General features: G+C 42.4%; 1 protein-coding gene across 1 annotated transcript; it reads right to left on the minus strand.

Moving 5' to 3' along the window:
• Positions 1-19036: 19036 nt before the first annotated feature.
• Positions 19037-115391, minus strand: c9 (complement component 9). Its single transcript, XM_060913435.1, is given in 12 exon segments — positions 19037-19194; positions 26764-26992; positions 27417-27592; positions 27732-27866; positions 28992-29232; positions 97379-97600; positions 112850-112988; positions 113301-113445; positions 114041-114191; positions 114402-114510; positions 114857-115013; positions 115307-115391. Coding segments are annotated over 12 exon segments (1947 nt in total).
• Between the last annotated feature and the right edge of the window lie 28788 nt (positions 115392-144179).

Genomic DNA, 144179 nt, shown 5'->3' on the forward strand with positions numbered 1-144179 from the left:
CCATTTTGTATATTTTGTAGATTGTACAGTGGTGCTTGAAAGTTTGTGAACCCTTTAGAATTTATATTTCTGCATAAATATGACCTAAAACATCATCAGATTTTCACACAAGTCCTAAAAATAAAGAGAACCCAGTTCAACAAATGAGACAAAAATATTATACTTGGTTATTTATTTATTGAGGAAAATTATCCAATATTACATATCTGAGTGTGAATGGTTGTCTGTGTCTGTGTCAGCCCTGTGATGACCTGGCGACTTGTCCAGGGTGTACCCCGCCTTTCGCCCGTAGTCAGCTGGGATAGGCTCCAGCTTGCCTGCGACCCTGTAGAAGGATAAAGCAGCTAGAGATAATGAGATGAGATTACATATCTGCGAGTGGCAAAAGTATGTGAACCTCTAGGATTAGTAGTTAATTTGAAGGTGAAATCAGAGTCAGGCGTTTTTCAATCAATGGGATGACAATCAGGTGTGAGTGGGCACCCTGCTTTATTAAAAGAACAGGGATCTATCAAAGCCCTGCGATGACCTGGCGACTTGTCCAGGGTGTGCCCTGCCTCTTACCCATAGTCAGCTGGGATAGGCTTCAGCTTGCCTGTGACCCTGTAGAACAGGATAAGCAGCTACAGATAATGGATGGATGGATCTATCAAAGTCTGATCTTCACAGCACGTTTGTGGAAGTGTATCATGGCACGAACAAAGGAGAGTTCTGAGGACCTCAGTAAAAGCCTTGTTGATGCTCATCAGGCTGGAAAAGATTCCAAAACCATGTCTAAAGAGTTTGGACTCCACCAATCCACAGTCAGACAGATTGTGTACAAATGGAGGAAATTCAAGACCATTGTTACCCTCCACAGGAGTGGTCGGCCAACAAAGATCACTCCAAGAGCAAGGCATGTAATAGCTGGCGAGATCACAAAGGACCCCAGGGTAACTTCTAAGCAACTGAAGGCCTCTCTCACATTGGCTAATGTTAATGTTCATGAGTCCACCATCAGGAGAACCCTGAACAACAATGGTGTGCATGGCAGGGTTGCAAGGAGAAAGCCACTGCTCTCCAAAAAGAACATTGCTGCTCGTCTGCAGTTTGCTAAAGATCACATGGACAAGCCAGAAGGCTATAGAAAAAATGTTTTGTGGACGGATGAGACCAAAATAGAGCTTTTTGGTTTAAATGAGAAGCATTGTTTGGAGAAAGGAAAACACTGCATTCCACCATAAGAACCTTATCCCATCTGTGAAACATGGTGGTGGTAGTATCATGGTTTGGGCCTGTTTTGCTGCATCTTGGCCAGAATGGCTTGCCATCATTGATGGAACAATGAATTCTGAATTATACCAGCGAATTCTAAAGGAAAATGTCAGGACATCTGTCTGTGAACTCAATCTCAAGAGAAGGTGGGTCATGCAGCAAGATAATGACCCTAAGCACACAAGTTGTTCTACCAAAGAATGGTTAAAGAAGAATAAAGTTAATGTTTTGGAGTGGCCAAGTCAAAGTCCTGACCTTAATCCAATCGAAATGTTGTGGAAGGACCTGAAGCGAGCAGTTCATGTGAGGAAACCCACCAACATCCCAGAGTTGTAAGCCGTTCTGTTGGGAGGAATGGGCTAAAATTCCTCCAAGCTGGTGTGCAGGAATGATCAACAGCGGAAACATTTATTTGCAGTTATTGCTGCACAAGGGGGTCTCACCAGATCCTGAAAGCAAAGGTTCACATACTTTTGCCAGTCACAGATATGTAATATTGGATCATTTTTCCTGAATAAATAAATGACCAAGTATAATATTTTTGTCTCATTTGTTTAACTGGGTTATCGTTATCTACATTTATGACTTGTGTGAAAATCTGATTATCTCATCTCATTATCTCTAGCCGCTTTATCCTGTTCTACAGGGTCACAGGCAAGCTGGAGCCTATCCCAGCTGACTACGGGTGAAAGGCGGGGTACACCCTGGACAAGTCGCCAGGTCATCACAGGGCTGACACATAGACACAGACAACCATTATTCACACTCACATTCACACCTACAGTCAATTTAGAGTCACCAGTTAACCTAACCTGCATGTCTTTGGACTGTGGGGGAAACCGGAGCACCCGGAGGAAACCCACGCGGACATGGGGAGAACATGCAGACTCCACACAGAAAGGCCCTCGCCAGCCACGGGGCTCGAACCCAGGACCTTCTTGCTGTGAGGCGACAGTGCTAACCACTACACCACCGTGCCGCCCAAATCTGATTATATTTTAGGTCATATTTATGCAGAAATATAGAAAATTCTAAAGGGTTCACAAACTTTCAAGCACCACTGTATATTGATTTTGCTATGATTTTTGCTAACCACCAGGTGTCACTGTGAACTTCAGTTTCAATGCTCTGAAGCTTTAAATCTTTTCCAATCCAAAAGACGCGCCCGAGGAGAGATCAGTTTTGTCATCAGCTATGAGAAATAACCTAAGTAATATATAATAGCACAAGTGTAACAGCACTTACCACTTTTCGCAGAAATAAATCCTTGGTAAAAAGGCAGCCTTTTGCAAAAGATGAGAAAGGTTACCAGAACTCTGATCAGAAATAAAATCGCATAAAGCTAAAATAAAAACCAGAGAGAATGCATAACTAAAGGAACACTCTCCAAGTTTAAAGAAAATTGGAAGAGGGAAAGCCTTGGTCAGAAAAAGTCAGGGGTGAACCAACCAAGACAACACCTACAACTAAACCTTGGATTTGTTTGGACAACACCCACACACTCTACATTGTGATTTAATATACCCATATTAACCAGCATTTATAACTATATGTTAGCTATTTCATTGCAACTACCCCAGCTCGATGTTGCCACAGCATTGTATTGTACATACAACTGCACATATCTGCACTTATATAGTCCAAACATTTTCTTGCATCTATCTTTTATATCCTTAATATTATAATTTTATAGTTTTCTACTTCAATTCTCACAAATTCTGGTTTATATAATTTCTGTCACTGGGCAGTTATACATGGCATTTCACTGCACGTTGTACTTCGTAGAGTTCTTTGTGTGGCCAATAAATTTTGAATTTGAGAAACAGTCGACCTGGCGACTTGTCCAGGGTGTACCCCGCCTTTCGCCCGTAGTCAGCTGGGATAGGCTCCAGCTTGCCTGCGACCCTGTAGAAGGATAAAGCGGCTAGAGATAATGAGATGAGATGAGAGAAACAGTCTGTCTGCCAATTTACAGATAAATGTATCAAAGCAAATTGGAAAGAACTTCATCATGCACCAAGACAATGATGGAAAAACATACTGAACACAACACAGGAGGAAAAAGATAGAAGGTTTAAGACTAGCCAAGTCAATCACAAGACCTTAACCCAATTGAGCACACATTTCACCTCCTGAAGAGGAGACTGAAGGAATAAACCTCCCAAAACAAACAACAACTGAAAGAAACTGCAGTATAAGCATGGCAAAGCATCAAAAAAAGAAGAATGCAACAGTTTGGTCATGTCAGTGGGTCACTGGCTTGATGCAGTTTTTGCAGGCACGGGATATCCAACCAAAACACGGTTATTTATTTAATTTGTTCCTGCACTTTTGCTCACTTTTCATGTGACTTAACTGGAGTGGTGTATTTGTGTGTTTACCTATCTTATGATAAATGTGTGTTTAGTAAAGTTAAAGTCACCCACTGAGGATGATATAATCAAAGTATAAACACAGTGAACAAAGGCATCTTAAACTGTGGGTGGTAAAAGAGAGCAACTGGACTTGCTTGAAGATTCTTGAAGACGTTTTACCTCTCATCTGAAAGGCTTCTTCAGTTTTGTCTGACTAAGGGCCCGTCCACACGAGTACGTTTTTGTCGAATCCGCATAAATACTTTATCGTTTCGGCCTCGCGTCCAGACGGATCTGGCTTTTTCGAGGTGCGAAACCGGTATTTTTTGAAAACGGGTCCCAGAGTGGGAAAATCCTAAAACGCCGGATAGCCCGGAGTCGTCTGGACAGTGAATGCAGATTTTTTCAGAAACAATGACTTATAAGCCCCGCCTCTCTAACCTTTAACCTCAGCTGCTGCCGCTAGACGCGTCATAACAACAATAATGGGCTACAGGCTTGTGCTCGTACTGCAGAAACGTCCAATGTGACACGAAGTAGAAGTTCCACTTCATTGTCGGTCCACACAAAAGACTCTCCTCTTCCTCTCAGAGTTGCGCTGGCCATGATCGTCCTCTTCTTGTGTTATGAGCTTGTTTGTAAACAGCGCGTGACCTTTATACGCATGCTCCATGGCTTCTCTTCCGGTTTTAGTGTATTGGTGTGGCGGCGTCACAGCGCCATATACAGGCCTGGAATAAGTACTACAGCGTTTTGGGTTGTTTCCAGTTAATCCGTGTGGACGCAGATATTTCTGGAAACAACGCTGTGTTTACGGAGATTTTTTTCAAAACGACAGCGTATTGGGTGAGGCCGCGTACTCGTGTGGACGGGCCCTAATAGGGAGTATCAGGTGTTTATCCTCTCATGGATGAAGAGCTCATCTAAGGTGTCGTTGAGTCATCCTGTTGGTGTGGGTCACTGGTGGCTGGGTGTGAACGGCCTCAAGAGTCGTTAGGGTGATCAATGGATTCCCTGTTAGGGTGATCAATGGAATGCTGATTCTCTTTGTCCTCCTGTGAGTCACTGAAAACAGCTGGGTTTTGGTGTGCATTCAGTTGTCTGGGAAGTGTGCCAAGGACTGCATTGTAGGTGGCTGATAAATGGTGTCTTAGGCCCTGTCCACACGGCAACGGATTCAGGTGACTCCGATACAATTGCTTATCGTTTAGGCCTGGCGTCCACACGGCACCGGCGTTTTGGGTGCCCAAAATGCAATCTTTTTGAGAACGGGTTCCAGAGTGGAAAGATCTGGCAACGTTGCCGTTGTGAAGTCGTCTGGATGAGTAGAACGGATTTGTATACGATGACGTCACAACCACATGACTGTGAGTGCTTCACGCCGGGTAGAAGTGTAACGAATATCACCAGGAAAAAGCCTTACAGAGCACTAGTGAGAGTGAAACACGAGCTTGGATATTATTATTATTATTATGTTCAGTGTTAGTTCACAGTAGTAATGCAAGAAGCAGAATAGTGACAGTAATAGTGAAGCAAAAACATGCAATTGTACAAACACTGCAGCTCTACAGCAAAATATTCATTCTCATCTCATTATCTCTAGCCGCTTTATCCTTCTACAGGGTCGCAGGCAAGCTGGAGCCTATCCCAGCTGACTACGGGCGAAAGGCGGGGTACACCCTGGACAAGTCGCCAGGTCATCACAGGGCCGACACATAGACACAGACAACCATTCACACTCACATTCACACCTACGGTCAATTTAGAGTCACCAGTTAACCTAACCTGCATGTCTTTGGACTGTGGGGGAAACTGGAGCACCCGGAGGAAACCCACGCGGACACGGGGAGAACATGCAAACTCCACACAGAAAGGCCCTCGCCGGCCACGGGGCTTGAACCCGGACCTTCTTGCTGTGAGGCGACAGCGCTAACCACTACACCACCGTGCCGCCCCACAGCAAAATATTCATTTATGAAATGGTCTGATTCTTAACACCAGTAGTGCCAATGATCTTCTCATTGCGATGCGAGTTGTCAACAAATCCTATAACTTGGTTCATGAAACGCGCTTACAAAATATTTTCACTGGGAATATTTATTGTGTAATGGTGCAAAGTGAGAGAGAGAGAGAGAGAGAGAGAGAGAGAGACTCTGCCCTTAGGGCAGAGTCAATCCCGCCAGCAAAAATAGGGAAAAAAAGGAGCGATCTCACCTCTTCAGATGTTGATTTAAGTCCAACAATACATTCCTCAAAAAGGGCGTAGAGGAGCAAATTAATCCATCAACGTGTAATAGTGTAGCATTCAATTTATTCCAGACCATTAAAGACGCTGCCTTCCGCGTAGAATCATACGTCATCCTCGCCGCCATATTGGATAGGTCAAAGCGGAGAATAAAGATTCATGTGCTGCCTTTAACTGTACCAACAGGTTTACCGTCCAAACGAGATCACATGGGATTACCTTTCACAGGTGAGAAACAACAAATTAATCCATCAACGTGTAGTATTCAATTTATTCCGGACCATTAAAGATGCCGCCTTCCGCGTAGAATCATACGTCATCCTCGCCGCCATATTGGAGAGGTCAAAGCGGAGAATAAAGATTAGCTGCGTTTAACTGTACCAAAAGGTTTGCCGTCCAAACGAGATCACATGGGATTACCTTTCACAGGTGAGACTGGAAAAATACTTTTCATTGTATTTGGTCATTATAATATAATTTTCGAACAGATTTTCCTGACTTTGTGGCTAATATGAAGTCTCGCGCATAATAGTTTATGCGCGAGTGGGAATAATCTAGCCTTCTTGGATTGTGATGTACACATTAGACAAGACAGAAGCCTTAGCATCAAGGTCTCCCGGAACCCCCCACAGACCAGTACCTACTCTTTGACTCTCACCACCCACTGGAACACAAATTGGGGGTCATTAGGACCTTGCAACACAGGGCTCAGAACATCCCTACAATGGTAGAGGGAAAAGAGAAGGAGCAGAATCACATCAAGAAAGCACTTCAGAACTGCTGGTATCCCAACTGGTCTTTCTTCAAGAGCAGAAAAAGGAACATAATGGACAAGGAGGATAACAGGAACAAACGCAAGAACATTGTCATTCCCTACATTTCTGGTCTATCTGAGAAACTCAGGAGGATCTTCTACAAACACAACATTCCGGTACATTTCAGACCCAGTAACACCCTGAAGCAGAAACTGGTCCACCCTAAGGACAGAATAGCCAGACACAAACAGGACAACGTAGTGTATGCAATTCAGTGCAGTGAGGAATGCACTGACTTGTATATTGGGGAAACAAAACAACCGCTTCACAGGCGCATGGCTCAACACAGGAGAGCCAGTTCCTCAGGCCAGGACTCTGCTGTCTACCTTCTTCGTTTTAACAACAAAGGACACTCATTTCAGGATTGCAACATATGCATTTTAGCCAGAGAGTATGAGCGAGGAGTTAAAGAAGCCATTTTTGTCAACCTGGAACAGCAATTACTGAACAGAGGTGGTGGTCTAAGACACCATTTATCAGCCACCTACAATGCAGTCCTTGGCACATTTCCCAGACAACTGAACGCACACCAAAACCCAGCTGTTTTCAGTGACTCACAGGAGGAGAGAGAGAATCAGCATTCCATTGATCACCCTAACAGGGAATCCATTGATCACCCTAACGACTCTCGAGGCTGTTCACACCCAGCCACCAGTGACCCACACCAACAGGATGACTCAACGGCACCTTAGATGAGCTTTTCATCCATGAGAGGATAAATACCCGATACTCACTCCCTATTAGGACGCGTCCACACGAGTACGTTTTTGTTGAATCCGCATAAATACTTTATCATTTTGGCCTCACGTCCAGACGGATCTGGCTTTTTCAAGGTGTGAAACCGGTATTTTTTGAAAACGGGTCCCAGAGTGGGAAAATCCTAAAACGCCGGATAGTCCGGAGTCATCTGAACGGCGAATGCGGATTTTTTCAGAAACAATGACGTATAAGCCCCGCCTCTCTAACCTTTAACCTCAGCTGCCACCGCTAGACGCGTCATAACAACAACAATGGCGGACTACAGGCTTGTGCTCGTACTGCAGAAACGTCCAATGTGACACGAAGTAGAAGTTCCACTTCATTGTCGGTCCACACAAAAGACTCTCCTCTTCCTCTCAGAGTTGCGCTGGCCATGATCATCCTCTTCTCGTGTTATGAGCTTGTTTGTAAACAGCGCATGACCTTTATACGCATGCTCCATGGCTTCTCTTCCGGTTTTAGTGTATTGGTGTGGCAGCGTCACAGTGCCACATACAGGCCTGGCATATGTACTACAGCATTTTGGGTCGTTGCCTTGCAGACAGATCTCGACAGCATCACAAACTGGGTGAAAGAAAATTCCATGAACCTTAACTCAAAGAAATGTAAGGAACTCCGCATCTCTTTCCTCACAAATGACCCTGATGTGCCTCAGCTAACAGTCAATGGTGCGCCTCTTGAAAGAGTAGATTCGCACAAAGTGTTAGGTGTCACTTTATGTGACAATTTGAAGTGGAACCTAAACATCGAGGAGATTGTTACTAAAGCCTCCAGGCGTCTGTATATGTTAAGGATTCTGAAGCGCGCTGGAGTTCCAATCACGCACCTTGCCTATATCTATTCTACACTCATCCGATCAGTGATGGAATATGCATGCTCAGTATGGAATAATGCCATTCAGTCACATCTTAATCTACAATTGGATCGAGTTCAAAAACCTGCTATGAGAATCATCGTCCCTGGTGCTGACTACAAAACGGCTCTGTCGCAGTGTTCCCTACCAATCCTGTCCAAAAGGAGGAATGAAATCTGCAAGAAAGTTTTCCAAGGAGCGTGTGAGGCATCATCGAGACTATATGTTAATGTCCCACCCAAGCGACAGGAGATCCATGGTCGGTCTTTACGAAACAATGACAGGATTTCCCTACCGAGATGTAGAACTGAAAGGTACAAGCGGAGCTTTTTTCCGGCTATGGCCTTTTTAAATTCTAAATTTTTAAATTATTTTTATAGTTTGAATTAAAGCCGTATTTTTATATAAAATGTAACATAATATATAATTATTTTTATTGTAAATTTTTACAGTAATGTAAACATGTTGTATTTCACTATGTGCTAAAACATGTATAATAAACCCTTATTATTATTATTATTATTATTATTATTATGTTTCCAGTGAATCCATGTGGACGCAGATATTTCTGGAAACGACGACGTGTTTACGGAGATTTTTTTTTCAAAACGACAGCGTATTGGGTGAGGCCGCATATTCGTGTGGATGGGCCCTTAGTCAGACAGAACTGAAGAAGCCTTTCGGATGAGAGGTGAAACGTCTTCAAGAATCTTCAAGCAAGTCCAGTTGCTCTCTTTTACCACCCACAGTTTACTATGACCTGGATGACTGAGAATCTTCACAGAAAAGGCATCTTAACTTCCCCATTCAAAGATATTTGCTTTTATTTACTAAAAGTCATTGCAGGTTTTTGTTTGAACCCTGCAGCTTTATCCACAATGAAAACATGGAGTAAAAGCATCAAGTCTGATTGAGGGCCTACTATGTTATCCTACACAAAATATGTAGCTGCAGCACTGTGGAGATGAAGATTCTGCTGCAGTGATGACAATAAGAGAATTGCTTTTTTCAAGTCACTGAATGGTCATGGTGAGAATCTGCCCTATTGATTTCAACTGTCTGCTGTGGCTGTTTCTCCGTATTCTGTTGCTTCTCTGCTTTGTTGAGGCCAAGCCTGATGCCAACATAAAATGTTATTATATGGACAAAAGTGTTTCACTGGGAAACACACCCTTCATATTTTTCATATGAGCTACATCTGGGACATGGAGATCCAAAACCGTGACATAAATCTCTATATGTCACTCATGAGGAAATCGATGAATTGTTTTAACTGTGGGTATGTTTTGTTTGTGAATTTGTCTATATAATAAAGAGAACATCATAGGTTGGCTTGAATATACGAAGTTTATCTTCTCTTATTGAAAAACTCACATTTTTCATACAAAATGCATCGCAGATCTGAGTGACATATTTCCCGATATCGTCACTCCGATGATGTGATTCCCAGTATTTTCCAGCTGACTAGATGTGCGTTGTCAAAATGGCAAACCGGGTCAAAATTTAAATTCTTTTGATTAAGTTGCCTATTTTATGTGTGTATGTGTCCATATAATATAAAGAACATTACATGGTGGCATGAAGATATGAAGTTTAACTTCTCATGTTGAAAATACTTTCACTCATTCGCTTTGCTCACTTATGAATATGTTCTATCATTCAAAGATAAACTTCATATCTTCATGCAACTGTGTAATATCCTCAACAGTGTGTTGCAAAAGTATTCATCCCCCTTGGTGTTTGTCCTGTTTTGTTGCATTACAAGCTGGAATTAAAATGAATTTTGGGGGGTTAGCATCATTTTTGATTTACACAACATTCCTATCACTTTAGAGGTGCAAATTGCTTTTTTTTTTATTGTGAAACAATTAAGATGAAAAGAATGGAAATCTGGAGTGTGCATAGGTATTCACCCTGTTTCATATGAACCCCCTAAATAAGAGCTGGTTCAACCAATTAACTTCATTAGTCACATAATTAGTTGATTAAGATCCACCTATGTGTAATCACTGTCACATGATGTCTGTATAAATCAACCTGTTCTGGAAGGACCCTGACTCTACAACATGACTAAGGCTACGTTTACATTAGACCGTATCTGTCTCGTTTTCTTCGCGGATGCACTGTCCGTTTACATTAAACCCCCTGGAAACGCCAGGAAACGGGAATCCGCCAGCGTCCACGTATTCAATCCAGATCATGTCAGCTCCGGTGCTGTGTAAACATTCAGAATACGCGAATACGCTGTGCTGAGCTCTAGCTGGCGTCTCATTGGACAACGTCACTGTGACATCCACCTTCCTGATTCGCTGGCGTTGGTCATGTGACGCGACTGCTGAAAAACGGCGCGGACTTCTGCCTTGTATCACCTTTCATTAAAGAGTATAAAAGTATGAAAATACTGCAAATACTGATGCAAATACTGCCCATTGTGTAGTTATGATTGTCTTTAGGCTTGCCATCCTTCCACTTGCAAGTAGTAAGTGATATGCGCTGGGATCACACACACAGCGGCTCAGTCCCGAATCACAGCTTGTTCCCTTCACTCGCGCGCTCTGTGAGCTGCGCAGGGCCGGAGTGCGCACCCTCCAGAGGGCACTCGCTGTTCAGGGCGGAGTGACTTGGAGCGCAGGATGCCTGCGGAGTCGAGCGTATCCGTGTATTAGGCTTGCCATCCTTCTACTTGCAAGTGGTGAGCCTTGCGCGGCTTGCCATCCTTCTACTTGCAAGTGGTGAGCCTTGCGCGGCTTGCCATCCTTCTACTTGCAAGTGGTGAGCCTTGCGCATGCCCTAAATGCACTGGGATCATGTTACGCGCCATCTGAAATGCACTGGGATCATGTTACGCGCCGTCTAAAGTCATGTGATTAGCGTATCCGCGTATTGGCGTTGCTGTGTGCACGGCTAACGGTTTTAGTGTAAACGCGAATCGTTTTAAGAACGTTAATCTGATGATCCGCTGATTCGACGTAATGTAAACGTAGCCTAAGCAAGCATCATGAATGCCAAGGAGCTTTTCAAACAGGTCAGAGACAAAGTTGTGGAGAAGTATAGATCAAGGTTGGGTTATAAAAAATATCCCAAACTTTGAATATCCCATGGAACACCATTAAATCAATTATAGCAAAATGGAAAGAATATGGCACCACTACAAACCTGACAAGAGAAGGCAACCTACCAAAACTCACAGACTGGGCAAGGAGGGCATTAATCAGAGATGCAACAAAGACACCAAAGATAACACTGAAGGAGCTGCAAAGATCCAAAGCGGAGATGGGAGTATCTGTCCATAGGACCGCTTGAAGCCGTACACTCCGCAGAGTGGGGCTTTATGAAAGAGTGGCCAGAAAAAAAAAGCCACATTTGAAGTTTGCCCAACAGCATGTGGCAGACAACTCAAACACATGGAAGAAGATTCTCTGGTCAAAGGAGACGAAAATTGAAGTTTTTGGTCATCATGGGAAACGCCATGTGTGGTGCAAACCCAACACTTCCCATCATCCTGAGAAGACAGTTCTTAAAGTGAAGCATGGTGGTGGCAGTATCATGCTGTGGAGAAGTTTTTCATATGCAGGGACAGGAAAGCTGGTCTGGATTGAAGGAAAGATGGATGGCACTAAATACAGTGCAATTCTGGAGGAAAACCTGTTTGAGATGCCCAGAGGTTTGAGACTGGGACAAAGGTTCACATTCCAGCGGGACAATGACCCTAAACATCCTGCTAAAGCTACACTGAAGTGGTTTAAAGGGAAACATTTAAATGTCTTGGAATGGCCTAGTCAAAGCCCAAACCGTAATCCAATTGAGAATCTGTGACATAACTTGAAGATTGCTGTACACCAAAGCAACCCATCTAGTTGAAGTTTTGTCTTGAGGAATGTGCAAAATCCCAGTGGCTAGATGTGCTAAGCTAATAAAGACTTACCCCAAGAGACTTGCAGCTGTAATTGCACCAAAAGGTGGCTCTACAAGTATTGACTTTGGGGGGTGAATACCTATACACACTCTAGATTTCTGTTTTTTCATCTTAATTATTGTTTGTGTCACAATAAAAAAAAAAAAAAAAAACTATTTGCACCTTTAAGGTTGTAGGCATGTTGTGTAAATCAAGTGGCACTAACCCCTCAAGAATCCATTTTAATTCCAGCTTGTAATGTGACAAAACAGGACAAAAACCAAGGAGGATGAATACTTTTGCAAGACACTGTATATATTTAACAGTGTTTCTTCAGTTACATAAATACAATTCCTTTACAGATGTTACACATTGGGCGGCACGGTGGTGTAGTGGTTAGCGCTGTCGCCTCACAGCAAGAAGGTCCGGGTTCGAGCCCTGTGGCTGGCGAGGGCCTTTCTGTGTGGAGTTTGCATGTTCTCCCCTTATCTGTGTGGGTTTCCTCCGGGTGCTCTGGTTTCCCCCACAGTCCAAAGACATACAGGTTAGATTAACTGGTGACTCTAAATTGACTGTGTTGTCTGTGTCCATGTGTCAGCCCTGTGATGACCTAGTGACTTGTCCAGGGTGTACCCCACCTTTTGCCCGTAGTCAGCTGGGATAGGCTCCAGCTTGCCTGCGACCCTATAGAACAGGATAAAGCGGCTAGAGATAATGAGATGAGATGTTACACATTTAAAAAATTTTACAAAAATATTCTTTTTTCATTTTACTTCAGGAATTTCACCTCTTGTTTCACACAGTTGTCACCATTCTGCACTTTAGTATTGTGTATCTGTTTTGTCTGCAGTTTCTATTTTTGTCTGTACTTTTTATGGTGCATCGGTGAAGACTTCGGTTATATTGTACCGGCATAATGACAAATACGAACCAAATTGAACTGAATTTGAATGAAATTTTCCATTGTTACACATGTATTTTACATCTATGGGAGGATGTCTTTCTCCATTCATGGCTGAATTTTTTTTTTTTTTTAGATTAGATTAAATTAGATTCAACTTTGTCACAGTGCAGAGTACAGGTACAAAGCCAATGAAATGCAGTTAGCATCTCACCAGAAGTGCAAAATACAGTATTATTTACAGATAAGTGCCAGAATTAAGTACTGCAGCATAGTGATGCTATATGTTACAGTATATACAGTGAGGGACAGTGACAATATACAGATGCTTGTAAATATTTAAATGCATATTTACAGAGGGGACGTGGACAGAATTAGAGTATGTAAGGTTGTTGGCACAGTTAGCAGTAATTAGCCCATATGTACAGATGTTTATATGTACAATAAAATGGCAGTGTGCAGAAGCAGTATGAATACATGTATAGTTGTTTATATGTACAGTAATATCGCATAAGTGGCATAGTATGTGCAAAAATTTAAATGGTCCATTTTACACAAGAAATTAATAGTGCAAATGGCATGTTAAAGTACTGAAAAGGGCAGGATGAGTGCAGTGATGCTAGCAGAGTGGTAGTGTGGAATTCAGCATGGTTACTGCCTCAGGGAAGAAGCTTCCCCTGAGCCTCTTGGTGCAGGAACGGAGGCTTCGGTAACATCTGCCATATGGGAGGAGGGAGAAAAGTGCATGGTTCGGGTGGGTGGCATCCTTGATGATGTTACTTGCCTTGCCCAAGCATTGCTCATGGTACATGTTCTCAATAGAAGGTAACTGAGTGCCGGTAATCCGTTGGGCAGTTTTCACCACTCGCTGGAGTGTTTTACAGTCTGATATGGATCAGTTGCCACACCATACCGAGATGCAGTTCATGAGTATGCTCTCAATGGTACAGCGGTAGAAGTCCACCAGTATCCTGGGAGAGAGGTGAGTTTTCTAAAGGCACTGTAGAAAGACGCTGCTGTTCCTTTTTTTTTTATCAGAATGGAGGAGTTTAGGAACCAGGTGAGATCATTGGAGATGTGGACACCAATGAGCTTGAAGCTTGACACATGCTCTATGACGGCTTCATTGATCAAGATGGGTGTGTGTGCATGGCTCCTTACCTGCCTGAAGTCCATGATGATCTCTTTGGTCTTTTGTGTGTTAAGCTCCAGGTTGTTATTATCACACTACATGACCAGATGCTGGACCTCATTGCTATAAGGTGACTCATCATCACCTCTGATCTGACCCACCACTGTGGTGTCATCTGTGAACTTGATTGTAGTGTTACAGCCATACACTAGAACGCAGTCATAGGTGAACAAAGAACAGAAGAGCAGCCTTGTGGCATGGCAGTGTTCAGTGTTATAGTGGTGGAGGAGAGACTGTTGAATTAAACAGACTGGGGTCTGTTAGTCAGAAAGTCCAGAGTCCAGTTGCAAAGGGAAGTGCTAATACCAAGCTGGCTAAGCTTGATGATCAGCTTGGAAGGGATCACAGTGTGAAATGCTGCACTGAAATCATTGAACAGCATGCTGACATACGAGTTGTGGTATTCCAGGTGGATCAGAGCAGAGTGGAGTGCTGTGGAGATGGCATCCTCTGTTGACCTGTTGCGGCAGTAAGCAAATTGATCTGGGTCCATTGTGGCAGGTAAACGGGATTTCAAATGATTTTCGGTATACAGTTTTATACCCATCAATTTCAGAGAGGGCAAGGGGGAATTTTGGAGTGGTACACAACAAGTTCCCCCACAGTTCAAAGACATGCGGTTAGGTTAACATGGGGCGGCCTCTGGCTGAAGTGCTCTTGAGCAAGGCACCTAACCCCCAACTGTTCCCCCGGGCACTGTAACATGGCTGCCCACTGCTCTAGGTACAGTGGTGCTTGAAAGTTTGTGAACCCTTTAGAATTTTCTATATTTCTGCATAAATATGACCTAAAACATCATCAGATTTTCACACAAGTTCTAAAAGTAGATAAAGAGAATCCAGTTAAACAAATGAGACAAAAATATTATGCTCGGTCGTTTATTTATTGAGGAAAATGAGTCAATATGACATATGTGTGAGTGGCAAAAGTATGTGAACCTCTAGGATTAGCAGTTAATTTGAAGGTGAAATTAGAGTCAGGTGTTTTCAATCAGTGGGATGACAATCAGGTGTGAGTGGGCACCCTGTTTTTTTTTTTAAAGAACAGGGATCTATCAAAGTCTGATCTTCACAACACATGTTTGTGGAAGTGTATCATGGCACGAACAAAGGACATTTCTGAGGACCTCAGAAAAAGTGTTGTTGATGCTCATCAGGCTGGAAAAGGTTACAAAACCATCTCTAAAGAGTTTGGGTACTCCACCAATCCACAGTCAGACAGATTGTGTACAAAGGGAGGAAATTCAAGACCATTGTTACCCTCCCCAGGAGTGGTCGACCAACAAAGATCACTCCAAGATCAAGGCGTGTAATAGTCGGTGAGGTCACAAAGGACCCCAGGGTAACTTCTAAGCAACTGAAGGCCTCCCTCACATTGGCTAATGTTAATGTTCATGAATCTACCATCAGGAGAACACTAAACAACAATGGTGTGCATGGCAGGGTTGCAAGGAGAAAGCCACTGCTCTCCATAAAGAACATTGCTGCTCATCTGCAGTTTGCTAAAGATCATGTGGACAAGCCAGAAGGCTATTGGAAAAATGTTTTGTGGACGGATCAGACCAAAATAGAACTTTTTGGTTTAAATGAGAAGCCTTATGTTTGGCGAAAGGAAAACACTGCATTCCAGCATAAGAACCTTATCCCATCTGTGAAACATGGTGGTGGTAGTATCATGGTTTGGGCCTGTTTTGCTGCATCTGGGCCAGGACGGCTTGCCATCATTGATGGAACAATGAATTCTGAATTATCCCAGCAAATTGTAAAGGAAAATGTCAGGACATCTGTCCATGAACTGAATCTCAAGAGGAGGTGGGTCATGCAGCAAGACAACGACCCTAAGCACACAAGTCGTTCGACCAAAGAATGGTTAAAGAAGAATAAAGTTAGTGTTTTGGAATGGCCAAGTCAAAGTCCTGACCTTAATCCAATCGAAATGTTGTGGAAGGACCTGAAGCGAGCAGTTCATGTGAGGAAACCCACCAACATCCCAGAGTTGAAGCTGTTCTGTACAGAGGAATGGGCTAAAATTCCTCCAGGCCAGTGTGCAGGACTAATCGACAGTTACCGGAAATGTTTAGTTGCAGTTATTGCTGCACAAGGGGGTCACACCAGATACTGAAAGCAAAGGTTCACATACTTTTGCCACTCACAGATATGTAATATTGGATCATTTTCCTCAATAAATAAATGACCAAATATAATATTTTTTGTCTCATTTGTTTAACTGGGTTCTCTTTATCTACTTTTAGGACTTGTGTGAAATTCTGATGATGTTTTAGGTCATATTTATGTAGAAATATAGAAAATTCTAAAGGGTTCACAAACTTTCAAGCACCACTGTATATGTGTGTGCTCATTGCTCACATGTGTGTTTTCACTGCTTCAGATAGGTTAAATGCAGAGAGGAATTTCACTGTGCTTAAGTGTATGTGTGCTTAAGTGTACATGTAAATAAACTTCAAGCATGTCATTGCTGAAATTCAAAATTTTATTCAACAATGGCTGCTCAAAAAAACTGTATTCACAAGATGCAAAGTAACATACTGTACTTACCCGTACATAGCCTTATTTATGCAAAGTAACAAACTTACATAGCCTATGCACAACCCCGATTCCAAAAAAGTTGGGACAAAGTACAAATTGTAAATAAAAACGGAATGCAATGATGTGGAAGTTTCAAAATTCCATATTTTATTCAGAATAGAACATAGATGACATATCAAATGTTTAAACTGAGAAAATGTATCATTTAAAGAGAAAAATTAGGTGATTTTAAATTTCATGACAACACCACATCTCAAAGTTAGGACAAGGCCATGTTTACCACTGTGAGACATCCCCTTTTCTCTTTACAACAGTCTGTAAACGTCTGGGGACTGAGGAGACGAGTTGCTCAAGTTTAGGGATAGGAATGTTAACCCATTCTTGTCTAATGTAGGATTCTAGTTACTCAACTGTCTTGGGTCTTTTTTTGTCATATCTTCCGTTTTATGATGCGCCAAATGTTTTCTATGGGTGAACGATCTAGACTGCAGCCTGGCCAGTTCAGTACCCGGACACTTCTACATAGCCATGATGCTGTAATTGATGCAGTATGAGGTTTGGCATTGTCATGTTCAAAAATGCAAGGTCTTCCCTGAAAGAGACGTCATCTGGATGGGAGCATATGTTGCTCTAGAACCTGGATATACCTTTCAGCATTGATGGTGTCTTTCCAGATGTGTAAGCTGCCCATGCCACACGCACTAATGCAACCCCATACCATCAGAGATGCAGGCTTCTGAACTGAGCGCTGATAACAACTTGGGTCGTCCTTCTCCTCTTTAGTCCGAATGACACGGCGTCCCAGATTTCCATAAAGAACTTCAAATTTTGATTCGTCTGACCACAGAACAGTTTTCCACTTTGCCACAGTCCATTTTAAATGAGCCTTGGCCCAGAGAAGACGTCTGCACTTCTGGATCATGTTTAGATACGGCTTCTTCTTTGAACTATAGAGTTTTAGCTGGCAACGGCGGATGGCACGGTGAATTGTGTTCACAGATAATGTTCTCTGGAAATATTCCTGAGCCCATTTTGTGATTTCCAATACAGAAGCATGCCTGTATGTGATGCAGTGCCATCTAAGGGCCCGAAGATCACAGGCACCCAGTATGGTTTTCCGGCCTTGACCCTTGCGCACAGAGATTCTTCCAGATTCTCTGAATATTTTGATGCTATTATGCACTGTAGATGATGATGTGTTCAAACTCTTTGCAATTTTACACTGTCGAACTCCTTTCTGATATTGCTCCACTATTTGTCGGCGCAGAATTAGGGGGATTGGTGATCCTCTTCTCATCTTTACTTCTGAGAGCTGCTACCACTCCAAGATGCTCTTTTTATACCCAGTCATGTTAATGACCTATTGCCAATTGACCTAATGAGTTGCAATTTGGTCCTCCAGCTGTTCCTTTTTTGTACCTTTAACTTTTCCAGCCTCTTATTGCCCCTGTCCCAACTTTTTTGAGATGTGTTGCTGTCATGAAATTTCAAATGAGCCAATATTTGGCATGAAATTTCAAAATGTCTCACTTTTGACATTTGATATGTTGTCTATGTTCTATTGTGAATACAATATCAGTTTTTGAGATTTGTAAATTATTGCATTCCGTTTTTATTTACAGTTTGTACTTTGTCCCAACTTTTTTTGAATCGGGGTTGCAATGTAATGTGTAAAAGTGATTCTTTTAAGAATTATTTTGACCAAAATAAATTCTTTATGAAGATCATTGAATAAATTAAACTATAAGTGATGCATAACAGTGGTGTTATAATGTGTGTCGGTTCAGCAATGTTGTGAGTGAACTGGCAGCTGTCTTGTGCACACATGCCATGCCTTGCCTTCTTCTCTTTGGTCACACCTCGCTACTGTTTCTCCACCCCATAGCAAACAGTGAAAAAAGTTTAATGCAAAATTAAACAAGAAGAGCAAAGGAAAAAAGTACCACAATGTAAAAGGCACAACTCAAGAAGAAACTTCAAGGAGATTTTTTTCTTTCAAGTCCTTGTTTTTGTCAAGATATACTGTATGTATACAAAACAAAAATACTGAATAAATTCAGTAAAAAGAAAAATGAAAACCACTGATTTGATTCTGTCTGAAATTTTATTTGAAACTTCTTATGGGAAACAAAGGACATTTAATGCAATGCCTTTTTAGTTTTGTGTGTGTGTGTGTGTGTGTGTGTAAGAGCTACAGACAGACAGCAAGATTCCACACAGCATTAACAATATTCCTCGCTGACTATCTCTCCTTTGCAGGTAGCTCCTGCGATGCCACCTGTGTTGCAGGATCGAGTACGGCTCTGACGTCCTCCACTGCAGCTAGACCAGGAAGACCAGCAGTTCCAGTTCCCCAGCTGTTCTATTGGCTGGTCTTTATCTGCAAACACAGAGGAATGAGGTGCACAATCTGTCACTGATGAATTAATAAATTGAATAATTACACAACGTGGGCGGCACGGTGGTGTAGTGGTTAGCACTGTCGCCTCACAGCAAGAAGGTCTGGGTTCGAGCCCCGTGGCCGGCGAGGGCCTTTCTGAGCGGAGTTTGCATGTTCTCCCCGTGTCCGCGTGGGTTTCCTCCGGGTGCTCCGGTTTCCCCCACAGTCCAAAGACATGCAGGTTAGGTTAACTGGTGACTCTAAATTGACCATAGGTGTGAATGTGAGCGTGAATGGTTGTCTGTGTCTATGTGTCAGCCCTGTGATGACCTGGCGACTTGTCCAGGGTGTACCCCGCCTTTCGCCCGTAGTCAGCTGGGATAGGCTCCAGCTTGCCTGCAACCCTGAAGGATAAAGCGGCTAGAGATAATGAGATGAGATGAATTACACAACGTCTAAGTAGTTTACATCAAGTTTTTGATAGACCAATGCTGCATGACCAAACGGAGGCCTTTTCAAATGTTATTCCTATTAGGAGTTTGTGGCATGGCCGAGCATCAACTGTAGATGAATGGAGGAAGAGGGGGCAGGTCAAACTGGCAGTTAACACATGATGATTCTCACTTGTGTCTGATTACCGGGAGCCTACTTATTGGTGTGTTTTGTTTTGGTTTTTTTTGTGTGTGTGGGGGGGAAAATCACTGAAAAGTGAGTGAAAGAGAAATAAAAGAGAACCTTTGAGTTGTCCCCCTAACCCTACCATAAATAGCCCAAAAATATATTTTGAACTTGAATTCTTACATGTGGAAAATGATCCCTCTGATTTCCAATATATGTTGGTATAATGGGTACAGTTAATCAAAAAGCATTCATGCCCCTTCCAAGGAATTTTGTCCACTCATCTGTCATTTTAAAGGACACTTTAAGATGATAAGCCTATGACTCGCCAATACATTTGACACAGCGTTTTCATTCGAATGTATTGTAGGGCTATGTTCCAATAGTCTTTTTTGCTTAGTTATGTTGCTAACTGAATGAACCGTGGGTAGTAGAAAAGGGCAACTGGACTTGCTTGAAGATTCTTGAAAACGTTTCACCTCTCGTCCGAAAGGCTTCCTCAGTTCTGTCTGACTAATAGGGAGTATCAGATATTTATCCTCTCCTGGATCAGAATCAGAATTCTGATGACAAGTTCATCTAAGGTGTCGTTGAGGCATCATGTTGGTGTGGGTCACTGGAGGCTGGGTGCGAACGGCGAGTCACCAGGGTGACCAAAGGATTGTCTGCTAGGGTGATCAATGGGCTGACTCTCTCTGTCCTCCTGTGAGTCACCGAAAACAGCTGGGTCCTGGCATACACCCAGCCGTCTGGGAAGAGTGTCCAAGACTGCATTGTAGATGGTTGATAAATTATGTCTTAGACCCCCACCTCTGTTCAGTGATGGCCGTTCCAGGTTGACAAAAATGGCTTCTTTAACTCCTCGCTCATACCAACGATCCTCTCTGGCTAAAATGCGTACGTTACAATCCTGAAATGAGTGTCCTTTGTTGTTAAGATGAATGTAGACAGCCGAGTCCTGGCCTGAGGAGCTGGCTCTCCTGTGTTGAGCCAAGCGCCTGTATAGCGGTTGTTTTGTTTTCTCAATATATGAGTCCGTGCATTCCTCACTGCACTGAATTGCATACACTACATTGTCCTGTTTGTGTCTGGCTATTCTGTCCTTAGGGTGGACCAGTTTCTGCTTCAGGGTGTTACTGGGTCTGAAATGTACCGGAATGTTGTGTTTGTAGAAGATCCTCCTGAGTTTCTCAGATAGACCAGAAATGTAGGGAATGACAATGTTCTTGCGTTAGTTCCTGTTATCATCCTTGTCCATTATGTTCCTTTTTAAGCTCTTTAGGAAAGCCCAGTTGGGATAACCGCAATTCTGAAGTGCTTTCTTGATATGATTCTGCTCCTTCTCTTTTCCTTCTATCGTTGTAGGAATGTTCTGAGCCCTGTGTTGCAAGGTCCTAATGACCCCCAATTTATGTTCCAGTGGGTGGTGAGAGTCGAAAAGTAGGTACTGGTCTGTGTGTGGGTTTCCGGTAGACCTCAATACTAAGGCTTCTGTCTTGTCTAATGTGTACATCACAATCCAAGAAGGCTAGATTATTCCCACTGACGTCCTCCCGAGTGAAGTTGATGTTGCTATCCACTGCATTGATGTGTTTCAAGTGGATCATGATGCCTCAACGACACCTTAGATGAACTTGTCATCAGAATTCTGATTCTGATCCAGGAGAGGATAAATATCTGATACTCCCTATTAGTCAGACAGAACTGAGAAAGCCTTTTGGACGAGAGGTGAAACGTTTTCAAGAATCTTCAAGCAAGTCCAGTTGCTCTTTTCTACCACCCACAGTTTACTATGACCTGGATGATTGAGAATCTTCACAGACATCTAACTGAATGAAGTGACCTGGAAGCATTAAGTGGCAGCCATGATATGAACTGTTTGAATTCTCTAAGTGTTAGGAAAAGGTGCTTCAATGCTTCCTTGCAAACAAATAATTATATAGATAATTAAATATGAAATATTTAATCATACAATAATTGTGATTCATGTCAATAAATATCATGTCAGAAAAGTGAGTATGAGCAACCATTCTCAATGTGACAATCATTTAATTTCTGTTTTGTTACTGGTAGCCTATATTCCTTTATTTCTATTCCACCTTTTGATAATTAAGTAATATTTTTTCAGCGTGTTGCCCATGTTTATATAGCCTGCATGAAACAACACAGTAAGAATATACAGGGTGAAAGTGCACTTTTTTAGTGCATCTTCTGAACATTGTAGTTTCACACAGAAGACCCATGTCAGTAACATATGCCATTGCATAATTGCGTAGCCTAGTGTAAGTGCAATCGGATACATTTTAGCACGACAGTTGCCTTTTTCTATGTCCTTATAAATTCTTCAAATCTTTCCTTGACCTCATTATGTTTTACATCTAGGTGAAGGAAAAACAGTTAGGAAAGGACATAGGATGGGCTAATGGAATGCAACCATGGCTGCATATTTTTCAGGGCAGCCATGGCCTAAAAGTTAGAGAAGCAGCCTTGGGCCCAAAGGTTGGATTCCCTGGACTGGCAGGAAATGTGGGGGGACTCAATGAACAGCACTTTGCCTCTGCATCATGGTTGAAGTCCCCTTGGTACCTAACCCCCAACTGCTCCCCAGGCACTGTAGCATAGCTGCCCACTGCTCTAGGTATGTGTGTGTGTGTGTGCTCTCATTGCTCACTTTTGTGTGTGTGTGTGTGGTGTGTGTGTGTGTGTGTGTGTGTGGTGTGCTTCAGATGGGGTAAAAGCAGAGGAGGAATTTTGCTGTATTTGAGTGTACATGTGACAAAAATAAAGGCTAGTCTGTTACTGTCTTGAGTGGGAAAATGAAATAAAAACAAAGCTGATTTTGCCTGCAATTGTATTCCATTTTAGTTCATGTTGCATTGTTAACCCCGCCGACAGTAGTCGGAGGGGTTATTATTTTTACCTGCGTCAGTCTGTGTGTGTGTGTGTATCTATCTGTCTGTCTGTCTGTCTGTGTGTCTGCAAGATATCTCAAGAACCAATGGATCGATTTGGACCAAATTTTGTACATGTGTTGCCAATCACCCAGGAAGGAAACCATTAAATTTTGGATGTCAAAGGTCAAGGTCATGGCAGAACTTCGAAATTTTCGCCCAATGTATTTTAATAGGGAAAAGGCGGGGTTTGGACTCGTTAGAGTGTCCCTGTCTAGTTTATTGTAGTTTTCATTTAGTTTTCATTTTTTGAAAACTGTCATTTTTTTAAATTTTCATTTCAGTTAACAACATTATTATTTCATCGTGAATTTTAGTTTTAGTCTCAGTTTTCATTAACTGTATTAACCCTGTGCTGGAGCAGTTCATCACACGGCTACCAGAAGGGACATTGAAATGAATCCAGTGCCACCATTTGGTGGGAGGGCAGAGGACCATTTCACAGCATTTCCAGGGTGGATGCTTGCTCTCTTGTTTTTCCCTTATTTCTACCCACCCTCCCCCATCCCTGCACCACAGAAGCCAATCCCCCCAAAAATCAGTTCCCTAAACTGATCCATGTTTTTCTTCACCCTCTTCTCCTTCAACGCTATTTCCCCTAACTCCCCCTCTCTACACAGATAGAACCATCCCATCTATGTGCACCAGTACTGGGCAGGGTTGCAAGAGCAGTGGGAAAGCCAGGCATTTCCAGGATCAGCATTCCCTTATGGAAGCAGGAATACTGATCCAGATTCCTGATGCACTGCAGGTTTCCCTTGATCAAGGGAGCAGGAATATACCATGTGTCACTGAGTATACAAGGAAGCACACATCAGGCCTTGGTGGACTCGGCGTGAAACCAGACCACCGTCCATCAAAGCCTGATTCAATGTGTTGAATTGGGAAATGAATGATTGGTGAAGGTGAGATGTGTGCATGGGGATGTTCATGAATATCCGTTGATGCCAGTCATTATTACATTCCGGGGCAAAAATCATAGAGTAGAGGTGGTGGTTAGTCCTCACCTACCCATCCACTAATTATTCAGAGAAAGTGGCCAGGGTTAAACATTTTGTGGATAGGTCCTACAGTAGCAAGGCACAGGGGGAAACCTGCATCTGCACAACCTGGATTTCCTTTTTGAACAGTTGTATGATGAGACCTTGAGGTATGCCTTTGACCAAGTTAGAGTAATCTAGGGTCAGAAATTTTAGCCAAATATTGCATTACCTTACCCGTAATTTACAATTATTAAAGACAGATTGTACTGAATGATAGAAGATACCCAAACTAAGGAAAAGAGGACTCCACTGTGGGTACTGAAGAGCCATAGGGAACTTGTGATCCCTGTAGCTCATCATAATCCCATGGCTGGACATTTGGGGAAGGATAAAACATTAAACTGTCTCATGGCCCATTTCAGTGTGCACAGGTGGTATGTGGCATGTCAAGAATGTCAGCTGGGGAATCAACCAGCCACCTCAAAATTGTCATTACACCCATTACCCTTAATTGAGGTCCCCTTTGAAAGCATTGGCATGGACCTTGTTGAGCCGTTAGAGAGGTGCATGCAAGGATATTGCTTTGTGTCATTTCTAGTGGATAATGCAACATGATACCCAGAAGAAATGCTGCTGCACAATATCTCAGCATACAGTGTCACAAACTCTATGAATTATTGGGGATTTAACTGATTTATACCAGTGTTTACCATCCACAGACAGATGGGCTGGTTGAATGGTTTATTCAAATGATTTAAAACATGATTTGCAAGTTCGCTCACAGTGATGCTTGGAATTGGAATAAGTGGCTCAAATCCCTATTATTCACAGGACGAGAGGTCCCACAAGCATAGACAGGGTTCTCTGTTTGAATTACTGCCTGGGCAGAAGCCTCATAGCAGCTTAGACATCAGAGAAAATTGGGAGGAGAGACCTTTGGAAAGCAAAATTGAAATTCATTATGTTCTTGACCTGAGAGCAAAACTCAACAACTGAATTAACTTAGCACAGAAGAATTTGCTTCAGACACAATAATGTCAATCCCTGCTATATAATAGGGGTGCTTGGCTATGGGAATTTTCACAGGGAGAAAAAGTGCTAATATTATGACCCTTACTGAGCTCAAAATTATTTACAAATTGGCAAGGACCCTTTGAGGTCACACAGTGAGTCAGAGAAGTCAACTATAAGGTTTGGCAAACAGATAGAGACAAAATATATACCACCTCAACCTCCTAAAACCTTGTAGAGAAGTTTCTGTGGCTCTGGCAATGGGGGCTCCTGAAAGGCAGGAGCTGGGACTGCAGGTAAGTCCACCAAGTGTGGCCCAATTTGCCCTGGTCCCCTGTGGACACCACCTGCCATCATCCCAGAGAGCACAGGTTGCAAGGGGAATATTCAAATGTGTTTTCACCTCTATTCAGTCACACAAATCTCTTATAGAACAACATTGAGACTCCTCCAGGTGTAGTTGTATGCAGCTGCCCATACTGGTTACCTGAATACAATAAAAATGTGGTTCAGGATGAACTCAAGGCGATGCTTGACATGGGAGTAATCGAGGAGTGATTGAAGCAGCCAAATGGTCTTGGTGCCCAAGATGGACGAGTCAGTCCAGTTTTGTGTGGGCTTTAGAAAAGTCAATGTGGTGCCTAAATTTGATGCATATCCAATGCCTTGCATTAATGAACTGCTCGATTGGGTAAGTGCAGCTTGCTTTTATTTGAAACTGGAAACAGAATCCTCCACCACCACAATGCATATGCCACTGCCTGTTCATTCATTTAGTTTTATATACCACTTATCCATTGCTAGTCATGTGTGAGCTGGAACCAATCCTAGCTGACAGTGAGCAAGAGCCATGGTACACCCTGTATAGGTCGCCAATATATTGCAGGGCTAACACTGAGAGGCAGACAGTCATTCACACTCACATTCACACCTATGAGCAATTTAGAGTAACCAGTTAACCTAATTCACATCTTTGGACTGTGGGAGGAAACAGGAGCACCTGGAGAAAACCCACGTAAGCAGGAGGAGAACATACAGACTCCACACAGAAAGATCCTGATCAACAGGCAGGTTCAAACCCAGAACCTGCTTTCTGTGAGGTGACAGTGCTAAACACTGTACCACGGTGCCATGCACTGCCTATTTAGAAGATATAGTCATTTATTGTAATGATTGGCACTGGCATTTGCAACATCTGAGGGCTATCCTGAGATCTTTAAGATGGGCAGGACTCACAACAAACCCAAATAAGTGTGTGCATTTGGATGGGTGGAAGTAGTGTGTCTGGGTAGGTGAATCCCCAAATTGATAAGACAGCAGCGATTCGGGCCTACCCGAGATCCAAGGCCAAAAAGGGGGTGACGCAGTTCCTGAGGCTGGCTGGCGACTATCCTCATTTTTTGGATGTCACCAGCCCACTAACTGACCTCACTACAAAGCGTCCAGTTGACAGAGCTGTGTAAGCAGACTTTCTGCCAGATAAAGGCAATTTTGTGTGGAGGCCTGCTGTTGCATTCACTTGACTTTTCTCTCACTTTTGTTCTGCAGACTGAATTGTCAGACTGAGGGTTGGGGCCATTTTGTCCCAGGTGGTGGAAGGGGAGGAGTGGTCCACTATGTATAGCAAGTTTGCAACCTATAAGCTCTCAGTAAGGGAGACCAAGTATAGCACCATCAAGAAGGAGTGTCTGGAACTCTTTACCCTCCGATACTCCCTACTTGGACACCCTTTCTGTTCCAAACACTCCCTGCTTCAATGGCTCCATTGCACGAAGGATGCCAGTACACGGATCACTCATTGGTATCTGGCATTTCAGTCATTCAAATTCAAGGTGGTCCACTGAGAGATAGTGGTGGCGGATTATCTCTCCCATCACGGAGAAAAGTGAGTGAAAGAGCACCTTTGAGTTGTCGCAAGCCTGCCTCCCATCTCATTTCCCACTTGAACCTTGTGAAGTGTCACAGAGTTGTAAAATATTGAGAATCTATCAGTCTCGTTCACTTACCTTTAATAAGTTTATGACGGATGGTCTGACAGGCAAGGCCTTCAAACTGCAGTGGGCACAGGCATATGCAATTGCCATCTACCTGGGCCACGGTGCCACCATTCTGGCATGGCTGGCACTTACATACACTGTACTCTGCCATGTACTCTTTCAGAGCCCTCTGCAAGTTCTCCCTCCTTGGCTGGGCATCAGGGAATGTCAGGGGGATCGCATTGTAGATGGGCTCAGGCTGCAACACAGTATCATTTTAGTCAGATCAAATGTGCATATATAAGTTGTATCAGTTATGTACAATTTGGGAGGAAATGTAAATGCTGATGTGCAGATAGGTACACAAACATAGGGATGAATTTGCAAATTACTTGCCATATAATCATGCATCATACATAATTACACTTGTGTATTTATGTATGTGTATTTTACACACAAAAAAACCCCTCATGTATAAAACTATAAAACCCTTATCATAACCCTTATCCTAATCCTAGCCTTATCCTAATCTTAACCCTAAATTAACTGAATTGCAAACAAAAACCTAAAATGACATGATATAAAATGAAATTTGAAAAACTTAAACTCCTGCAAAGTATGAAACTTAATACTGGTACATAAGACCCAGCAAAGTATGTTTTGCACTCAGGAAGTGTATTTACATCACTGTGGATGAGTGCAGGCAGGTCTGTGAGTGTCTTTGCCCACTCCACGTAATGATTCCAGTCTAGCACACCGTCTTTACTGAGCTGAGACTTCATGGCCGCTGCTGATTGTGTGGAGCCTCCCTTCACTGCACTGATCACCTTATCAATCAATGGCTCACCCTTATCAGTCTCTGTTGGACAGAGACAGAAGATTTGATTGCATTTTTTTGGGTAAAACTTTCTTACTTTTCAGAGAAGACCCAATCAGTTTTACCCATCAGTTTTATTTGAAACCGGTTATGATTTAAGTATAGAGATAGAAATGCATACCTGTGGTATCATGTTTCAGCTCTCTACACTTATCTGTTGGTACAGTTTTTACACCTTTTGAACTACCTCCACTGTACTCGAAATCTGCATTAATGTCAATTTTCAAGCAGTTCTTCAGTAAAGTTTCTGTCGTCTCTGCAAGCCCAAAGAGGAGCAGCACTAAAATTAGCTTCTACATTATATGCCACCTTTACATCAATATTTTTCCCTAGAAACTTTGGTGACAAGTTGAAGGAACAAGAGGAATAAAAGATAAACTAGCATTTCAACCAGCCAAATCTGCCGATAGATAGATAGATAGATAGATAGATAGATAGATAGATAGATAGATAGATAGATAGAGCACTGAGGGAAATTTCAGACTACACCTTTTAATTTGTTAATGTAAAGAAGAATCTTTAAATTGCATTTTTTAAATCTTTGCATCTTTAAATTAATCAGGATCTTCATATTTGCTTGCAGTATGGGTCTTTGCACTGTAAGATATTTCAAATTGGTTAAACTTAGAAATGAAAGACCACCTGCTGCCTTAAAAACACGAGTAAACTCAGTTTGAAGATAACCTTTGTTTCAATCCAAAAAGTTATACAAGTTGTTTAACTAATGATCATTTGTTGTTCAACTTGATGCTCTGAGTTAAAACAACTTACTATGTTACATTATCCATTCAAAGAAACTCACTTTATCATATCAAATAAACATACAATTATTCACTACTTCAGCTCACACTTTCACAGTAAAATAACTTCAACTATATTCATATGTATTGCAATTTTAAATTAAGAGCAATTCAATTGTTTCTACTTAGACTTATTTCTCATCTTGACTAATAATGGTAAATTTGCCAGTTTTCTTAAACTTCACACTGAATTAGTTCTGAATCATGGCAACTTCTTTGTATTTCCCGGTGTTTCTTCAGCATCACCCCTCTTGCTCCCCTTTCCTTTTTTCAACTTATAACTTACTGAGTTCCATGAGTTAAATGAACACTGACAACCCCAACAAAACACATAAGTAGTCAAGACAATGGATTACTTTAATTTTAATTTTTGAAAATTTATAAACTCGAGTTCAATCGCCAAAACCTGTTTTGACAATTGGAGTTAAAGAGAAGAAGTAAGTCCACATAATTTTTTTTTTTTACAGTGCAGCTAAAATATGAAACAAAATAGGAATCAAACTATTCATCTGAAGAGATGTGCAAATAAATCCTTAAGCATTCTCTGTCTGTTATAAGCATATGGAGGGATTTATACTTACTCTTGTTCGTGATTACTTTACTATTGAGGACATATACAAGTTCATATTCTCCCCCTGCTCTTCCATTCTTGGTGTAATGAGTCCCATAATCCTCCAAGAAGCCAAAATACTGTCCTTTTTCGTATTCTACAGGCAGTGCATCTATGGCGTCCAAAAATACTTCAGAGACTTCCAGACCTCGAGACCTCATTCTATATGTGCCTAGTTGCACTTCGCCCTTCACCCTGAAGAATGATTTCTCCTGCAAAAGGACATGGTGTGGAAAACAAAAAGACAGATCAAGGTACCTTGAAATAGACTGTTAGTACTGTTTATCTACATCCAGGTTCAAAAAAGGCTGCAACTACATTATTCAAATACATTGAAAATACATTACTCACTTCACAGAAAACCATCAAACACCTGCTTGACAATCCATGCATAACAGCCTGCTACTTTTGATATGGACATAAAAGCCTGTACTGTCATGGGAAAATGAAAGTAGTCTCTCTTTCAGTTCTTTGTTTTTAGTTATCAGGGCCTAAATAACAATTGCATGGTCCTTAGGAACTTCTATAATCAAACAAATACTGTCAGGTCACCCCTCCATCCATGTTTTGGTGCCTGCATTCCATGTTTTTCTGCAAATTGTCTCTCAAGGTGCAAAGTGGTATTACGAGATGAACGGTCCATCCTGTCTTGTAGTGGGGCGGTTTAGCTCGAATATTCAAAAGGATTGTGCATTTTGTGATACAAGCATCAAATTTGGCACAAATGTACATTGATATATGGCGAACATTTTCAGATATTGAGCCACTCGGAATTCTCCCTTCATGTCCGCCATATTGGAATTCAAAATGGCCGCCATTTGAAATCTACATTTTCGATTATCTTTGGGTCTAATGCTGCTATTGACTCGATTCTGGTGTCTAAATGTATGTTTTGGGGGGCAAGGAATCCAATGGTAACAATCTGCATCGCATATTTTGTACCAATGAGCCGCCATATTGGATTTCAAAATGGCCGTTGTTTGAAATCTACATTTTCGATTATCTTTGGGTCTAATGCTGCTATTGACTCGATTCTGGTGTCCAAATGTATGTTTTGGGAGGAAAGGAATCCGATGGTTACAATCTGCATTGTGTATCTTTATAAATTAGCCAACATATTGGATTTCAAAATGGCCGCCACTTGAATTCTACATGTGCGATTACCTCTGGGTCAAATATTTTTATAGTACATGACAATATTTGCTGGTATCCATTTTTCAAAATGACATACTTTATTACAGTACTCCACTTAATTCATGAGAGATGAATATTCATCATCATGTATTTTTGACAAGACAACATTTTACTCAAAGTCTGTGAAGTAAAAATTGTTTTGACAAGTTTGAGTTATTGATTAGATTCTGTGTTGTTCTAGGTTTGATATGGAACCCGAAGGAGTTCCAACAGTTAAGCAATAGGCTAATTATCCTAAAGTAGGTGAAGGTGACGGGCAGCACGGTGGTGTAGTGGTTAGCACTGTCGCCTCACAGCAAGAAGGTCCTGGGTTCGAGCCCAGCGGCCGACGAGGGCCTTTCTGTGTGGAGTTTGCATGTTCTCCTCATGTCTACATGGGTTTCCTCCGGGTGCTCCAGTTTCCCCCACAGTCCAAAGGCATGCAGGTTAGGCTAACTGGTGACTCTAAATTGACCGTAGGTGTGAATGTGAGTGTGAATGGTTGTCTGTGTCTATGTGTCAGCCCTGTGATGACCTGGCAACTTGTCCAGGGTGTACCCCGCCTTTCGCCCGTAGTCAGCTGGGATAGGCTCCAGCTTGCCTGTGACCCTGTTGGAGAGGATAAGTGGCTACAGATAATGGATGGATGGATGGAAGGGTGAAGGTGACTGCATTGTCAAGCAGGAGAAGGTGTGTGTTCCTGAAAGTTTAACTGGAACAACTAGATAATGCTGATGAACAAGAATGAACATCTATTCCGTCCTCTGCCTCTTGGTTACTTACTCAGTCACTGACTTTTGGTGGATGACTTCCTCATGATTGTACCAAATTCTTTCCTTTTTTTAAAATGATGGATTTAATATTGCTCTGTGGGTGCTCCAAGTTTGGGATATTTTTTTAATAACCAAACCCTAATTGACACTTTTTCAGAACCTTGTCCTGCATGTGTTTTCATAGGTTATTGGTTTTCATGATGCTGTTTGCTTAAGTATGCTCTCTAATAAACCCTGGAGCTTTCTACAATCAAATCACTGTCTTTAGAATGGAAATCACCTCATAGTTTCTGGAAACTTTCAGCTGATTTAACCATAACTAATTTAGGGGTTTTACACCAATGGAGGGTGAATAGTTGACAAATTAATTTTTTTATTTGTAAATAATTTTGCAAACTATACTGATCAATCCATTTCTCAATAATATGGGCTATTTTGTGTAGAGACATGACATACAGCTCTGGAAAAAAAAGAAATAAGAGACCACTTAAATCTTTTCTTAAATCAGCATCTCTGTGTACGGCAGCCATTTCATTCCAGTGTCTGTGCTGGGATTCCAACACATCTCATTTTACTTAATGAGGTATTGATTAGGTCATCACCTGCACCAAATATTATTTAATGAGGAAAAGTATAAAATCCACTGATGTGGTCATCACTATCCTCTTGCAATAGGACCAGTCTGGATGGCAAACACAGTGCTAGTATTACCTTAAATTTAATTGGAATATAAAAATATCTATTCTTCATGTAACAGTCCACAGAATGGAAACAACAGGGAAGTGAAGTTTAGGTCAGATAAGCGCAAATGTAGATTTCAAATGGCGGCCAGTGATGCATGTTATGAATAAACCCAAGACTGAAATGAAAATGTGTTTAGTCTTGCTTCCCCTTTCAGCATGTGTAGATAGATCATCACTGCTATTTTACAATTTATTTTTATTTAAAATGACACAATACACTCACCGGCCACTTTATTAGGTACACCATGCTAGTAATGGGTTGGACCCCCTTTTGCCTTCAGAACTGCCTCAATTCTTCGTGGCATAGATTCAACAAGGTGCTGGAAGCATTCCTCAGAGAGTTTGGTCCATATTGACATGATGGCATCACACAGTTGGCGCAGATTTGTCGGCTGCACATCCATGATGCGAATCTCCCGTTCCACCACATCCCAAAGATGCTCTATTGGATTGAGATCTGGTGACTGTGGAGGCCATTTGAGTACAGTGAACTCATTGTCATGTTCAAGAAACCAGTCTGAGATGATTCCAGCTTTATGACATGGCGCATTATCCTGCTGAAAGTAGCCATCAGAAGTTGGGTACATTGTGGTCATAAAGGGATGGACATGGTCAGCAACAATACTCAGGTAGGCTGTGGCGTTGCAACGATGCTCAATTGGTACCAAGGGGCCCAAAGAGTGCCAAGAAAATATTCCCCACACCATTACACCACCACCACCAGCCTGAACCGTTGATACAAGGCAGGATGGATCCATGCTTTCATGTTGTTGACGCCAAATTCTGACCCTACCATTCGAATGTCGCAGCAGAAATCGAGACTCATCAGACCAGGCAACGTTTTTCCAATCTTCTATTGTCCAATTTCGATGAGCTTGTGCAAATTGTAGCCTCAGTTTCCTGTTCCTAGCTGAAAGGAGTGGCACCCGGCGTGGTCTTCTGCTGCTGTAGCCCATCTGCCTCAAAGTTCGACGTACTGTGCGTTCAGAGATGCTCTTCTGCCTACCTTGGTTGTAACGGGTGGTTATTTGAGTCACTGTTGCCTTTCTATCAGCTCGAACCAGTCTGGCCATTCTCCTCTGACCTCTGGCATCAACAAGGCATTTCCGCCCACAGAACTGCCGCTCACTGGATATTTTTTCTTTTTCGGACCATTCTCTGTAAACCCTAGAGATGGTTGTGCGTGAAAATCCCAGTAGATCAGCAGTTTCTGAAATACTCAGACCAGCCCTTCTGGCACCAACAACCATGCCACGTTCAAAGTCACTCAAATCACCTTTCTTCCCTATACTGATGCTCGGTTTGAACTGCAGGAGATTGTCTTGACCATGTCTACATGCCTAAATGCACTGAGTTGCCGCCATGTGATTGGCTGATTAGAAATTAAGTGTTAACGAGCAGTTGGACAGGTGTACCTAATAAAGTGGCCGGTGAGTGTATATAATGATCCTAGAGGCAAATAAATGTGTGTGTGTGAGAGAGAGAGAGAGAGAGAGAGAGAGACTATTTTATATACAACCCCTGGCAAAAAATACGGAATCACTACTCTTGGAGGATGTTCGTTCAGCTGTTTTACTTTGTAGCAAAAAACAAAATCACAGATATGACACAAAATTTATTTTATTTAACAGCTGAACATTCTGGCTTTGTAAAATGTACCTAAAAAATTAAATGAAATTGTTGTAATTAATGGCACTTTTTTAAGATCAAGTAGAGGAAAAAAAACTATGGAATCAACCTATAACTTGCATTTCTAACAAATACCCACACAAGCCTAAATATGCAAATTAGTCTGCAGTTAAGAGAGTGCTTGTAGACCTTAGCAAACTGTTGCACTTGGCTGATTGACAGGATATAGACCCTTTTCAGTCACGTGACCTTCGTAAACGCGACCACCATTTTGGACATGTAGCGGACTTCGGCTCGAATTGGTTTGAATGCGAGGAAGGCGACAAACGGAGAACATACAAGAAAAAGGAGCGAGATGCAGAAAACACCTTCGCTATCCAGCGACGTAGGGCATTTACAGGGCGAGCAGAGGGAGAAATAACCACAGTAACGACACATTAGCAACGCCGTACAGAAATAACGGTTTATGGCACAGACCCTTTCGGTTCTCGCTCATCTAGCTGCTACAATGACTGCTTAGACTGCAACAATAATACCTAACGCACATTTAAGTATCCGTCGTAAAGACGTGAAACTCGTCGAGTGACGAGTGTGTTCACTGATAAGCTAACACAATCTAAAAGTAGACATACCATCACACTGGCCTGGCACTGTGTACAGTTTACCTTCTATGGTTTGTGCACTCACTATTTGCCATTACTTTCTCCAACCGTTGTTAGAGATTACAGGGAACGGCCTGGATTTAAGAGACAAATACATGTTCCTCTTGTTTTGAACACTTAGCCCATGTTTACATTAGACCGTATCAGCGGATCATCAGATTAACGTTTTTAAAAGCGATTAGTGTGCACACAGCAACACCAATACACAATTCGTCTGCACACAGCAACACCAATACACGGATACGCTCTGCTCCGCAGGCATCCTGCGCTCCAAATCACTCCGCCCTGAACAGCGAGTGCCCTCTGGAGGGTGCGCACTCCGGCCCTGCGCAGCTCACACAGCGCGCAAGTGAAGTGCACGAGCCACGATTCGGGACTGAGCCGCTGTGTGTGTGATCCCAGCGCAGATCACTTACCACTCGCAAGTGGAAGGATGGCAAGCCTAAAGACAATCGTTTTTTTTTTTTGTTACATAGTCAAGAGAGGTGTCGGATCACTGGATCCAGTGTAAATAGCTGCCGGAGCCAATGCCCGAGGTTCCGGAGCGCGCTCCAGCTTGCTCCCCCTCAAATTAAGCGCTGTTTGTAGAACACTGCCTCTGATCTGTCCTACAGTCTACCAACAGCAAAGGAACACAACGCTAGCTAATGTCGTTAGCTAATAGCTACTACAGAAGAACAAAGAGGTTACAATGGGTTATTTTAGCCTATTTGGTTACACACTCGCCGCCACAGAATGTTAACAGCAATGTAATGCCTTTTCTGGCTAATTTTATTTGTCTTACCTCCAACAAAGTGGTCACTACACAAGCGCTGGTATGCCGAGGGCTGCCAATCTGTTAATGGCCGCTATCCATCTTCTCCGTCGGGATCCGATAAAATGATAAACCTTGCCTTGTTTGTTGATGGTTACTACATCCAGGTGCACAACAATATAGTGGCATGATGGAAGTCTTGCTGAAAATAAACACTTTCTTTGCTGCCGTTCCTCAATGCTGGCTGTGGTAAACTACTGGTAGTACATGTCCAAAATGGCGGCCGCGTTTGTCGTGATGTCACGTGAAAAGGGTCCATATGGCCCCAACAAGAGAGCTGTCAGTTGAAACAATGGAAAGGATTATAAAACTCCTTCAAGAAGGTAATTCAACATAGAGCATGGCAAAAGATGTTGGTGGTTCCCAGTTAGCGGTGTCTAAAATTTGGAGCACGTATAAACAAAATGGGAAGGTTGTAAAAGGGAAACATCAAAGCATCAGGACAGGAAACTCAAAGCAATATTCCTTGAAAATAGAAAATGCACAACAAAAGAAATGAAAAACAAATGGGCAGAAACAGGAGTCAATGTTTGTGATCGAACTGTAAGAAATCAGCTGAAGGAAATGGGATTTACATGGACTGTGGATGATTGGATGAACCTGATATTCAGTGATGAATCACGAATCTGCATTGGTCGAAGAGATGATGCTGAAACTTTTGTTTGGTGCCGTTCCAATGAAAAATGAAAATAGAAAAATGCTTAACATTTTAGTTTATGTGTAATGAGTCTATAATATATAACATTTTCACTTTCTTAAATAACTGATGGAAAATATTGAACTTTTTCACAATAACAAAACAAGCAAATTTCCACAGTCATTAATGATATGAGGTTGCATGTCAGGTAAAGGACCTGGGGAGATGGCAATCATTACCTCTACAGTAAATGCACAGGTGGACATTGAAATTTGACACTTTTCTCATTCCATCAGTTGAAAGTACTTGTGGTGGTGATGAAGTTATTTTTCAGAATGATGACGCATCTTGCCACAGAGCAAAGAGCATTAAAACTTTTCTTCAGGAAAGGCATATCAACTCAATGACATGGCCAGCAAGCAGTCCAGATCTCAATCCAATTGAAAATTTATGGTGCAAATTGAAAAATGGTCCATGACAAGGCTCCATCCTGCAAAGCTGATCTATCAACTGCTTTACGAGAAAGTTGGAACCTGACTGATAAAGAATATTGTTTTTCATTAGTGAAGTTCATGCCTCAAAGAATTCAAGCTGTCATAAAAACCAGAGGAGGTGCAACAAAGTACTAACTGTGATTTTTTTTTTTTTTTTGGTTCATGATTCCATAATTTTTTCCTCATCGAGTGAGTCCATAATTTTTTCCTCTACTTGATTTTTTTTTTAATTACATTAATTACAACAATTTCATTTATTTTTTGAGGTATATTTTACAAAGTCAGAATGTTCAGCTGTTAAATAAAATAATTTTGTGTCATATCTGTGGTTTGTTTTTTTTTTTTGCTACAAAGTAAAACAGCTGAATGAACATCCTCCAAGAGTAGTGATTCCATATATATATATATATATATATATATATATATATATATATATATATATATATATTTTTTTTTTTTTTTTTGCCAGGGGTTGTATAATTAAAACACACACACACATTTGGGACTTGTCTATAGGTAACCCACGTGCCAAGGCCATGCAACATTTGCAGATCTTTATTGCACTGTTCTGACCACAAACTTCAGAATGATCAGAATGCTACAATCGGATTTGATCTCCACATTGAGTATACATTGAGTATACCATCATGCAGCAGATTTCAGCAGACAAACAAACCTGAACACCAATCAAATTATTTCTGATGATTATTAATAGCATGGCGAATACTCAAACTCCAGTCAGCAAGAATTCTCCTCTCCCCCTCTTTAAAAACCAAACTATTATTTGGGTGTAGGAACATAAAAGACAAAGTGCAACAACATTTTCTAAAAAGCTATTTATGGATTTCAGTCCACAGTCACTCATAAATACAATAAATGCGCACACATGAATGTCTTAACTTACGGTACACACAAATTACATACATTAGTGACACAAACAGTTCGGACCAAAATTCATGTTGGCTCAAATATCAGATCTTATTCCCATGAAAGTAAAAAAAAAAATAAAAATGTAGTTATCAGGGCCTAAATAACAATTGCATGGTCCTCACCCCCCCCAGATTTCAATATACTAGTGCATCTCAAAAAATTAGAATATTGTGAAAAAGTTCAATATTTTTCATCAGTTATTTAAGAAAGTGAAAATGTTATATATTATAGACTCATTACACATAAACAAATGTTTCAAGCATTTTTCTATTTTAATTTTAATCAGTATGGCATACAGTACAAAAACATAAAAAAAACCCATCTCAAAATATTAGAATATTTCATTTCGAGTTTGAATAAAACAGTATGAACGCAGTGTATCTCTCGGTCTAGTTCAGTACACACAACCACAATCATGGGGAAGACTGCTGACTTGACTGTTGTCCAGAAGATGATCACTGATGCCCTCCACAAGGAGGGTAAGCCACAAAAGGTCATTGCTGAAAAGGGTGGCTGGAAAAGGTGCACAAGCAACAGGGATGGCTGCAGTCTTGAGAGGATTGTCAAGAAAAGTCGATTCAAGAACTTGGGAGAGCTTCACAAGGAGTGGACTGAGGCTAGTGTCAGTGTATCAAGACCCATCACGAACAGACATCTTCAAGAAAGGGGATACAACTTTCGCATTCCTAATATCAAGCTACTCCTGAGCCAGAGACAATGTCAGAAGTGTCTTATCTGGGCTAAGGAGAGAAAGAAATGGATTGTTGCTCAGTGGTCCAAAGTCCTTTTTTCCGATGAAAGTACATTTTGCATTTAATTTAGAAATCACGGTTCTCGAGTCTGGAGGAAGAGTGGAGAGGCACAGAATCCAAGGTGTTTGAAGCCCAGTGTGAAGTTTCCACAGTCTGTGATGATTTGGGGTGCCATGTCATCTGCTGGTGTTGGTCCACTGTATTTTATCAAGTCCAAAGTCAACACAGCCATCTACCAGGAGATTTTAGAGCACTTCATGCTTCCATCTGCTGACGAGCTTTTTGGAGATGCTGATTTCCTTTTCCAGCAGGACTTAGCACCTACCCACAGTGCCAAAACTACTACCAAATGGTTTGCTGACCATGACATTACTGTGTTTGATTGGCCAGCCAACTTGCCTGACCTGAACCCCATAGAGAATCTATGGGGTATTGTCAAGAGGAAGATGAGAAACACCCAACCCAAAAATACAGATACGCTGAAGGCCACTATCAAAGCAACCTGGGCTTCAGTAACACCTCAGCAGTGCCACAGACTGATCACCTCCATGCCACACCGCATTGATACAGTAATTCATGTTAAAGGAGCCCCAACCAAGTATTGAGTGTATAAATGAATACTTTTCAGAAGTTGGGCATTTCTGTATTGTAAATCCTTTTGATTGATCTTAGGGAATATTCTAATAATTTGAGATACTGGATTTCTGATTTTCATGAGCTATAAGCCATAATCATCCAAATTAAAACAAAAAAGGCTTTAAATATTTCACTTTACATGTAATAAATATAGAATATATGAAAGTTTACCTTTTTGAATTAAATTATGAAATTTTTGAGATGCACTAGTAGTAACTTTTCTCAAAAGGTAAACCAACATTTAGAAATCAGGTGGTAAACAACAATAAGCACACCATGTATCAGTAACATGTAGAACCACCATTAGCAAAAATAATCTTAAGTAAATAATTTCTGTAGGAGTTTATCAGTCTCTCACATCAATGTGGAGAAATTTTGACTGACTATTCTTTACAACATTGCTTCAGTTCTTTCAGGGCTTCCAACCCTCAGGCATTGAGCTTGAGACTCACACAACTGATGCAGGTCTCACACTCATGCCACTCATGCCTTTTCTAATACTCATGCCTTTTCTAATGCTAACTTTTTATCTTCACTTCCTCTAGTGTAAAATTTGTGATATTTAAGTGAAGGAATAGCAGTACATGCAACAACACATCATTGCAGTGCATGTTTTAGTGAAACAGCCAGTCACAATGATTTTGTGGTCAAGCAAAGGAGGAACAAATACATGAGGAAAGTAATTGCAATGGTCACTTGTCTAAAGTTATGAATTCGTCAGGTGTTACTCAGGATCTGTCAATGTAAAGTTGTAGAGATGGCCCACATAGAGCAAGGTTAGCAAAATTATTGCAGCACTTATTTACATAGTGTAACACTGGAGGCTTTGTGGGGAAAATGAGAAGATGGAAGGTAGGTTTGGTACAACTCAACAGGTGCATTTTATTTTCTGAACTCTTACTTTTCATTGCTTTTAATTTAATATGCATCTCTCTCTCTCTCTCTCTCTCTCTCTCTCTCTCAGTAATAAGACACAGATGAAAATCATCATGTGTCACCTGAGAGTTCTACCCACTTCCTCTCCATCCACAGCTGACACTTGATCATGTCCTTGCTGCCACACATATTTTTATGCTTAAAAGACATGATATAAAAAAGAAAGGTGGTATAACTCAAACATCTGGACAACATTAGCTACTAACTTTTTTTTTATGTCACAAAGTAAATATTTGACTCAATAACATTTTAATAGTTTAACGTTACCGAGTTTACTAGTTCAATTTAGCTAGTTTACTTCATTTCACATTTCCTAGCAGGTACAGTATTGCAAATTGCTGATAGCTCAATATCATTGATAAATGAAAGCCATTATGTATAATCTAACATAGAAACAGCACATATTTGAATGCAGAAATGATTGTATGACAGTGCAGGTGTGATTCCTTGTCAGGGTGCAGGCACTTATGGATGTATGTGTAGAGGACAGCGGGGTGCAAACTGTGACAAAGCCAAAATGTGAGACAGTAATCGAAGTCAGGGAACTAGCGAGGGTCAGGCGATCAGCAAACAAACAATGTGGTAGAGGAAAGACAAAGAGGGTAAACATGAAAAGGAATATCAAGAGTCAGAAAATGAGAGGCAATCAGAAATAACAAGGCTTGGTATGAACTGTAAAGAGCACAACAATACTTTGCCCTGGAGCTGAGTGATTGAGTGGCTTAGGGCCCGTTTACACGAGGACGCTGTCGGGTAAAAATGACTAAATATTTTATCAGAAGTGCCTTTCGTTTACACGAGGACGGCGTTTCCGAGGCTGAAAAACGGATAAAATTGAAAACGCCTTCCAGAGTGGATAAGTTAAAAACAGCCCCCGTTGCATATCCGTCTAAACTACCCAATACGCGAAACTCTGCTCGGATCTGCTCACGTCGGGTACGCGTTTACGTCATACATGTCATATACTGCACATGCCAGCCCGGGAAGTAAGAAAGTAAGTAAAAAAGTAAGAGCATGTCTGATTACATCGATCCAACGGACCTTCAAGCTGCTCTGTGTTTTAATGCAGTAGATGTGTTTTCCTGCTCACCCGCCCAGCTGGAGCTCCTCAGTTTGGTGTCGCCAAGTTACACACACACGCACGCGCGCACCGCCTATTCAAGCCGCTCGTGAAACCATAAACCCGAGACTGAAAACAAAACTAGCAGCCGAACGGGTTTATTTTGCTGAGATGGACACTGCCTTTTCTCTTCTTCACCAAAACAAGAGTGAGTGTTACTTAATAAAGGCAGATTAAAAGAGTTTCGGTTTGCTCCTGCTCCTCCCTCGAGCACTACAGTACCTCAGCCGGACCGGTGTTCTGTAAAGTTATCCTAGCAAGTTCTCATACAGACCGTTTTATTATTCAAAACAAGTCATTACAAATTATTTGACTCGGCCAAAGACTCGACCAATACGCACAAAACATAAAAATCGGCAAATGCGTGAAATTCTCACCGATTTTCTATCAGCCCAGCTGATCGGTGGGACAAAACTACTGTTGAATTTTCCTACCCTCCTGGATTTTGCGCATGCTTGGTAGGATAACTTGACAGAACAGCGGCGCAGATGTGCAGATCAGACAAGACAGAAGACGTTGCGCATGCGTGCAGACATAGCGGAGACATTTATGCGTCACCGTATAGACGCAGATTTCCTCCTTGAAAACGGTCGTGTAGACACGGAAAAAAGTGAGAATGAAAACGGACTTTTGCGTTTTTGTTTTATACCGTCCCCGTGTAAAGTGGGCCTTAAGTAGGGAGAGAGGTGATTAGGAAGATGAGTGTCAGCTGTAATCAGTACTCAGGAGACAGAGGGCACTGTGACTCTTGGGGAGTGTGTCCATATTTGTAGTCTTGAATGTTCTCAGCAGGTTTACCAACATTCCTGAAACATTTGTATCTCGCCAATCACAGTATAGTGGCCTTTGCACACAGGATGCAATATGAAATTGGCATGTGAAAATGCAAAAAATGTGTGTGAAATTGTCACACATAGAGTATGCACACTGAGTCTGATGTGAATTTTTTAATATGTCACATTTTGTGTCATGCTTCTTTCATGCTGGTTTTGCACCACAACTGTCAGTAGCATCCTGAGTGAATGAGAGAGCCATCTAGCAGCAATGAAGACAATAATGATAGTAGATACTATCTCCACGATTTGATGATTTCACTGGTCAATGTCATACCTTGCATTCTATTGGTTGGCGAATTTTGTTAGGGTCATATCACCAAAATCCGAGAGTGCGCATAAATCTATGAGCAGAAGATTTGTGAGTGCACAAAACAGTCAGAGTGTGAGCAGGGACTATTTGAGAGAGAGGGTAGATTTATTTTAGCAGGAGCAGAGCAAATTTTAGCAGGAGCTCACGCAAGCTGGGGCTATTTGAGAGTGGGTATGAACATTGCAAAATCTGAATGTGAAATGAACAAATACTGTTCTGACATTAAAATACCATGCTCTTGATTATAGATAGGTATAAAATTCCACAGAAACATAGCCACTCAACTTCTGGACATGAGTGATATTAGTGCATAGCAAATTGTGATGCGAAAAATGTGTGCAAAATTTTCGCACAGAAATTATGCACACAGAGTTTAATGCAAATGTTTAATATATCTCTTTTGTGCTCGTTTCAAGCTGTGACTATCAATAGTGTCCTGAGTGAATTAGGGACTTGTCGAGCAATGATCTCATCTCATTATCTCTAGCCGCTTTATCCTGTTCTACAGGGTCGCAGGCAAGCTGGAGCCTATCCCAGCTGACTATGGGTGAAAGGCGGGGTACAACCTGGACAAGTCGCCAGGTCATCACAGGGCTGACACATAGACACAGACAACCATTCACACTCACATTCACACCTATGGTCAATTTAGAGTCACCAGTTAACCTAACCTGCATATCTTTGGACTGTGGGGGAAACCGGAGCACCGGGAGGAAACCCACGCGGATACGGGGAGAACATGCAAACTCCGCACAGAAAGGCCCTCGCCGGCCACGGGTCTCAAACCCAGACCTTCTTGCTGTGAAGCGACAGCGCTAACCACTACGCCACCGTGCCGCCTTCAAACAATGATAAAGACAATAATTAGAGACATGCTCCCAAGAAAGAGAAAGTTTGGGGTACAAAAGTCAGTAGGGAGAGTTTCATAATCTCATTAAGTTGAAGCTGAGAGACAGGATGTTGCACAACAAGAAAGAAAGCAGTACTCATGGTGTTGTGAGTTCATGGGTTAAATAATATGGATAATTTTAATTAAATATTATGCATAATTTTACTCTGATCTTTAATCAAGAGCATGGTCTTTCAATTGAAATAGAATCTCTAATGTCCCAAATCCATTTGAACAAATTATTTCTATTTGACAACCTGAAAAGTAGCATCATAGGACATCAGAAAAATGCAATATGGAAAGAAATCACTGCTGCAGTCAGTAGCGTTGCTGTTGACAGTCAAACTCCAGATGATATTTACGGTAATTTATACATCTCTGATTTGGAACCTATCCAGCTATAGCCTATATACTGTATATAATAGTAGTCTAATATATAGAGGCTATTACATGGTTGTGCAAAGATAAGAAGTTTATCTTCAAGTGGTGAATGTATATATCACAAGTGAGCGAAGCGAATGAGTAATGTGTTTTTCAACATGAGCAGATAAACTTCATATCTTCATGCCACCATGTAATGTTCTTTATATTATAGACGCATCCACAAAAAAAAATTACACAAGTTAATGAAAATAATTTTAAATTTGAACCGGTTCACCATTTTCACAACATGCATCAAATCAGCAGGAAAACACTGGGAGTGATGTCATTGGAATGAAGATATTGGGAAATATGTCACCCAGACCCTGGTGGAAAATAAATGTACTTTATTGTATTTAAAGTATATTCATATTTTCAATAGTATATTGAAAATGTACTTACACAAATTGTACTTTTTGTAAATATATAAAAAGTATACTAACATCATGCTTTCACGCTAACACAACACGCTTTAAAATAATTATACTAAAATATACTTTAAGTGAAAGTTATGTGTAATTTAGCACATAAACGTACACTAAATACACTTCAAGTTGCACTTTTCTACAATTTAATTACAATTAAAATATATTTAGTACAAAATTAGTTGTTCCAAAATAGCATGCCTCAAGTTAACTAATCATAAACACACTTGAAGTATATTGATGATTAGTGTGGCTTCAAGTACACAAAAGTATGCTAAATTTTAGTACACTTAGCACATTTATTTTTCACCAGGGGAGTCATGATGTATTTCATATGAAAAATGCAAGTTTTTCAACACAAGGAGATACATTTCATTTCTTCATGTCAACATGTTTTTTTTTTAATTATATAGACATATTCACAAACAAAAAGTACCCAAATTTATTTTTTTAAAAATCAATATTTTCACGAGTGACATATTGAGAAATATGTCACAGTTGTAGTTCTCAATGTCCCGGATGTAGTTTGTATGAAAAATACGAGTGGCATATTTCCCAGTAAAACACTCATGTCTATGTAATACAGGGCCATGCAAAGACCTTTGGAGGGGCAGGGGCTCAACATTCAAAAAAGGGCACTTGGAACAAATTTTTCACACAAGTTAACTTTATTCAAAACTAAATTTCAATTGCAACTGAACATTCTGTGTGTCTTGATAGAATATGTTGTGGACGTCGTCATTCAGCCTTAAGTTTTCGAAGCTGCTAGAATATGTTATTAACGCCGTCGTTCAAACTAAAGTTTCCGAATCTGCCACGTTAATGAAATGGATGGAGCAAACGGTTTAAATATAGCCTAGGCGGCTTCATTAAATGATAAACAACCCTACGCATTTACTGTTGTGTTCTAAGCTGCACAATATTGCATGTTCAGATAAGAAATGAAAGGAGACTTTCAGTGTGACCTTACCATGCCGTTCCTCGCACTCCCACTGTCAACCGCCTGCATGCGCTTTCTGCACGGAGGCTCACTGAATGCATGACATCACGGATTGATGCCTGCATTTACATAGAAAAACGTTATTTTATAAATCTATAATTTCATATATTATTGTCAAATTGTAGAGAATATTGATGTTGGAGCTAACTTGTCTTTTACAAATATTAAAAAAAAAACCAACAACAAAACAGTCCCTATGAAAAGGGCACTTTGGACAGCAAACAGAAAAGGGGCAGGGGCAGGGGCTAGAGCACCTGTAGCACTGGTTCATTGCACGTGGGTATGTGTGTGTGTTATTTACCAGCTGGGAGGTCCGTATCGTGAAATATCGTGACCGAGGTCTTGAAAGTACTGACCGGGGCCCTCTGGGCTGAGGTCAGTATTCAAGGCCAAGGTCACGGTATTTCACCATACCTTAAGCTGGTAAATAATATATTAATTTTTTTCTTTACCAAATTCTAACAGAAAACGAGAGTGCCCGAAACGGAAAACCGAGCCGAGCCGCCATTTTGAATCCTCATTCACGGCTGTAATGCAAATTGCTTCCTCCTCAGTATACAAGTGCACTTCCACGGCAGGAAAAAAAAAAAAAAAACTACATTTTGCCACCTATGTAGTCCCCTATTTATAAAAAATTGAGTCATTCAGGATTCAGCCATGTTTTTGCTCGGTGTTTTTGCTCAACCAAGGTTATACAGTATTATGACCTTTATATTGCATAAATAAAGCCATTTGGTGAAACTTTGAAGAAGAGATTGTACTGGTTTAATGTTTTTACCTAACGTAATATTATGTATTAGGATAACTTTATAGTCTAACCCCCCTGTGCAATACTTTATTTTATAATGTGACTCTCTTCGTGAAATAATTTATAATGTGCAATACTTTATAATATGACTCTCTTGTGCAATACTTATAATATGCAATACCTCATTCCATAATGTGAACACAACACATACGCCTCAGGACTGTACACCTTACACCCTCATTTTTTTAATTAATTAATTAATTAATTAATTAATTAATTAATTAATTTCCCCCCTCTCTACACGCTGTTTGCACTGTTATTGGAGTTGCTTAATCTCATTGTACATGGGTATAGTGACAATAAAGGCATCCTATTCTAACATGGTCCAAAATGGGCCTCATTAACTAATGAGATCAAACTGTTAGCAAGTTAGAGGTTTTTAGCTTTCTCCTGAAATGTTTTCTTTTATTTCTTCTTCCTCAGGGTAGTAAAACTCGCTTTCGCTGTGAACACTGTCGTTATTGCTATCCATGCTGTAAGATTAATGCTATTTTGAATCCTCGTTCACGGCTGTAATGCAAATTGCTTTCTCCTCAGTATACAAGTGCACTTCCATGGCAGGAAAAAAAACCCCTACATTTTGCCCCCATGCAGTCTAGAGTCCTGCACTGGGTCGGGTACCCGCGGGTATGGCCAAATAGTTGCTGAAATGGGCGGGTTTTTAACGATCTGGAATTTTACGGGCGGGTATGCGGGCGGGTAGTGATTACACACGGGCGGGTATCAGATGCATCAAAACTGTAATAGGCCTATATATTCACAGTATAAATTAGACTAATATACAGTCCCCTCCAAAAGTATTGGAACGGCAAGGTCAATTCCTTTGTTTTTTTTTTTGTACACTGAAGACATTTGGGTTTCAGATCAAAAGATGAATATGAGACAAAAGTTCAGAATTCCAGCTTTTATTTCATGGTATTTACATCTAGATGTGTTAAACAACTCAGGACAGAGCACCTTTTCTTTGAACCCACCCACTTTTCAAGTGAGCAAAAGTATTGGAACATGTGACTGATGGGTGTTTCTAGTTGCTCAGGTGTTGCCTTTTAGATTGACTGCTGAAACTTTAAATAGTTCTTGTTTTTGGCTTTGGGTTTCACCTGTGAAAACTGTATTTGCTGCTAAGCAAACATGAAGACCAGAGAGCTGTCAATGGGAGAAAAGCAAACCATTTTGAAGCTGAGAGAAGAGGGAAAATCGATCAGAGCTATTGCACAAACATTGGGCATAGCTAGCACAACAATTTGGAATGTACTGAAAAAGAAAGAAACTACTGGTGTACTGAGCAACAAACATCGAACAGGTCGGCCAAGGGTAACAACAGCAGTTGATGACAGAAACATTGTGAGAGCTGTGAAGAAACACCCAAAGACAACAGTCAGTGACATCACTGCCAAACTCCACAGGGCAGGGGTGAAGGTATCACAATCCACTGTTCGAAGAAGACTTCGAGAGAAGAAATATAGAGGCCATACCACAAGATGCAAACCACTCATCAGCAAAAAGAATCAGAAGGCTAGATTGGATTTTGCAAAGAAATACAGAGATCAGCCACAAAAGTTTTGGGACAAAGTTTTATGGACTGATGAGACCAAGATTAACCTCTACCAAAGTGATGGAAAGGCCAAAGTATGGAGAAAGAAAGGATCTGCTTATGATCCAAAACATACAAACTCATCTGTGAAGCATGGTGGAGGTAATGTCATGGCTTGGGCTTGCATGGCTGCTTCTGGAACTGGCTCACTAGTCTTTATTGATGATGTAACTCATGATGGTAGCAGCAGAATGAATTCTGAAGTCTACAAAACCATTTTGTCTGGCAATTTACAGAAAAATGCATCCAAACTAATTGGGAGAAGCTTCATCATGCAACAAGACAATGACCCAAAACACACTGCCAACACAACAAAGGACTTCATCAGGGGGAAAAAGTGGAAGGTCTTGGACTGGCCAAGTCAATCACCGGACCTTAACCCAATAGAGCATGCATTTTACCTCCTGAAGAGGAGACTGAAGGGAGAAACCCCCAGAAACAAACAACAACTGAAAGAGGCTGCAGTAAAGGCCTGGAACAGCATTTCAAATGAAGAAGGCAAACAGCCTGGTGAAGTCAATGGGTCGCAGGCTCAATGCAGTTATTGCAAGTAAGGATTATCTCATCTCATCTCATTATCTCTAGCCGCTTTATCCTGTTCTACAGGGTCGCAGGCAAGCTGGAGCCTATCCCAGCTGACTACGGGCGAAAGGCGGGGTACACCCTGGACAAGTCGCCAGGTCATCACAGGGCTGACACATACAGTGGTGCTTGAAAGTTTGTGAACCCTTTAGAATTTTCTATATTTCTGCATAAATATGACCTAAAACATCATCAGATTTTCACACAAGTCCTAAAAGTAGATAAAGAGAACCCAGTTAAACAAATGAGACCAAAATATTATACACTGGCAGTCAATGAAAAAGTCCAGGTCAATAATTCAACATATTATGCAATACAGAGTTGGGGAAATGTTTGTTTTGAGATGTTTCTATTGAATAGCGTGCACAGAAGTCATTAATGAGTTCTCCTCAATCCAAACATTTTTCAATAGTCTTCAGGGAGTGGTCTTTAGGAATCAGCTCAAAGTACTGTTTTGGAGAAAAACAAAAATTTGTACACGGTTGAAAGGATGGGTTGGATAGCCTTTATTAAGGCCATGAAAAAGCCGACTTTTGTATTCCTTATGTCCAAGATGCCACGGTTAAATCCAGATGACAGATGGCGGGCCCTCGGCATGGTGCAAGCCGGCCTAAGTTTTTCAGAAGTTGGGCGTCGATTGAATGTCCAAACCCTGCCATGGCCTGCGTATTCACCTGATCTCAATCCCATTGAGCATTTATGGGATCACCTTGGTGTTCAGATCCAGAACCGTGTTCCTCGTCCCATGAACAGAGGTCAACTGATCCAGGCTCTTCAAGAGGAGTGGCAGGCCATTCCACAAGACAGGATTCGCCGTTTGATACGCAGTATGCGTCGCAGACTGACGTCAGTACGGCTTGTATTGCTGTTGGTGGGGACAATACTCGGTACTGAAGCTGCAACTTTCCAATTACAGGGTATCCATTTTGTTCGGACTGTACATTATCAAAGCTCACAACAATTGTGATTTTTTGTTTATTCATCTCGAGTTAAATGTCAGTATATTGATCTGTAAGCTTCTAGTACATGATTTCATAGCTTATGAATAAAATTATTTTCATAAATGTCACCTGGACATTTTCATTGACTGTCATTGTACTTGGTCATTTATTTACTGAGGAAAATGATCCAATATTACATATCTGTGAGTGGCAAAAGTATGTGAACCTTTGCTTTCAGTATCTGGTGTGACCCCCTTGTGCAGCAATAACTGCAACTAAACATTTCCAGTAACTGTTGATCAGTCCTGCACACCGGCTTGGAGGAATTTTAGCCCATTCCTCCGTACAGAACAGCTTCAACTCTGGGATGTTGGTGGGTTTCCTCACATGAACTGGTTGCTTCAGGTCCTTCCACAACATTTCGATTGGATTAAGGTCAGGGCTTTGACTTGGCCATTCCAAAACATTAACTTTATTCTTCTTTAACCATTCTTTGGTAGAACGACTTGTGTGCTAAGGGTCGTTGTCTTGCTGCATGACCCACCTTCTCTTGGGATTCAGTTCATGGACAGATGTCCTGATATTTTCCTTTAGAATTCGCTGGTATAATTCAGAATTCATTGTTCCATCAATGATGGCAAGCCATCCTGGCCCAGATGCAGCAAAACAGGCCCAAACCATCTACCACCACCATATTTCACAGATGGGATAAGGTTCTTATGCTGGAATGCAGTGGGTTTTTTTCTCCAAACATAACGCTTCTCATTTAAACCAAAAAGTTCTATTTTGGTCTCATCCATATGCAAAACATTTTTCCAATAGCCTTCTGGCTTGTCCATGTGATCTTTAACAAACTGCAGATAAGCAGCAATGTTCTTTTTGGAGAGCAGTGGCTCTCTCCTTGCAACCCTGCCATGCACACCATTGTTGTTCAGTGTTCTCCTGATGGTGGACTCATGAACATTGGCTAATGTTAATGTGAGAGAGGCCTTCAGTTGCTTAGAAGTTACCCTGGGGTCCTTTGTGACCTTGCCGACTATTACACGCCTTGCTCTTGGAGTGATCTTTGTTGCTCGACCACTCCTGGGGAAGGTGACAATGGTCTTGAATTTCCTCCATTTGTACACAATCTGTCTGACTGTGGATTGGTGGAGTCCAAACTCTTTAGAGATGGTTTTGTAACCTTTTCCAGCCTGATGAGCATCAACAACGCTTTTTCTGAGATCCTCAGAAATCTCCTTTGTTCGTGCCATGATACACTTCCACAAACATATGTTGTGAAGATCAGACTTTGATAGATCCCTGTTCTTTAAATAAAACAGGGTGCCCACTCACACCTGATTGTCATCCCATTGATTGAAAACACCTGACTCTAATTTCACCTTCAAATTAACTGCTAATCCTAGAGGTTCACATACTTTTGCCACTCACAGATATGTAATATTGGATCATTTTCCTCAATAAATAAATGACCAAGTGTAATATTTTTGTCTCATTTGTTTAACTGGGTTCTCTTTATCTACTTTTAGGACTTGTGTGAAAATCTGATGATGTTTTGCGTCATATTTATGCAGAAATATAGACAATTCTAAAGGGTTCACAAACTTTCAAGCACACAGACAACCATTCACACTCACAGTCAATTTAGAGTCACCAGTTAACCTAACCTGCATGTCTTTGGACTGTGGGGGAAACCGGAGCACCTGGAGGAAACCCACGCGGACACGGGGAGAACATGCAAACTCCGCACAGAAAGGCCCTCGCCGGCCACGGGGCTCGAACCCAGGACCTTCTTGCTGTGAGGCAACAGCGCTAACCACTACACCACTGTGCCGCCCCCAAGTAAGGGTTATGCCACCAAATATTAAATGTTATTCACTTTAAGTTAATTTAATAATGTCTGTTCCAATACTTTTGCTCACTTGAAAAGTGGGTGGGTTCGAAGAAAAGGTGCTCTGTCCTGAGTTGTTTAACACATCTAGATGTAAATACCATGAAATAAAAGCTGGAATTCTGAACTTTTGTCTCATATTCATCTTTTGATCTGAACCCCAAATGTCTTCAGTGTACAAAAAAAAAACAACGGAATTGACCTTGCTGTTCCAATACTTTTGGAGGGGAATGTGTGATATATATATACACACACAGTGGTGTTTGAAAGTTTGTGAACCCTTTAGAATTTTCTATATTTCTGCATAAATATGGCCTAAAACATCTTCAGATTTTCACACAAGTCCTAAAAGTAGATAAAGAGAACCCAGTTAAACAAATGAGACAAAAAAATTATACTTGGTCATTTATTTATTGAGGAAAATGATCCAATATGACATATCTGTGAGTGGCAAAAGTATGTGAACCTCTAGGATTAGCAGTTAATTTGAAGGTGAAATTAGAGTCAGGTGTTTTCAATCAATGGGATAACAGTTAGGTGTGAGTGGGCACCCTGTTTTATTTAAAGAACAGGGATCTATCAAAGTCTGATCTTCACAACACACGCTTGTGGAAGTGTATCATGGCACGAACAAAGGAGATTTCTGAGGACCTCAGAAAAAGCGTTGTTGATGCTCATCAGGCTGGAAAAGGTTACAAAGCCATCTCTAAAGAGTTTGGACTCCACCAATCCACAGTCAGACAGATTGTGTACAAATGGAGGAAATTCAAAACTATTGTTACCCTCCCCAGGAGTGGTCGACCAACAAAGATCACTCCAAGAGCAAGGCGTGTAATAGTCTGCGAGGTCACAATGGACCCCAGGGTAACTTCTAAGCAACTGAAGGCCTCTCTCACATTGGCTAATGTTAATGTTCATGAGTCCACCATCAGGAGAACACTGAACAACAATAGTGTGCATGGCAGGGTTGCAAGGAGAAAGCCACTGCTCTCCAAAAAGAACATTGCTGCTCGTCTGCAGTTTGCTAAAGAGCACGTGGACAAGCCAGAAGGCTATTGGAAAAATGTCTTGTGGACGGATGAGACCAAAATAGAACTTTTTGGTTTAAATGAGAAGCATTATGTTTGGAGAAAGGAAAACACTGCATTCCAGCATAAGAACCTCATCCCATCTGTGAAACATGATGGTGGTAGTATCATAGTTTGGGCCTGTTTTGCTGCATCTGGGCCAGGATGGCTTGCCATCATTGATGGAACAATGAATTCTGAATTATACCAGCGAATTCTAAAGGAAAATGTCAGGACATCTGTCCATGAACTGAATCTCAAGAGAAGGTGGGTCATGCAGCAAGACAACGACCCTAAACACACAAGTCGTTCTACCAAAGAATGGTTAAAGAAGAATAAAGTTAATGTTTTGGAATGGCCAAATCAAAGTCCTGATCTTAATCCAGTCGAAATGTTATGGAAGGACCTGAAGCGAGCAGTTCATGTGAGGAAACCTACCAACATCCCAGAGTTGAAGCTTTTCTGTACAGAGCAATGGGCTAAAATTCCTCCAAGCCGGTGTGCAGGACTGATCAACAGTTACCGCAAATGTTTAGTTGTAGTTATTGCTGCACAAGGGGGTCACACCAGATAATGAAAGCAAAGGTTCACATACTTTTGCCACTCACAGATATGTAATATTGGATCATTTTCCTCAATAAATAAATGACCAAGTATAATATTTTTGTCTCATTTGTTTAACTGGGTTCTCTTTATCTACTTTTAGGACTTGTGTGAAAATCTGATGATGTTTTAGGTCATATTTATGCAGAAATATAGAAAATTCTAAAGGGTTCACAAACTTTCAAGCACCACTGTATATTATATATATATATATATATATATATATATATATTTTTTTTTTTTTTTTTTTTTCATTATCATGTACAAATGGCCATAATCACAATGTGCTCAGTAGGCCGCTACAATATTTAACTTTATTCAGCTTTAAGCCTACCCTACGTCACTAAACCGCGACCGCTGCAAATTTCTAGCATCAGGCATCGGCATGTCGGATGAGATAAAACTGAAGTTGGCTAAGGATACATATAAAATAGTTAACAATGATTCTTCCAGGGCGAAGTCTGAAATTTGCAATAAATTTGGCTTGATAGCTGATGAAGACAACAACACGGTGACTGGATATGCAGCTTGTAAAGCATGTTACAAAACCCTCGCGTATGACAGTCAGAAACTGGGGACGTCTTCCCTGAGGAAACATGCCGAGATCTGCACAAGGACGACAACCACAGGTGCCACCAGCAGCTCAATAATCGAACGTTTTTTTCCCCCAAAGCTACAAACCTCCAAGGAGGGAGGACAAAGAGACCATAGCGCAGTTGGCTGTGAATTTTGTGAGTCGGGACATTAGGTCCTTTGAGACAGTGAGTGGCGTTGGATTTTTGGAATTGGCTCAGGGTTTAATCAATGTCGGAGCACGGGCAGGTGCAGTGGATGCACAGCAACTTTTTCCCGATCCAACCACTGTCTCTCGTAGACTTAAAAAGTGTGCTGATGACACCAGACAAAGCATTACTCCTGAGCTAAGGTCACAAATGGCTGACTGTAACGGGGCTGTTATGCTTGATTTCTGGACTGATGATTTTCCGAAAAGTAGGCTATCTCTGTGTCACCATACATTACATTAACAGAGATTGGGTGCTGAAGGAGTGAGTGCTTTGCACCGCGGAATGGGACAGCACGTTACGGAAAACAGCCGACAACATTAGGCCAGCTTTAATCCATGCACTCTGTAAATTCGGACTTGAAGAGTTTTTTTCCTAAACTGGTGTATGTAACTGACAAAGGCTCAAACATTGTCGCTGCTCTCCATACAGTCACCAGGTTGAATTGCACAGCGCATACCCTGAACACAGTACTGCATACCACACTTGGAAAACACAGAGACAAAGATGAGTTTGGTGAAGAGATTTCTCGATTCATCGAGTCTGCCAAATCGCTCGTGACTTATTTTAAGCAGTCACACCTCCAGAGTCGTCTGGAGAAAATGCTGAAAGCATCCGTGGAAACACGGTGGAACTCGCTTCACACAATGCTTGACTCAATCAGCAGCCAGTACGAGGCCATCCATGTTCTCTTAGAGAAGCGAGGAGAAGAAGACCGTTTGACCCCCATTAGCAGGGAGACTTTGCACGAAATTGTGGCTTTTTTGGCACGATTCAAAGACGCAACCAAAGCCTTAGATGCCTCCAAAACTCCAACCCTTCACTTGACAGCTGTGTGGTTGGAGCGCCTAAGACATCACCTACAGCAGTGTTCGACTGACAGCATGGCATTGTCATCGCTGAAGGAAAAATGTCTCGTCCTTGATGAGAAATTTCAACTACACCCCTGCACAAACTGGCTATGTTTTTACACCCAAAATTCATAAGCCTGAAGCTGCCGTCCAGTGGGTTTGACATAATCGGAGTTCACAATGAAGCTCGGCATCTTGTGGAAGGCAAGATATTTAGTCTGTAGTTCATACATACACTACCGTTCAAAAGTTTGGGGTCACCCAGACAATTTTGTGTTTTCCATGAAAAGTCACACTTTTATTTACCACCATAAGTTGTAAAATGAATAGAAAATATAGTCAAGACATTTTTCTGGCCATTTTGAGCATTTAATTGACCCCACAAATGTGATGCTCCAGAAACTAAGGCTACGTTTACATTAGACCGTATCTGTCTCGTTTTCTTCGCGGACGCACTGTCCGTTTACATTAAACCCCCTGGAAAAGCCAGGAAACGGGAATCCGCCAGCGTCCACGTATTCAATCCAGATCGTGTCAGCTCCGCTGCTGTGTAAACATTCAGAATACGCGAATACGCTGTGCTGAGCTCTAGCTGGCATCTCATTGGACAACGTCACTGTGACATCCACCTTCCTGATTCGCTGGCGTTGGTCATGTGACGCGACTGCTGAAAAACGGCGCGGACTTCCGCCTTGTATCACCTTTCATTAAAGAGTATAAAAGTATGAAAATACTGCAAATACTGATGCAAATACTGCCCATTGTGTAGTTATGATTGTCTTTAGGCTTGCCATCCTTCCACTTGCAAGTGGTAAGTGATGTGCGCTGGGATCACACACACAGCGGCTCAGTCCCGAATCGTGGCTTGTGCACTTCACTCGCGCGCTGTGTGAGCTGCGCAGGGCTGGAGTGCGCACCCTCCAGAGGGCACTCGCTGTTCAGGGCGGAGTGATTTGGAGCGCAGGATGCCTGCGGAGCCGAGCGTATCCGCGTATTGGTGTTGCTGTGTGCACGGCTAACGGTTTTAGTGTAAACACGAATCGTTTTAAGAACATTAATCTGATGATCCGCTGATTCGACCTAATGTAAACGTAGCCTCAATCTGCTCAAAGGAAGGTCAGTTTTATAGCTTCTCTAAAGAGCTAAACTGTTTTCAGCTGTGCTAACATGATTGTACAAGGGTTTTCTAATCATCCATTAGCCTTCTGAGGCAATGAGCAAACACATTGTACCATTAGAACACTGGAGTGATAGTTGCTGGAAATGGGCCTCTATACACCTATGGAGATATTGCACCAAAAACCAGACATTTAGTAGAATTTTGCTAGAATAGTCATTTACCACATTAGCAATGTATAGAGTGTGTTTCTGATTAGTTTAAAGTGATCTTCATTGAAAAGAACAGTGCTTTTCTTTCAAAAATAAGGAAATTTCAAAGTGACCCCAAACTTTTGAACGGTAGTGTAGGCCTATTTGTTTTTAGTATGAACAAGTAGATTTTAATTTTCATCACATTTATTATTGTTTCTATTTTAACAGAGCTCCGCGAGAAACGCGACAACACACCAGGCCACAGCACCGCCGTTGTGAACCAAGCGGCGAAAAGACCCCGTCTGTCTCCATCTGATCATTTATCCGATGTGGATGATTCCAGCAATGACACCGAGCCGAACGAAGATGAAGTTTCAGCATACATTGAACTCAAGCCACCTAAGGGGGATTCCTTCGACGTCCTTTTGTGGTGGAAAGAACATGAAAAGGATTTCCCCAACTTGGCAATAATTGCGCGAGGTGTTCTCTCAGTCCCTGCATCCAGCACTGCGAGTGAGAGAGACTTTTCCTCTGCTGGATTTGTGATCCAAGAACGCAGAATGCAGCTCAAACCTGGGACTGTGGACAATATACTGTTCCTTCACAGTAACCTTGGATCAAATTAAGGCAGGCCTACATCTGCTATCTGATTTTATTTTGTTTTAAACTGACTTTTTTTTTCCATTTTCCGTTGTGTTATTTAGGGCTCCGGTACAGGAAATGCCCGTGTTTACCGTTACTTTTACTACGAAAATCTGAAAGAAAAGAGGAACAAATTGAGTGTATTTTTCCATACCATCACGTTGTTTTTCGTTGAGAGGCACATCGAAAAAATAAAGTGCTCTATTAGAATGCTTTAAATTGTGTGTTTTTTCGCGGGCACGGGTGGGTAACGGGTGGGATGTTAACAGGTCCGGGCGGGTGCGGATTTAACTTTTATATAATCACGGGTTAATGGGTGGGTCCGATGCTGTACTGTGCAGATGTGGGTGGGTGCGGATCTCAAAAAATGGACCCGTGCAGGACTCTGATGTAGTCCCCTATTTATACAAATAGGAGTCATTCAGGATTCAGCCATGTTTTTGCTCAGTGTTAGCAAATTACAGGTTTTAGCTTTCTCCTGAAATGTTTTCTTTTATTTCTTCTTCCTCAGGGTAGTAAAACTCGCTTTCACTGTGAACACTGTCGTTATCGCTATCCATGCTGTAAAATTAATGCTATTCTCCTGAGAAATGCTGGCAAAAAATTATAAGATTTTTGATAATCTTATAAATAAATCTTATAAAAAAGATAAACGTTGACAAAAAATGCTACTATGTTTGTTGTTGTTGTGAACAAGCGAGTCGCCAGAGGTCTGTAACCGGGATCCGTACCGTACGATACGGACCCGCTCGCCAGCCAATCAGAGCGCAGGATTTGGACCGCGAAAAAAATAAAATAGCTTATGTCACAAATCTTTTCATGTAGGTGAAGGAAAAAAAAGGTCAGATCTCAAAACTTGCCATCAAAAATTACATAGTTGTGGAGTTTCTTTATTTCCTCTTTTTTAATGATGTTTCAGAACAATCAGAGCCTGATACCAGTGGTGATCATGCTTCAGCTAGGCAAACTGGCCAACTAGACAAACTGTGAGCTTAGAGAGAGAGAGAGAGAAAGAAAGAAAGAAAGAAAGTAAGTATCTTCCACCCACTGTGCTTGCACACAGTGACCCTGGATGCCTTGGAAGATGAATGTGACTACTGGGAGAATTTGGAGAAAGAAACTATTGGGAGAATAGCCATTCGTCAAAAAACCTATTACATCTTACAGATGTGGAGAGGTCTTCTAACAGAGCCCATAATAATAATAATAATAATAATAATAATAACTAGGGGGCGGCACGGTGGTGTAGTGGTTAGCGCTGTCGCCTCACAGCAAGAAGGTCCTGGGTTCGAGCCCCGGGGCCGGCGAGGGCCTTTCTGTGTGGAGTTTGCATGTTCTCCCCGTGTCCGCGTGGGTTTCCTCCGGGTGCTCCGGTTTCCCCCACAGTCCAAAGACATGCAGGTTAGGTTAACTGGTGACTCTAAAAATTGACCGTAGGTGTGAATGTGAGTGTGAATGGTTGTTTGTGTTTATGTGTCAGCCCTGTGATGACCTGGCGACTTGTCCAGGGTGTACCCCGCCTTTCGCCCGTAGTCAGCTGGGATAGGCTCCAGCTTGCCTGCAACCCTGTAGAAGGATAAAGCGGCTAGAGATAATGAGATGAGATGAATAATAACTAGACTGCATTTCCGCAGAGAAAATGCAAAGTGTGCTTGCTGAACTGTAGCAGAACAGCTATCATGCTAGCATGCTAAAAGCTAGCATGCCAACATGCTAATGCCAACATGCTAACAGTTAGCATACTAACATGCTAACACAGGGGTGTCCAAACTGATCCATAAAGGGCCATGTGGCTGCAGGTTTTCATTCCAGCCATGCAGCAGCACACCTGATTTGGCTTATTCAATCAACTGACACACCCACCCTTTAATCAAGAGTGGGTGTGGCTGCAAGTATTTGACTGTGTGAAGACAGTTCAGTTGATTGAATGAGCCAAGTCAGGTGTGCTGCTGCATGGCTGGAATGAAAACCGGCAGCCACACGGCCCTTTATGGATCAGTTTGGACACCCCTGTACTAACAGCATACCAACATGCTAAAAGCTAGCATGTTAACATATTAATGCTAACATTCTAATAGATAACATGCTAACAGCTAGCATTCTAACATGCTAATGATTAACATGCGATTTGTTAAAATTCTAACACTTTAAGGCTAATATGCTGACAGCTATCATGCTAACAGCTAACAGGCTAACATGCTAATGGCTAGTATGTTAACTTTTAGCATGCTAACACGCTGAGGGTGACATGCTAACATGCTAACAGTTAGCATGCTAACATGCTCAGGTGAACTCGCTAACAGCAAACATGCGAACTCTGCATGCTACCATGCTAATCCTAACATGTTAACAGCTCTCATGATAACATGCTAATGGTGAACATGCTAACAACTCACGAGCTAACAGCAGGCATGATATCGTAATGGGTAACATGCTAACAGCTAGCATGGTAACACGTGAATGCTTATATGCTAATTGCTATCGTGTGTGCGTGTCAGTATTCCTAATAAAGTGGCAATTGAGTTGAAGTTGATTTGCTGTCAAAGTCTCAAATGAGCAGATCCTTGCCAAATGCATCATCACCTATGGGGGAAGGGAGGAATGACTCAGTCAAGCTTCCATTGATTAGCAGCAAAATGGAGAAAAAATGGACGGATGAAAGGCAAGACAAAAATGAGTGCAGGTCAGAACCGATATTGTGTGTGATGGATGATTTGGCCTGAGGTGCCATATGAAGTTTGGTGGATGTGTGGTGAAGTGTTACTGAGCAAAACTCCATTCATTTGAATGGGGCCAAAAATCAATGGAAGCCTATGGAGGTAAAAAGAGATGGGTGAAAACCAAGGAAAAGATGAGTGCAGGTCTCAGATGAGGGGATGAATCTGTGCGGGGACTTGGCCTGAGGCATCAAGTGAAGTTTCTTGAAGTTTGGTCACTTGGTTAAAAAAATTGATGGAGAGTGAAAGTTTTTCTCCTGAAACACCATTCATTTTTGATGGGGCCAAAAATCAATGCAAGCCTATGGAGGAAAAAGGGATGAGCAAATAGAAAGGAAAAATATATGAGTGCGGGTCAGAACCGATTGCATGTATGTGTCGGGGGAGTTGGCCTGAAGTATCACATGAGGTTTGGTGCATCTGCGATTCGATTCATGAGCCCTATTCATTCTCTGTGGGGAAAAAAAAAAACAAAAGAAAAATGACAAGAACAAGAGAACGGGCGCGTTGATCCAAAAGCTGTATACAAGCACACTACACCACTTCGGGCCAGATGTCTCAGAGTTGGAACAGTGTCTCTATCTCGAACGCCCTAGGAGGAGTAGTGGATCCAAAAAACGTGTCGGAATAAGACAGAATAAGTAAACTTAAGAACAATAGCGTGCTTGCCTTTGGCAAGCACACAGCAGCCGAAAGCACACAGCAGCCAAAGACTGCTGTGTGCTTGAGCAAGCACACTAATAATAATAATGTTACATTTACATAATGCCTTTCTCAAACTCAAGGTCGCTTTACATAGGTCAGAGAAAACAACATGGAGGAAAAAAAGGAGTTGCTAAAGAGTGATGGAGTTTATGCACTGGTGGAGAAATGTTCATGAAACAGAAAGGTTTTGAGATGAGATTTGAAGATAGGAATAGAAGAGGAATAGAAGAGGGGTTGAGGAAGGGAATTCCAGAGCTTGGGGGCCATGGCACTGAAGGACCTGCCACCCAGGGTAGAGAGTCTAGTGCAAGGAACAGCAAGGAGATTATAGCTAGAGGATCTGAGAGAGCAGGATGGAGTATAAGGGGTCAGAAGATCACAGATGTAAGAAAGAGCAAGGTTATGGAGAGCTTTGAAGGTGAGTAGTATGATTTTATATTTAATTCTGGACAGAACAGATAGCCAGTGAAGCTGAGAAAGAATCGGGGTGATAGAATTTGCTCTCACGGAAGGCGGTCACATTTCTCTGCCTCTCCCTTCCCTTATCTTTCCTGCTCCTGCCGGAACATTCGTATCTGGCTACACGATGGATGCGTGGGAGCGGTGGCAGGTCGTGTGCCTGGCGGTTCTTTCTGTGGAGGACATTGAAGACATCTACCTATTCGGAACCATGATTACAGGACTTTTGCTGATTGGATCAGGCATTGCCCTGGTTTATCGAGGAAATCAGAAAACGGTCACAGCTGTCCAAAGCCCCATAAAGCTGCCCGATATGATTGAAGCGGTGGGCAGAGCTGTTAGCACTCAGACTGTGGCTATTCAGAACTTGAACCGCAACATGGATAATATCATGGAGAAGCTTTCGGCTTTGCAAAGGAAAATGGACTTGATTCGATTCGGAGACCAGAATGGACAAACAGAGTAGTCATGTAAAGGAATGCGTCTACTCGCCCCAAGACCAAACAATCCCAATCTTATCTGCTTTTGGCTCCCTCAAACAGCACTGGCCTTGGCCAAGGCCGTTGCTGGGAAAACAATTCCCCCCCGGAGGTCACTGCTGTTAGACTCTCTCGTATTCCTCCCCCCCTTCCCACGTTTGCCGATTTTACCCCCAGTGTGACAAGTCGGTAATCGCCGTCTGGCTGCAGGACCGGACTGCTTGTTTGCGTTGGGTTACCTATACCTCCACCCTCTCCCTCACCCCCTTCCCCCTCGAGTCCCGAGTCATGTGTAAAGTGTACTGTGTTATTTTTGTGCTTATGTGCTGAGGTGTTTTTTTTTAATGTTCTCACACTGTACTCCCCCCAGGAGCATAGTGTGGGGGTTGCTTTTTTCTCCTCCCCTCATGTTACTACTGTATTTTTCATCCCTGTCTTCCTGTCCTGTCTACTCCCCTTGTGTCAATTGTATGTATGTGTATATGTACGGACGGGTTGATGGCTAATTTCGCTGGTACTTGTGACTAGTGACAATAAAGGATTCATTCATTCATTCATTCATTCATATGAGCAGATTGTTTGGTATGGGTAAGGAGTCTCGCAGAAGAGTTCTAAATGTATTATAGTCTTTGAAGGGATTTAGTAAGGAGGCCAATGAGAAGGGAGTTACAATAATCTAAGCAGGACATAATGAAGGAGTGGACCAAAGTTTGAGCATCACTAGTGGAAAAAAAGGGGTGAAGGCAGGCAATGTTCTGGAGGTTCACTGAGGGAACTGGGGGGGTCAGCGGGGGAGAATGCAGTGAGATATAATTGGATGTCATCAGCATAGCAATGGAAGTTAAGACCATGGTTACGAATAATTTGGCCAAGGGGCAGGATGTATATAAGGAAAAGGAGGGGCCCAAGAACAGACTCCTGGGGGACACCACAAGTAATAGGGGACAAGGAGGACTTATGTAGACCCAGTGTGACAAACTGTCATCTGTTGGTGAGGTAGGACCGAAACCATTGGAGGGCAATGTCTGTGATACCAATATCTGACAGACGGGAGATGAGTGTGTTATGATTGATGGTGTCAAATGCAGCAGACAAGTCAAGGAAAATGAGAATGTTAAGTGAACACTATCAGCAGACAGGAGGAGGTCATTTACCACTCACAGGAGAGCAGTCTCTGTACTGTGATGTGTGTGGAAACTAGATTGAAAGGGCCCATACAGATTGTTTTCAATGAGAAAGGAATGAAGTTGTGAAGCAAACACTCTTTCCAGTATTTTTGCTAAAAAGGGGAAGTTGGAGATCAGTCGATAATTAGACAGAGGTTGGATCTAAATCAGGCTTCTTTAAAATGGGAGTAACTGCAGCCATTTTGAGGGCAGTGGAAACAACACCAGAGTTGAGGCATAAATTAACCAACAATGCAATTGGTTCACAGATGATTGCGGAGCATGCGTTGAGTACAGGAGTAGGGGCAGGGTCAAGCTGACATGAGGAGGAGTTAGACTTAGTGATGATATTAGAGACAGAAAGGGAGTCAACAGTTATGAAGTGAGTGAGTTTAGGGCCCAGAGAAGGAGAATAAGGGGAGAGAAATAGAGCAGTAGGTTGAAAGCACTGGTAAATTTGGTTAATTTTGTCTTCAAAGAAATTTAAGAAAGCCTGACACTGTTCAGCCATCTTGGGGCAAGCTGCCACAGGAGGTTTGAGAAGTTTATCAACAGTCCTAAAGAGTGTTTTCAGCCTAGACTTAGAACCACTTATGATTAATGAGTAGTAGTTAGAATGGGCAGCATTTAAGGCATCCCTATACTTATAAATGGGCTCAGTGTAGAGCAACAAGTGGACAATAAGACCGGTTTTCTTATGTAAGCACTCAAGATATCGGCCAGTGGCCTTCATTACTCTGAGCTCAGGGGTGAACCAGGGACAGGTGCGGGTGGCAGGGACAAGCCTATTCTTTAAGGGGCTAAGTCATCCAACAAGCTAGAAAGAGTGTCATTGTAAATGGCAACCAGATTGTCAGGGGAGGAGAGGTCATCATGTAGGTTAAACAAGGATGATGCCTGTATAGAAGCAGCAAAGAGGTTGTGGTTAATAGACCTAATATTCCCATAGGTGGCAGACATTTTCTTAAAGGCGGGAGGAGGAATGATAGTATGGAAGCTGCATACAATGTGCTTATGATCAGAGATACCAGAGACAGAACCAGAGACAGAGATGTCGTCATTTAGACCAGTGGAACAAAGCAGGTCAAGAGTGTGACCTTGACTGTGGGTGGGGAAGTCAACATGCTGCGTCAGGTTAAAACAATAAATTTTTTTTAACAAAGGTATTGTTTAAATCAATGACTGAATAGACTGAACACTGCAAATTGGTTTGCCTACCCATTGCTTTAATTGCTTAATTTTATTTGTAATTATGTCACCAGTAGCCTAGCCTAACAAGTAGGTTATCTCAAAAAGAAAGAGAAATTAAACTTACACCAAAAAATGGTTAACCCTGTTAATTGCAAACAATTTGAAAATATCCATTTAGGCTATTTTAGGGATATATGATATGGGTCTTTACAAGATATAATATTTTTCCATATGCTGCATATGTAGCAATGCACATATACAGTATGTACATAAGTGATGAATATGTGTCTGGATATGCTTAGATAGTCAGAAAAAAAAACAGTCTAATAACAATTCTCCACTCAGCCACATTTGCTATGCTGCACCACACATCTGTGCTGACTCAGACTTGACGTGAGATTTGATCATAGCCTCCGCTCCCGTTCACATTTTTAAATGTCAATATTTGCATGGAAAAGACCATATGTTTGTTTATATGCAGTACCATGAGGGCCAATAAGTGGATGATTTATTCCTGACCTCGCCAAAATTGTTCTTGTTCCAATTTTTATACTTTCCATTATTTTTGTTTTGTCTCATCTTTTATTGGTCCATTTAGGCCACCAGCCCTTGCAGTCAAATTTCCATACAATTTAAAATGTTAAAAATAAACAGAGAAAATACCTGCCAATCTTCAACAGATTAAGAGTCTAAAACTATCCATCCAGCCATCCATTATCTGTAGCTGCTTATCCTGTGTAGGGTTGCAGGCAAGCTGGAGCCTATCCCAGCTGACTATGGGCGAGAGGCGGGGTACACCCTGGACAAGTCACCAGATCATTGCAGGGGAGTCTAAAACTACTTGATCATTTTTTTTTAAAGCAATTCTGATTACTGTTAACGTTTCTATAGTAAGACAGACTTGTATGGTGGACATCTAAGCCTATAAGTTGCTGTTATTATTATTACAGTTCAGATGTATGATCTTTATAAGATGTTTATTTGCCTTTTTGGATGGCCATGCACATCAGTGTATAACAAAATAAGTACTACTAATTTTTTTAATTTAAAACTACTAATTAGTAGTGTGGGCGGCACAGTGGTGTAGTGGTTAGCACCGTCGCCTCACAGCAAGAAGGTCCGGGTTCAAGCCCCGTGGCTGGTGAGGGCCTTTCTGTGCGGAGTTTGCATGTTCTCCCCGTGTGGGTTTCCTCCGGGTGCTCCGGTTTCCCCCACAGTCCAAAGACATGCAGGTTAGGTTAACTGGTGACTCTAAATTGACCGTAGGTGTGAGTGTGAATGGTTGTCTGTGTCTATGGCCGAATCCCATTTCACCCCTTGGACCAACCCCTTGGCCCTTCCCCTCCATTTTGCGCGTTCACGTGAAGGGGTAGGGGTATCCCAATCCCAGTTAACGCAGAGGGGTAGGGGAAGGGGTAGGGCTTCTGTACCCCTCCAAATGGAGATTTTCCTAGAGCTGACTCCGAACGAAGGGGTTTGAGTGATTTCCCACAATGCCATGCGGATTTCAGAAAGATGGCGGTTCCCGCGGCGAAAGATTGTCATAAATGTATTTTCTCCATTATTTACGTGTTTTAAGTTGTTATCCAGAGGAAACACGCCGCTTGATTCGCTTTCGAGCTGAGAATGAGCAGCGATTTCTGAAATCCAAGCTGCTGCTAAAAAGCTTTGGGAGCGAGTATTGTTTTCGGTTGCTTGACTGCGTACGTTTTGTTCTGTTATTCTCGCTTTTATTGTTTACATGAGTGTTCTGACACCTCATTCTGTCGGATGTGGTGCACGAAGCGCCAAAGATATCCCATTCAGTGGTGTTAGTTAACAAATCACACCCTGCCAGCAGAGATTTCTGGTTCTGCCTCTGGCTCTGACTGTAGCGGCTGGTCGCAGCCAATGACGCATTTGGTCACGTTTTGCTAACGTAAACGCTGACGGAGGTACGCGATGACGTATGCGATCGTTGAAGGGCTATCCCAATACGTAGGGGTTGAATTTCAAGCCCTATCCCTTGTAGCTCAGTTTCAAGGGGAAGGGCCAAGGGGAAGGGGGAGGGGGAGGGGTAGAAATTAGAATTGGGATTGGGCCTATGTGTCAGCCCTGTGATGACCTGGTGACTTGTCCAGGGTGTACCCTGCCTTTTGCCCGTAGTCAGCTGGTGTGGGTATCATGCCGCCATCTTGTGTCAGAACTACAATTCCCAGGCAACTTCCGCATGACCTATGTCACGCGTGGGCGGGATCACCTACGTCAGTCCGCCATGTACGCATAAATCCAAGCGGAAGCTCCGCCATTTTGTCTCTCGCGTCCGGTTTTCAAGGAGTCTGGACGCATAAAGGGATGCTCTCCACCCAAAAAGACGTCTTCTTTCTTGCAAGATCCATCACTCAGCGCGATTTTCATTCTTACCCTTGGCAAAGGTAAACTCTAGAGTCGCGCGATCTTTAAACTCAACCTGAATTACAACCGGTTTACTTGTATTAGAAGTGACGTCACGACTGCAGCCCAGGCAGTTAAAAGTTAAGAAGCGATTGAATCCTTTTTAACTCAAAAGCGCTGTGCATCTTATTCTGATCAGAGACTTTTCCTCACGAACGCTGAGGTTCGGACCAAGAATCCTCTGCTTTCCACGGGAACCACCCAAGTGCTCCACTGGACCCGAAAGTTTTCTACGCCTCCATCACGAGCGGCTCACGTGCTCCCACGGCGAGGCCCGAAACTACACCGACGAATAGTTCTTCATATCTTGCTAAAGGCAGGATTAAGTAAGATTTTGGCATTTGGGCATAATTAAGATAGTCTTAGGAATTTGCTTTTATTTGAAATAGTGTGAATTTAAACCCAGGTTTATTGTTACACTGTTAAACACACAGCGTGTTGATTTATTTTGTTCTATGTTCTCTCAATTGTTTAATAGGTTGTGCATGCTTCTCTCTGACTAACACTAATTTCCTTATCATACATTTTGACCTTGTCAAGGTTTCAGTGAGTTTGGTAATGTTATGAGTGTGGAATCTTTTTGTTACTGAGAAAACACGTGCTCAACAGGCCTGACCAGGCCTGATACACTTTAGATAGCTTCCCTTTGTCTTTAGCAACACGTGCTCAGTAGGCCTCACCAGGCCTAACAAACACACTTTAGCTAGGCCATAGGGCCTTTCACAAACACACTAGCAACACAAGGCTAATCTAGGCCTCCACCACGTAGTTAGCTACACGAGGCTAAACACATGGTCAAGTCCTTCCCACACACACACAAGCACACATTAGCAACAGAGCTAATCCTTTGTTCTACTTGGATAACATTCCTTTGTTTTAGCTAGCAACAAGCTAGGTCACACACACACGCACACATTAGCAACAGAGCTAATCCTTTGTTCTACTTAGATAACATTCCTTTGTTTTAGCTAGCAACAAGCTAGGCCATACACACACACCACACATGTATATACACCTCACTGCTTGTATATATTGATTTATTATTTTTATCTTTGTTATAATAAATTCATTTATCAAAGCTGTGTGTATTCATCTTGTTGGTGAACAATATCTGAAGTCCCCAATCTTCTCAAATTAAAAAAGGTGCATATAAGTTATGTAATATGGTAAGTGATCGCAATAATTTGGAAATATACCATAATTTAGCTGTTTGGTAATTTATTATTAAGCACCAGGATTAATGGTATGATTCACTAAATGATTCACTAAATGATTCACTGAACGATTCACTGAATGATTCACTTCAAATGAGTGATTCTATGGTATGATTCAATTCAAATGAGTCAAAGTAAACGATTCAATGGGATTGATTCATTTTAATTATTAACCTTCAAAAATTTAATGAGACTGATTTAATGAGATTGATCACTTAATTTCAATAATTAACTGATTGCACCCACACTGGGATAGGCTCCAGCTTGCCTGTGACCCTGTAGAACAGGATAAAGCAGCTAGAGATAATGAGATGAGATGAATTAGTAGTGTTAAATGTTTGAAATTTAAAACTACTAATTTTGAAGTACTTCCATCTTCTTGATTTTTTTTCTTTAACCATTTAGATGCTGATTTAGAATAGAATAGAATGCCTTTATTGTCACTATACACATGTACAATGAGATTAAAGCATCTCCAATAACAGTGCAAAACAGCGTGTAGAGTGAGAGAGAGAGAGAAAGAGAGGAAGGGGGGAGAAAAAAGGGGGGGGGGGAGTGTGTCAGGGGGGTAAGGTGCACAGTCCTGAAGTGTAGGTGTTGTTTTACACATTATGGAGTGAGGTATTGCTCATTGCACATATAAATTATTGCACAGAGAGAGAGTCACATTATAAATTATTGCACGAGAGATTCACATTATAAAATAAAATATTACACATTTATGAAGTATTGCAAGGTAAGGTAGGTGCACAGACTTGAGGTGTGTGTAAGGTGTACAGTCCTGAGGTGCATGTGCTGTATGTAAGGTGCACAGTCCTGAGGTGAGGTGAATGTGTTGTGTTTCACATTATGGAGTGAGGTATTGCACATAGAGAGTTCCTTATAAAAGTACTGCACATTATAAATTATTGCACGAAGAGAGTCACATAGTAAAATAAATAGACTATAAAGTCAGAGCATATCCAAGTTCAGGGCGGTTATGGCTTTTGGAAAGAAGCTGTTTTTGAATCAGTTTGTCTTTGTCCTGATGCACCTGTAGCGCCTCCCTGAGGGTGAAAGGTTGAACAGATCAAAGCCAGGGTGGGAGCGGTCCTTGATAATGTTTTTAGCTCTGCTAAGGCAGCAGGAGGTGAAAATGTCCATCAGGGAGGGGAGGGGAGAGGGCAGCCAATGATCTTCTGTGCTGCCTTAACTACCCTCTGGAGCCTCTCCCTGTCTACAGCAGTGCAGCTGCCGTACCATAGGCAGAGGACTCTCAGGAAGTGTAGCCGCTGCTGAGCCTTCTTAATAACTGCTGTGATGTTTACTGACTAGGAAATGTCAGCGGAGATGAGGATGCCAAGAAACCGGAAGGTGTGGACCCTTTCCACATACATGTTGTTGATGTAGAGGGGGTCTAGGTCGGTGCTGTGCTTCCTGAAGTCAACAATGAGCTCTTTGGTTTTCTTGGTGTTCAGAGCGAGGCTATTTTCTGAACACCAGGCTGCCAACTTCAGGACCTCCTCTCTGTATGCTGCCTCGTCTCCCTTTGAGATGAGTCCAACCACTGTGGTGTCATCAGCAAACTTGATGACGAGGGTGTTGTTGTGGGTCGAACTACAGTCATGGGTGTAGAGGCAGTACAGGAGGGGGCTCAGCACACAGCCCTGTGGAGAGCTGGTGCTCAACATGCGGGTGGAGGAGAAGTGGGGGCCAAGTCTCACAGTCTGGGGCCGGTTAGTAAGAAAGTCCTTTAACCAGGCACATGTGAGAGGGGGGAGGCTGAGAGTGTCCAGTTTTCTAATAAGGATGTCCAGGATTATTGTATTAAAAGCTGAACTGTAATCCACAAAGAGTATGCGGACGTAGCTCTGCTGCTGCTCCAGGTGATTTAGCACAGAGTGGAGAGCTATGGCGATGGCGTCCTCTGTGGATCTGTTTGTGCGATATGCGAACTGGTAGGGGTCAAAGTCTGGGGGGAGGTGGTCCTTGATGTGCTGAAGAACTAGTCTCTCGAAGCACTTCATGATTACCGGGGTGAGGGCCACAGGACGGTAATCATTCAGGCTGGTGACGGGAGACTTCTTCGGCACTGGGATTATTGTTGCAGATTTTAGACAGGGCGGGATGACTGCCTGAGCCAGGGAGAGGTTAAAGATCCTGGTGAAGGTAGGGGCGAGCAGGTGGGCACACGCTCTGAGCACCTTACCAGGTACACCATCTGGGCTGGCAGCTTTCTTGGGGTTCACTGCCAGGAGCACCTGTCTGACATCGTGCTCCTGTACAGTGAAAGGAGTGGTGTGGGAACTGTGTGGTGGTGGGGGCAGGGTAGGAGCAGATGAGTGTTGCTGAGATGTTTCAAAGCGAGCAAAGAAGCAATTTAGCTCCTCTGCTAGCGGTACACTCCAGTCTCCTGTTGGTGCATCACAGTCTCTGAAGTTTGTGATGTCCTGAATGCCCTGCCACACCTCCCGTATGTTGTTGCTGGACAGGTGGGATTCTATGCGCACCCTGTGGTCCGCCTTGGCTTTAATTATTCCTCTTTTCAGATCAGCTCGAGCAGCTCTGTACAGAGCTCTATCACCTGACCTGAAGGCAGCATCACAAGCCCTGAGGAGTGAGCGGACCTGGCTGGTCATCCAGGGTTTCTGGTTTGGGAAGACCCGGATGTTTTTATCCACCGTCACATTCCCGATGCAGAACTTGATATAGTCCAGCACCGTTCCTGTGAATGTCTCCAGCTCCTGGTGATCAAATAAGTCCCAATCTGTCTGTTTAAAGCAGTCCTGTAGTTTGGAGAGTGCATTGTCAGGCCAGGCTGTAATAGTCCTTGTGGTGGGCCTGGCTCTGCATCTGAGGGGGATTTAGGCTGGGGAGAGCAGGAGGGAAAGATGGTCTGACTGGCCGAGGTGGGGGAGGGGTATGGCTCTGTACACATGCTTGATGTTGGAGTAAACATGATCCAGAGTGTTCTCCCCTCTAGTAGAACACTTAACATGTTGGTAAAACTTCGGCAGTACAGTCTTCAAGTTGGCCTTATTAAAGTCTCCTGCTATTATGTGAACACCATCAGGGTGAGCCTGCTGCTGTTTGTTAATGGTGTTCAGCAGGAGAGAGAGAGCGCTGTGTTTACACTGGCGTCAGGTGGAATGTACACAGCTGTGACAATCACTACAGTTAGCTCTCTTGGTAGAAAAAAAGGCCGGCATCTTACAGACATGTACTAGAGGTCTGGGGAACAGTGTTTATCTATAATTGTTCCGTTGTTACACCAATTGTCATGCACGTAAATACAGAGCTCCCCTCCACTACTCTTACCAGAGTTCTCATTTCTATCCCAGCAGAGCAGAGTGCGGCCTGCTAGCTGCAAGCTAGCATCGGGTATTTCCGGATGAAGCCAGGTTTCTGTGATAATTAAAACACAGCAGTCCCGAACATAGCGATTTCCAGCGAGTTGTAATTCCAGATCATCCGTTTTATGTACCATGGATCTAGCATTGGAGATATACAGGCTCAGTAGAGGTGGCTTGTGTGGTTGTTTTCCATACATGTCAACCTTTGGTCAATCAAACCTGTATAACCAACCTCCAAAATCCGTATTTCCCTTATAAAATCCGTATAAGATGCAAATTAAAATAATTTACCTAAAATTTGAATGATAATTAACAATGATATATCCCAGTTACTTTTTATTCAATATTAATAACAATAAACCTTCAGAATGAATACAAAGCTCCAATGTTCGACAAAAACACAAAGTGTTATCAGCGTAGCTACGAAGGAAATACTTAATTGTTTGGAGACAGGTTTCACCGAGCGGCTATTATGCACAAGACTTCATATTAGCCACAAAGTCAGGAAAATCTGTTCGTAAAATTACGTTATAATGACCAAATACAATGAAAAGTATTTTTCCAGTCTCACCTGTGAAAGGTAATCCCATGTGATCTCGTTTGGACGGTAAACCTGTTGGTACAGTTAAACGCAGCACATGAATGAGGCAGCTTTATTCTCGGCTGCTGTCTAGACGCTATACCAGAGACGGTTGAAGAATCTCCACTCTCCCACATCCAATATGGCGGCGAGGATGACGTATGATTCTACGCAGAAGGCGCAGTCTATGTTATGTCTATGACTTCCCGGTTGGCGGGATTCTCGCAATGCGGTGTGCGCATGATCAAAAGTGGAACGAAGTCTTGCTACCACAAGATAATGCACGATTTCATAAGACTCTTTACTGGCTGTCTGTGGTGTACAGTACAGTTTGTAAATGTTATGCGCTCTTTTATCATCGTAGGAATTGATTATAGCTCTAAATAAATATTGAAGATTTTTTAAAGAATCCGTATAACTTTATTTATACGCCCATATACTACTTTTATTGAATCAAATCCGTATAAAATATGGACATTCCATATAGGTTGACATGTATGGTTTTCTTAGCCTTAGCATAGCACCGGACCTGCGGCCCCGCTTCTGCTTCCTCTCCCTCCTCCGTCTGTGCCGCCTCCTAGACCCGACAACAATCCACGGAGAGCCCGGCGGTCTCGCTATGTCATCTGGGACATATGTCATATGTTATGCGTGAAGAGAAAGTCACTCGAAACAGATATCTGGTGTTGGTCACCGATGGCTAAAAGTGTCTGGCAGGTGTACTGGATGTTCGCAGAACCAATGGTGCACAAACAAGCAAGAAAGAAATACAAAAACAAACAAAAAAATAGAGCACTGAAAAGGAGAGCCGTAAGCCGCTGCAACCACGTGTGCCGCCATCTTGACCACGATTTGCTGGTGTTTGGGGTGATGCACTATATTTTTATTTATTTTTTAACCAGACATGGTGCAGTGCTGAACAAACATCTCCACATTTCCTCTGCTTTTATAGAGGTAGTCACACTTCTTGATGATTAACTCATTTCATTTCACTTCATTGCATTTCATAGCAACACCTAGCTGCTAATTACTGTCTTAATGATTGTGGAAGCAAGAATGTACTTTTTCCCACTTTTTGTTTATTTTTTTGGGAAATGTTGGTTAATTTTTTGGGAAAAAATGACCACATATTGAAATCTGCAGTTTATTTTGTTGTCCCTTGAGATTATTTGTTTGTTTATCGAAGTTGCTGAGGACCACACACCTGACCATTCAACTGAGGGTGTTAGCCTGAGAAACTTACTGACAACCCTAATTTTTCCATAAACCTGGTGCAGAGTTATGATGTGAACTGGGGCCCTCTATCACTTACTACATCCTCAGGGATACCAAAGTATCAGAACGTGTGTGAATAACAGTTCTGCTGTCTCCAGGGTTGTGGTTAGGCATGGAAACAGGTTGAGTCTGAATGACTTGGAGAAATGGTCGATGAGGACCATAATAACTGTATTTGTTTTGTGATTTGGGTAAGTCTGTGATAAAAGTCAATGGTGATGTGGGACCATGGACGTTGAATTGTGGGTAATGGCTAATGGTGGGTAAATAGTACAAAGACATGTCAAATGTTGAAACTGAGAAAATTATTGTTTTTTGAAAAATATATGCTCATTTTGAATTTGATGTCAGCAACATATTTCAGAAAAGTTGGGACAGAGGCAACAAAAGACTGAAAAAGTGGTGTAACACAACCCCCCCCCCCCAATTTTGTTAATTGGCAAAAGGTCACTAACGTGATTGAGTATAAAAAGAACATCCCAGAGAGATGGAGTCTCTCAGAAGTAAAGATGGGGAGGGGTCCACTGCTCTGTGAAAGACTTTGTGGGAAAACAGTGCAACAATTTAAGAATAACATTCCTCAAAGTAAAACTGCAAAGAATTTAGGGATCACATCATCTATGGTACATATCATCATTAAATGATTCAGAGAATCTGAAGAAATCTCTGCATGCAAGAGACAAGGCTGAAAACTGACACTGGATACCTGTGAGCTTCAGGCCCTCAGGCAACACTGCATTAAAAGCAGACACATATCTGTAGTGGAAACTATTGTATGGGTTCAAGAACACTTCAGAAAACCAATGTCTGTGAAAAGAGTTCATTACTGCATCCACAAATGTAAGTTAAAACCATATATAAACAATATCCAGAAACAGCACCACCTTCTCTGGGCCTGAGCTCTTTGACGATGGACTGAGTCGAAATGGAAAATTGTCCCGAGTTCTGACAAATCAAAATTAGAAATTATTTTTAGAAATCATTGACACCACATCCTTCAGGCTAAAGAGAATAGGAACCATCTGGCTTGTTATCAGTGCACAGTTTAAAAGCCAGTATCTGTGATGGTATGAGGATGCATTAATGCACATGACTTGGGTAGCTTGTACATCTGGGAAGGCATCATTAATGCTGAATGATATATACATGTTTCAGAGCTGCCATCCAGACCAAATCTTTTTCAAAGAAGGCCTTCCTTCTTTCAGCAAGACAATGCCAAACCACTTTCTGCACATATTAAAACTGCATGGCTCCATAGTAAAAGAGTCCCAGTGCTAAACTGGCCTGCCTGCAGTCCAGACTTGTCTCCCATTTAAAACATTTGGCACATTATGAAGCACAAAATATGACAAAGGAGACCCCAAACTGTTGACTAACAGAAATTGTATATCAGGCAAGAATGGGACAACATTTCTCTTTCAAAACTACAGCAATTGGTCTCCTCAGTTCCCAAATATTTACAGAGTGTTGTTAAAAGTAGAGGTCATGCAACATATTTTTCTGAAACATGTTGCTGACACGGTGGTGTAGTGGTTAGCGCTGTTGCCTCACAGCAAGAAGGTCCTGGGTTCGAGCCCCGGGGCCGGCGAGGGCCTTTCTGTGTGGAGTTTGCATGTTCTCCCCGTGTCCGCGTGGGTTTCCTCCGGGTGCTCCGGTTTCCCCCACAGTCCAAAGACATGCAGGTTAGGTTAACTGGTGACTCTAAATTGACCGTAGGTGTGAATGTGGGTGTGAATGGTTGTCTGTGTCTATGTGTCAGCCCTGTGATGACCTGGCGACTTGTCCAGGGTGTACCCCGCCTTTCGCCCGTAGTCAGCTGGGATAGGCTCCAGCTTGCCTGCGACCCTGTAGAAGGATAAAGCGGCTAGAGATAATGAGATGAGATGAGATGTTGCTGACATCAAATTCAAAATAAGCATATATTTTCAAAAAACAATTAAATTTTTCAGTTTCAACATTTGCCATTTTGTCTTTGTACTATTTTCAATGAAATATAGGGTTTCCATAATTTGCAAATTATTGCATTCTGTTTTTATTTACAGTTTACACAGTGTCCCAACTTTTTTGGAATTGGGGTTGTATTCTAGGTTCTTATGATCAGTGGAAATGGTGAATGGGTGGGTTGCTCCCTCCAGCCAGTGACACCACTCCTCCAGGACTAATTAAATGGCCAAAAGCTCCTGATTGCCAAGATCATAGTTCTGTTCAGTGGATGTGAGTTTTGTTTTTGGAGAAGAAAGCCACTAGGTGTAATTTGGGCTTTTCACAAAAATGCTGAGACAGCACTGCTCCAACTCCAGACTCATATGTGTCCACTTTGACAGTGAATGGTTTGGTAGGATCAGGGTGCTTCAGGATGAGAGCAATAGTAAAGGCTGTTTTGAGCTGTGAGAATGCTTCATTGGCCTCAGGGCTCCACTGAAGACGTTTAGGCCCTTTCTTGAGCAAAGTAGTGAATGGAGTGGCAATGGTGCTAAACCCTCTTATAAATCTCCTGCAGAAATTTGTGAAACCCAGAAAGCATTGCAGTTCTTTGACTGTGGGAGGAGTGGGCCAGGATGTTATGTCCGAGACTTTATCTTGATCCATGGTGACTCCCTAGGCACTGATGATGTAGCCCAGGAATGATATTTGGGAGACATGAAACTCACATTTTTCTGCTTTGACAATAAGGTGATTTCTTAACAGTTGGACCAGGACCTCTTTGACATGGACCTTGTGACTTTCTAAGTCCAGGGAGTATACGAGGATATCATCAATGTAGGCTATGACAAATTTGCTAGGCATATCCCACATAATATCATTGATGAGGCACTGGAATACACTTGTGTGCAAGATAGCCCATATGGCATGACACAGTACTCATAGTGACCAGAGGTAGTGTTAAATGCTGTTTTCCACTCATCACCCTCACGTCTGCATACCAGGTTGTAGGCACTATGCAGGTCCAGCTTGGTGAGTACCTTGGCTGAGCAGAGTTGTTCCAGAGCTGAAGGAACTAGAGGCAGGGGATATGGATACATCACCATAATCTGATTTAGGCCCTGGTAGCCGATGCATGGCCTGAGACCCTCTCCTTTCTTCTCCATGAAGAAGAATCCCAGAGAAGCAGGCAACATGGAGGGATGGATGTACTTTTGCTGAAGAGCCTCCTGCACAATCTTCCATGGCCTTTTGCTCCTAAATTACTAGAGGGTTGATTCAACAGCTAGGAGACATAATACCAGGGAGAAGCTCAATGGCACAGTCATATGGCCAATGAGGAGGGAGCCCACTGACCTTGCTCTTGCTGAAGACCTCCTTAAGTGCCTGGTAGCATTCAGAGATTTGCGTCTCGGTGGTGACTTCACAGCTCTCCATGGTAGTGGGAGCAACTGTGAACTTTGGAAGAAGAAGGAAGCATTATAAGCACAGTGTTGACCATTATAGAATCTCCCTGTCCTGCCAGGAGATCTGAGGATTGTGGTGTTGTAGCCAGGGGAACCCCAGGATGATGACTTGGTTCTGTGTTTTGGTGAGGAGGAAGATGTTCTCCTAATGCAAGGCACTGACTTGTAGTGTAAGGGATTTAGTATGTGAGGTTATGAGCCCTTCTCCAATGGGCCCACCATCAATGGCCCTGATGCCCAGTGGTTGTTTGAGCTCCTGCATTGGCACTTGCAGTCTCTGGGTGATCTCACTGTCCATGAAGTTGACTGCAGCTCCCAAGTCTATCAAGGCAGAGAGAACATGGACTGACTCTGAAAGCTTAACCAGCAGGTCAATCTTAAATGATTTGTGAGGAATTTTAGAGGGACTCACTGAGAAAGAGGTTGTGATGTTCAGAGCTGTCTTGGCTACTGCAGATGTTCTGAGCTTCCAGGGCTAAAAGGGCAACATGCAAGATGTGTGGCTTCCCCACAGTAAAGTAGTCCCTCCTTCTGTCTCTGTGTTCAGAGTGGGCCACTCTGGTGTGCATCCATGGGTATAGCAGTCTCATTGACAGAGGATTCAGGCATGGGACTTTGAAGTGATGGGTAGCTTCAGAGAAGGTCATCAAGGTAGATGGAAAAAAATCAATGAATGAATCCAGTGTGCCTTGCTCATCCTGGCATGCTAGTTCCATGAGGACAAGAGGGTCAAGTCCTTGATGAAACACTGCTTTGAGTGCTGGTTCATTCCACCTGCTTCCTGCTGCGAGTGTACAGAACTTAAGGCATGCTTAGCCACTCATCTCTTCCCCTGCATAATGGTGAGTAATGGTTCCCCAACCTCCACGCCTTTAGGACTATGGTCAAAGACTCAACAAAACAGTCCTATGAATCTCTCGTATGATGTCGTGGGTTCACCACCCTTCTCCCATACTGCGGTGGCCCATCTGAGTGCCTTCCCAGTGAGCAAACTGGGCAATCTTCTGTTGATGGGTGGTCCCTGTTTGAGCTGTGAAAGACAGGGACCACTGGAAAAGGAAACTTGCAGTCTGACACTTCTCCCACAAACTTATCAGGTCGGGGAATGAATGTTTTGGAGCTTGTGACATGCACTGGGTGTATTAGGAGTGTCGGTGAAACAGCGGTGGTCAGTTGAGAAATGCCGGCATTCATTTCACCGATATGCTGATGTTGTTCTCCCAAACAATGCCCCTGTGCAGCTAAAGTAGCTTACCTCTTTAAACCTAGCCAAAACACGATTCAAAGACAAGGTTGAGGATAAACTGAAAAATGTTAATTCTCACTGTGCCTGGAGGGGAATTAAAGCTATGGTGGGAATTCAAGATAAGAAAAAAAAAGGTGTGGTCAACTCCAATAAGTCTGATTCTGTCCTGGTAGAAGAGTTAAATCAGTTGAATTTAAGATTTGATTCCCAGGATTCTAGTGATAAACTGGCCAAATTTTGAGTTGCTCCAGAGGGTAGTAAGATTCAGATTGATGAAATGAACATCTGGAGAACCCTTGAACAGACAAATGTGAGGAAAAGTCATGGGCCTGACAGCATTATTAGCCAACTGCGCCTTGTTTTTGAGTGATATTTTCACATTTATTTTTCAACTCTCTTCATCACAGAATAAAGTTCCAGCGTTATGGTAAAAATCTATAGTTATTCTAGTTGCTAAAGTTCCGTCACCAAAGGTGCTGAATGATTACCATTCTGTGGCACCAACCTCATTGGTGATGAAAGGTTTTGAATGAATTGTAAAGAGGAGTTTACTGGCCATGACACAGAGCACAATTGTCCCACTCCAATTTGCATATCAAGCAAGCAAGGGGGTGGAGGATGCTACAGCAACATTGCTGAACCTTGTCGTTGGGCACCCGGAGGGCAGGAAGACACATGTACACTTATGCTTTGTTGACTTCTCTTCAGCCTTTAATTGTATACAGCCCTATATTCTAGCTCACCGGCTTTTTGAAACACCAGGCATTGGCTTTGGCACTAGATGTTGGCTGTTTGATTTCCTGAAGATGAGGCCACAGAGAACTTGTGTTAACACTTTGTCAGAGGTCCTGACGTGTGCTACAGGATCATTTCAAGGGTGCATTTTGTTGCCTTTGTTATTTGTGCTCTACACCAATGATTGTCAGAGTATGTTTGAGTCAAGGTTTATCATCAAATTTGTGGATGACTCTGTGATTGTCAGTCTCCTGAAGGACCATGAGGTGGGGTATGGTACAGTCCTCGGCAATTTAATCAAATGGTGTGATAATTTATATTTGCATCTTAGTGTGTCTAAGACAAAAGGGATGCTTATTGATTTCTGCTGGAACCCTCCTGTTGCAGCATCTACTTTGATCAGTGGTACAGCCATAGAAACATTAAGCCAATATAGGTATTTGGGCACTATTTTGGACAACAAACTGACTTTTGATGCCAACACTGACTCCATCTGCAAAAAGGCTAATCAAAGACTCTTCTTCTTGAGAAAGTTGAGGGGTTTTAATGTTGACAGAAGACTCTTGAAAATATTCTATTCATCTTTTACTGAATCAGTTACAACTTTTACATTGATCTGCTGGTTTGGCAATCTCAGCTTAGTTAATAAAAACAGACTTGGGAAGATTGCTAAACTCTGTCAGAACATCATTGGCACTAATTTGAATAACCTTGACCATGTTTATCAAATTAGAGCCACAAAGAGAGCAAAGGCCATTTTAGTGGACATTAAACATCCTCTTCATGCAGAGTTTGGTCTCCTGCCAACAGGGAGAAGGTTTATTTTCCATAGAAGAAGCAGGTCAAAAAGATACCCAAGATCATTTTTTTCTGTCAGCTGTTAGGTTTTTAAATAAACACTTATTGATCTTTTTTTTCAAATACAAATGGACTTTCAATAACAATATGATGACAATTATTGTACTATTCATGCCCTTTCTTGTTTATCCTGTCTTATGGCTTTATAGTATTATGGATTTTATCATATTGTTGATTTTACAGTATTGTATTTATATTGTGTGTATTGGTGTTGAATACTGCTTCAAACCAAATTGAAGATAATAATAATAAAAAAAAGACCATGAGAACATCTATAGTGAATGACAGAAGAATTCTTTCCCTGGTAAACACGAGTGTTTTGGCCAAGTAGATGCAAAAGTTAATCTATTCATCAATGCATTCTCCTAGGCTTACAGAGCTCATCAACTGGAGCCCACCCCAGTCAGCTTGCTCATTTCCCATCTTGATAAGTATTTGGGTGAAACCATGCAGTGCAAATGCTTCCTGGCTCCAGTTCTCCTTGTATTTATGCAGCCAAATATGTATCTCCATTCACAAAAAAATTCTCAGTTTATCAACTTGTTCACTAGAAAAGCACTCAGATGGGCTAATGCTGTATGGAAACAAGGTGGGGACCTTTTGACTCTTATGACTGTTTTTGGAATTGTCCCACAGTTTTTTACCACATGCTGGAGGGTAAAGAAATTGCAGTGCAACTTGCTTGTTGTGACACAAGGAAAATGGAGCGCAGCTGAATATGCAAGTGTGCAAAACCACATGCAACTTGGAATTGGATAGAAAGAACATGTTGAAAGCAGCTTTTTACCAAGGTCTCAATGCAGAGGTAAGGAATTGGCATGCTGCAAGAACAAGGCATCCCTCATTTCACTGATTGAGTCATCTTGATAAACTGGTCAGGAACCAACAGACCTACTGGGAAATGGTCAGCTCTACATACTGTCGACCATCATGAACCCATGCAGCTCAGAAGAACCAAGGTCAGTCCCAGTGAATGCAAGAAACACAGGAGGGAGGGGCTTCTACTGCAGCAACCCCAATCATGCTGTGGTTCAGTGTTCCAGTCACACCAAGAAAATCACCATTCCCCTTCAGGCTGAGAGGACACGCACACCCTCAAGTTCTCCCACAGTTAGGGGTCATCCATAATTTTCATCATTATCACGAGCGTACAAACCGTACGCGGGGAGGAGGGGGTTAATGACCAGGCGTACACTTTTTAAAAATGAAAAAATGATGGTCCGTCAATGTGCGAATTGGCTGCCGCCATGTTAAAAATTTCGCGCCACATCGGTGTTGCCAGCTAGCTCTACACGCTTTCTTTCTTCAATACAACAACAATGGCTAACCCAGATTTTGACTGCATTTACAAATTTGTGAATAGCAGAAATACCGCTATTCACAAGACTCCTTCAAATGAGTACGAGCAGTTTTTAAACGTTTATTGTTTCCTGCATTCATCTGAGAAGCAGCAGGAGGCAGTTAGGGCAGGACAGGCTGCTTGGAAAGAATAAAAAACAAACATTTCAAAGCCAAAAGGCAACAGCTCCCCTTAAAAAGACAGTCCCTAATTTTCAAAAACCAGACCCTCCAGGATGTTGCGATTTGCAATTTCAACGCAAATTCAACCAATCCCCGCGAATTCAGGGCGGTGTTGCAATTATATCCAATCACCGCAACTTTCCCGCAAATTTGACCAATCGTTGGCGTCGTCTTGAGGTGACGTCGACAAACTACCTTCCGCCTTACTTCCAGTGTTGCCAGATTGGGCAGTTTCCCAGCCAGTTGGGGGGTTTCAAGTGCATTTTGGCGGGTTTTGAACATATTTTGGGCTGGAAAACGTCAGCAGTATCGGGCAACACTGCTTACTTCTGTGTATATGTTCAAGAGAAACAACATGTGCGAGTCAGTGTTTATATAGTCTTAAATTCTGTTACTGAAAGTGTGTTATGTTTACAGTGAAGGACTGTGTGCACTTTATTATTATTTTTTTTACTTAATACAATAAATTAATGGATGCCAACATTTTTACCAAAATGGTATTTTATTTTCCATTGTTTAGGCAGCTTCAGCATCATACTGTGAGATTCTGTTCAAATTGTTTTTTTTTTCCTTCTATGAAGCCTGAGCCATTTATTTTATTACAACCCCGATTCCAAAAAAGTTGGGACGAAGTACAAATTGTAAATAAAAACGGAATGCAATGATGTGGAATTTTCAAAATTCCATATTTTATTCAGAATAGAACATAGATGACATATCAAATGTTTAAACTGAGAAAATGTATAATTTAAAGAGAAAAATTAGGTGATTTTTAAATTTCATGACAACAACACATCTCAAAAAAGTTGGGACAAGGCCATGTTTACCACTGTGAGGCATCCCCTTTTCTCTTTACAACAGTCTGTAAATGTCTGGGGACTGAGGAGACAAGTTGCTCAAGTTTAGGGATAGGAATGTTAACCCATTCTTGTCTAATGTAGGATTCTAGTTGCTCAACTGTCTTAGGTCTTTTTTGTCATATCTTCCGTTTTATGATGCGCGAAATGTTTTCTATGGGTGAAAGATCTGGACTGCAGGCTGGCCAGTTCAGTACCCAGACCCTTCTTCTACGCAGCCATGATGCTGTAATTGATGCAGTATATGGTTTGGCATTGTCATGTTGGAAAATGCAAGGTCTTCCCTGAAAGAGACGTCGTCTGGATGGGAGCATATGTTGCTCTAGAACCTGGATATACCTTTCAGCATTGATGGTGTCTTTCCAGATGTGTAAGCTGCCCATGCCACACACACTAATGCAACCCCATACCATCAGAGATGCAGGCTTCTGAACTGAGTGCTGATAACAACTTGGGTCATCCTTCTCCTCTTCAGTCCAAATGACACGGCGTCCCTGATTTCCATAAAGAACTTCAAATATTGATTCGTCTGACCACAGAACAGTTTTCCACTTTGCCACAGTCCATTTTAAATGAGCCTTGGCCTAGAGAAGATGTCTGCGCTTCTGGATCACGTTTAGATACGGCTTCTTCTTTGAACTATAATGCTTTAGCTGGCAACAGCAGATGGCACGGTGAATTGTGTTCACAGATAATATTCTCTGGAAATATTCCTGAGCCCATTTTGTGATTTCCAATACAGAAGCATGCCTGTATGTGATGCAGTGCCATCTAAGGGCCCGAAGATCATGGGCACCCAGTATGGTTTTCCGGCCTTGACCCTTACGCACAGAGATTCTTCCAGGTTCTCTGAATCTTTTGATGATATTATACACTGTAGATGATGATATGTTCAAACTCTTTGCAATTTTACACTGTCGAACTCCTTTCTGATATTGCTCCACTATTTGTCAGCGCAGAATTAGGGGGATTGGTGATCCTCTTCCCATCTTTATTTCTGAGAGCTGCTGCCACTCCAAGATGCTCTTTTTATACCCAGTCATGTTAATGGCCTATTGCCAATTGACCTAATGAGTTGCACAACATAACATCAGTCTCTCCTCTGTACTGCTCTGGCTTCCAGGGGTCGGGGGCTGGCTGACTTGTGTGGGGGGTTCTGGCCATGGTGGGGCCATGGTGGGGCCTTTCCCCCGCTGCCTCTGCTGCGGACCTCATCTTCCCCTGGAATGGACCGGGCTGCCTCCACTCTGCGTGTCTCACTTTTTAACGCTCTACATTAGCTGACTCGGAAGGTACATTCCCACTCAATAATGCAAACACCTCCAGTAAGTAAGGGCCGAGGTGGGGCGCTCTGTAGAGTGGCCTGTAAAAAGGCCCGAATCAGCTTGCGCCTCACTTCTTTTAATGCATCACATCTTAGAAAAATCATAATCTCAATTTATAAGAAAGGTGGGGGTGGGTCAGGGGGAGAGTCTTTAGTAAGGCTCTCTCTCTGCTCTGCCCCCCCTCTTTTTAATGCATTTACACATTAGATAAAACATATCATAGGGCCAGTGAGGCACATGGATTGGGGGAGCCTTGGGCTCCTGTTCTGTTCGGGATGGTGGGGGCCGGAGGTGGGGATGGTCTGGGGGGCTCTGCGGCGGCCCTTTCCTGTCCTCTCCTCCCGCTGGGGTTCGGCTTGTACCTCTACACTGGGGCTTGGAGTGGTCAAAGGAAGTCATCTTACCACCCCCTCCCCCATTTTATTTTATTTATTTATTTTTTCTCTTGGGGGTGAGTTTGTGTCTGGGGAGGTGCGTTAGTTTGCCTGAAGTCTGCTTCTCCTTCCTTTGTCTCTTCCTCCCTTCTGCCACTCCCTCCCAGTGGGACTCATCCTAATCCCCCATGCCCTGGACTTTTCTGCTTACATATCATTTACATAACTGCTAAACTGATAATATACATATGTATTCATGTACACACACACACACACACGCATACACAAATACCCCCCTCACACCCATACTCAAACATCCCCCCCCAACACACTCATAGACACACACACACACACACACACACACACACATTCTAATAACCCCCCCCAGTATCATGTCCCTAGCCCTTATTGAATGTCCCATGTCCTGGTTCACCAATGTTGTATGTTTTTTGTTATATTGTTTGTTACACACATCTTGGTTTTATATTTTCTACATTTAACCTGAATAAAAGGGGGGGGGGAAGTACGCTAGTCTGAGTTTGTTTATTTCTTTATAAAGTATGCTAGTCTGTTTGTTTATTTCTTTATAAAGTATACTAGTCTGTTTGTTTATTTCTTTATAAAGTATGCTATAGTCTGTTTGTTTATTTCTTTATAAAGTATGCTAGTGTGTTTGTTTATTTCTTTATAAAGTATGCTAGTCTGTGCTTGTTTATTTCTTTATAAAGTATGCTAGTCTGTTTGTTTATTTCTTTATAAAGTACGCTAGTCTGAGTTTGTTTAATTCTTTATAAAGCACGCTAGTCTACATTTGTTTATTTCTTTATAAAGTACGCTAGTCTGAGTTTGTTTATTTCTTTATAAAGCACGCTAGTCTAAATTTGTTTATTTCTTTATAAAGTATGCTTGTAGTCTGAGTTTGTTTATTTCTTTATAAAGTAAGCTAGTCTGTGTTTGTTTATTTCTTTATAAAGTATGCTAGTCTGTTTGTTTATTTCTTTATAAAGTATGCTAGTCTGTGTTTGTTTATTTCTTTATAAAAAAAATCTATGTTCTATTCTGAATAAAATATGGAATTTTGAAACTTCAAAAAAAAAAAAAAGAACTTCAAATTTTGATTTGTCTGACCACAGAACAGTTTTCCACTTTGCCACAGTCCATTTTAAATGAGCCTTGGCCCAGAGAAGATGTCTGCGCTTCTGGATCACGTTTAGATACGGCTTCTTCTTTGAACTATAGAGTTTTAGCTGGCAACAGCAGATGGCACGGTGAATTGTGTTCACAGATAATGTTCTCTGGAAATATTCCTGAGCCCATTTTGTGATTTCCAATACAGAAGCATGCCTGTATGTGATGCAGTGCCGTCTAAGGGCCCGAAGATCATGGGCACCCAGTATGGTTTTCCGGCCTTGACCCTTATGCACAGAGATTCTTCCAGGTTCTCTGAATCTTTTGATAATATTATGCACTGTAGATGATGATATGTTCAAACTCTTTGCAATTTTACACTGTCGAACTCCTTTCTGATATTGCTCCACTATTTGTCGGCGCAGAATTAGGGGGATTGGTGATCCTCTTCCCATCTTTATTTCTGAGAGCTGCTGCCACTCCAAGATGCTCTTTTTATACCCAGTCATGTTAATGGCCTATTGCCAATTGACCTAATGAGTTGCAATTTGGTCCTCCAGCTGTTCCTTTTTTGTACCTTTAACTTTTCCAGCCTCTTATTGCCCCTGTCCCAACTTTTTTGAGATGTGTTGCTGTAATGAAATTTCAAATGAGCCAATATTTGGCATGAAATTTCAAAATGTCTCACTTTCGACATTTGATATGTTGTCTGTGTTCTATTGTGAATACAATATCAGTTTTTGAGATTTGTAAATTATTGCATTCCGTTTTTATTTACAATTTGTACTTTGTCCCAACTTTTTTGGAATTGGGGTTGTAGTTTATAATTATTGTTTAATTTAGTCTTCAGGAGAGACTGCCTGCACACAGTACTAGTATTAATAGTTTATTTTTTCTTACATGAAAGCTGAGGCATTTATATTATATTTTAAGGTAACTTCATGTTGTGCTGTGAGGTTCTATGCACTTTAACTTTTGAACCAACAGGTGCATTTGGATAAGTAAAGCCTATTTTTCTGCATTTTTGTAGTCCTGGTAATCTTTTATATTGGTAAAGTTGTTTATAGAACCATTTCTCAGTGTCTTTGTGTTTTTTTAATCAATAGTTTTTCAGTAATAACTTGATATTTAACATATCACTCAATTTTAATCACAAAAAGAGAAAATTGTAACAATTTCTCGCAACTTTCACTTCCTCCCGCAATGTAATTGCAACAAAAACCTAAAAAACACCGCAACTTTCATTGCAATTTTTTGGAAACCCCCACAACATCAGACATTTTAGCCCGCAACAATCACAAAAAAGGCCCGCGAAATCCTGGGGGGACTGAAAAATGAATCGCCTGCTTTCTATGAAAACTTCTGGACCCGTCTTGTGTCTTCTTTTCTTCTCTTGTGAATCTTTGTATTGTCCTGTCATCCGATTTTAATAAAAAGTAATACAAGACATGGTTTTATTTTGAATTCCTATTCCACATAGGTCCATCATCATTTTTTTGTCCGCTAATGTACACTTTTTTTTGGGGGGGAGGGGGGTTGCTCAAAAGTCTACTCTTTGTAGACTCATGATAATGATGAAAATTATGGATGACCCCTTAGTCTCTCTCAGTTTCTATCACTCACCTTAACAATCCAGATAAAGCATTCAGGATCCATTTGTCATCTTAGCCCTGATTGACTCTAGAGCTGCAGGCAACTTCATAGACCATGACACTGTCATGTGTTTCAACATCCCTACACAGCCATTGCAACACCCCCTTAAGTTAAAAGCCATCAACGGAAGACCCATTAGCACCAAGGCCAACTTTCTCCAAGTCAGTGCTATAGAGATCTTGCAGTCACGTGACCGGAAAGTACACAGCCGCCATCTTGTCGGTAAAAAACACCGCTGAATACTGCTGCACTCGTGTACAAAATGGATAAATTTCAACCGACGGACTACACGGCTCATTTTTCTAATGAACAGATAACTAGATATATGTCTAAAATAAACGACCTACAGATTAGTGACCCTTATGGCTTACCGGACGTAGTTTTCATGACCGTGTCAGTGGATATGGAACTGCCAGAGGTGGAATACCCAGATGTGTATAATTACCTCATAAACTTTCCCTCGCTGTTCAGTGGTGAAGCACTGCGTGCTTATAAATCTCTGGACAGTTATCTTTACAGAAATTCAGGATTTGTCAGCCGCCCTCAGATGTGGCATCTTGTAAACAAGAAAATAACAATCCTCATTGGACAGGTAAGTCACTTAAGTATTACTAGTACTGATACTAGATATATCAGTAGTATCTAGTATAGCATTGACCAGCCGATTATAGAATAGAATAAGGTAATTCCAGCTATAATTCCAAATCGTCCGTCTTGTTTACCATGGATCTGGCATTAGAGAGAGAGAGGCTTGGCAGTGGAGATTTGAGTGGCTGTTTTCTGAGCTTAGTCAACAGGTCAGCTCTGCAGCCTCGCTTTTGCTTCCTCTCCCGACTCCGCCTCCTTCGTCTGCCAGACCCGATAACAATCCACGGAGACCCCGCTGGTCTCGCTATCTCGTCTGGAATGTTGTGCATGTGATAGAAATCACTACAAACCGTCATTTTTCTGCTGGAAACCAATGTCCAGTAAGTCCATACGGTTGTAGTGGATATTGAAGTCCGGTACAGACGAACAACACGCAAAAATACACACAAAAAACATAAAAAACATGCACAGGTAGGGAGAGCTTGTAGTCGCAGCCATTGTAGTAGAATTGTTTATAGTAGGGTTTTCCAGAAGAAAAGGTAGAAGCAGAACCAGAAGTAGAAGGCGGAAATATGGCTTTTGACCGACAAGATGGCATCTGTTACAATCTGGATCGGCTGTGACGTCACATGCAAGATCTCTATTCATTAGGAGCCCAACTCTCTGCTGGATATTCATTCTCACACACACACAGCAACCCCACTATAAATAACTCCTTGGGGACATCCAAATAGTTTGTAATACTGAAAAGTTTGGAATACCAAAATGGGCCCACTTGTCACACCAAACACTTAAGTTATATGCAAAATTTTAGGCACATTCTCCTAATCTCAAATTTTTCCTTCCAAGTCACTATCGCAGTTCATTGCATTAAAGGATCACAAATGGAGGTGATGATTTCTTCATCTGTTATGGAAATGATGGGGGTTACAGCCATATCATTATCAATATCCAACCACTGACTCGCTATGCTTTCTAAATCCTCATCATTCAGTTCATTCATGTGTTGCAAATCACCGATGATGTCATTCATGTTGCACCGCAGGGCTGGGCGGGGTGTATAAAAACATTTGTCTCTGGTGGGAAGAGGAATGCATGGCTCAGTGGGTCATGTAAGCAGGCAAATGATGGATGTAATTCCAGGAAGAGTGCTTACTTTCAAACAGGCAGGCAAATAGTTCAAAAATGTAAGACAAAGGCAGGGTTATGAAATGGGTAATAGTTGAGCAAGGCACAAATAGAATATCAGAGGTAATCACAAAGGCAAAGTCCAAAATACAAAAGCAAGTCAAAACCAGGAAAACAAAACACAGCACAAAGGCTGAGTAACATGAGACACTACGTACAGCGTATATACTTCGCAAAATCTGTGTGTTTATGAAGTCCTGATAAGTGCTCACTGTGATTGCGCTCTAATCCGGAACAGCTGCATAGTAATTAGTGCTAATGGTGCTACGTGCATGCTCAGAGCGTGTAGACATGACAAAGAGTTGCCATGAAAAGTGTTTACAGAGTAAAGACTCGAGGAAAACTGCTTTTAGCTCATAAAACAAAGACCATTAAGGGATTTTTTTATGTCAGTGATTGCTATTCTTGAAAATTGTTAGTGATCAACACCTAAGCAAGGCAAGTTAAGCCTTTGTTTTATGGTGTTAAGTACTGTTAACTTGACTGTGTACTTGATTACTTCTTGTTTGTATCTGGGGGGAAGAAAAACACATGGCTCAGTGATGTTTTTTTTGAAGACTCCAACTCATTGTCATTAAAGGCAGGGGACATGAACTTAGTTTGTTATATGCAAAAGAGTTCATTATAGTGGCCTTGCAGTGTGTGTGTGTGTGTGTAAGTAAAATATTACACCGATCAGCCATAAAATTAAAAACACTGAGAAGTAAAGTGAATTACATTATGTTGTTACAGTAACACCCGTCAAGGGGTGGAATACATTAGGCAGCAAGAGCAGTCAGTTCTTGAAGTTGATGTGTTGGAAGCAGGAAAAATTGGCAAGCATAAGGATCTGAGCAACTTTGACAAGGGTCGAATTGTGATGGCTAGATGACTGGGTCTGAGCATCTCCAAAATGACACATCTTGTGGGGTGTTCCCAGAATGCAGTGGTTAGTACATACCAAAAGTGGTCCAAGGAAGGACAACTGGTGAACCGGTGACAGGATCATGGGTGTGAAGGGCTCATTGATTCGCATGAGACACGAAGGCTAGCCCATATGGTTCAATCGCACAGAAGAGCTACTGTAGCAAAAAAACTGTTGAAAAAGTTCATGCTGGCTAAAACAGAAAGGTGTCAGTATTAACTTTTTCAGCAGTTTGTGTGTGTGCATGCATATATACACACACTGTATATACAATGGTGCTTAAAAGTTTGTGAACCCTTTAGAATTTTCTATATTTCTGCATATATGACCTAAAACAACAGATTTTCACACAAGTCCTAAAAGTAGATAAAGAGAACCCAGTTAAACAAATCAGAAAAAAATTATACTTGGTCATCTATATATTGAGGAAAATGAGCCAATATCTGTAAGTAGCAAAAGTATGTGAACCTCTAGGATTAGCAATTAATTTGAAGGTGAAATTAGAGTCAGGTGTTTTCAATCAGTGGGATGACAATCAGGTGTGAGTGGGCACCCTGTTTTATTTAAAGAACAGGGATCTATCAAAGTCTGATCTTCACAACACATGTTTGTGGAAGTGTATCATGGCATGAACAAAGGAGAGTTCTGAGGACCTCAGAAAAGAAAGAAAGCACGACTTTATTCATCACACACTTGTGAAATTTCCTCTCTGCATTTAACCCATCTGAAGTAATGAACACACACATGCACGCACACATATCCAGAGCAGTGGGCAGCCATGCTAACAGCGCCCGGGGAGCAGTTGGGAGTTAGGTGCCTCGCTCAAGGGCACCTCAGGCCAAGGCTGTCCCATATTAACCTAACCGCATGTCTTTAGACTGTGGGGGAAACTGGAGCTCCCAGAGGAAACCCACACAGACATGGGGAGAACATGCAAACTCCACACAGAAAGGCCCTCGCCAGCCACTGGGTTTGAACCCAGAACCTTCTTGCTGTGAGGCGAACATGCTAATCACTACACCACCGTACCGCCCAGAAAAAGCCTTGTTGATGCTCATCAGGCTGGAAAAGGTTACAAAACCATCTCTAAAGAGTTTGGACTCCACCCATCCACAGTCAGACAGATTGTATACAAATGGAGGAAACTCAAGACTATTGTTACCCTCCCCAGGAGTGGTCGACCAACAAAGATCACTCCAAGAGCAAGGCATGCAATAGTGGACGAGGTCACAAAGGACCTCAGGGTAACTTCTAAGCAACTGAAGGCCTCTCTCACATTGGCTAACATTAATGTTCATAAGTCTACCATCAGGAGAACACTGAACAACAAATGGTGTGCATGGCAGGGTTGTAAGGAGAAAGCCACTGCTCTCCAAAAAGAGCATTGCTGCTCGTCTGCAGTTTGCTAAAGATCATGTGGACAAGCCAGAAGGCTATTGGAAAAATGTTTTGTGGATGGATGAGACCAAAATAGAACCTTTGGGTTTAAATGAGAAGCGTTATGTTTGGAGAAAGGAAAACACTGCATTCCAGCATAAGAACCTTATCCTATCTGTGAAACATGGTGGTGCTAGTATCATGGTTTGGGCCTGTTTTGCTGCATCTGGACCAGGACGGCTTGCCATCATTGATGGAACAATGAATTCTGAATTATACCGGCAAATTCTAAAGGAAAATGTCAGGACATCTGTCCATGAACTGAATCTATAAGTTGACTCTAATATTGTCATTTTTATTTTAACAAGGGGAGACCCTCAAATAATCATCAGGTTTCAGGCCTCCCCTGCATGTCTTGTATTTGTTATATTTTGTTCAGCCAATTTTGTTCTTGTATGTGCAATAAACAATCAAACAAACAAAAACAATCTTAAGAGAAGGTCAGTCATGCAGCAAGACAATGACCCTAAGCACACAAGTCATTCTACCAAAGAATGCTTAAAGAAGAATAAAGTTAATGTTTTGGAATGGCCAAGTCAAAGTCCTGACCTTAATCCAATCGAAATGTTGTGGAAGGACCTGAAACGAGCAGTTCATGTGAGGAAACCCACCAACATCCCAGAGTTGAAGCTGTTCTGTATGGAGGAATGGCCTAAAATTCCTCCAAGCTGGTGTGCAGGACTGATCAACAGTTACCGGAAATGTTTAGTTGCGGTTGTTGCTGCACGGGGGGGGGGGTTTACACCGGATAGTGAAAGCAAAGGTTCACATACTTTTGCCACTCACAGATATGTAATATTGGATCATTTTCCTCAATAAATAAATGACCAAATATAATATTTTTGTCTCATTTGTTTAACTGGGTTCTCTTTATCTACTTTTAAGACTTGTGTGAAAATCTGATGTTGTTGTTTTAGGTCATATTTATGCAGAAAAATAGAAAATTCTAAAGGTTTCACAAACTTTCAAGCACCACTGTATGTCTCCAGTTTCTCATTTTCCACCCATCCAAAGTTGTGACATGCCTACAGTTCAATAATTTCTGTTAGCTATTTTTCCGCAAACATCCTATTCTATTTTCAGAGCCTAGAGCCTAGGTTATTGGTGTTACTGTACATTATTTTAAATAAGTACTCTCTCTCTCTCTCTCTCTCTCTCTCTCTCTTTTCCAGCCTGTGGACCACCTCAACTTTAAAGGGCTGGAGGGCCAGATACCAATGAGTGATCCGCACGTTGGCATCTTTCATACAGTGGAGCCACTGGAGTGGGACATGGTCAGAACAGAGAATGAAATGGCATTCTAGCAGGTAGTATTGGAGAGTGAGGACCACCCACTGGATGGATAGATGCTTTTTTTCTATGGTGCTGTACTTTGACTCTCACATGGAGAGCTTGTGGCTGATGGACAGCACTGGGTGCTCCTCCCCCTCCACCATCTGGGAAAAAACAGCCCCCAGCCCTCTGTTCAACATGTTGGTCTGTAAAACAAAGGGGAGAGAAAAGTCAGGAGAATGCAACAGCGGGCCCCCACACAAAACCACTTTTCGCACAGCTCCATCCACTGGACCGGATCTGGTGCCCCCCTTTTTAGTGTGGTCAGTCAGTGGGCTGGTGACATCCAAAAAGTTAGGCATGAACCACCTATAATAGCCAGCCAGCCACAGGAACTGTCTTACCCCCTTTTTGGTCTTTGGTTTTGGGCAGACTGCTATTGCTGCAGTCTTTTCAATTTGGAGATGCACCTGCCCATGACCCAAGTAGAAGCCCAGATACTGTACTTCCAACTGATCCAATTGCACACTTTTTCGGGTTTGCTGTAAGCCCAGTGTGCCGCAGTGAGCTCAGGACAGCCCTGAAATGTTAGAAATACTGCTGCCAATCATTACTATAGATAATAATGCCATCTAAATAGGAAGCAGCATACACATTGTGGGGATGGAGGATTCAGTCTATTAGATACTGAAACATTGCTGGGGCCCCAAACAACCTGAAGGGAAGGGTGACAAATTAGTGTGAACCAAATTGAGTTGAAAAGGCTATTTTCTTGTGGAATAATGGAGTCAAGGGGATCTGCCAATATCCCTTTGTTAAATCCAGTCTCTTAAACAATCAAGCAGTTCATCAATGCGAGGCATCAGATATGCATCAAATTTAGACACCACATTGACTTTCCGATTGTCCAAACAGAACCGGACTGACCCGTTGGTCTTGGAAACCAGACCCACTGGGCTACTCCAGTTGCTGTGTGACTCCTCAATTACCCCCATCTCAAGCATAGCCTGAAGTTCATCCTGAACCACATTTTTCTTGTACTTGGGGAGCCAAAACAGGCAGCTGTGCACCACCATCCCTGGGGGAGTCTTGATACAGTGCTCTATGAGGTCAGTGTGACCAGGGAGGGATGAGAACACATCACAGAACTCCTGCAACCTGATAACCTGTGCTCCCTGGGACGGAAAGAGGTGGTCTCCACAGGGGACCAGGGTGAATTGGGCCACACTTTTTGTGGACTTGCTTCCAGTCCCAGCTCTGCCCTCTCCGGAACTACCATTGCCAGAGCCACAGGAACCTCTTCTCTCCACGGTTTTAGGAGATTGAGATGGTAACTTTGATGCATCATCTCTATCTGGACATTTGACCTCATAGTTGACTTCCTCAATTCATCATATGATCTCAAAGGGCCCTTGCCACTTGGCCAGTAATTTCAAGCTTGAGGTGGGCAATAAAATTAGCACTTTATCTCCTGGTGCAAATTCGCTTAGCTGTGTGTCTGTTGTACAGGCAGGATTGATGTTCTTGTGCCTGTAGCAAATTCTCCTGGGTTATGTGACTCAGTGCATGGAGTTTTGCTCTCAGGTCAAGAACTTACTGAATTTTGTTTTTGCTTTGAGAAGGACCCTCCTCCCAATTTTCTCTAATGATGTCCAAGATGCCACAGGGCTTGTACCCATACAGCAATTCAAACAGGGAAAATCTGGTGGAGGCTTGTGGGACCTCATGCACTGCAAACAGAGGGTCTTGCCATCTATCCCACTTTCTAGCATTCCTGTGAACAAACTTACGAATCATGTTTTTAAGTGTTTGGTTAAACTGTTCAACCAGCTGATCCATTTGCAGATGATAAACACTAGTATGAATTGATTTAATCCCAAATAATTTGTACAATTCACGTAGTGTGCATGACATAAAAGTAGTGCATTGATCAGTCAGGATTTCTTTTGGAATCCCAACTCAGGAGATAATACAAAAGTGTGTCTTTGCAACACTACATGAGATATTCTGAAGAGTCACTGCTTCCGGGTATCACGTTACATAAACCACTATGACTAACACAAAGTGGTACCCATGTGCAGATCAATCTAATGGCCCAACGAGATTCATGCCAATTTGTTCAAAAGGGGATCTCAATTAATGGTAATGGGCACGATGGCACTTTGGACATGGTTGCTGGATTTACCAACTGGCATTCACAACAAGCCTCACACCACCTGCAGACACTGGCATGAATCCCTGGCCAATAGAAACAAGCCATGAGGTGATTTAGTGTTTTATCCTGACCCGAGTGCCCAGCCATAGTATTATGATGAGCCACATGGAATAAAAGTTCCCTATGGCTCTTCCGGACCGACAACTGTGTCATATTTTCTTTAGTTTGAGTGTCCTGCATCACTCAATATAGCCCATCCTTAATAATACAAAATTACGGAAAGGAAAGTGCAATGTTAGGCTGGAGGGTTTGACCAATTACTTTCACCTTGTCAAAAGTGTGCCTCAGAAACTCATCACATGTCTGTTCCAATGGAAAATCCCCTGAGGAATTCCCCAGAGAGAGAGGAGGAGTGGGGCCTTCCCCACTTTGTGTCATCATGACACAGAGCTGACGCAGATGACTCTAGGACTGCCTCACCAGCTAACGTTGTGATGGGATTCCCCCATGACATACTACTGCAGGACCCACCCACAACTGTTTTATTCACATTTTAAACCCCGGCCAATCTCTCCCCAGGATAAGTGGATGGGTGAGGCTCGGACTAACCACTGCCTCCACACTATGCTTTTCTCCCTGGAACTCAATAGTGACAGGTAATAGCGGATATTTGTGAAAGTCCCCTTGCATATACCTTACCTTCACCAATCATGCATTTCCCAGTGCCCCGAATTGAATCAGCCTTTGATGGAGGTCTGATTATAACCAGAATCCACCAAAGCCTGATGTATACCCCCTTGATTACTCAGACTTGGTATGTTCGTTCCTACTTGATTATGGGAAGCCTGCAGTGCATCAGGAATATTAATCAATATCCCTGCCTCCTTGCAGAAGTGCTTATTCTGGGAAATCCCAGCATTCCCACTGTGCTGACAAACCTGCCCAGGCTTGCTCCTGGTTCTGGTGGGCATGGATGAGTTCACCTATGGGAAGAGAGAGGGGGTTAACAGCAGCACAGACATTAGAAGCAGAAAGGAGGGAACAACCATGAGGACAAACATGAGCACGGGGAGTAGGTTTTGGGGAAATTGGCCCCCCGTTTCTGTGGGGCTGGGGTAGAGGAGGGGCAAGGAGAGTGAGAAAGAGAGGGGGAGAAAGTGAGAGAGAAAGAGAAGCTGTGGGAGCGCCTGCTCCCGGAATCCCCATCAGGTAATCCTCTGCCAGTCAGACTGCCTCCTCCAGCAATGCCATGAGAAAGTGAAAGTGAGGGAGAAAGAGGAAGGGAAGCTGCAGGAGTGCCTGCTCCCAGAATCCTCATCATGTAATCCTCTGTCAGTCGGACTGCCTCCTCCAGCGATGCCACGTGGTGACACTGGATCCATGCAGAGGCCTCACTCAGCAGTTGGGTGACAAACTGCTCCAATGTCACACAGTCAGTCAATGACGTCCTCCACGTTGCACTCACCTGCCTGCAGCCACCACTGGCAAGCGTCTCAGAGCTGCTGCGTGAATGCAATGGACAGCCAACTTCACTGTAGGCCAGCACACGGAACCACTGGCAAAGTTCTTCTGGGCTGCGGCAGACCCATTGTAGTATAGCCCACTTCAGGTCTGGGGTATGCCAGCATGCTGGTGGCCAGGAGCTGCCAAGCAGTGAGCTTGCTGCTCCTGTCAGGGGAAGCACATAAACGAGCCATCCACTACAAGGTTGGCCATGAGCTCGCCTCCGCAACGTGCTCGAACAGCTCGAAGAAGGCTTGTGTGTCATCCTACAGCACCATCTTGACCAGCTGAACAGGAATGCTGGCTGCAGGAGTGACCACTGGAATACCCACTGACTGGACCAAGCTCCACACCACCTGCCGGTCATTTACCTGGGCCTTGCACAGGGCCCAGAATCACTGCTCCTGCTCAATGGACATTGTGAGCAGCTCTTGGTACTGGCATTGGAGGTCAGCAGTGAGGGTCTGGAGTTGCTCCCTGACTGGTTTGGACTCCATAGCAGCATTTGTTCCCCAAGTCCTGGGTTTTGGCACCAGTGTAACAACTTTGGATGGGTGTAAAATAAGGAAGTGGAGACAGGTGCTACAATTCAAGTTGTGCTTTATTTTATCTTTCACTTTTGAGTGACTTTTACTACCATGCAGGCACACTACACATAAATGTGTACTTCGAGGTGACACACCTCTCTCTCTCGATGTGATGTTCATTCTTCAGGGTCAAAGAAGACCATGACTTCAATTTGGTGGGTGGCGGTTGTGAGTCTGGAGGTGACTGATGAAGACAATCCAGACTTTGAAGGTACGCCTACATGTTGGGCACACGTGGGTAGGTGCTGTAGTGGGGGTGGCAACAGTTTGAGCCTTTCATGCGACTCATTTCTTCTGGGCCTTGGCAATGTATTTCATCTATTGTGGGAGCATAACCACTAATCAAAGTTGCATTCTTCTTGCCTCCAAGTGGGAACTGAAGTGTCATCAGGTGATCATTGATGTCCTCTGGGAGCTTGGTAAGTTTCTGGGTGAGGTGGGACTTTACAGTCAATCCAACCGCTGCTACGACCACTCCAGAAGAACCACATCATGTTCCATGAGCTGGCCCTTCTCCGCTAGATGTGTTTCAATGAGGGCAGCTATGTCCACATTGTTGTAAGCTAGTTCCCTGGCAGCTAATGCAGTTCTTCTCTCTGGCCTGTCTACTTTGATGTTATCCAGTAGTGTGCACATTCTACATGCCAATGTTGAGTACCTTCACTATCTTATTTATTCTCTTATTTATTGTATTTTGACCACTGAGTGGGATCCCACCAGCCATGGTGTGCTGGCCAGGGTGAAGTGAAACAAGCTATATTTGTGGCACCTTTTCTAGCTCCTTCCTTCATAGAGGTGAGCAGAGTGAATCCTAAACAGGGCTGCTCAGACACCCAGGGGGCAGCCGAACTCCACTGTTGCTTCGTTCCAGCAGGGAGTGACCCTATGCCCTGGGCTGCCTGTGTACAGGTTCGTGACTACAACTTCCAGTGCTTCTGCACCTGTTGCTTCACCACTTGCCCATCATCAGAGGACTTGAATTTGAAGTCATGACATGAGGGAGAGTTGCGCAGCCATCAGCCTCATTCCCTCATCCCAACCTAACTGGGTCCAGGGGCAAGACAGACTCAAGATGACTGGAGCTAGCTCAGGATGCAGTGGACGGCCAACAGTGTTCTACGTGTTACACTGTGCCCTGATCACACTCCACAGATGCTTTGCTGGATCTGCCTTCCTGCCCATTTAAACACCAGGTGGTGGTCTCCTCTGCGCAGTCTATTGAGTCCAGACTTCGGTCTTAACTCTGACCAGGAGGAGCAAGGGGTTGTTAGTGCTTGCCCAAGGCTAGAGAAAGAAAAGTAGATCCAATTTTATAAAAGGTATAATTTTCCCTTAGATTTACATGTTGTCATAACTTTCACTGGAATTATTAAAAATATTTTATGGCAACGGTCACATTTGCACCTGCTCAGAGTTCACAGCAAGCAGCCTTCAAACATGGCTGCCACAGACTACAACAACTACACTGCATCACACTGCTCCATCTTCAGAGTACTAATCAATACTCACACCTGTTCTGAATCACAGCCTCATTACTACAGTGTATGGAAGGACTCTTGGTTCACATGCTCAGTGTGAAGTAAATGCTCAGTGTTCCCTTGCCTGACTTTCCCAAGGCTTAGTACTCATTTTGTTCATCTGGTTAATGATGTAATTTTGTATTTTGGTTTATACTCTGTCTTCATCTGTGATATCCTGTTTGTGCCTCACCTGACCATTGCCTGTTTATTGACACTGTCTTTGATCTACAATTTGGATTTGTCTGCCAGCCTTGCCTTTAATAAACTCTTTCACTTTTACATTGTGTTATCTACATTCCTGACAGCAACATTATTATTATAGAAAGATTAATAAATATTGTTAGAGTAGATTGTGTCTTAATGATAAAAAGGGGGAAACAGCTTCTGTTCATCAGTTTCAGTTAAGTGCTCTAAAGAGAACTTATAAATGCTGTACAATGGCAGGTGCAACATTACAGAGCTACTGTGAAATTTTGGATCATGTGAAAATGTTGAGCAGTAGTGTTCTATGGGCCATTTCAGTATTACTCCCCCCCCCCCCCCAAGTTCACATAGGCCAAATGAAATGAGGCTGTGGTTAGGATAACACAACATGACTTTTGACCATTTACAGCAGCTCAACTTTCACACAGCTGACATTAGCCATGAATGCTAGCTCATATTAAAACAAATGTACATGCTCTTGTGTTGATGCATGATGTAATCATGTAGACAGATCTTAGCAGATAGCTACGTACATCCATGCAGATATATAGAATTTGTTTACAATAAACAATAAACTTAAGGGTTATTGCAGAACCGAAATTCAACTTTTTACAGGTTCCCAGGACCTAGCATTTTGGATTCAGTTCTAATTTGGAAAAGAGTTTCGGTTCCCAACCCTAATCACAACCCACATTCCTCAAGTATATCATGACCTCTGTGAGGTACCCAGCAAAGTTAAGGCCAGTGGTATACTACCCCACAGACTGCATGATGGTGCCAGTGACCTCCTGCCTAGTACCATGTCCCCACATACCTACATTTAACTACCATCCCTCATTGAGCAATAAGCCATAGATGACTACATCCAACAAGCCCTTCAACAAGAGTATATTTGTCCATCCACCTTTCTTGCTTCAGCTAGCTTCTTTGTGGAGAAGAAAGGAAGTCTCCATCTCTGCACTATCAAGAGTTAAACCAAACTAGACTTGCACAATGCCCATAACTTTGTGTGTATCAGACAAGGTGGTGAGTGGAAAACAGCCATTAGCACGGCCTCTGGCCACTATAAGTACTGCATCATGCCTTATGTCCTCTTTTGTGCCCCCTTGGTGTTCCAATGCCTGCTTAACAATGTGCTGAGGGACTTTTGGGGCAAAAATCACTGGATCTTACATCTAATTACATAATTTGTTACTTTTTTTTAATAATTTTTACTTGCATAAATGACATCCTGGTTTATTCCCCTTTTCTTGATACCCATGTTACTCACATCAGGTAAGTTTTATCACACCTCTTTGACAATCAGCTCTACATCAATAGTGAAAAATGTGAATTGCATGTGCCAGAGATCTTGTTCCTGGGGTAAATCATCAACTGTTAAATTGTCGAAGGCATGGATATGGACAAGGCCAAAATTTGCTTCGTCATGCTGCCATGGTATTAACCCCCTTCCAGTGTGTGTTAGGCTACCTTCTGCCTCTGTTCTTTTGGAATACCAAACCAACTGATTCACCTACAGTTGACCATTGGTTTAGGTGGAGTGAGCAAGTGTGGGATGGCATCCACTAGCTCCTGGAACATGCAGCTGAGACAACCAAGCAGTTTGCAGACTTCTAATTATGCTATAATTATAATCTTAGAATTTAGAATTATAATTGTCATAAATTCAGCTCTAAATCTGTATAATTGGGGAATGTGTATAATAGATTTTTTAAAAATTAATTACTACTATAAGACTCAAGAATAACAGCTTTGGTAGGACTTTCATGTTTGTCTCATCCAAACACATTCAGAATGTATCTATTGTAGTTTTGAAACAGTGTTATATAGTTCAGTGTTGATCATTTTTATTAACAAAGTTCAGCAATTATTTCATTATAAGTAAGTTTCATGTCAAGAGTGTTTCATTTTCTTTCAGTACAAGAAAAGGTCATGGAATTCTTGTATATGGTAAATCACACATATGTACACTACAGATGTAGTGGATAGAGGTTGAAAAATGTTGGCACATTACTACTCAGGTCTATGCTTATATTTAAATCTGGCTCACTTATAAGGTCACTTTGTATAAATGTGTTTGCTAGATGATAATGTAAGAAGTATTTTACTTACCTTACTGGTGCTGTGTTCTGTGATAGTTTTGATCATTTCATTCTTTTCATTCTCGAAGTTCACTCCAGCTGAACCACTCACAGAGGTGTTTGTCGTCTCAGTAGGTGTGAACTTGAAAGATAATCCTATGCTTGTTTTAGAAGTGATATCGTGGGTGATTTCACTCAGCAATGAGTGAGCGTCCTTAAAAACCTCTTTAGAAGTAGTTTCTTCTACTAATGTCTGGAGGTAAAAGAACCAGTAGTGGGCATAAGTGTTTCATATTTAAAGAAATGGGTTATGTTGAACTATTTGTGTCTGTTGGTTTCAATGCTCTGCGTGTTTATTTACATAAATACACAGACCATTTTAAAGGTCACGTCTGATTCAGTAAAACATCTAAAGGAATAATTCAGTGTAAAATCAAATTTAGTGCAAATGCATTTCATCATCCATGACATGTATATTGTCTGACATTTGATTGTTTAGTTTTGTACTGGTGCAACATGACTAAAATTGCAAACAAATAAATGTCCAATTACATGTACAAATCTTTATGTACAAACAGGCACTAATCTCATTTTTGCATAACACATTTTGTAAATTAGCAGAGATTATCTGGACTGACAAATTTAGTGGAATTGTATTATCATGCATCACTTCCAGTTGTCTGTTAGTTCAATCATTTTTTAAAATGATCTGTACAATGCCCTGCCACACTGTCAGAGGGCGCCCTTCCCTGAATTTTGAATGCCTTCTTGTTGATTATTGTCTTTTCCTGGCTGTTATCCATGTAAAGCAATTTTAGCTTCCCTGCAAAGCCTGAGAGTTTGACAAGTCACTTTTGTAAGTTCTGAGCCATTTGTATCATGACTGATTACTATGTCGTGAACATGCCTTGTCTTGTCTCTGTTCTGCCCTTTGGATCTAATGCTTTCTTTGCTTATTGGATTATTAACCCTGCCTGCCTTTTTGACTTCATTTTTTGATTGTATATTATCTGAGATTTACTGGTATTTTACCTGGAACAATCTGACCCTGCCTTTGTCACAATAAACCTTCTGCATATTGGTCTCTATAACATGCCCAAGAACCCTTTGTTACAAGAGGCTTCACTGTAACACTGGCTTCAGCAGATTGACATGTGCAGTTTCTATCTCTCTCCTGAAGAGAGGTGACCGAGAAATAAATTTGCCCTGTGTCTGTATCGTGAAAACAAGGGGCAACTTTGGAGTCTCAATGTGCACACAAACTCCAAAACAAGAAACAAAGCCAGGATGAAATTTTATGGATGAAAACATGGCAAAATACTGAATTTCTCTTGTCCCTCTTACAGATTCCAGATTGTCAAGGTTGGAGCATCCTTATGTGGGGGAAAAGGTTTCAAAGTGCACCATTCTCCTCTAAATGCAGACTGGAATCATTCATATTGAAACTCACACTGTTGTGATCATTAAATCACCTAATAACCCCATTGCCTTAGGTTCACCCTGGTTATGAGATCTCCTGGATACAAGCTAACCATCTGGACTGAAACAAGTTCTGATAACTGCCTTTCTCTGCCATGTCACTCCACTCACATAGAAAGCTGTAAAAGTCAGACTGACGCGAAGACACCTAAACTCTACTTTGATCAATGTCACCTGCTGCTGCTGGCTTCTTCTTCAGAAAAAGAATGATGGTGATCTTTGGCCTGACATAATTTACAGCAGTTCTAATGCAGTCATAATGATGCAGTATATGCTCAAAAATACTCCTTCTGTCTTTCAGGCATTTGTAAACAAAATCCACCAAGAAATCCTGAATGGATGCATCATTTACTTCAGTGACCTGATCCACTTCAAAATTGAAACCAGGCATATAAGACAGGTATGGGCAGTGCTAAATAGGCTCATAGAACACAATCTGTATGTTAAACTTGAAAAATGCTAGTTCCACCAACAGTCATTTAAGTGTCTGGAGTACACCTGAATGACAATGGTGTTGAGAATAACCAGAGCAAGGTGGAAGCAGTTACACCTTGGCCAAAACCTAAGGCCACCAAAGACCTGCAAAACCTTCTTGGATTTGCTAACTTTTACTTTTTTAATGATGTTTCATTTGAGGGTTCAGCACTGTGGCAGCTAAGCTAACTTCAATCCTGAAAGAAAATTCCTAGACTCTCAGCTGTTGCTCAGAAGCAGAATAAGCCTTCCATACTCCCAAGCAATGATTAACAATAGCCCACATCCTTTATCTTCTTGGCTCAAAGGTGGCGGCATGCGAGGTCGCAGTGGCCATACAAGTTTTCAGTCGAACAAAAGTCACTGCAGCAGAATAGTGAGGATGACCGAGAGAATCACTGGGGTTCCTCTCCCACCCATCTCCCAACTCTAGAAGAAGCACATCATCTGCCATGCCAACAACATAGTACAGGACAAGTCCCACCCATCACATGCACTGTTCTGCCTCCTGCAGTCTGGCAGAATGTACTGTAGCATCCGAATAATCACTGCCAGACACTGCAATAGCTTCTTCCTTTGGGCACTCAGTCCTCAATTCACTGTTGCTCCTGAAGAACTGACAGTTCAAACTGAAACTCCAGTTCCTCATCCATTTCTCTTCCATTTGCATACACATGAACGATGCTCACTTTGTACTTGTCTTGTTGTAATTTCAAGTTTTACCAGGATCTCTTCAAACTGAGCTACATTCTCTTGTATTTTTTGCACCAAAATGAACATTTGCACACACATGCACCATTGCCATTTTGCACCTGTTTTTGTTTGTTTGTTTGTTTGTTTGTTTTCGTTTATTGCCAGTTAAGCAGCTGTGGCTATTTCATGGCAAATACAGGTAATAAATTTAACTTAACATATTCAAAACCAACAATCAAATAAATAAATACATTAAATAAGTTTGTTCACATCAATACACTTTAAAAAGTTTAAAACCTTTAAAGGTGGGACTTTATTAAAAATATTAAATATAGTGTCTTCTTTAAAAAAAATTCTGTCTTTTTACTCTAAGGGCAGAGCAAGATAAAATATGCTTAATTGATAAGAGACTACCACAAAGATCACAAAGTGGAGGTTCTCCTCCAGTTAATAAAAAAACCATGGGTGAGTCTAGAATGTCCAATTCTACACCTTGTATACACAACTTGATCATGTCTGCATGAAAATGACTGGGTTATCACTTGTTTCACTGTATTACATACGTCATGCAGCTTATTTCCAGCACATTCATCCCATTCGGCTTGCCATATATCACTTATGTAAGAACAGAGCACAGGTTTAATGTCCGAGACAGGGATTTGGCATTGAGAAATGTCTTCATTCAGGGCTCCTTTAGCAGCACTGTCTGCCTTTTCATTACCACGCAGGCCCACGTGACCAGGGACCCAGCAAAAAATAATGTCCATGTTAAGTTTAGTTAGTTGATCCACTTTTTCAAGTATTTTGGTAATCAGGGGGTGATCAGTCTTTAAAAACTCCAATGCCTGAAGGCATGACCTAGAGTCTGTGCAAATTAAAGATTTTTGTTGATTGGACTCTTCTATGTATTCAAGGCCCCAGAGCAAGGCTTGGGCTTCGGCTGTAAAAATAGAGCACAGGTTTGGGATGCGTGTTCCATGCTGGTTAGAAGCAACTACCATTGCTGACGACACACAAGTATCCGTTTTTGAGCCATCAGTATAGATTGGGATGTGCAAAGGGAAGCGCTGTCTTAGGCCCTGTCCACACGGCAACGGATTCAGGTGACTCCGATACAATTGCTTATCGTTTAGGCCTGGCGTCCACACGGCGCCGGCGTTTTGGGTGCCCAAAACGCAATCTTTTTGAGAACGGGTTCCAGAGTGGAAAGATCTGGCAACGTTGCCGTTGTGAAGTCGTCTGGATGAGTAAAACGGATTTGTTTACGATGACGTCACAACCACATGACTGTGAATGCTTCACGCCGGGTAGAAGTGTAACGAATATCACCAGGAAAAAGCCTTACAGAGCACTAGTGAGAGTGAAACACGAGCTTGGATATTATTATTATTATTATTATTATTATTATGTTCAGTGTTAGTTCACAGTAGTAATGCAAGAAGCAGAATAGTGACAGTAATAGTGAAGCAAAAACATGCAATTGTACAAACACTGCAGCTCTACAGCAAAATATTCATTTATAAAATGGTCTGATTCTTAACACCAGTAGTGCCAATGATCTCATTGCGATGCGATGCGAGTTGTCAAGAAATCCTATAACTTGGTTCATGAAACGCGCTTACAAAATATTTTCACTGTGAATATTTATTGTGTAATGCCTGGTGCAAAGTGAGAGAGAGAGAGAATAGCCCTTAGGGCAGAGTCAATCCCGCCAGCAAAAATAAGGGGAAAAAAGGAGCGATCTCACCTCTTCAGATGATGGTTTAAGTCCTACAATACATTCCTCAAAAAAGGGCGTAGAAAAGCAAATTAATCCATCAACGTGTATCATTCAATTTATTCCGGACAATTAAAGACGCCGCCTTCCGCGTACGTCATCCTCGTCGCCATTTTGGAAAGGTCAAAGCGGAGACTAAAGATTAGCTGCGTTTAACTGTACCAACAGGTTTACCGTCCAAAGGAGATCACATGGGATTACCTTTCACAGGTGAGAAACAGCAAATTAATCCATCAACGTGTAGTATTCAATTTATTCCGGACCATTAAAGACGCCGCCTTCCGCGTACGTCATCCTCGCTGCCATATTGGAAAGGTCAAAGCGGAGAATAAAGATTAGCTGCGTTTAACTGTACCAACAGGTTTACCGTCCAAACGAGATCACATGGGATTACCTTTCACAGGTGAGACTGGAAAAATACTTTTCATTGTATTTGGTCATTATAATGTAATTTTACGAACAGATTTTCCTGACTTTGTGGCTAATATGAAGTCTCGCGCATAATAGTTTATGCGCATGCGTCCTTACTTCTATTCCCATACGAAAAAGAACAGTAAAGAACTTATAAGAGTTTACCACTGTCTTAGTAGTAAATCCTTATAAATATAAGGATAAATCCTTATAAGGATTTATAAATAAATATATATGCCATGTATGATTTACTCCTGAAAGTGGCCCATTTTGCATTTTCCTCATACAAATTTTTTATGAAAATCTAGTATGTATGAAGTGAACATTGTGCATGGTTTTTACAGATAATGTGTATGATGAATTACACCGTCTTTGTATGCTTCATGTAATGTTTGTAGTTTTAAATTATATTTTACAGTTTAAAATGTATATGCCTTTTATATGTAAATCCACATATGTTTGTGTTGGATTTACATATAAAAGGCATATACATTTTAAACTGTAAAATATAATTTAAAACTACAAACATTACATGAAGCATACAAAGACGGTGTAATTCATCATACACATTATCTGTAAAAACCATGCACAATGTTCACTTCATACATACTAGATTTTCATAAAAAATTTGTATGAGGAAAATGCAAAATGGGCCACTTTCAGGAGTAAATCATACATGGCATATATATTTATTTATATTTATAAGGATTTACTACTAAGACAGTGGTAAACTCTTATAAGTTCTTTACTGTTCTTTTTCGTATGGGTTGTTCTGGTGTGTCCGAAGGGACCGTCTTACAGCGCCCCTAGAGGTGTGGCATGTGTATTGCATCGTTTTCAGCAAGCGTTGCGTTGCCATATGGACCTGATTTCTACTGATCGTTGCCCATTTGGAGGCGATATTTTTTTTAAATAACATCACGTTGCCGTTGTCGTGTGGATGTGGCCTTAGGCTACATCCACATGACAACGGCAACGAGATGTTATTTAAAAATATATTGCGTCCAAATGGGCAACAATCAGTAAAATATCAGGTCCATATGGCAACGCAACGCTTGCTGAAAACGATGCAATACACATGCCACACCTCTAGGGGCGCTATAAGACGGTCCCTTCGGAGACACCAGAACAATAGAAGAAGTACGGACGCATGTGCATACACTATTATGCGTGAGACTTCATATTAGCCACAAAGTCAGGAAAATCTGTTTGTAAAATTACATTATAATGACCAAATACAATGAAAAGTATTTTTCCAGTCTCACCTGTGAAAGGTAATCCCATGTGATCTCGTTTGGACGGCAAACCTGTTGGTACAGTTAAACGCAGCTAATCTTTATTCTCCGCTTTGACCTCTCCAAAATGGCGGCGAGGATGACATGATTCTACGCGGAAGGCGGCGTCTTTAATGGTCCGGAATAAATTGAATGATACACGTTGATGGATTAATTTGTTGTTTCTCACCTGTGAAAGGTAATCCCATATGATCTCATTTGGACGGTAAACCTGTTGGTACAGTTAAACGCAGCTAATCTTTATTCTCCGCTTTGACCTCTCCAAAATGGCGGCGAGGATGACATGATTCTACGCGGAAGGCGGCGTCTTTAATGGTCCGGAATAAATTGAATGATACACGTTGATGGATTAATTTGTTGTTTCTCACCTGTGAAAGGTAATCCCATATGATCTCGTTTGGACGGTAAACCTGTTGGTACAGTTAAACGCAGCACATGAATCTTTATTCTCCGCTTTGACCTATCCAATATGGCGACGAGGATGACGTATGATTCTACGTGGAAGGCAGCGTCTTTAATGGTCCGGAATAAATTGAATGACACGCTGATGGATTAATTTCTTCTACGCCCTTTTTGAGGAATGTATTGTAGGACTTAAACCCACACCTGAAGAGGTGAGATTGCTCCTTTTTTTTCCCCTATTTTTGCTGGCGGGATTGACTCTGCCCTAAGGGCAGAGTCTCTCTCTCTCTCACTTTGCACCATTACACAATAAATATTCACAGTGAAAATATTTTGTAAGCGCGTTTCATGAACCAAGTTATAGGATTTTTTGACAACTCGCATCGAGTTCGTTACACTTCTACCCGGCGTGAAGCACTCACAGTCATGTGGTTGTGACGTCATCGTAAACAAATCCGTTCTACTCATCCAGACGACTTCACAACGGCAACGTTGCCAGATCTTTCCACTCTGGAACCCGTTCTCAAAAAGATTGCGTTTTGGGCACCCAAAACGCCGGTGCCGTGTGGACGCCAGGTCTAAACGATAAGTAATTGTATCGGAGTCACTTGAATCCGTTGCCGTGTGGACAGGGCCTTACATCAAGGAAACAACTCTGGTACTTGTTTGGATGTGTGCTAGATTTCTTTCTGTGACTTAGGTCCTGCACAATTACAGGTTGTCTCAAGGTCCAAGGGGGAGTGGAACAGACATGTGAAGATTGCAGACTGTCCAGATCAATGTTCAAATCCTCCAGGAAGGGTTGTATGCGTATTCCAAAAGGTCTGATAGACCTAGGTTTAGCTTCATAAAACTGCAAAAACTGGGGATGAAAGACAGCACTGTAAGCAGGATTATTTTTGTTTGCTTTGAGTTTGATTGCATACTGTAGAGCAAGCTTTAGTCACCTTAACTGAAGGGGGGGATCTCTTGCCTCCACGTACAGGCTCTGAACTGGTGAGGTTCTGAAGGCTCCCAAGACCAGTCTTAAGCCTTGATGATGCACAGTGTCCAGCGTCTGAATGTATGATTTCCTTGCTGATCTGTAGACAATGCTCCCATAGTCCAAACGGGACCTCACTAGTGGTCTGTAAAGACGCAGCAGCACAGTCCACTCTGCTCCCCACTTTGTCTTTGATAGAACTTTTAAAATATCCAAAGTTTTAAAGCATCTCTTCTTGAGACATTTCATATGTGGAATGAAGGATAATTTGTTATCAAAAGTAAGTCCAAGAAATTTAACTTCTTTCACCACTTGGATTGGCGCACCATCCATGTAGAGCAGAGGATCATGATGTAATGATCTAAGTTGACAAAAATGAGTACAGACAGTTTTAGATTTAGAAAACTTGAAGCCATTTTGAATCGACCAAGTACTGATCTTGTTTATGCATAATTGGAGTTGTCTCTCAATTGTACTCATATATTTTCCTCTGAAGCAGATACAGAGGTCATCGACATAAAGGCTGCAAAACAGATGTGGGCTAATTGCTTGTACAATGCTATTGATTTTGACACTGAATAGCGTGACAGAGAGAATGCTGCCTTGAGGGACTCCTAGCTCTTGAAAATGTGGAGTTGAAAAAGTAGTACCCAGTTGGATCTGGAAACGTCTGTTGGACAAAAAGTTTGAGATAAAAATAGGCAGATGGCCTCTGAATCCCATACAGTACAGATCCTTTAGAATACCATATTTCCACGTTGTATCATAAGCTTTTTCAAGGCAAAGAAAAACTGCTACCACATGTTCTTTTCTGATGAATCCATCACGTATAAAGGACTCCAGTCGAATAAGGTGGTCCACTGTACTCTTCCCCTTCCTGAAGCCACATTGATATTCAGTCAAATGTCCTGCTGTTTCAAGCATCCAAACTAGTCTATTATTCACCATCCTTTCCAAGGTTTTACATAAACAACTAGTTAAGGCTATTGGACGGTAGTTTGTGGGGTCAGTGTGATCTTTGCCTGGTTTGGGGATGGGGATAATAAATGCTTTCTGCCAAGATGGTGGAACATTTCCTGATTCCCAGATCGCATTAATTATTGTCAGGAGATGGGCTAATGCACTGGATGGCAGGTTTTTTAAGAACTGATAGTGAATTGCATCAGGGCCCACTGCAGTATCATGGGAGTTTCTTATGGAGCAGAGAAGTTCATCCATTGAGAAAGGCTGATTGTACGGTTCTGAATTATCTGACTGGAAATTCAAGTCCTTTCTCTCCTCTTTCCTGCACAAAGCTTGAAATTCAGGTCGACAGTTTTCCACAGAGGAGTTCTTTTCAAACGTTTCAGCAAGTTTATCAGCAATGTCCTGCTTTGTTGTCAGAAGACCTTCTTGACATTTCAAGTGCTGAACTTGTGAGGTTCCACCTTTTGCCTGCATCTTTTTAATAAAACTCCACACCTTTTTTGAGGATGCATCAGATGTAAGACTGGAAACATATTGTCTCCAGCTTTGTGCTTTAGACTCATTGATAGTCCTACGTGCTTGAGCTCAGCAGATTTTCAATCTGGTGAGATTTTCTGTTGTTGGATGTTTGTTAAAAATTCTCTCTGCTTTCTTTCAGGAGTCAATAGCCTTTTTGCAGTTGTCATTAAACCATGGGTTGGACTTACGGTGGGGCTTTCCTGAGGTCTTAGAGACAGTTTCCTCCGCAATTGCTATCAATGTTTCAGTGTAGTGCTCAACAGGATTTTCGATATTTTGGGGTAAATGACCAAGTTGGGCGTCACAAAGGTGTTTGAAGCCATTCCAGTTAGCTTTTTTAAGTTGCCATCTCGGAGGTCTTAACTGTATATCCGCTTCAGTAGATGTCATGATCAAGGGGAAATGATCGCTCCCACAAAGGTCATCCAAGGGTCGCCAAGAGAAGTCAAGCAAGATGTCAGGATCACATATTGATAAATCAATTGCTGAGTAAGTACCATGGCCTGGATGTAAATAGGCAGAAGATCTATCGTTCCACAGGCACAAGTCATTTTTAGAGATAAAATCTTCCAAAGTCTTGCCTTTAGCATTTGAATGATTCCCACCCCATGCAGGGTTATGCGCATTAAAAGTCCCCTAAGAGGAGGTATGGGGTAGGCAGTTGGTCAGTTAAGTCATCCAGGTCGTGCAAAGTTACAGTGACATCAGGAGGAATATAGACGGAGCACAAAGTAACTACTTTATGAAGTGTTATATGGACTGCCACCACTTGCAGATGAGTAGTAATTACAAGTTGGCTGTGAATTATGTCGTTCCGTACCAAGACAGCTGCCCCACCTGAAGGACGATGAATATTTGGGCCATAGGCATTAAACATTGTATAATTTTTAAAGGACATAATATTATTGGGTGATAGGTGAGTTTCTTGAAGGCAGAAGACAAGAGGATTGAAAAAAGCAGCTAATTGCTGCAGTTCAGAGAAGTTTACTTTAAAACCACGACAGTTCCATTGAATAATGTGGCTAACTATTGTCATGTGGGTAGAACAGGAACAGGGCCCTTGCTCCTACTTTTGGGGGAGGAGCTTCGGCTGCGAGGGGTTGAGGGTTCCTTCATTTCCACATCCTTATAGTTTCCATTCCTATTTTCTTGACTTGATTTAGACTGAGAAGTAGTATTTGTCGATTTCTTTTTCTCTTTTGATGGTTGAGAAGGTTCAATCATGACAGACGTTTGACTGGCAGAAGACTGGGAATTCATGTTTTTGTTTTTATTGGAAGTTGAAGATGTTTTGTTTCCACTAATCAATTGCGGCTTATCTTTGTTCAGCCAGGTAAAGTCTGTTTGACATTCAGTTGACTTCATAGGGGGTTTCACAATAGAAGCAAAAGATTGCTGGAACTTGTACAAGGAAGATCCTTCCACCTGTTTCCTTGCCTGTGGATAGCTTATTTTCTTAATGATCCTAATCCTTTGAATTTCTTTCTCTTTAATCCATACAGGGCAGTCCTTTGATGAGGCTGGATGATTCCCTTGGCAGTTACAGCATTTTTGTGGTCTTGTACAGATTAGTTCATGCCCATCTTCTCCACAAGTACAGCAAACTGATTTATTTTTGCATCTAGCAGAGCCATGGCCAAATTTTTGGCAATTGAAACATCTCAAAGGGTTAGGGATGTATTTATCCACCTGCACACTTAAGTATCCGATTAGGATTCTTTCAGGATGGTCATGTAGATTGAAGGTCAAGATGTAGGTACCAGTTTTTATGATTTTATCATCCCTTTTCAAGGTAATTCTCCTTACATGCAGGGCCGTCGACAGGGGGGGGGGCAACCGGGTATTTTGTCCCGGGCCCAGGCATGAGGGGGGTCCCAGAACTGGTCCCTCATGAAGATGCCATTAATCATTCTGTTTCATTTCAAAATGTGTTGATTTGGGGGAGAAAAATGTGCTATATTTGCATTCAATGAATGATTTCTGGTTCTTTTGCCTTTATTGTCTTCGAAAATAGATTCAAGAACCCACCTACCACCCCTAATGCAGAAATGGTTTGGTCTTTGATTAAGGCGCCAAATAACACGGCACTATAGAGATCTTGCAGTCACGTGACCGGAAAGAACACAACCGCCATCGTGTCGGTCAAAAACACCGCTGAATACTGCTGCACTCGTGTACAGAATGGATCAATTTCAACCGACGGACTACATGGCTCATTTTTCTAATGAACAGATAACTAGATATATGTCTAAAATAAACGATCTACAGATTAGTGACCCTTATGGCTTTCCGGACGGAGTTTTCACGACCGGATTTTGAACTGCCAGCGGAATACCCGGCCGTGTATGATTACCTCATCAACTTTCCCTCGCTGTTCAGTGGTGAAGCACTGCGTGCTTATAAATCTCTGCACAGTTTTCTTTACAGAAATTCAGGATTTGTCAGCGACTCAGATGTGGCATCTTGTAAACAAGAAAATAATCCTCACTGGATGGGTAAGTCACTTAAGTATTACTAGTACTGCACTGACCAGCTGATTATAGAATAGAATAAGGTAATTCCAAATCGTCCGTTTTGTTTACATGGATCTGGCGTTGGAGAGGTAGAGGCTTGGCAGTGGAGATTTGAGTGGCTGTTTGTATGTGTATATGTATGTGGCAATCATATCCAAATGTTTTAGGCACGCTTGCTGAGCTGCGCTGAGCTGGACTCCGGTTAGCTGAAAGCCCGTGGAACGCTGCCTCTTGTTAATTAAACCTTATTTTGGTGGAAATCATCCCGTGTAGATACGACGGCATGTGAAATTGCCAGCTAGATAGAGTTTAATGTAACAAATGGGCTATAAATGGGGTGTTTTGAGGTTAGTCTGTTGCAAAACATTAAACTTTCGCTTAGACTGGATACTCTTCAAACAATTCCCTTGCTCAAGTGAAAAATGATAGGCCTGTATGAAAAGCGCAATTAATGAAACTAGCCTAATAAGCCCTAAATGAATAAAACAACCTCTGTTTTATTGTTGTTGCTTACACGTTAAGATTTTGAAATCTTCTCAGTCCAGTTCTATATCCAGGGAATGTTGTAATCCTTTTGGTTTATCCGTAATAAACGTGTCAGCCCCCAGGTCAGATAGGCTAATGTTACGTGGTTGGGAGGGTGTCAATTTTTTTTGTAGCATTCTAAATTGAGTATGGAAAGGACGTTTATGAAAAACAAGACAAAAAAAATACACTGAAAAACTCACTGTACACATCACTAGTGGTGATGCTTCTATGTTCAGATTTTGGGAAAGCCATAACTCCGTTCTCATTGAGGCCCAGTTCCATCCCGTAAACAATCATTTTGGTTTATCAACTACCTGCACTCAAACATGTCACAGGAGAGGCTCAATGGGCTGGCTATGCTCTCTATAGAGCGCGAACTTGCAAAGAAGCTGGACTTCAATTACCTTATTGATGACTTTGCCACAGCAAAAGTCCGGTGCATTGCATTTCGCACCTGAATAGTTGCAGACTAAGGAAATGTTCAAACTGTAAATATGTTGAAATGTTGAAATAAAATGGTTGACTGTTATAATGGGCTTGGAATACCTGTTATTTAAGGGTTGGAGTGAATGGAGACTGTGAAAAGAGGGGTTGGGTGTGGGTGGTTGCTGTGTGGCGATGTGCGTGCGCGCGTATGTGTGTGTGTGTGGGGGGGGGGGGGGGGCACTCAGATTATTTTGGGGGGGGCCCACTCAGATTATTTTGTCCCGGGCCCAGCCAAAGCTGTCAACGGCCCTGCTTACATGAGTCACGCCTTGCTCTTTCAATTCAGTAGCTATGTCAGCTTCTTCCATATCATGGAGGTCTCTAGTGCAGATTACTCCTTTGCAGCTATTCAGATGGAGGTGAGGGAAAGTCCGCATAGGTACTCCTGCTAAACTATTACAGTGTAATAAATTGTCTGCATGAGACTTTCTTGAACATTCGACTAAAATCTGACCAGATCGCAGTTTCTTAACATCTTTAACAGCCCCCGCTATTCCTGAGATTCCTTTCTGAATCGCAAAAGGGGACAACTTAGCGAGGGGCATGTCTGGTGTTACAGATTCCAGAACTATAAATTTGGGCCAGTTATTTATTTTAGGGGGGTATATCAATGCCATTTCAGAGCCGTCGTCTAAGTCTTGATCCATGAATCTTCTTTTATTGGGTTGATTAGTAGCCATATTTGTGGATAAAAATTCATCATCTCTGCTCCTCACCCACCTCGGAGCCCAACTAGGGGATGCACAGAGCTGCGGTTCTCCTCCAGATATGCATCAAGGATACAGGGATGGTATACTCGAGCAATTTAAACAAAAATGTTCATATCACTCGATTGACCCTCAGCCAAAGTCGTTAAGGAAAAATAAAAGACTTTGACAAGCCGATTGATTGGATCGGGCCCTTCCAACCTCCCGTCTAAGTGAAGTAGGAGCCAAAGCACTGTGTTGGACTTGTGGGAGCCGCAGCCAGCCACATTCCTCAAGTACCAGGCATTCGTCCTCCACTGACACGGGTAGCAACTTACGGCAAATAAGTCGCCCCATTTGTTGCCTCTTATGATCAGCAAGGGGGTGCTAGGGACCTATTCTACCCCGGGTCCCCACGGGGCGCACCTGTTTTTGTCTTGTCATTTATGTTCTTATCTACTTAGATAGCTATACTTGTATGTTTAGATGGCTAGATGTTTTTGATAGCTAAATGTCTTAGATAGCTATAGATAGTTATTTATATATCTTGTTTTGTAATCTTCTATTTTCTTTATAAATGCACCATGGGGGAGCCTGTAAGAAACAGTATTTCAATGCACTTTATACTTGTATATGGACATATTGACAAAGCTCTCTTGAATCATCCAGAACTTCTATTCATCATGGAGGTTGACACCTCAGAGATGAATAGAAGGAGGTAGGAGTGGTGCTATCAGAGCATCAAGGTAACCCATTAAAAGTCTGTGTTTTCTACTCCAGGAAACTGACCCCAACAGAAAGAAACTAGGACCTAGGCAACAAAGAACTGCTAGTGATCAAGACTGCCCAGGAAGAATGGCAGCATTGCTTGGAAGGAACAAAATTCCCATTTCTCATCCCCAAGAACCTGTAGTATGTCACACCTGCCAAAAAAACTGAATCCTCATCAAGCCAGGTTGGCCCTGTTCTTCTTTCAATTTCATTTTATCATAAAAATCCTAAAGCTGACATCTTGCCTAAACTCTTTGAAAATGGACAACCTATGAGTTATGTTCTGCAGCCCCAGTCTGCTGGAAGATCCTGGAGGATGTTCAGAGGGCTCAGCAAGAGGATCCATTCCCACCAGAATGCCCACTGATGAAAGTTCCTCAAGCCATGAAAAAACAAATGCTACAATTAGTGCACACCTTTCCTAGTTCTGAACATCTAGCAATCCACAGAGCCCAACAGTTAGTGCTGAATCAATTCTGGTGGAGGACTATGAATCATTATGGGGAACAGCATGTCAAAACTTGTGCAATCTGTGCCCAGACCTTGACCTCCCATCAACCACCCAGCATGTCACTTCATTCCTCTGCCTCAACTCCCCACTGTAATGGAAAGTGGAAATGATGTTCAAGGAGGTCTTCAGATTCTATGGCCTCACAGAGGAAACTGTCTCTGACGGGGTGGGGTGGAGGTTTCAGTTTATGTCCCAGGTGTGGCATGTTTTTTTGCATCTGAAAGTTACTATCAGTTTCCTCTCAGGGTACCACCTGCACTACAATAGTCAGACTGAGAGGCTGAATCAGGATATTGGGAGACTTCTTTGCTTTTGCTGGCTAAAAACCAGCAGGACTGGAGCCAATACCTACCATGGGCAGAATATGCTGTTCCGTTTGTTGATGGGCCTCACTGTCTTTCAGTGTGTCCTGTGTACAGAAGCATTTAGCAGGACATCTGTCTGAAACTGTCATCACGAAAATTAAATCCTCACTTCTTTGGACTTTCACAGTCCTTAAAAATGAATCCAGTATTGACAAACTAAAACTCCCACCACATATGGGAATATTGCACCCACTTTCTATATTCCCACTGCTCAAATCTTGTCTCTTTTTACCATCTCACCAGCTAATCAGAGCTGAACCACCTACCCTATTGGAGATCAAGCAAGCACCTGCATACAGTGTCAGAGAACTCCTTGACTCGAAGCTGTGGGGTAACATGCTGTACTACATGGTAGACTTAGATGGATATAGGCCTGAGGAATTATCATGGATCCCTGCTAAGGACATTCTGGACTCCTCCTTGATCAAAAGTTTACACTTCTCGAACATACTGATGATCCTGCCCCCAGACTCAAATGAAAATACTGCAACAGAGTTGGCTTGGCTTCAACAGCTGCCTGTATCATACAGTCCAGACAGTTTTCTGCTAGACTGGCAGAGGGCGCCCTCCCTCTACTTTTGAATGTTTAAAATTTTACAAGTTTTGCATTTGATTTTTCACAAAAGCATTAATTTTGAACTTACTTCATAATTGAGAACAGCAACATTCCAGGGCAGCCTCTTGTAGCTCAAACTGGATGGATCCTTGATACGGTCACATATTCCATTATATACTTTGTTATTAAATGGGTTCATGCGAGGGCCTGAGCCTAGAATGTTGATGCTGTTGGGTGAAAGTTGAGATCTGTTTAGCAAATTTACTGTGTATGTAGGATATGTGATCAAAAAGTAATTCAAATTCTAGCCTTTTATTTTGTATGTTTTTCAGTGGGGTTTGATGTTTTTGTTCATTCTATTCTGAGAGCAAAAAACACCAACTGCAAGAGTATATTTTGTATATATGTTGTATTTTTCTATTATAATCTGGTGGATTCTGATTTATAGTACTTTTCACACCCCACCCCGCTAAATCCCACCCCAATTCCCTTCATCACCACCCAAGATATCATATGTTCTACTTTTATTTGTTACTGACCCGTATCCAGCATGCAGACCGATGTCTGACTCAGACACATCCACATTGCCACATGGAGAGTGGGGATTTTCACACCCATCCTCATCAGAGAAGTCACCACAGTCATTGTCATTATTGCACTTCAGCCGGCTTTTAATACAGAGGCCTGTGTGTGAAGACAGTGACAGAAGATAAAGAATCAAACATGCCCTTAATTGATCAATCTTCAAGTTTGGATAATTAAAAGAATATTCTGCCATTTATTCTGTTCAGTCTAATCTGTATATACTTCACCTGCAACATCTTTACAATTAACACAGACAAGTATTTTGACACAATTTCCCATACTGAAAAAAAGAACATAAAACCTGTTTACTCAGAATTCAATTGTAATAGAAGGTTTCTGTACTTAGAGCTGGGTGATAATCCAATTTATTTACTTTTTTTTTTCAAATTTATGAACGAGTCTCAGTTATTATTTTGAAATTTTTTAGTCCTTACATAATGCAATTGAAATATAATGTAAACTCTGTCACATGCAACTGCTGTGTAATAGTTTGAGTAGTGTTTAACAATTTGTTTCTGAGGTCTGCAAATACAGTATTTCAATATTGACTCTTCACAATGTCCACAAAATTCAACTGTGACTGTGGTCTTTAATGATAATATAATAAAAAGTTCACAGTGATCAATGCCTCATTTCTGTGATCAAGAGCAGGCTATGATTCAGCTACATCAGCTGTATTCTTGACAGTAATAACCTGATTCACAGAGGAACTCATTAACGGAGCAGACAGGTGGTGGATCTTCCACACATTGAGTTGGTGGTATGCAAGGTTTTTGTTCTCCAATGGGTTCTATACATCTTTGACCTCCAAACTGCCCAAATGATTCAATACCCCTGGAACGATGCTAGAACATACAGTACATGGGGGGAACAAATAAACAATTTTATTGTGTAAAACTAATTCTTCACCACATCCTACTCATGTGCTTTTGAAAGCATCATCATCAAGGTGATAATTTCTGACAAATTATTAATTCTGGTTTATTTTGTATGTAATTCACTTTACTGTTTAATATTACATTAGTGTGTGTGTGTGTGTGTGTTAGTTACCTTACCATGGTTTTAGTGCAAGGGTCACAGGGCGCCCACTCAGACCAAGCAGTCATTTTACAGTTGATAGATGCTGGTTCTCCTACCTCCCTTGATTCTCTTTTGGACTTTTGCCTTAATGGAATAACAGTATAATTATCAGGAGAATTTCAGATCCATTCAAATAAACTTGTTAAACTTTATAGTTCTCCAATCTGAAACAAACTTACAAAAATATTTTAACCTACTGTAGCCTATAGCTCCAGCTTGCCTGCGACCCTGTAGGACAGGATAAGCGACTACAGATAATGGATGGATGGATACTGTAGCTTATACATCGACTCTTTGTAAATGTGAATCTTATATTGGGATAAACCATAAGCAATGATACCTAGTTGGACAGTTATCATATACCTCCCCACTCATACCACATTATAGTATGCATGTATATAACAGGTCACATAAGAGAAGGCATACATACGTGAAATCACCCACACTCATTCCAACAGTTAGCTGCAGGAAGCAGTGTGTAAGCAAAGCTGTTAACATCAACATCCTCACGGCAAGACTTCAGCCAGGACTGGTAGACTGGTGTCTGTCTGTGCGTGGGGGGACCTTTAGTACATTTGGAGACTGAACTTAGTGTTAATAATTTACCCAAGTTACTGAATGTTTGCATGCTGTTTTAAATACTATTGCCTAATTTCATGATTTCCCATATTTCTATGCAGTTATTTTTCCAAATGTCATGAGCAAGTGCATGAACTAAGAAGGTTATAGTGAGTTTTAAATGTTTTGAGTAATATGCAGCACTATTTCAGCACTCAGTTCATTTAATTGGATTAAAAGAAGATTAAAAAAGAAGCAATTGAGCAGAATACATATTTTAAACTATATCTGAGATGCTTTACCTACCTGCCAACCTAGCCACTAGCCATCCACCTACCAACACTATATAGCCAAAAGTATGTGGACACCTGACTTTCACATCAGTATGTGTTTCCTGAATATCCCATTCCAGCACCATGGATGTTAAATATCAGGTCAGTACAAAAATTTTTAGACATCCAAACATTAAAAATATTAACTGTTACAGAAAAATATATGTTAGAAAAGAAGGTAATACATTATGTAATAGTCTACTTTCAGACAATAAATGAATGCTGGCTGACAAAGGAGTCATGTGGGACTCCTGACAAAGGAGTCATGTGGGATATTTCTAGACGTACCGAGGTAAAGTTTGGTGTTCCACAAGGTTCTGTCTTGGGTCCACTGCTTTTTTCTCTATATATGTTACCTCTGGGCGATATTATTCGTAAACATTGTATTAGTTTCCACTGTTATGCTGATGACACACAGTTGTATGTCTCTGCAAAACCTGATGAGAGACACCAACTTAATAGAATTGAGGAATGTGTTAAGGACATTAGACACTGGATGCTTATTAATTTCCTTCTGCTTAACTCTGACAAGACTGAAGTACTTGTGCTAGGACCACATACAGCTAGAAGTAAGTTTTCTGATTACACAGTAACTCTGGATGGCCTTTCTGTTTCTTCACGTGCAGCAGTAAAAGACCTCAGAGTGATTATTGACCCCAGTCTTTCATTCGAAACTCACATTGATAACATCACCCGGATAGCTTTCTTTCATCTCAGAAATATTGCAAAGATAAGAAATTTAATGTCATTGCACGATGCAGAAAAACTAGTCCATGCTTTCGTTACCTCCAGGTTGGATTATTGTAATGCCTTACTGTCTGGATGTTCCAATAAGTGCATAAACAAGCTCCAGTTAGTTCAAAATGCAGCAGCAAGAGTCCTTACTAGAACTAGAAAATATGACCACATCACGCCTGTCTTATCCACACTGCATTGGCTCCCAATCAAATTTCGTATTGATTATAAAATACTACTATTGACCTTTAAAGCACTAAATGGTCTCGCACCACAGTACCTGAGTGAACTTCTGCTCCTCTATGACCCGCCACGCCTACTTAGATCAAAAGGTGCAGGCTATCTGCTGGTACCTCGTATAGTGAAGGCTACATCAGGGGGCAGAGCCTTTTCTTACAAAGCCCCACTGTTATGGAACAGCCTTCCAAGTAATGTTCGGGAATCAGACACAGTCTCAGCATTTAAGTCTAGGCTGAAAACATATCTGTTTAGTCAAGTCTTTTGTTAATGGTGTTTATGAGGTAAAGGAGTAGATCTGGAGGGTCCTCAGACATAGAGTGTTTTGGTAAACTGGGATGTATGGATGCTGTCAGTCCCCACTCGCTTGCTCACTCGAGTTTGTTGACGGTGTAGTGGCTGGCTGCTTTATGTCCCGGGGCTCCCTCATGCCTGTGTTACCTTCTGGCTCTCTCCTTTTAGTTATGCTGTCATAGTTAGTTGCCGGAGTCCCTGCTTGTACTCGGTGCAATATGTATACTGTTCCTACTTATTCAGGTGACATTGGGCATACCTAACCACCTGTGTTTTCTTTCCCTCCCCCCCACCCCAAATCTGTCCCTCTGAGTTACATGGAGTCAACAGGAAATCTTTTGGTGGAGAGGGTGGAGACCTCGACTGGCTATCGTAGCCTGCAGGGAATCGGCCGTCAGACATTCTGTCACATGTCACAGACCCAGTGAAATGTAACTGAATTGTCTTGGCCAGCCCTAAGGGTCCCATCTGCATCTCATCATTACTGAGGAGTGTGCTCCCATCACCCAATCAAGCATCCAGCCAGAGCAGGGTCATGATGTATTTTACCATATTAACATGCCATTGTGTGTTATGCCTGATGTAAAGACTCTCGTCTCTGCGAGCCTACCACACAGATTTAATACTTGTCATTTTTAGGGCATACCTAACAATGTGTTTTCTTTCTCTCTCTCTTCCCACCCCCCACCCCCCCATCTATCCCTCTGAGTTACATGTTGATCCTGGGATTGAGATGCTGGCCTCTTCTGCCCCTCAGACCTGCTTGATCCATCCTGGTGCCCTGTGTCTGGTCGGAGTTTTATCGCCCCACTCCTGTGAAGGATGGCCCCATGAGGACAGTTGAGGGTTATACCTGTTAAAACTGTTAATATTATAGTCAGGCTGTCTGTTGTTGCCCAAATGAGGATGGGTTCCCTTTTGAGTCTGGTTCCTCTCGAGGTTTCTTCCTCATGTCGTCTGAGGGAGTTTTTCCTTGCCACCGTCGCCACAGGCTTGCTCATTGGGGATAGATTAGGGATAAAATTAGCTCATGTTTTAAGTCATTCAAATTCTGTAAAGCTGCTTTGCGACAATGTTTATTGTTAAAAGCGCTGTACAAATAAACTTGATTTGATTTGATGTGGGATCTTCACGCAAGATGGCTGCACACTAGTACTTGTCCTAAGGCCCACAAACTAAATACGTAGTTCTATATCTGTTATTTTCTCCACATTCTTACCTATTTTTATGTACCTAGTATCCTGTTAACCATATGATTGATCTTGACTCTTGGCTTTGATGGTAGGGTGTCCACAACCTTGAAATATTTCAAAAAGGCATGCATGACAACGCAGACTACTGCAATGGACTTCTCCATTAATGCCAGCCTGACAACAAGCTGTGGAAAATGTCAGCTTTGAAGTTCTATTCTCAGAAGTGAGTAAAATGAGTGTGACACTTCATTCAGTGACCTTGGACATGTCAATTATTAAAGAAACAATGGCGGAGCTGAAAAATGCTGTGAATACAAGAACGACTAACAGAGGTGGAAGACCAAATATCTGAAGTAGAGGACACCACTCAACAGTTAGTGAGAGACCGCAATTTACAAAGAAAGCATATAGATACACTGTGGAGTCAGGTGGAAGACTTAAAATATAAATCGCCACAATATTATTACACTGATCGGCTTGAAAGAGGGCATAGAGGTGAACAACATGGCAACTTGCATAGAGAAGATTTTATCTGAGGGTCTCAGTATGGACATTCCATCCATCCATTATCTGTAGCCACTTATCCTGTTCTACAGGCTCGCAGGCAAGCTGGACCCTATCCCAGCTGACTATGGGCAAGAGGCAGGGTACACCCTGGACAAGTCACCAGGTTATCACAGGGTATGAACATTGATAAATTCAAAACTGAAAGAGCACACCACTATTCCGGATCTCGTTGGGATCAGGATCAGCCCTGAGACTGGTAATGATGAGATTATTGCGTTCAACTGCAAGGAACAAAGTACTGAAACCTGTGAGGGAGAAAGGAGAGCTGTGTGGAATGGATGCAAGCTTTTCCTCTTCCCAGACATAACCAGGAAGCTAGCCAAGAGGAGGAAAACTTTAACAACAGTGAGGTAGCTACTCCATGACAAGAACGTATAGTTTAAGTTCACCTTTCAAGCAACACTTTGTTTCTCATGGAAGGAATGAAATAAAAAGTTTGAAGATGTGTCAGAGGTGGTTAACTTCATCAAGCAGCACATGGCTAAAGATCAAAGGATGGTACAAAACATATATATACACACACACTAATGGAGAGTCAGAGAGAAGTATGATGGGGCTGGACTTTGTATGTGTGGTTATCTAGGGAGGGATTTGTGAGCAGATTGGACATTCCACAGACCTAAATGGATGTTTGGTTTTATTTTTCTTTCTATATTGATTTAATGGGAAGCAAGCCTTTGGTTGTTGGAGGCAGTTTTGTTTTGATATCTTTTCCTCTTTTGAAGGGGGATGGTTTATGTTGACCAGTTTGGTCATGTTTGTTCACTTAATCTCAGGCATTTTGAGTATGCTCAATTGTAATACAACTTATTATGGGTTCACATTTGACAGACAAAATGGAGGGGTCCTCTTCAAAGCCCTATGTTATATTTACTTTCATTATCTGTGAATGGTAAACAATACTTCTGTTAAATTGGGGTCCTGGAACATTAATGGGTATGTGTGGCAGTGGGGGCGTGGCCAAGCAGCAGTTTGTGAATGGAGGGTGGGGTCGGGGAAGGGGAAGGTAAGTGGCCAAGTCATTACACCTGCTGTCAATTAATGTGTGTGTTTGTTTGTTACAGGGACGGAGCATAAAAGGAGGGGGAGAGCAGAGAAGAGTCTCCCTCCTGACCACAACGCATGTGTGCATGTAGTGTGAGTGATAGTGTGAGTGAGTAAAAGCTGAAAAGCTAAAATAAAAAGAGAGTGTGTGTGACCATTAACTCTCGCCTGCTGTGCTTCTGTGCTCCACCCACATCAGGAACTGCTACAGTGTGGGAATCCCATGAAAAGGAAAAAAAAAAAAGGTACTCTTGTCAGGATCCAGCGTGGAACTTCCAAATCGTGACCTGCACCTTTGCACTCCACTCCGTGCTTTCCCCATGCTATGTTAACACACCTGCTACACATTTGCTATTAGCCAATCTATATAAACACATTGAGGAGAATTACTCAACATGGAAAAATACCTGGTTAAAAAACATGGTCAAAGGCTTCTTGACACTTCACAGACCACTCAAACTGAACTTTAGAGATAAGAAGGTTGGTTAGGGGCGTGACTACAGTGGCAAAGTTTTTACAAAATGCCCTGTAGTAGCCAGCCATGCCAAGAAACCTCCAGAGCACTCGGCAGGTTCCAGGCACAGGATAATTGCAGATGGCTTCAATTTTAGCTCCTACAAGTCAAACCTGTCCACCTCCCACTACCTTACCAAGGTACATCACACTAGCCTTTCTAAACTCATATTTAGCAAGATTTATGGTGAGGTTAGCTTCAGCAAGACGAGTGAAGAGTTCTTTAATCTGGTCTAAGTGGTCAGCCCAGGTGGCGCTGTACAAGACCACATTGTCAAGGTAGGCATCACAACCATGCATGCCCACCAAGACCCGATTAAGGAGCCTCTGAAAGGTGGCAGGAGCATTTCTGACCCCAAATGGCATTACTTGGTACTGCAGGAAGTGATCAGGTGTTACAAAAGCAGACAACTCTTTAGCCCTAGCTGTTAAAGGGACCTGCCAGTAACCTTTAAGATCAAATTTGCTCATGAAATTTGCCGACCCAACATGATCCACACAATCATCACACCGTAGCAATGGGTAACAGTCCAGTTTTGTGACCGAGTTAAGTTTTCTGTAGTCAGTGCAAAAGCGATAAGTTCCATCTGGTTTGTTCACCAGCAGACAGGGAGAGCTCCATGCACTGAAACTAGGTTCTACAAGACCATGGGCTAACAGATAATCAACCTCCTTTCGCAACAATTCCCTCTTCCTAGGATTGACACGATACACATGCTGTTTCATAGGCGGGGCCCCACCAATGTCAATATCATGGTCAATCACTGATGTATGAGTAGGAATGTCAGGAAAAAGAGAAGGGAAAAAATGGATTAGCCCAATGATGTCAGCTTTCTCCAAGTCAGGCAAGTGAGACAGATGTAACGGCAACTCTGCCAAGTACTCTGAATTTCTGAGGCGACCCTCCACAATTGCCTGTGATGGACACTTCACCCCCTCATCTAACTCCTCACTGACAAAACCCAGACACCCAGCATCACTATCCATAGTGGACAAGGCAACATCAGGCACAATAGTGCCCTCTGCAGGCAAAGAGGCAATCAAGCCAACAGGTGTAGGCAGCTCAGACATGACATAAGATTTCAAAAGATTAATGACAAACCTGAACCTTTTTACGCCTGTCAGGAATGTTGAGTAAATAATTGTAATCAGACAAACATTTAACAACCTCATATGGACCACAAAATTTAGCCTGGAAAGGACTGTGCAAAAGAAACAACAACGCTAAAACTTGGTCACCAGGCTTAAAGCTGCGGTGTTCAGCTTTGTGATTAAAGAGACTCTGCATCTTAGACTGGGCCTTGCCCAGCTTGTGTTTAGCAACAGCCCTAGCTTCATAAAGACGATAGCGGAATCCACTAACATAGTCCAAACACATTAACTGGTGTCTCAGCAGCAGTGCACTACTCATCAGCCAAGACAGTGGTCTGCCTTCTCATAGAATGTCCCAAAACTAGCTCATTAGGGCTAAAGCCCATGCTCTCCTGAACAACTTCCCTAATTGCTAGGAGTAGCCAGGGGAGACCCTCCTCCCAATCAGACCCAAGTTCCACACAATAAGAGCGCAAGAGAGACTTTAGAGTCTGATGAAAGCATTCAAGGGCACCCTGACTTTGTGGATGATAAGCACTTGAGATGTTATGTTGGGCTTTCATTTGTCACAATGCCCTAGAGAACTGCTTGGACATGAAATTAGACCCTTGGTCACTCTGAATGACCTTAGGTATACCAAAGATGGACATAAAGCTAACAAGAACCTTCAACACAGACTTAGCAATGATACACCTAAGTGGATACACTACCAGATAGCATGTAAACTGGCACATCACTGTTAACAGAAAGCTATGCCCAGCCTTTGAGCGAGGCAGTGGACCCACATAGTCAACAATAAGATGTTCAAATGGATTTGACATAGCAGGAATTGGCTGTAAAGGGGCAACAGGAATCTTTTGATTAGGCTTGCCAGTTAGTTGGCACACATGACACGATCTTACATAAGAGGAAACATCTCTCTTTAACCTAGGCTAAAAGAAATGCTAGACAATCCTGTCATATGTCTTCCGTACCCCAGTATGTCCCGCTACTCCATTGTGAGCTAGCCCCATAACAGCCTTCCGAAACTTACAGGGAACCACAACCTGCAACACAGTGTTAGAAAAGGTGTCCTGCCGGTACACCCACTGTCTACACAGCAAGCCATTTTGCATAAAAGAACAGGATGTGTCCTCATCTGGTTTGTCTTTAGACAAGGCCAAAGCCAACAGAGGTTCATAGAATCAGCTGACTATTCCTGTATCAGTTCTTTGTGAGAGACATTGAATAGATCAGACAAAGAATGGACATCAAACTTACCAGAGTTTAACAATGTGGGTGCGGACCCACCTTTCACCATTTCGACAGGAGGGACTACTTCCATAGACTCAGCTTCCCCATCTGAGTCTTCAATCACCCCCTACAGAACCATCAGAGTTAGCATTAGCAGTCTTTAGCTCCGGGCGGCACAGTGGTGTAGTGGTTAGCGCTGTCGCCTCACAGCAAGAAGGTCCTGGGTTCGAGCCCCGGGGCCGGCGAGGGCCTTTCTGTGTGGAGTTTGCATGTTCTCCCCGTGTCTGCGTGGGTTTCCTCCGGGTGATCCGGTTTCCCCCACGGTCCAAAGACATGCAGGTTAGGTTAACTGGTGACTCTAAATTGACCGTAGGTGTGAATGTGAGTGTGAATGGTTGTCTGTGTCTATGTGTCAGCCCTGTGATGACCTGGCGACTTGTCCAGGGTGTACCCCGCCTTTCGCCCGTAGTCAGCTGGGATAGGCTCCAGCTTGCCTGCGACCCTGTAGAAGGATAAAGCGGCTAGAGATAATGAGATGAGATGAGTCTTTAGCTCCTCTACAGGTGACTGTGAGGAACTACTGCCTGCAACCTCAGGTTGAACAAGGAAACCTTGTATCGGCGTGAGCAGAGATCTGACCTCTGTGGTGGTTCAGGCACAGGCCCGACGATAGGTGGCGACACCACATTCGAGTTAACCCAGACCCTAGTCCCAGCTAAATCATTGCCTAAAATAAGGGAAACCCCTGGTATTGGGAGAGATGGACGTACTCCAACCACAACATCAGCAGTGATCAGCTCAGATACTAGGTGAACCTGATGTAGAGGCACCAACATGGGCATCATTTCAAAGCCTCTGACAACCACCTGAGTTTCAATGGCCATATTCTCTGAAAGTGGCAAGACCCCAGACAGTAAAAATGACTGAGCAGCCCCGGTGTCCCCGAGTATTCAGACAGGAACACTAATGGGTGACTGGCCAGACAGGGAGACAAAGCCATTTGTAATAAAAGGAGTGTAATCAGCATCACCCCCCGTCTTCACACACTTTAGCAGTCACCACAGACCCCTTACTCTTCCCAACATCATGCAAGAGGAACGGCCCAATGCCACAAGATGTTATCAGGCCTGAAGGCTTTGGGTTGTCACCCTTTTTAATAAGAGCCAGACAATCAGACATCTTATGGCCTGCCTTCTTACAATAAAAGCATGTTACCTCTGCTTTACTAGCAGGGGGACGGCTGGAAGAAACAGAGGGAGAGGGCCATGGAACATTATCCCCACCACTAGGTTGTTTGTTCCTAGGGGGAACCTTAACCCTACCCTGATAACTAGGCCAGCAGCCATCAGAAATGTGTGTGTGTGTTAAAACATTTGTCCGCCAGAACAGCAGCCTCGTCCAACTTTTGCACCTCCTTGATCTTTAAGATAAACAGTAACAGACTCAGGGAGACCATTCATGAAATCTTCTAAAAGGACAAGCTGTCTTAAGTCCTCCTTGGACTCTACCCGCTGTGCGCTGCACCACCTGTCAAACAGGCATTCTTTTTCACATGCAAATTCCACAAACGTCTGCTGCTCTGACTTCCTAGCATTTCTGAACCTCTGACAGCAGGCCTCAGGGACAAGCTCATGGGCATGCAAAATGGTGGTTTTCACTATCTCATACTGCCTAGCCTGATCTATGGCCAAAGCCGAAAACACTTCCCATGCCTTCCCTGTCAAAACACACTGAAGTAGGAGAGGCCATACATCTTTGGGCCAGTTCAGGGTTGTGGCAACTCTTTCAAAGTGGCTAAAATACTTGTTAACATCCTTCTCTGAGAAGGATGGGACAAGCAGCGATGGGAATAACGGCGTTAGAAATAAACGGCGTTACTAACGGTGTTACTTTTTTTAGTAACGAGTAATCTAACTAATTACTTTTTACATCGTTATAACGCCGTTCCCGTTACTTACAATAAAATACTATGCGTTACTTTATTAAAGCTGTTCTCATCTGGCACGCTGCTCGTTCAGCCTTTCTTTACTCTGCTTTAGTGTGGGGCGGGGAGACATGAGACAACGGCACAGTAAGCCAATCAGAGTAGATTTGGACAACATACATAGGTAGGCCACGCCTACTGCACTACTGCGCGCTCTTTCAATCGGAAGACCCAGCGATGGCGAGCGGTCAGCCCAGCACTGCGCTTTCACACTGGAAATACAGCCATTACTTTTCATTACTTGAAATAAAAGGCAAGAGTGTTTACGTGCAATGCACATTATGTTGAGGAACAAAGCGTTTGTCCTCATCAGTGGCCAGTAATTAGTAACATAATTTTAATAGCTACAAAAATATATTACATTTGATAGATGTCTTATCTCACATTGTCCCACAAAAATATTAATATAGTGTAGATAACATTACTAATTGGTTCTGTTAAGTTTCCATTTCAGTCATTAAACACATTTAACATTCACTTTTATTATGATTACACTAATTGAATTAGATTTTTTTTGAGGGGGAACAAAATGTAACGGAATAATTACTTTCCCTGGTAATTAGTTACTTTTATGACAAAGTAACTCCGTTACTAACTCAGTTACTTTTTGGGAAAAGTAACTAGTAACTATAACTAATTACTTTTTGAAAGTAACGTGCCCAACACTGGGGACAAGATGGATGTTTTTACAAACATCAAACTGCAGCAGCAGGGAAATAAGAGGAGAGGCTGTTGGTGAAGGCTGGTGCTGTTTTGCCTCCAACTCAAGCTTTTTCATGGCCAGCGCATGATCACGCTCACGATCACACTCCATACGCTGGAGCTGTAACTGTTGCTAGAGTTTGTGGAACTCCAACTCCAACTCCTTCTCCTGTAATGCCCTTGCCTCTCTCTTGCCCTTCAGTTTCTCCACCTGCAGCTGCTTGTCTGCATCCACTGATGAAGCAACCGCTGCTGGTGAAGCTGCTGCTGCTAACCTCACTGTTTCAACTGTTTGCTCTGGGGAGTCACCTTTTTGTTTGGCTGACTCATCTTCCTTCAATGGAGCACTTGCATGTGACGTCACAGCCGATCCAGATTGTGACAGACGCCATCTTGTCGGTCAAACGCCATATTTCCGCCTTCTACTTCTACTTCTGGTTCTACTTCTACTTCTACCTTTTCTTCTGGAAAACCTACTATATACAATTCTACTACAACGGCTGCGGCTACAAGCTCTCCCTACCTGTGCACGTTTTTTATGTTTTTTGTGTGTATTTTTGCCTGTTGTTCATCTGTATCAGACTTCAATATCCACTACAACCGTATGGACTTACTGGACATTGGTTTCCAGCAGAAAATGATGGTTTGTAGTGATTTCCATTGCATGCACAACATTCCGGACGAGATAGCGAGACCAGAGGGGTCTCCGTGGATTGTTATCGGAAGCAAAGCGAAGGAGGCGGCGTTGGGAGCGGAAGCAAAAGCGAGGCTGCAGGCAGAGCGGCCTGTTGACTAAGCTCAGAAAACAGCCACTCAAATCTCCACTGCTAAGCCTTTACCTCTCCAACGCCAGATCCATGGTAAACAAGACGGATGATTTGGAATTACAGCTGGAATTACCCTATTCTATAATCGGCTGGTCAGTGCTATACTCAATACTTAAGTGACTTACCCATCCAATGAGGATTGTTATTTTCTTGTTTACAAGATGCCACATCTGAGTCGCTGACAAATCCTGAATTTCTGTAAAGATAACTGTCCAGAGATTTATAAGCACGCAGTGCTTCACCTCCGGTAAGCCATAAGGGTCACTAAACTGTAGATCGTTTATTTTAGACATATATCTAGTTATCTGTTCATTAGAAAAATGAGCTGTGTAGTCCGTCGGTTGAAATTGATCCATTCTGTACACGAGTGCAGCAGTATTCAGCTGTGTTTTTTACCGACAACGAATGCCAATCAATCTATAAATAGATCACGAACGTTCACAAATCAAAGCGGCATAGCCTACCGTTACACATTAACAAGCAAACGCAAACACCACAAGCTAACATTAACAATACTAACAATATGCATTCACTTACCGAGTCCTGCAGGAATGGTCCAAAATACTCCACATGCATACAAGTGAAACTGCAGATGATCATCGAAATCCTTGATATACAGTCCTCTGGCATCCTAACTAATACCCTAAATCAATTAACTTGCGCCTCGCTAGTCTCCTGGGGCCTGCTGACCACAGGGCGGCTGGTTAATGCTAAACTCTCTACAGCCAAAATAACAAAGCTGTACAAAGCATGCCCCCGACAGGAATGTAAAACTCCAGATCAGGATTACCCCTTAAAACAAAAAAACTAAAATAACAAAAAACAACAAACAGCGCTTCGAAGGAGAGGCAGAGCCTAGCTGAAGCACTCTTCCTGAACCAGAGACCGATTAGTTAATTAGCAATGTAATCAAAGACATTCTCACCTGGATGCATACGCAAGTCTATGATCCCGTTGCAACACCTGCTAGGATCCCGGATAAGCCCCCAATTATGTTACGGCCCGGCTCGTTTCAGACCACAACATAAAAAGGACATGACAACAAGATTAAAGCAAATTATAATTTATTGAAAATTATACCAAAAACAATAAAAATATTCAGCAATGTCTAGGGGAATGTGGGTGCGTGTAAATGGCATGATGTGGATGCAATGTAGCAGTCAGTATCAGCATGTTAGCAGATGTAAAGACAGACAAAAAAGTAGAAAGAGTATGAGATAGAATAATAAGGAGAGAGAGAAAGGTGCCAGTGCCAGGAGGAAAATCAAAAGGTGCCTACGTGAACGAAGAAAAAGTGCCCAATGAGAGAGAGAGAAGAGAACCCCTTTTATAACCCCGCCCCAAACACAGGTGCGCACAATAATGACGTTAGCCTAACCAGGCCTAGCTCTGCCCATGCACTGACACACCAGGACCTGAAGGGGGCACAGGGGGTCGTCACAAGACTAAGATTTTTGCCTGACCAATGTTTGGGATGTGTTACTGGGACTTTGATTCAGGACTCTGTTATTGTTTCCGGATTTTGGGTTATGTTTTTGGACTAAGATTTTTGCCTGCTGATTTTTGGGTTTTGTTACTGGGACTTTGACTCGGGACTTTGTTATTTTTTTCTGGCTCCATTTTTTTTCTTTGGGATTATTATCATCTGTGACTCTGCCCTCACTCCATCTTCCCTGGTTTTCACTGAGAGATTCTTGGACTGTGCTGCTGTGCCTGCTTCCTGCCTGTTCTCCTCACAAGCCTACTCATCAGGTACACCTCAGTTAATTTCTACTAGTTGCTCATTGGGTCCAATCTGTTTCTGTGGCCCCCGGGTCATGACAGAATTTATCTGCCACACCATGGACCCAGCAGATTATGATGCACTCAAATCTGCATTGGTGAAGCAGGGCTCTGTTCTCAGATCTCATCAGCAAGAGATCATAGCTGTTTGCAAGAGCATGTCCTCCATCACCAATAACCTACAAAGACTCTCCTCACAGATAGAGAACCTTCAGGCTTTAATCATGGGCTGACCAGCACCAGCTCCAACTAGTGAACCAGCTGCTCTGGCCTTACCCCCCGAGCCTCAACTACCTGCTCCATTGCTGTGCACCCAAAACCTGCCGTTTGTTCCTCTCACAGTGCTCCTTAGCCATGAAACTTCAGTCATCTGTCTTCCCATCTGAGAGCTCCCGTGTAGCTTATGTCATCATGCTCTTAACAGGAAAGGCATGGGAGTGGGGAACAGCTGTTTGGGATGCCAGGGTACCCTGCTGCTCGAGTTTCAGGGAGTTCATGGAGGAGATGCAGAAGGTTTCTGACTGTTCCCCCAAGGGCAGGGAGGTAGCGAGACAGCTGATGGCACTGAAGCAAGGTTCCCATGCAGTCCATGATTACGCCATCAAATTCCGGACTTTTGCCACAGCATTTGACTGGAACACAAGCGCCTTGTATGATGCCTTCTTTCATGGGCTAAATCATGCCATCCTGGATGAGATTGCACCTCATGACCTTCCTGACAGCCTGGATGGCTTGGTACACCTGGCCAGTCAGCCAGATGAGCGTCTTCTGTTGCACAATCAGAGAAGGGATCGGAGGTGGAGCCAAAGGCTCAAACCCAGGGCTGTCACCTCTCCATCAGAAGGTGCCACCCCAAGACAGTCAGAGCCCATGTACTTAGGCAGAACCCAGGTAACCACAAAGGAAAGAAGACACCATCAATAAACTAATTCCTGTTTTTATTGTGGACAGTTTGGGCAGTTCATCTCCCACTGCCCAGTAAAAGACTCTGCCCACCAGTAGATGCAGGAATATGGGTAGGCATCTCTACACACACTTCCCCTGCCACTAAGTCAACTTTGACTGTTGAGATTTCATTCCAAAACAAGGTCCAGTTTGTTCAAACCCTCATTGATTCCGATGCGGACCAGAGCTTTATTAGGACTTCCTGGGTGGAAGAATTGGGCATCCCCTTGCATCAGCTAGATTGCCCCCTTGTGACCAGAGCTTTGAACGGGGCTGGACATTTCCTGTGGCTCCCATTTCCTGTGTCTCTGACCCTGTTACTTTGAAGGTTTCAGGTAGTCAGATTGAATCAATTTTATTTTACACCCTTGAGTTTATTGTCCTTGGCCTTCCCTGGTTACACCTCCACAACCCCCACATTAACTAGAGTGATGGGACCATTCTCTCTTGGAGTACTCGCTGCCTGGCCTCTTGGCTATCTTCTGCTCAGACTGCTCTGCCCCTCTTGTCACTAGTCCTGATGAGACAACAGATCTTTCTAATGTGCCCCCTGAATATCTGGACCGTCATTTGGGATTCAATAAGGCTCGTGCCACCTCTCTTCCTCCATACTGGCCCTATGATTGTGTTATAGAGCTGTTACCTGGAACTACACCTCCCTTTCCCCCCCAGAGCAGGAGGCCATGGACAAATACATCTCAGAGTCTTTAGCAGCTGGCATCATTCAGCCATCATCATTCAGCAATCATCCTCTCCAGCTGGAGCAGTGTTCTTCTTTGTGGAGAAGAAAGACAAGTTCAAGTAACTTTATTTATACCCAAAGATAAACTTGTTTTGCAGTGAAGTGAGTCAGCTTTCTCTTCCACACATGCCAAACAACACTTAAAACATCTAACATAAAACACAGCGTGATAAACATATAACATAAAAAACCATGATAAAAAACATGTGACATGAAACACAACATTAAAACATAAAAACATAAACACATAAAACCCCACATGAAGCTAAGACTTATTAAAAAGGCTTATGGCAGCAGGAACAAAACTGTTTTTATAACGCTTGGTTTTACATTGTGGTACTTTATATCTACGTCTTGACGGGAGAGGCTGGAACTCACAATATAGTGGGTGAGAAGTGTCCTTAAAAATTGATCCAGATATCCTCTGTACCTGTCTGGAATACAGTGATTCTGGATTTAACTGTTTCTCTCCCATCAGCTTACTGGACCATTTCACTATTTGGTTCAGGCACCTCTTATTTTTAGATGACAGATTACCAAACCAAGACACTAAGCAGAAAGATAAAACCAATTCAATAAAAGCATGATAAAACAGGGTCAGCAGTGTTTTGTCAATGTGAAATGACGACAGTTTCCTGAGGCAAAACAGACTAGAGTGATGGGACTAGAGTGTCCCTAGAGTGTCCCTTTTTATACTGTATATAGCTTCACAGTGTAGGTGCACCAGGCTTATCAAATCAGTCTCATGTAAAAAGGGATCAGTCTCATAAATTCATTAATCATTAATTCAAGTGTCTAATAGTTTATAGCTAAACTATTAAAATCAATGGAATAACTTAGTGTGATACTGCTATAGTTTTAGTGAGTATTGTAGCTCTAATGTAATACATTTACTCTAGATCTATAATATTCATATAACAACCAAATGGGCAAAGGCAATTAGAATACTTGTTTGGCAGAGGTTGGCACTTAGTGAATATTGTAGCAAAAAACAGGACACAGTTTATTCCAAAGGTACCATTTATTGAAATAGCTGACACGAATTAGCAAACTAATACTGATCAGATATAGCAACAATAGAAGCCAAGGAATAATTCAATATAAATAGTGATACAAAGTATACAAGTGATAATCAGTAGTGTATAAAGCTACTGATTAAGTAGAATAATAACCAGCAGTAAACAAGAAATCAGCAGTGAATATGATGATAACTAAGGCATTAATGGTGACCAGAAGTAATGGGCTATATGCAAGTGTTCAGCATAGGGGTGAGTGAATGCTAAAATGTGAGAAGGAAATTAAGTGTTTATGTGTGTGTGCGCGCGTGTGCACGCGCGCGCAGCTGAGCACTAACGAGATGATGAGCTAGGGAGAGAGCGCGTGCACAGGCGCACGACAAGGAGGAGGGGAGTGAGGGAACGAGGCAGAGTGCACGGGAGAGTAACAAAGGGATCTGTAGCTTAAAACTAGTCCCAGCTAGGCCTTAAATCCAAACTTCTACTCAACCCTTAGCTGCTCCTGAAATCCCAATGTTGAGGGGTGTAGTGCGATGGAGGGAGTTAAAAAAGAGAGAGAGAATGCATGCATGATCTAACTAAATACAGATAGTAAACAAACAAATCAAACAACACACGGTCTAAGACCGTCTTTCATGTGAATCAAACTGCGTACATTTAAACCATGAATGAATTCAAATAAACAACACTCTTTGCATTAACTAGCCACAACTAAGACTAACAATTGCCCAGATGCCAGCCTTACTTGAGATCGCTCTTGCTTGGCGACTGAAAGTGCGCCGTCTGTTATCCGAAGACAGCGCGGAGCGCAGGTCCAGGGAGAAAACAGCTCTGTTCCTTTTGCTTTTACAGCTCATCAGCTGAAGATCTTCGGTGTCCCATCGGTCATCCTATGATCTGGAAGGAATCTTGTTTGTAGTTCGTCGACACTGCGAAAGGGAAAAGGGATCTGGTTGCCTCTTCTCTTTAAAATACTGTGTGGGCTGCAGTAACTAACCGGTTCAGTTATTATTGCAACTATGTGAAGATCAAATACATTGAACTTTGGCTAAAGGTCCAGTATCAATAGCTCATTCTTTGTCCTTTGTTCTTCTGTAGCACAGAGGGAACGACGTCTCTTTCATGCATGGGGATAACGCCAGAGAGAAGGAATTTCGGTTCCACCATGGGTTTTAAAGCACAGTCATGACATCACTGTATTTGGTATCCGGTATCATCTCTGTATCCAATACCATTATAGGGAGTCAGAAGAATGGGCGGAGATAGAACATGGCATCAAGTGCAGGGATTGGTGTGTTCAATGCTGTAGTAATTAAAGGGGAGAAGATGGGCCATAAAGTGAAGCAGGGAATTGTGGGTACTATGGCATGGCAGCCCTCCCTACAACAGTTTGCCTCAAAAGTCAGTTTACCATCAGTGACTGTGCCAAGATACTTATATGTTTCAACACATTCTACTGTCTGATCCTTTATAAAAGTGAGTTCCTGTGCCTGGGGGAGTTTCCTAAAATCAATTAACATGTCTTTGGTTTTTAATATGTTCATCTGCAGAAAGGATTCATCACACCACTGAACAAAGTCCTGAATGACTGGACCATGGCAGGTTTCATTGCCCTTCAGCAGACTGACAATGATGGGGTCATCTGCATACTTTAAAATGAATCTGCCCTGCCTGCTGTTATGACACATGTTTGTGTAAAGGATGAACAGGAGAGGTGACAGAATGCATCCCTGTGGGGAGCCAGTGGAGGAACAGACCTGATCAGACAGAGTGCCATTCACTCTCACTCTCTGTGTTCTGTTTGTTAAGAAATCTAAAATCCAGCCCACAAGATTAAAACTTAGATTAAATTGTTCTAAAAGCCTCTCTGTTAAAATGTGGGGGTGAATGGTATTAAAAGCAGATGAAAAATCAATGAATAAAAGCCTTGCATGTGTTCCCTTTCCCTCAAGATGTTTAAGAAGCAGGTTCATTAAAGTAACTGTGGCATCCTCAACTCCTCAAAGTGGTCTATAAGCAAACTGCAGAGGATCCAGGTCATTCTCTGTCTTCTTTATGATTTCAGACCTCACCAATTTTTCAGAGGTTTTCATCACAATTGATGTCAATGCAATGGGTCTAAAATCATTCAGGGTTTTTGGACATTTTATCTTGGGAACAGGGACAACTACAGCATCCTTCCAACATTTTGGGACATGCTGAGTCTGTAAGGACTTATTAAAAATATAGGGCACAGTTGTTTGGCACACGATTTGAGCAGTCGACCACAGATGTTATCAGGTCCCTGACTCTTATTTGTCTTTATGGAGGAGAAAACCTTCACAATATCTGTGTGTTCAACATTAAAATAATGGTTGTCTTCAAGTTTATGACTCACTTCCTGCATCTCTTTGCTAAAATCAAAAACATCAAATTGAGAATAAAAACAATAAGAACATTGTCAAAATCCTCTAACATACATGTCAACCTTTGGTCAATCAAACCTGTATAACCAACCTCCAAAATCCGTATTTCCCTTATAAAATCCGTATAAGATGCAAATTAAAATAATTTACCTAAAATTTGAATGATAATTAACAATGATATATCCCAGTTACTTTTTATTCAATATTAATAACAATAAACCTTCAGAATGAATACAAAGCTCCAATGTTCGACAAAAACACAAAGTGTTATCAGCATAGCTACGAAGGAAATACTTCGTTGTTTGGAGACAGGTTTCACCGAGCGGCTATTATGCACGAGACTTCATATTAGCCACAAAGTCAGGAAAATCTGTTCGTAAAACTACGTTATAATGACCAAATACAATGAAAAGTATTTTTCCAGTCTCACCTGTGAAAGGTAATCCCATGTGATCTTGTTTGGACGGTAAACTTGTTGGTACAGTTAAACGCAGCACATGAATGAGGCATCTACTTTGCCACATCCAATATGGCGGCGAGGATGACGTATGATTCTACGCAGAAGGCGGCGTCTATGTTATTTCTATGACTTCCCGGTTGGCGGGATTCTCGCAATGCGGTGTGCGCATGATCAAAAGTGGAACGAAGTCTCGCTACCACAAGATAACGCGCGATTTCATAAGACTCTTTACTGGCTGTCTGTGGTGTACAGTACAGTTTGTAAATGTTATGCGCTCTTTTATCATCGTGGGAATTTAATATAATCCTAAATAAATATTGAAGTTTTTTTAAAGAATCCGTATAACTTTATTTATACGCCTGTATACTACGTTTATTGAATCAAATCCGTATAAAATACGGACATTCCGTATAGGTTGACATGTATGCACTAATGTGACAGTGCTTCTATTTTTTTTGGTTACTTATGCCTGCTATGGTTTTCATACTTGACCAGGCAGAGCCAAGATTATTTGCAGCCATTTTGTCTTCCAGTTTAATTTTATAGTCCTGTTTTTCTTTTAAAATTTTAATTTTCAGCTCCTTAGTGGCTGTGTGCAAAGCAGGGACAGAACCAGACTTGAAAGCACATCTCTTAGTCTGTAAATTGGATTTCACAGATTTTGTAACCCAGGGCTTGTTATTGGGGAAAATTCTGACCTTCTTGCATGGTATGATCATGTCTCTGCAGAAGGCCACATAGGAACATGTTACATCTGCTAGTTCATCTAAATCCTCATCACATGCCTCTATAAACATATTCCAGTCTGTGCAGTCAAAACAGTCCTGCAAGCACTGCACGGACTCCTCTGTCCAGTTTTTAATGTCCTTTGTTTGGACTTTTTCCCTCTTTAGAACAGTTCTGTATGTGGGTAGAAGGTGGACACAGTTGTGATCTCCATTTCCCAGGGGAGGTAAAGGAAAAGATTTATATGCCTCCTTCACTGACCCATAACAGAGGTTGAGAGTCTTATCCCGCCTAGTGGGACATGTTACATATTGAGTAAAGTTAGGAACTATCTTTTTAAGGGAAACGTGGTTAAAATCACCCAATACAAAGTTCGGAGCGTCAGGCGAGATAGATTGAAACTTCTGCACAACATCATAAATAGTTTTACAGGCAGAAGATGCATTGGCTTTCGGGTGAATATACACAATGGTGATAAAAAGCTGGGGAAACTCACGGGGCAGGTAAAAGGGGTGCAGAGATACTGATAAAAGTTCCACATCAGGAGTGCAGATGTGTTCTCTCAAATGCCACTTTTCCACTACAAACGCGGCTGAGTCGGGCTGAGCCATGCCGTGCTGAGTTGGGCTGAGTCGAGCTGAGCGGGGCTATTGGAGTTGCATTTCGACTACAACCACGCTGAACCGTGCTGGCTGGAAGTGGGTGGACACATTGGGTGGAGTTAGCGAAAGTGGGTGGACGTCACGTGATGTCGTTAAGCGGCGCAAACAGTGACATCAGTGATCTTTTAAGCGGTAGTCTCACGACCCGGATAGTAAACAATAAACGTGGAGGACATGGAGTCGTTAGTGTTGCTGGTCTTGGTTCTGTGGCTTGTTGTCACTGACAACGCCAACAGATACTGGCAAGAGCGTATAGATGAGACGAGGCGCATAAGGCTTCAGAAATTCTCGTAATTCGTAATTCTTCTTCTTCCGGGTTTATGGTGTTTACAGATCCCAGCATGCTCGCGGGGCGTGTGTGGGCATGTGAGGACACTCCTCCTCACCAATCAGTGCACAGGGGAGTGTCTGCTCACACCCCCAGCCTCACTCAGCTCGGTTTGGCTCGCTTCAGCCCCACTCCAAAACCGTGCGAGTTTTGGGTGCTAAGCAGGGCTGAAGCGAGCTGAGTCATGCTGTTCTGAGGTAGTCGAAACGCGAGCCGTGTTGGGCTGAAGTGAGCTGAAGCGAGCTGAAGTGAGCTGAAAAACGGTAGTGGAAAAGGGCAAAAGTCACAGAAGTGCAGTATCTCAGGTTAGTGTAGAGGCATACCCCTCCTCCCTGTGTTTTCCCCATCACACCTTAGCAACACGATCTAGATGGTGCGGTGCTCTGAAGCTGCTGACTGACAGGTCACCGTCCTGGTCACGCTCAGTTAGCCAGGTCTCTATGAACACCATCACGCAGCAGTCCACTTTGTTCCTGAGGGACTGAATGTTCACCAGGATCATCGAGGGCAGTGGGGTCTGGTTGAGCTGCAGTTTCCTCAGCCATAGCCGGACACCCCCCTCGCTTCCGCCTTCCATTCTCCTGTGCTCTGCTGGAGGATTTATTCTCGTGTCTTTGTCTCAAAAGGCGGTCTGGAACCTGTAGCGTGACACTTGGCATGCCAGCCGGCCTCACACAGTTCAGTTTCAGCAGCTCATTCCTGCTGCATTGCCTCCTGGCTTCGTTTGCACAACTGTCATACAGTGTGAACAGGAGAAGTAGTAAAACAAACAGCTCGGGGCATAACAAATCCACATTAAGTCAGTAAAAACACCATGCAGACTTAAAATCTCGATAAAGAAATTTATACGTACTCAGGTCCTGCATTGACTATTGGGGACTTAATGCCATCACTATCAAGAACTGCTATCCCTTACCATTCATGTCCACTGCTTTTATGTTACTTCAGGGGGCTCAGTTTTTTACCAAGCGGGACCTCCGCAATGCCTACCACATGGTACGAATAAGAAAAGGCGACAAGTGAAAGACGGCGTTTAACATGCCTACGGGGCACTACAAATATCTGGTTCTTCCGTTTGGGCTCATTAATGCCCTGCCTGTCTTTCAAGCCCTGATTAACGTTGTCTTACGATATTTCATTAACCAGTTCATCTTTGTTTATCTTGATGATATCCTCATCTTCTCCCCCACATTGGCGATCCATCAGTCCCACATCAGACAGGTCCTGCAATGACTCCTAGAGAACCAACTGGTCACTAAAGCAGAGAAGTGCAAGTTTCACAAGTGCACAGTGTCCTTCTTGGGCTTTGTAATTCCCCCTGGAGTTGTCCAAATGGACCCCAACAAAGTAAAGACAGTCTTTGAGTGGCCTGTTCCCTCTTCTCGTAAGGAACTGCAATGCTTTTTGGGGTTTGTGAACTTTTATCGAAGGTTTATCAGGAACTATAACACTACGCCACTCCCCTGACCAAACTCATTTCTTCCAAGCACCCCTTCTCATGGACCAACCATGCTGAGAGAGCCTTCTCTTCTCTTAAGAGCAGATTCACTATGGCACCAGTTCTCATCATCCCTGACCATGCCATTCAGTTCATCCTCGAAGTGGACACATCTGATACAGGTGTTGGAGCTGTCCTGTCCCAGAGGTCAGCCAAGGATAACAAGGCGCACCGCTGCACATTTTTTCCCTCATTGTATGACTCCAGTGGAACCCAACTATGGCATTGGTGACCAAGTTGGCCCTGGAGGAGTGAAGGCATTGGCTGAAAGGGACTGACATTCCATTCATCATATGAACTGATCATAAGAACCTTGAGTACCTCAGGTCTGCTAAATGCCTCAACACATGTCAAGTCAAGTGGTCATTGTTTTCTCCAGCTTCAACTTTGTGCCTTTAGACCAGGCTCTAAGAATGTCAAGCCAGATGCTCTTTTCAGGCAGTTTTCTCTGGGCTCTCAGCAAGACACTGCCAAGCCCATCCTCCCTGCCCATTGTCTCATGGCTACCACCTACCTTGACATAGAAACTGCTGTCCAAAATGCCCTGCCCAGTGATCCAGGACCAGGTAACGGTCCACCCAACTGTCTGTATGTGTCCCCTTGCATGTGCTCCCAAGTCCTTCAGTGGGGCTACAGCTCCCTCCTAGCCTGTCACTCTGGGGCAGCCTGGACCCTTGCCATCCTCAGGCAATGCTTCTGGTGGCCGACCATGTGGCAAGACGTTAGGGCCTTTGTGGCAGCCTGTGACATCTGCACCAGAAACAAGACTAACCTGCTGCCAGACTATTAAGACCCTTACTTATACCTCGCCATCCTTAGCCCCATATTGCAGTGGATCTTGTCACTGGACTCCCCAGCTCCAAGGGTAATACTTGCATCATGACCATTGTCGATCGCTTCTCTAAGGCTGCTCACTTTGTTCCCCTCCCTAACCTATCTTCAGCTGAAGAGACAGGCCAATTGTTTATTAACCATGTGTTCCGGATTCATTGTCCGCCTACAGTTATTGTGTCTGACAAAGGTCCCCAGTTCTCCACTCACTTCTGGAAAGAGTTCTGTAAGCTCATTGGGGCAGACTAATGGGCAGACAGAGCGTACCAATCAGAAGCTAGAGGTTGCACTACGATGCCTAATGTCCAGTGATTCTTCTTCCTGGAGCCAGGTGCTCCCTTGGATCAAATACACCCACAACAGCCTTCCTTCATCATTCACCGGGCTGACTCCCGGTGTTCCAGTGTTGCCTCGGTTACCAGCCTTCTCTTTTCCTCAAACAGGAGGAGGGGCATCTGTTCCTTTGGCCCAAGCCTTTATCCAATGCTGTTGCAGATTTTGGGCATGTGCCAGATGTCACCTGTTATGCACCGATCACGCATACAAGAGGATGGCAGATTGACATCACAGGCCAGCTCCTGTCTACCGCTTGGGAAAAAGGGTCATGTTATCCATGGCCAATCTCTCTCTCAAGGCTCCCTCACATAAGTTGGCCCCTTTCCTATTTCTTAGGTCATTAACCCCTTGACTGTGAGATTGGCATTGCCCAAGTCTATGCGGTGGCTCCACCCATCTTTTCATGTCTCTCAACTGAGACCCCTGGTCTCCAGCTCCTTCTCCTCCCTTCCAAGGCTCCTTCCCCTCCCAGGATCATTGATGGAAGGGAGGCCTACAGAGTCAGGAAATTACTAAAGGTCTATTGAAGAGGTCGGGGGTTACAGTATATGGTTGACTGGGAGGGCTATGGCCTGGAGGAGAGGTGTTGGGTACTGGCGTGTTTCATCCTCAACCCTGCACTTATCAGGGATTTCCACTGCAAGAACATAGGAGCTCTGTCTGGGATGCCCAGAGGCATCCATAAAGGGGAGGGTACTGTCACGATCTAGCCCAGAACTTCCAAACCATGACCTATGCCAGGGGTGTCAAACTCATTTTCACCGAGGGCCACATCAGCATAATGGCAGTACTCAAAGGGCCAGATGTAACTTAATGTTAAATAACTGAATGTATCACTTATTCAAGTGACAAACATAACAGCTGCATCTGTTATAACAAATACTTTTAATTTGTCAGCTCATGAAACCTGCATAAGTCAATAAATCATGATACAAACTATCCAGGGCGGCACGGTGGTGTAGTGGTTAGCGCTGTCGCCTCACAGCAAGAAGGTCCTGGGTTCGAGCCCCGGGGCCGGCGAGGGCCTTTCTGTGCGGAGTTTGCATGTTCTCCCCGTGTCCGCGTGGGTTTCCTCCGGGTGCTCCGGTTTCCCCCACAGTCCAAAGACATGCAGGTTCGGTTAACTGGTGACTCTAAATTGACCGTAGGTGTGAATGTGAGTGTGAATGGTTGTCTGTGTCTATGTGTCAGCCCTGTGATGACCTGGCGACTTGTCCAGGGTGTACCCCGCCTTTCGCCCGTAGTCAGCTGGGATAGGCTCCAGCTTGCCTGCGACCCTGTAGAAGGATAAAGCGGCTAGAGATAATGTGATGTGTGTGTGACAAACTATCCAAGTGAATAAAGAAAAATACCGAAATTAAGCCCATTAAAATAATCTTTATTACTGTAAAATCAACAATTGTGAGCTGCTAAGACCAAGTATGAAAGATGAAGCATTTAAAAAAAAGGCTGAACGCAGCCTTGCATCCAACATCCAAAAATAAGGTTGATTCAGTTAACTGTAACTATATTGGCCAAGTTTTTTTTTTGTTTTTGTTTTTTGAAGAGATGCTGTCAGTTCTTCTTGAACACACTGGTGGATCCCCCCTCTGCCATTCATTGATCATGTTCTAAAAATAACAAACACAAAACAAAATGCAAGCACAATCATTAAATTGCACATTGAATTTAACTATTCTTCTTCTTTTTTGAATAGAATTTTATTATATTCTAATTAAGTTTTAAAAATCAGGCTTACCGGTGTGTTTTCTGACCAGATGTCTGACACCGTTTTCCCTCTACCAGTGCGTCAATGTCTGGTTTTAGGTCCTGTGCTGAGGCAATCCGTAGAACAGCATGAAGGTTGTCATCAGTAAGGCATGATCTGTGCTTGTTTTTGTTCAGATTCATTATGGAAAACATCTGTTCACACAGATAAGTGCTCCCGAACATAGACAGAATGCGGGCAGCATGACGTCGAAGCTGTGGCATCGAGTCAGGGGGCAGTAGACGGTAGAAGTCTTGGATTGCAGCATCCCGGAACTTTGCTCTCAGGCCACTGTCGGTTTGAAGCTCAATTAGCTCCATTTGGAGGTTTTCAGGTGCAGTGCCGACTTCGGTAGTGAAAGGATTGGCAAAAATGTCAAAGCCAGACTGCTGTGCTCTGAAATCAGAGAAGCGCTGATCAAACTCAGTCCGTAATCGGCTCAGTTTGGTGGCCAACTGAGCACATGAAAAGGTCTCAGGAAATGACGCCGACTTGCTCTGACAAACAGGAAAGTGGGCAAGATTGTCCTGTTTCACTTGGCAGATCCAAAGGTCCAATTTACACTGAAAAGCCTTGATCATGTCGGACATCTGCGTGATGACTTGTTTGCGTCCCTGCAGCTTCCGATTCAGTTGGGCGAGATGCTCGGTTATGTCACACAACACAGCAAAATCGCACAGCCACTTTGGATCTGATAGTTCGGACAAGGGTCTTCCTTTTTTCTGCATAAAAAAAGCAATCTCTTCCCTAAGCTCAAAAAATCGCTGGAGGACTTTGCTCCTACTCAGCCACCGCACTTCTGTATGGTAGGACACATCCCCGTGCTCCGAGCCCATCTCCTGCAAAAACAGCTGGAACTGTCGATGATTCAGACCTCGCGCCCGAATGAAGTTCACTGCTTTCGTGACTGTGGTCACAATGTCAGTCATTCCCATCACCTTCCCACATAAAGCTTCCTGATGGATGATTTAATGATACGTTATCAGAGGCGTGCGACAGTTCATTTTTTCCCTCTTCTCATTCATCAGTCCCCCCAGGCCCGCTTTTGCCCCACACATTGCTGGTGCACCGTCTATAGTTAACCCCACCAAGTCTTCCCAGGGCAGTGCATTTTTCATCATGGACTTCTCCACCGCATCAAAAATGTCCTGTCCCGTCGTGGTCCCATGTATTGCAGCTACATCCAACAGCTCCTCAGTGACAGAGAGATCCGACTTCACGCCTCTAATAAAAATGGATAATTGCGCGGTATCCGTGTTGTCTGTGCTTTCGTCAACAGCTAATGAAAAAGCTGTGTAGCTGCATGTGTCCTCGGCCAGCTGTGTTTCAAGATTTTCTGCTAGCTCCTTAATTCGGTCCGTGATGGTGTTTCTTGATAAGCTCACATTTTTAAAAGTCTGTAACTGTTTGGGACACACCTGCTCACAGACCTTTAGCATACACTGCTTCAGAAACGGTCCTTCTGAAAAAGACTTGGAAGCGTGGGCAATTTCTTGAGCCACAATAAAGCTAGCTTTCACTGCCGCATTGTTTTGGGTTGTTGACTTTGTGAACACATTCTGCTGAACCTGCAGTTTGCGTTTTAATTCTTTGGCAATTTGTTGCTTTTCTTCAAGGCTAGCGTTGGCGTACTTAGCTCCATGTTTGGTGTCAAAATGCCTACGCAGATTATACTCCTTGACAACCGACACCGCCTCGTAACACACAAGACATACCGGCCTTTCTCCTTGAAGCACAAACAAGTATTCGGCTTCCCATCTTTCGTGAAACAGTCTTCCGTCTGCATCAACTTTTCTCTTCCTTGACATTTTGGGATCATTTCTCAATTCCTCTCCTTAGCATTGATGTGAAAACACTGCGCTGCCTAGTGGCGGTGAGCCGTCACTTCGTGGTATTAGGCTGTAGTCGACAGGCATTATGGGAAATGTAGTTTTTGACCAAAGCCTATTTTAAACCTATTTTTAGACACTCTTACTTTTTAAGCCCTCGCAGGCCACATAAAATCACGTGGCGGGCCACATGTGGCCCGCGGGCCTTGAGTTTGACATATATGACCTATGCCTTTGCACTCTACACCGCGTTTTCCCCTTTCTCTCCATGCTGCATTAGCACACCTGCTATGCATTTGCTATTAGCCACTCTATATAAAAACACAGAGGAGAATTACTCAACATGGATAAATGCTCACTATAAGTTAAGTTCATGTTCTGTTTCCCAACTTGGATTACGTTTTTGGACTAAGATTTTTTGCTTGACCAATGTTTGGGATTTGTTACTGGGACTTTGATTCAAGACTCTGTTATTGTTTCCAGCTCTTGTATTATGTTTTTGGACTAAGATTTTTTGCCTGCTGATTTTTGGGTTTTGTTACTGGAACTTTGACTTGGGACTTTATTTTTTCTGGCTCCGTTTTTTCCCTGGGATTATCATCACCTGTGACTCTGCCCTTGCTCCATCTTCCCAGGTTTTCGCAGAGAGATTTTCAGACTGTGCTGCTGCACCTGCTTCCTGCCTGTTCTCCTCACAAGCCTACCATCAGGCACATCTCAGTTAATTTCTAGTAGTTGGTCACTGGGTCCAATCTGTTCCTGTGGCCTCTGGGTTGTGATGCTTGTATTTAGAGCACAAACAAGCCAACATAGCATTTATTCAGGAGACACATTTAAGGGATAATGAGGTGAGAAAATTAAGAAAGATTGGATTAGGCAGGTTTTATTTACAGTTCTTTTTCTAGCAAACAGACAGGAGTTCTTCTGCTGGTGCGTAAAAAGCTGAACTTTTCTGTATTTAAAGAAAATATCTTGCAAATAAACAAATTGAGCTAAAAGTCTGTCTATGTCTGTTCTTTATAAAAAAAAAGCTGCATGTTGAATTTGATCTAACAATATAACCACTAAAGTGATGAAAATAGACAGGACTAATTTTTGTCAGGGAGGTCACCATAACTCCATTGTGCATGATGTAATTTTCTGTGAGCACAGTGGAGGTGTACAAGTGCATGCTATACTGAACAATAGTATAACATTATGGTCTAGTGGGACTTCTCAGTCAATTTGTTTGCATTTCTCCACAAAAAGTATGGCAATGCAGTATTAGAAAAATAATCAAAATAAAGTAGTGGCTAGTTTATTGCCTGTTTATTTTTAAAAATATATTTTGCTTATTTTTCATCCATTTGATGTGTGACACAGTATGCTGTTGCGCTGCCAGTGTCAGTGTTTTGTGGTAAAACAAAGTCAGGATTGTGTCTGGCTTCAGTTGTTGCTTCTGCCTTGTGTCTTGCTTCTTCCCAGTTATTTTGTCATACAAGTCCTCCACAAAATGATCTTCTGTAAAATGCTCACTGCATAATTTGTTGCTTGTTCCAGGAAAGTTCTCTCACTTTCTTTGATGAAGCCACTCAGCTACACATCTTGGATCCAGGATGGAATGAGGAAGACATGCGGAATCCTATGTCATGCAGCACTGCCCTCATTTTCGTCTCCTAATACAGCCATATATTTGACTAATCCAGTATGGCTGCACCTGGGGAAATAGCCCGGTGGACTGATGTTACAACTTGAACATTTTTTTTAAAGCTAAAGTCCGCTTAATTTTTTTCTTCTAGAACATATTGTATTATATTAATGTATAATGCTGACATTTCATAACCCCATAATTTCAAAATTTCCTGGTTAATTGCTTTAAGGCAGCTAAGGACACTAAGGGCAGAATGGCATGCAGTTAACATTGTATGTCCCCAACAAAGAAGATCCATCCTTCTTTCATGTGGTTAACAAAATAGTGGGAAATGCTCAAGGGAAAATAATTTTGGCAGGAGATTTTTACCAGGTATTGGATGGTGTTCTTGACAAGAGCCGATACTTAGGATCCTCAGTGCCAAAAGATAGAGCTGCCATTCACATACTGATAAAGCATGCCATTCACATGCTGCTATTCACATGCTGATAAACCTGGCAATGGTTTAATTGATATCCGGTGATTAATTAAATAAAAGAGAATATACATTTTACCACCATTGACACAGGTCCTACTTGAGAATTGATATTTTGATTATCCAGAGCCAAGCTGATACTGTCATTCCGGTTCTGGGTCACTGCTCTTGCGGTCGACCGGTCGGAGCGCTGAGCGGTTTTCCTATTTTTATTTTTTTCTATTGTGTTTTGTTTTATTTTGTTTGTTTTATTACACTGTCAGAATGTATTTTTCTGGAATTATTTACATGCTGGCAGTTTTACACATGTTGGTTTATTCGATTGCTGCTTCACCCTCGGAGACAAACAGGATTACATACTCGCGGGAGCTGCTGCTGCGTCTCAACTTCAGTCCGGTTCCGTTCTCCCCCAATACTCTTCCTGAGGAGATTCAGAAACGAACATCCGAGGCGGATCAGTCCAACTCCAAACAGAGACTTCACAAGGCGACCAGACGGGGAAAAAAGAAGGGAGGTATCAGAGTGCGACTTCGGCGAGCAACAGGTAAACAGCTGACACTGCCGGCAGTCATCCTCGCCAATGTCTGCTCACTAAGGAATAAAACGGACGAACTTCAGGCTAATGTGAACCATCTGCATGAGTACAGGAATGCTTCTATTCTGGCGTTTACTGAAACTTGGCTCAACCATGGCGATGACAACAAAGCACTGTACATCGATGGATTTGGCACCCCCATCAGGCTCGACCATGATAGTGACGTCACCGGTAAACATGGTGGTGGTGTGTGTTTCTATATCAACCCCCGGTGGTGCTCCACTGTCCACGTCAGAGAGAAGCTGAGCACTCCAGACATTGAGCTCCTGGCTCTGTCTCTTCGTCCCTTTTACCTTCCCAGAGAGTTCCCTCAACTCTTCTTCGTCCTGGTTTACATACACCCCAAAGCTAACTCCACTTCAGCAACTGACCTCATCAAAAGCTCCCTGGACAAATTTGAACATTTATCCCCTGATTCCCCCAATTTAATTCTTG

Source organism: Neoarius graeffei, chromosome 28 (genome assembly GCF_027579695.1).
Source record: "Neoarius graeffei isolate fNeoGra1 chromosome 28, fNeoGra1.pri, whole genome shotgun sequence".
Classification (NCBI taxonomy): Eukaryota; Metazoa; Chordata; class Actinopteri; order Siluriformes; family Ariidae; genus Neoarius; species Neoarius graeffei.